This window comes from Dermacentor andersoni, chromosome 1, assembly GCF_023375885.2.
Source record: "Dermacentor andersoni chromosome 1, qqDerAnde1_hic_scaffold, whole genome shotgun sequence".
Taxonomy (NCBI): domain Eukaryota; kingdom Metazoa; phylum Arthropoda; class Arachnida; order Ixodida; family Ixodidae; genus Dermacentor; species Dermacentor andersoni.
Window position 1 is genome coordinate 206,984,432 of NC_092814.1, and position 144,179 is coordinate 207,128,610.

General features: G+C 46.7%; 1 pseudogene; it reads right to left on the reverse strand.

Moving 5' to 3' along the window:
• Positions 1 to 36,883: 36,883 nt before the first annotated feature.
• On the reverse strand, positions 36,884 to 117,331 carry LOC140218473 (uncharacterized; annotated as a pseudogene).
• Positions 117,332 to 144,179: the final 26,848 nt, after the last annotated feature.

A 144,179-nucleotide genomic window follows, 5' to 3' on the forward strand; every position in this document is an offset into this window, starting at 1 on the left:
GTCATGCTGTCGGACTTGGTTTTTGTAATTCGTATTTTTTTCTTCCTTAGTCCTTCTTGAATTAATCTTCGCTTACTCGCAGCAGGTAAGAAACACGAAAAATACGCGGGAAGTTTCTAAATCGTAGGCCGTCTAAAGCGGTCACCAATGCTTTATTTGATGTCTCCAAAACCAGCATGCAATCTTCGCGCCCATATCGTATATTGCGTTCGCGTGAACATCTTGCAAATGGGAGCGATCACTTCTTCGCGGAACGCTGCAACGTTGTCGTAAACGGGTTGGTGATTCACTGTTTGGCTGATTATGGAGACGATCAACACTGCGATACGCTCTGCACCGGTATTCGGGTATTTCTACGTTATGTATCGGGCCGCAGTGGTTTAACATAACGCTATACTATAGGCAATCTCGGACGCCCAGCGTCCTTGCTGCTAACGTCGCAAGGCTGCGGTATAAACATATAAGCGCCGCATCGCCCCGCTTTTTATTCGCCGTGTCATAGCGCTGCCAAAGTTGGCGTCCTTCGCGTTAAGCGTTTTCCGATTTGTTGGCGTGACCGGAGAACCAAGGAGGAGAGACGCAAAGTGCGCGCGAATATGCTACATCCTTTTCTTTCTTCATAAATTTTTTTTTGCATGTATCCCGTTACACAAACTTGAAGCCAACATTAACTCGCTCGATCGGCTAGTTATATATAGGCACGCTGCATGCAGCCAGCGGCGCGTCCGTTCGATGGTCCTAATCTTGGCCTCGTGTTTCCGGGGTGTTACGCACTATGAGAAGAGCCGGTGTCTGTAACCGCGTTTCGCTGCGCATTTCTAAACACTTCTCGCTCTGCCCCGTGCGCCGCACGCTCTGTCGCTAGCTTCTGTGTACATAATGTGCAATTACGTGTACATAATGAACGCGCCTTGTAAGAAGACCCTGCAGTCCTGAACAAAACAAAAAAAAAGAAGAGCCTAGCGTCGTTCTATAAGCGCGCTCTTCCAACCGTTACCTACATGTATATGATACTGGTCGAACGGCGCCCGAGGCTTCGTCGGTGGCCTCGTACCGTCCTTTTCCCCTCATTTGAAGTTATTGCTGTCGACAGGATGCGCACTAAGCACTTTGTTTCTTTCGTTCTTAATCGTGTATCGACATTAAGAAGTATCGTGAAAATATTGAGAAACGCAGAGTAGTGCGGACGGCATGACGTTTCCAATTTTGAAAAAGGGGCAGCAGCACAGAAGTTGTTCGGCAATTTCTTCGCCACGACAGGCATCGCATTCGGCGCTATCGGTCATTCCAACAAGAACGAGTATGCACTAGTGAAGGCAACGCTCAGGCGTAAACGTGCGAAGTTTATCAAAAGCTATATGGTAAGACATCTAACGAGAACAAGTTCCTCTGGAATTTGTATGAGGCGTTTCCGGCGAAACTTACGATTATTTAGCATCATACATCATTAACTAAATTCTGTGAATGAATGCGGAGGAATCAGCCTAACACGTGTGTACTAATTGTTAGTGTGCTCGAGGAATGTCTGGCTCCTTTACCGAAACCTATTGATTGTTTCGCCAGTGTCCAGAGAGCGAAAATGATAATAATTATAACTGCCGCATATGTGCAGGGCTGTATTTTGTAATGCTCATTTTCATTTTGCACTCCTTTTGCCGTTCGTAATTGGTTCAGTGTCTCCGCCCGTATGCACTATTGCCATGAACGGCCGCTCGGCATGATAGATGACAAGAAAAAAAAAAATAATTGCGAATAAAATGGATTCCTGCATAAAATTAGTGCTACAGGACGACGCAGTCAAAGAAACAGACACATCACACTTTCAACTTGTTGCCCTTTTGCTCTGGTTAGATCTAAGGATCAATTCAATCTTGCCGACTTTTACAGCATGTTGAAATAGGTCGCTACCGATTCCTTCCAAAATTTCGCATCTCTGAGCAAGCGCCAGTCACTGCAATATCGGCACCTATTGGCGATAAAACAAGCAGTGTAACCCCGCTGAGCAGCGAAAGCTCGTCGTGAGGCATCGAATTGTGCCAAGTCGCACAATCAGTACGGCCGCTTCCGCGCACGTACGCAGACTCGTAAGAAGTCGGAGCGCGACTTTCAAGTTCAAGGATTTCGCGGCGATAAAAGTTCTCCGCAACTTGTATTTGTTGTCGGCGGTGAGCGCACTGTGCGTGCCGTCCGTTAGCGCGCCCTCCTTCTTTATCTTTTTTTCCTTTCGACTCTGCGAACAAGCATACGGCGCGTTCTTCGCGGCCGCGCGGCAACGACAAAACCCGCCGCGGTGCGCTACGAAGCCGGCCTATTTTCGGTCGTCTCGCGAGAAGCCGTCCACTTCATCATGCTTGCCTTCCCACCACAGAACGGCACGAAGCGCGGCAGAGAGCGCGAACAGAAAGAAAGCGAGCGCGACGAAGAAGCTCCGTCGCCTGCGACGACGGAAGCTTCCTATTTCCGCACGCTCGGCTTGACACGTGCGGGGACCGGGCAAGAGCTTCCTTCCGGGGGAAAAAGCGCTGTTTTCGCCGGGACAAGTCGCCGCCGCTTCTCGCTGTGGGACGATGCCGGCGGCAGCTGAGAAGCAGGGACCCCGACGCCGTCGGGAAAACGAGTCTTCCGGCTGCGCGACGGGCGCGGGCCAGTCAGCCAGCGGTGCGGGGTCACCGTGTCACGCGGGCCAAGCATTGTGCCGCCGCTGCTCGGCACGCCGTTCGAGATGCCGCGGCGGCCCCGCTATGACTGCCGGATTCCAGAGGTGCGCGCTTCGGCGAAGCAGACGACGTGCACTTAGCAGGCTTGGCTGGCGGGGCGCTTGTCGGACAACGTCCCGGACGCGTCGCCAGGTTCTGTTTTTTCCCCAGTGAAAGGAACCGTCGCGAGGCCCAACGTCGTGCGCTATGGCGACACCGCTGTTCCGAGTGACTGCGACGCGGCGGCACCTCCTCCTCCTCCCTCCTCCTCCTGGATTGCTTCTGTTCGCGGTTCATTCTCAACGGCATCGCAGCAAGGGGCATCACGTGTCACGGGGGCACACGCAGCCGCTTATGCGTTCCTTTGGGCTGCGGTGACCTACACGCGGTTGCTCGCCGAGACTCGACAGCGCGACTGCGCAAACTAATTGGCCCCTTGCACGCCGACCCAAGCGAAATGGAGATCTCTGGCAGGCGCTGTCGGTCACGAGCAAACAATACGCTTTCTAGGTGCTCTGCTTTTCTTTTACCGTACGAATTTTGTCAATGTTCTGTGATTTCATTCCCTCTCGTTGTTCCTCTTAGTTACGAGCCCATATCTTTCAAGATTTCGGGTCAGCCAGCTCGCATAGTATATGAACGTCCCATAGTTTCGGCAGCTGATATGCGTCAGCTGCAAAAGAAAAGTAGTCTGAGACAAAATATGTTCAGTCCAGGCCTCGGGCCCTGTACTTGCTCAAGGCGTGGTGTAGTGCGATTTAGGAGGACCAATCTTCGTAATGAGATTTATCTCGTGAGTATGGCGAGCTGTAAGCGTTATAACGAACGGGACCATGAATTAAAATATACCCGTAGCCATAAACAATATCCGCACACGTCGGCCTTAACTTGAAGGAGATGCCATGTTTGCACTCTGCAAGTCGGAAATTGCGGCCGCTCCGTCAGAGTCAAAACAAATAACATGCCAAAACACCAAAAGCATTTTGCTGTTCATTTCTCTATGTTAACCACTCGAGTATACATATGAACCCACTTGTAACTAAACGTTAAGCAATTTCTGCGATTTCAATTGAAAACAAGTTTTAATTTAAAGGGATGAGCTAGTAATACTACGACAAGTTATTATCATAGGACTGGCAGTAGTTTCCAGCGAGTTCTTCGGCACTTTCCTTTCTTCACGTCGTTATGCTAACGTGTATATTAGTCACAACATGAAAACTAATAAAACATCACTCCTGGCAGTCGAGAATTTGGGCTAATTGTTTTTCAGTACCAAGCCTCAAACGTGGAATTTCAAGGAACGAAGCACAACCGAGCGTCTCAAAGTAATCTTATCCGCGTGACAGCTCACGGGATGAATCACAGGAATAGCAGCAAGCATGGGTGTGACGTAAACTCCCAAGACTCTACTCAAGGTTCTCACTGAGCTAACTTCTATTTTAATTTTTGTTTTTGGGAGAGGCTAGTAGCTGCTGTATTGTGCCGCAATATATTTCAAATAGTGCAGCAAGGAGCATCTCGCTTCTCAACACTACATTCACATACGCGAGCACCCGCCGCGGTAGCCCAGTGGCTATGGCGTTGCGCTGCCGAGCTCGATAGATCGGGATTCGCAGGTTCGATCCCGGCCGCATTCCGATGGGGGCGAAATGCAAGAACGCTCGGGTTCTTTATATTTAGATGCACGTACAGAACCCCGGTTATTCAAAATTCATCCAGACCTCCCCCCCCCCCCCCCCCCCTTACCGCCTGCCCTGGTTTTTGGCACGTAGGAACCACCGAATTTCTATTATATAAACATATGAAATTAGTGGTGCAACGAAAATCAGCAGTGCCACTTGTTTTGAAGCCGCAGAACAAACTATTATCTAGCGCAACCCATCAAGTTTAGCTAGGCCTGTCAGACTCGCCTCAGGACATTCAGCGAGAACTTCAATGAAAGCTGCACGATATTGTAAAACAACGCCCTCGACATCAACGTGGGGCTGATAATGGCTGCTCGCATTATATTTCGCCCAGCAACCGGCTCGACCCGCTTACGCCAGGCCTCAGTGCCTGACAAATGCGCACTTTCACACAATACCTACACGGAGGTATGGAAACTCCGTGTACCGTACGCTGGGATATTCAACAAGAGAGAACACGTACTTTCTAAGGCCCGGAAATGTTGTGCTTTAGACTGCCGGGTGCCTATTTGCTCCGCGGTCATGCCTCAGTCTTGTTGAAACAGCATCGGGACACGACCTGCCTGGCTTCAGGAAGGCGGTATTCGCTCGGCGAAGCACCAGAACTTCTTAAGCCGTTCGTGGGTCTCCTAACTGGTCCACGCCGATATTTTTGTTGCTCTTGATTTGAGGCATACGGTTTTGTTGCATTAAATCAGCAGGTGAGCAGCACTATGCGCTAAGCTTATACAAAGAGTGGAGCTCATTTCGTTTTATGGGAAACAGAACAAAATGAAAAAGAAATCGCATTAAAGCTGTGTCACTGAAAGTAGGAACAAGAATCTCGAGGCAATCACAGCGAGAAGCTACAGCTTTAGCATGCTGCTATTCATTAGTATTTGCGTAGCCTCGGCAGTGAAAGGAAGAAATTCTAATCTCTATGGTGGCAGATAGGTAATCCGTTTACCGAGCTTCAATAAAAAGAAACATAACTTGCTGTTTGGAGGCACCGAACAATGTATTTTCTTTTATCAACCATCCATAAACAAGAGGCAGGTCTGAAAAATTTCTTAGTGAGCACTTCCACAGGAACGCTCGGATCGGGACATCGATCCGGGACATCGAATGTGCAACGTACACCTTCGTGTGTTACGATCCAGATTGACCAGTTCGTTGTTACACGTACTACGTACACATTCAGCTGCAACCGACACATAATAGGGTGCAGCGCTCGGTAGCAACGTGGGCATAATTGCAGTACAAGTACATCATGAATTGCAACGGTCTTCACAGCCACCACAACCATCGTATGTCTACGCATCGTGCAGCGACTGCTGTACCTGCGGACATCATTTTTCCTTGCGGTGTCACGGAAAAAAATGCCGCTGCCTAAAGGTTAACGCGTAAATGAGTCAGGTCAATGCCTATAATCCGACCGTAACGTGTACTTAATCCAAAGAGAAGCGTCTCGCTGCCGGCGCCTTGAGAAACGTGAGGCGGTGACCAGGGATACCACAGCGATAATCCCGCCTTTCCTGCGCGACCGCGCGCGTCCCAACTTCCGCCCACAGATTTAGGCTGTCGCGTGTACCGAAGTTACCCGTGCGCCGACGCACTACACTGCGGGTCAGAAGCACTGCATCGTGCGTCCGCCGTGTAGGGCAAAGTAAGGAGTATGACAGGGGAACGCACGTCGGGCGTGCCCAGCCCTCGGCCGGTGAGAGCTCGACGCTGCTGCTCTCTTCGCATAGAAGAGCCACCCCATTTCCGGCCGAGGTGGGAAAGAAGACTCTTGACCCCATTATTTCGTCGTCGTGAGTACATAAAAGACGACCCCCTCCGGGGCGCTGCTGTTCGCCACGGCCGATTCTGTGACCCGCACGGTAGACCACTGCGATAAGTGTCGACGACCGCGGTGCAGCTCCCAAGAGGAGGCTGCCGGGCCGCAGAAACGACTCTACCGCGCGCTCCCCGCTTCCGTCATGGATCCATCGCCGGATATACCGGGCGACGGGTGCGGCCTTACAGCGCGCACTTGCTTTTTCGTTGCGTAGTCTCTCTCAACGGACCAGCGTTGCGCTACAGACGCTAGTGAGGGGGTGATATGCGGCGCTGCTCCTATTCTTCCGCAGGGCGTTAAATAGAAGCCGTTTGTGTGCGCCGTCGATGCTGTAGACACGTGTAAGTACAGCGCTATGGCGGGAGAGCTGTCGCTCTGCCAGGCTTGTTTTCTCGAGGGGCGCGCGTTCGCGAGGTTGTTGCCTGCACATATGTGAGCAAAGGAAGCGGAGCGCGTTCACTGAGAGCCTCGTTGAGGGTCCGTTCACACTGGCATATGAGGACGCGGAACTGCGCCGCACGTGAGCGGAGGCTGCGGCATTGCCACGACGTATCGATATCAGGCAATGTTTGACTGTCGCCCGACGTTGGGACTGGCTGCAGCAATCTTGTAGTCCAACAATTGGCAGTCGTGCTGAAAGCGGCCATGAAGCCTGCGACGTGAGTGCGAGCAAAGTCGTATTATGTTTTGTTCTTAGTCATGTGGCTGTGCGTTCCCAATATCGCGGTTGCTGTTATGGTTGTAAATGCGGCAATGCAAATTCGATTCACATAGAGAGAGAGAGAGAAGCAACTGCGCCTTGTTTCTTTGTGAGCAAACTCACCCAATTTTATGACACTTGTGCGACGTGTGCACGTACATGCAGAAAAGAAAAATGTGCTGGTTTATAATTTCCCCAATAACACGCCCTTTGCTCTCAAGAAACTAGTTTCGTGTGGCACAATGTCTCGCACGTTAATGTGAACTCCGGAACCCGCTTCAAAAACCGTGGTTAGGAAAACGAAAATCTCCGGCGTTTATTGCACTATCATTTCTATTAATTTCTGAGACATGGATCTGTCTGAGGCAAACGCATCGTGTGTTTGGATCGCTAGATCCTCGTGTCAGTCGAATACGAAGCCGGCGCTCGGTTAGACACAGTGTGACAGAACTAATTACGAACACGAAAACACCGCGTCGCGTCCGAGCACCCAGCGGACTTCAGCGCACATGCTTTGTGCTTGGAATTTTCTCGCGCCATCTGGCACCGACGCAGAGGCAGCGACTGTTCCTGGGGGAAATTTGTGCGTGGTGTAAATTCGACGCCGCGCAGGAGGGCGTGAGCTGCTATCAAACATTGAATAAACATTATCATGTTCAAGGAAGTGACCCTTACGTAGGAAGCGGTAGCAGGCAGCTTGGTGACTTTTATTTTGTCTGTTAACAGCGTAAGGCATCCCAACGCACAGTTCAACGCACAACTGTGCTACACTCTCTCTCTCTCTTTCTCTCTCCGCGCAGCTCAGTAAAAGCTCCGAGTCGTGTCAGCCAATCAGGAATGACAGCCGGTTGCCCGTTTCATAGAAATGAGCAGCGCCTGACAATTGCTCACCGCTAATCCTTCTGTGAACCTTTCATTCAGCAAGCGTCGCTCAAGGGGATTAGTGGCGCACGCGGGACAAGTCCTCGTGGTTGGCTGACGGTTCTTCGAGCGTTCTCTGCATTGCATGGAGTCTGTGAGGCGAAGTATAAACGCAGCTCTTCCTGTGGAAGCTTTGTCGGTATTCGAAATGTCTAAGCGCTGAAAGTCAGTTAGTTGTGCAACCTAAATCAGGCTTAGCTTTTAGTTTAACTGCAAATACCATGGCGACCGCTCGTGCGACTTGAAGCACTGTGCATTCGTCCTCGTTTAGTGGAGCTATACGGTGCTTCCGCGACGGATAATCCCTGGACATGCGAAATTACGTTTCTACGGTATCCCACATTGCGTGTAAAATAAGTTGATCATCAGTAAAAATGGCTAAGGCGGGAAAATCATGGTGATTACAGACTTGGGACACTGGGAGTGGGAGCGAGACAAGACTTTTACTGTAACTTTAGAAAACTCGCACGGAAGAGGCACTGTGTTCATCAGACGCTGGAGCTTGGAACTTGGTGTTCGTGTGACGTAAAAAGCACTTCATGCTTCCACCAGTCGAGCACGATCAACTTCGCAGTTACGCACGCCATACAAAGTAACAAGAACGGGAAAAATGCGATCCTGTCGACACCCTCGTCCTGTCTGCGTTTCATTGTGTGGCGTGCTTTTCTGCGCAGCCGTTCTCGTTAGTGAAAGAACGCACCAGGCCAGCTCAACCAGATGTCACAGACATTGCGAACAAGTTTTACGAGATCTGAATGAAAAGTAGCCTCCCGTTCGTCAGGGTTACGTGCTTTCGGCAATTTGATAAAGGGGCCCGTGTTAAAAGGCTTCATCAACGAGCCCACACTATAATTCAATGGTTAGCAATTCCGCTGTATTCTATCGCACCCTATTGCGCCGCGATGCGTAGGAGAAACTTTTCCTTGGTGAGATTTGTGTGACTACAGCCATCTGTTCACTTCCACGAATGAACGCAGTACTTATTGCACTTTTTTGGTTGTGGTTATACTACAGTGTGGTCCAACCTAAGAACGAGCACTGAGTAAGCATATAACAGACGATTGCTCGTTCGAGTTTGACGATCAACTTTTAACGCTTTCAATTAAAACGTATAATAGACCTACGCGTTTTCAGGAGTTTACAGCCTAGTCTAAGCGCGCCAGAGCCCAGTGCACGCCGTACGATGGTTGCTATTGTTTATTAACTGCAACAATACGGTAGTTTTGGCATCGGGAGAGCCCACTATCACAAAATTGTAGCTAAAAGCAATCTAACCAAAGTCATTAAACGAGAGAACAATATAAATAAAAAATATAAGTAATCAAAACCGTTCACAATCGCTTAGACTAAAAGAAACACATCACACACACCCTACAAACATACTAAGAACTTGACACAAAATGGCAATATAGCAATACTGCGTAATGCAGGGTCAGCGCATGACCTGTGACGAGCACTAGTATAGTCTGCGTTTGCTGAAGTAGTTGGCTTCGCCGTAAAGCGCGTAAAAGTTCACCAACGCGGTAAAGTTATCCTGACGTTCAATTGAGATGGCGCTCGTATTCTATCCCGAGTGCACGAATGCTGTGTAGGGTGCAGGCAAATCTCTTCCTCACCCGTCACAGAGTCTTCAGAGTGTCGTGTGTGCCGCGGAATCGCCCCAACCAGCAGCAGCCATCTCATGGGGACGCACTTACACAGAAGTCTGTGAACTTTTGACAAGGACTACACGTACGTGTTCATTTTCGATGCAGGATTAAGAGTGAGCTTGGACCTAATCACACGCTAATTTGGTGTTCCTATTCACAGTGGAGCGTGCTGCATTTCGCCTCGCAATCGGTTCATTTTACGATTCTCTAGCTCGCTAATTTACACTGCGGTGTTTTGAAGAAAGATTTCCGTCCGCGCCCACTGACGTCGTTGTTCCGCCGCATTATACACGTGCCCTAATGTGCTCGCACCAGCCACGAATCACAGCATGAATGTGCCGATGTCCTAACAACTGACAAAGCTGCGTGCGGGGGAAAATAATTAAAGCAATTGAGCAGCAGAAACTGGGGTCGCGCTTTGTAACGAGTCTTCTTACTTTCTCATTCTTCTAGCTCTTCGTCTTTGGATCGCACAAAAACGCGTGGCCGATATCTCTGGGATCTTCTCAGCGATACTGCTGACAAACGAACAAACAAGGAAACAATAAATAAATAAATAAATAAATAAATAAATAAATAAATAAATAAATAAATAAATAAATAAATAAATAAATAAATAAATAAACAATCTAATAACACGATGTTTAGAGTATGGCCCCTGTATATGTAAGCAAAAGTACATGGTGTCGTTGAATCCGGACGTCAAGTTGGCAGTGGTATCGCGGTGCTAATGAGGGCACTCCCTTCGAATTATGGCACGCGAATCGCGGAACTGTCGTCACACGTAGGCAAGGTAAGTAGCCGCCACTGCTGGAACCGCAGATCACGCGGAATATTCAGGTAGGAAACGAGAGCCAAAAAAAAAAAAAATCCCCTTGGTTATGCAAGGCCGAGCGGAGGCGCGCTGTGCGTTTCTTTTAGAGCGTCGTCCTATAAAGACGCTGTAACCGTTACGCTGGTTTTGCCGTTAACCCGGGAGCAGCAGCATTATGCATGTATGTACCCCGACCCCTATGAGCGAAGAGCGCGCCCTTTTTACGACGTCCACTGGAAGGCAACGCTGTTTGGGTATATTTCACTTTGAAATGGGAGGTCACGTTGACCAATCGTGCTTTCGCGCGCAGCGCTGTAAAGCGCTTTGGGCAAGGGTAAGCGCGCAGTTTTAAGAAGCGCAGCCAGCGAGACATCGGCGACCTTGTTTCGCTCTTGTGGCCCGGGGTAAAATTATGCGTAGCTTTCGCTTCCTGCGCCGCTGGTGCGCGTGCCTCGGAATGCTGCGTGGGCGAGTCGCGGATGCGTTGGAGTCGCCAGCGGCCCAGCAATCGCGGTTTGTAGGCACAAAAAGGAGGAGGGTACGGCGTTGGAGTTGCTTATGGAGCGCACTGCAGAAGCGCGCAGTTTGGAATGCTGCGAATAACTCGGTACGCGGCGCGTTTCCAGCTTTAGCTCTACGGGGAATAAAATAAAATAAAAGGCTGCTTGGGCACTAACTTCCCGCTTCGTTAGTGTACAAATGTTTGTTTTGACCGAAGATGTTTGATAGCAGATCCGTAGATTAGCCTCTCTTTCTTTCATTTCACGTATTAAGATTAGGACATCGAGTAGTGTAACGGCCGATATTCGTACCTGCGGCACCCGTGACAGCGATCAGGCAATGCCGCACCACACTTCGTAATCCGCCCACGTTAGAGTGTTCAAGGACAGTCGCTCACTGTCCGAACGTGCTATATGAAAGTGGCCTGTGAAAGCTTTATGGATAAAATACTGTCTGAACGCCACTTCGTATCTATGCCGAACACGAACCTGCGAAGGTACCTATGATGCTGCTCCCCACCTTTAAAGACCCCTCAATCGTGAGCGCAAGTTAGGTTCCACAACTCATTTTTACAAATTTTTTATCTCTCTGTCGTCTGTTTCCTTCCTCCCGAGCAGTGTAGGGAGTCGGCGCAATTCTTTCTAACCTTGCTGTCCCTCTCACTTTGTCTACGCCGGAGATCCTGTGTTACATCCGTAAAGACTCACGCCATTTGGTATGTGTCAAGCCTCGAGTACAGATGCTGAATGTACATATATCTCATCGATCATCTCCAGTGCCCATTACCCGCACAATTACAGGCCTGAAATATCGTTCTATGAAATTATATACATGTAAGCATTTGATTCAAATAATAATAATAATAATAATAATAATAATAATAATAATAATAATAATAATAATAATAATAATAATAATAGGTCGCAGTTTAGCCCAGCAGGTGAAGCATCGATTGCGATAGCAAATTAGTAGAGAGCTACACGAAGTAAGGATAGTGGCTTTATCGGCCTTATAAGCTCGTAAACATTCGCTTACTAACTAAATTAATAAGCATGGTGTCACGCGCTCACACGCAAACATGAACAAGTCTCACTGGATGCCACGCACACTCGCTGTGAAAACGTTGGAGGGAGAAAGCGGGGCAGCAGCAGCGAGCGAATTGGCATTCGGGCTACCTGTCGCTTCAACGTGAACTAAGCGTCGAGAACACCGCGTTCACGAAACTATCAGCACTCGGCGCGCTCTGTCCCCATCGCTGATCGCTTTCAAGATAGAGCCCGAGTGGCCGCGCATACGCAGCCGCCACCGGAGTAGAACGCCCCCACCCTTTCCCTCCTCCCGGTGCCTTGAGCGGGACAGAAGACGGTGCGCTTCCTCCTCGCTTTCCTCCCTCGCGCGCGCACGCTTTCACTCGTACATACAGCATACGGCGCGCGGAGACGATGTTATCGCCCTTGGACTTTATACGGAAGATGACGGTGACGACGACACCGACGGCAGAAATGCGCCTGGAGTATCCATATAATTGCTATCGCAACAGCAGTAATAATAATAACGACAACAATAATAAAAACCAAGAGGACATTCACCGCACAATAATGGAAGAATTATTGCACTTTTCTCTGGAATGTGGCAGAGCGTTGCGCGTGCGCGAATCATTTGTTCGCCCGTAAATGCTATAGGCGCACAGCTCCTCTGTTACTGTTGGCGCCGTCATCGACACTTTACAGCCATGGTAAGCACTCGCTGGCTGGGGCACCGCGGTGTTTCCACGGTTTCTTGCTAAGCTGTAATGACGTCCCCCAAGTTGTCGCCAAGGAGTCAATGGACGAAATGGGCCACGTGGTGTGCTAACCTCATTTGTGCAAATTCTTTTTCTCGAGGCTATACAGGCAGCGTAGAACACGCATGATCAAAACAATTATCACTCTTTTCTTTCGTTTTTTTTTAGTTTTTTTCTTTGGCACATTTACTTTTTCTGTCTCTGATGTCGGCATTTATTCTGGCATTGGTACTTTGTAGCCACCGCTCTTTTACTGTTACAGAAATGCGAATTTTGGCGCATAAGTACTGTACTCAATGGCTCACGTATTATAATGAAGTGTGTGTGTGTGTGTGTGTGTGTGTGTGTGTGTGTGTGTGTGTGTGTGTGTGTGTGTGTGTGTGTGTGTGTGCGTGCGCGCGCGCGCGCGCATTCCGTTGTTGTCACGCTACCCCACATAAAAAAATGGGGATAATACATGAAACTTTCATCTTCTATATAAAAGCTGAGCAACTGTAGCTCTAACATCGCGTGCTGTTTGTGAACCCGCAGGGAAACCTAAGATGCAAGTTTCATGTTCAGAAATGGGTCATTTGCTTATATGTAGTCCCCAGCGTTATTGTGACACTTGAGCTGAAACCACGATACAGCAGAGTGTTCAGTGCATTTTCTGTATATCATTCGCGTGCCAGGATACCTTGCACCCTTTACCTTTTCTGTCTTTCAAGCTAGCGTGCATGGTAGGTCATTGAAAACAGCTGCGGATTCAAGTAACTGCGAATGATAGTCAACGTTTCTTTTAATTATTTGTCATAACGTTGGAAACGCAACCACAGAAGCTGTTACGATATTGTGTCATGATACGAGCTGAAGCTCTGCGAGCGCAAGCGACACGAAAATATCACTCCTTGTGAATCGCCTTTGCTGAGCGCACTAGCAAAGGAGCGGAATACATTAAAATTCTTGTGACACACACCGTAAAGATGCAGTACAGGCAACGCTATTCAGTGCGTTAATAGTCTTGTTGGCAATGTAGCATTTTTATTTTACGCTATATTAAGAAGTGATGCCCAAAGGCGTGACAGTGCATGAAACACGTGCGCCGGTCTGTCCTAATGTTCTCATTTTTTTTGTAATTAAAAACTGGTAAACTGACAGCTCCACCGGCCGCCTTAAATAATGAACAGCCGATTTCGCGAAGTAAACTGCAATTTGATTCACGAACATGCCGCAAAACAAGAAGCATGTATTGGGTGTTCGAACGCAGCTGACCTGCGGGATGTCTCAGTGGTGAGAAAAACCTGCCTCGTACGAGCGCCCGTGCGTTATGATCTCTGTCTGGAGGCCTTAAGTTTCAGCAGATTATCATAACGCATGGTCACTGTAAGCGCATACGAAGAAGTGATGGGTACTTTTGTCTAGCTTCGTCTTCGCTGTGCAGAACGGTAAAATATCAATGACGATGTAAAAAAAAGAGCCTTAATTGCTTTTTTTTTCTTTGTTCAGTGACTACATAGCCAGAAGCACCGTACTGAAAGGGGGCAAAAATTGAGTGCAAGAACACTTCACAATGCTTGACAGAAGTGCCGAATTGGCTACATTATCAAAAGCGCACGGCTGGCCTGATGAATATTATGTCGAGAACGAAATGTATGTATACAAATCGACTTAAAACATGCCTAACGCACAAACCATTACCAAATTCAGACTGCGGCTGGTACGCTGAAAGAGCTGCTGTGCAGTACCGTGAATATGAGAAAGCTCGGGTACTTACGTTCAGCACGCGCTTCTAGTCAGGAACGATTTAGTGTTTGATGGGACGAGCTACATGGAATGTAATCCCGTTGTGCTTGATATTTGATCCAGTATAGATGATACATCTATGAACTATACCCAACTCAACAAATTAACCGCAGTCTGTGCGTAGGGCTATCGGCATCGAAGACGCCCTGTCGGCGCCGTGGCTCTACGCGCAGACGAATTGCTCCCGGAGGGTGCACTGTAGCCGCCCCGTTTTCCGCACTGCTTTGTGGCGAAAACAGCTGACAGGATTCAGCGCTTATTTTCACAACAAAAAAGCTTCCAAGTCGCTTCGTGAACAAACTATAAGAGGCTCGTCTTCCTTCACATTTATAAACTGGTTCAGGCAAAATGCTTTACATTTATGGTTCAATGGCGGTGCACTGCGCAATGTGTATTAAGTCAACCTATAGCAGTAGTCGGGCCAGTGAAAATTGTTCGGAAATTTGGCATTAATACTAGGAATGCAGAGTTTTAAGTGTCAAGCTTGTCAACACCGAAATCTTGTAGAACAGGGAAGTGTGTTTACTTGAAGTTTCATAGTTTTCTAACATGGCGAGCATTGCTGTCCGCACCCCAAGAGGTCTGCTTCTGTTACATGGTAGTACCACCATGCTATTTAGACGAGACGTTTCTTTTCCGATGCAACACGGCCTGATCTTCTACCATTCACATCTTGCTTCGTTTTATAGCCCTCTAGTGTACTTAATATTAATGTATTTACTGAATAGCTATTAGAATTTCAACTTTGCTTAACACTAATCACAGCGCTTGTGCAAAAGTTCAAGTATCAAGCTTCCACAAAGCGCCATCGAAAGCAAGGTATCACTGACCAGCGCCACTCGATGTCTAAAGAAAACTCGATGCTTCCCTCTGCGTGCCCCTGCGGCGATAACGAAGCAGATATACCTCCTCCAAACAATCGCAACCTGGCACATCCACTATATATGTAATCGGACGGTCGCGGGTGAAAAGTGCAGTCAGAGAAGTACACTTCTGCCTCATTCTATTGTCCATCCGGCACACCGTTCGCGTCGCCAAGAGCACAACTGGATGCGAACGACAATGCCGGGTGGGCAGCACTTGGCCGAAACGTCCCGCGCGGCAGTCCGTCAGCGGCTAAACGACGCGCACGGGGGGAGCGCCGACGGCACAGGCGGGCTCGAGGTGAGGCCGACGAGCCCGAGCCCAGGCAGCGTCGGCGGAGGAAGCACAAGTCCACGGCCGTTGACCGTCGTCGGATGCTCACCATGTTTGCGCGCCGAGCGTGCTCGTCCCAAGCGCAGGTTGGGGGGGCGTCGTCGGTCCGGACTAGTCTAGGCGCATCCCGGCTGCACAGTGACCCAGAAAATATCGCAACTTTTACCGCCGGGGCGGCTTATATACGGGGACCCATTTCTTCTCGCCCCGTGCTCCTCGTCATTGGCTCCCGAGCGCAACTCGTTGCCCCCTCGGCAGAAGATGCTTTCTCCTCGCACGCTCTCGCACGCGCTCACCGTGGCGCGCGCTTTTTTACTGCGCGCGCGCCTTTGTCTCTACCGCCGCATTAGTCACGCGCAGGGCCGGCCAGACGCCGGCACGGTCCTGGCCCAGCAGCCAGGATCGTGGGCCCCACTCCTGTTGTGCGCCCATTACTATCTTCCGGCCGCCGGGCACCTTCCTCCGGCCGGGCCACTTTCCCCTCCTCGCTCGTCCTCGTATCTTGACGGAGTGCCGCACGCCGCCTTGACGCTTCTGATGATGGTTCGCTCCAGTTTTCCGGTGCGGCTCGAATAGTGAGCGGCCCACGCGGACGGCCGCGCCTGCGTCGGCGACCGACCTTTCGCGTCGGACGGCCGCTCGTCTTCCGGACGCCCCGGCTTCTCGCTGCGCTTGCGTTGTCGATATGCTGTAGCCATCCGGACAGTTTCCGCGTGTCAATAGCTAAGGATGCGTTCCTCTGTTGGAGCTTTGGTCAACCTCTTGCTGTTAGCTTCCTTCACTTTGTTGTACCCGGTGTAGAGTTTACGCCTTAAGGTATACATAACACTGGCCTGGAACTGAGCTGGGCTTCCGAATTTCATCTTAGAAGTGAGAAGCACGGACAAAATTATAGCCCTCTTGCTGAGCACGAGGTCCTACGGAATCGACTACAGGCCGCTGCGGGAACATTCCGATGAAGACGGGTTGCGAAAACTCCCGTGTGATGGTATTTTTGTGCATGTTCAAAGATGTAAGTGATCTAAATTAATATAAAGTCCTTCGACCACGGCCGTTACCTTACGGAAAGCTTGCCGGTTATTAAAGGCACGGTAAATGTACTTTCGTATGCCCAGATTTAAAAAATAGGGCAGTAATTCAAGGACAACAGGGGCCCTATAACGTAAAACTATTCCAATGTATTTTTATTCCAATCTCCTAACGTCAAATTTGCGTAACCGCCAACGCAAGCGCCGGGCGGTCACCCGCAGGGTTGTCTGAACAGACCAATCAAACGCTCTCCTCGTTCATAGGAGGTAACTTTTGTTTTCTTGAAAAACGAATAACATTGCCTACACTGAGCGGCTTGTCGTATCTAATTGGCTGACAAGAGGCGAGGAGAACGCTCAAGTGAAGAGGGATTCGATGGGGCCGAGCCACTGCACTGAAAGTCGATAACCGGACGAAGAGGGTGGTGCCGGCGTCTACGATTGGTCGGCTTTCCCTTACTTAGCTTGCGGTGGCTGGTCGAAAATCGCGGCGGCATGCAACGGAAGCTCAAGAATGACGCTAAAACGGACCCTCATCAAAGAAGAGTTGGCAGAATGAGGGGGTAAACGTGCCGAAAGTGCTCGAAAACGTTACACGGCCACGCAAAAAGTTTTATTATACCAAATACACCCATGCTCTCCGGCAGGTGCGAGTAGCCAGCGTCTGAGCGATCGGCGGCAGCCATCTTCTATTCCTTTCGGAACGGGGCAGCCTGCGGCTATTCCGAAGAAAATTCAGTTTTGTTCGGCATATTAATGCATATTTAATGCGTACACGTCACTTTGACGCGTAAGTTCTTGTGGTTTTGTGACGTCGCGTGACAGGCAGGTGAAGGGGGTGCAGTCCGAAAACTTTTGACCAATAGCCGAGGGCTAATGGCGAAAAAGGGTCGAATCAGAAATAGCTGTTTTTCTTTTTTCTGTCAAATCATGCATAATCAGTGTGTACACATCATATCAGATGGGGAGGTATCGCGGTTTTCGTGACGTCGCGTGACAGACAGGTGAAGTGGGGGTGGTCGAAAAAAGTTTTTGACCAATCGTGGAGGGCTGATAGCAGAATTGGAATAAAAAAAGTTTGGAATAGTTTTACGTTATAGCGCCCCAGGACCCGAGCAAATGACTTTTAACATTCAATGACCTTCAGGGGTCATGTTTTCCTCCAATGACGTGCGTGACACTGGCAATGATGCCTTTGTAATGCCTTTAATACCTTCACGGTGGTACAGGTTTTTCAAATGAATAAAAAAAAGAAAAGCAAAGCAAAAGAAAGATAAAAGAAACATAGGTTGCAGAATTGTTATTGATTCTGACACTGTTTATATGTAGCAGCTGAAAAAATGAGGTTAAGTTCATGCTGCAGGCGTCACCGGCGTAACATGTGCATATTTGTCTTGAAGGGGTTTGGTTCGCGCTTTCCTTTTACCTCGTACGGTTGGTGATGTTACTTAAAAACTAAGCAGGTAAGCACGGTTAGGACTGTAGAATGAAGTTAGACTAAAACCACAGTTATGGTGGGGATACATGTTTAAGTCATTGATCGTCATAATGTCTTCTTTATTTCGGTAGCACATTGCTCGACTTAAACTACTGACCGTTGAACGGGCCTATTGGAGCGTGGCATGTGTTAGTCCTTAGGAAAACGTAATTCCCGCTTCTGAGACTGCAATACCCTTCCCATAAGCTTAAACATAATATTTTCTATGAGCTACTTGGCATCAATGTGTAGGCCTGTTTCCCGTGTATCGAATGGTCTCATCCACGAGTCGCAGCAAAACATATAAGCGAGTCCCCGAAAATAGCAACCTCCGCGACCAGCACTACGTGGCCGTCGACAAATAAACCTGACCAAACTTGTCAACACAAGTAGGAGGTGCTGTATTATACATATATGGAGTCGGCACACTAGTGAACTTGCTCGTAAAAGAAAAGCCGATGTGAACACCGGAAAAGGTTCTTATTGTAATGTTTACTTATAGTTGTGATGGCAGCGGTAGTAACTACTAGCCATCTAATAGATCAGTCCGAGAGCTCATCAATAATTCAGGCGCACCTGTAGCCGCTTGAAGTGCATTGAGTATACATCGACATCCGTGTACTTCATTTATAGAGACGACGCTTTCGGACAGTGCGCTGAGCGAAAATGCTTTCATTTTAATCAAAGACTATGGGAAAATTACTGTTTACACTATAGAAAAAAAATCAGTGCCCTTCCACTCTGTGAAGAAGGATGACCAGCGAAGCTGTGTATGTGGGCCCCTTAATGGTGAATTGCACCTCCGCCGCGGGTCGGTCCGGTGTTGCACCATCTTCGAGATCGACCCACGTATGAAAAATTGTTGGTCTACGCGTGGACGCGATCCGCCGGATCCTAGCCATAGATAGCTTCGCTGTAAAAAAAAAAAATTGACTTGCCATCCGGGCCCTGCGAAAGTGGATGCCCAGCGTAGCTGTTGCAAAACCATCACAACTGCTGAGAGGGGCACGCAATGCTTTATTGATAGTTCGGATGCTTATTTTGAGCTTGTTCTTTATTGAAACGTGTGCTGTTCTATGCGTTGTATGGGGGGGGGGGGGGTTTCAATGAATGTATGCACTGTTCACCTCACTTTGCTGAGCGCTTGTAGTCGCTCCTTACGGGGGTATGAGCCATTGCTGATGTTGATAATTTTTGTTCATGGACGGACACGAAAAATGCCGACCACCGACACGCTAAAAAAAGAAAAAAAAAACGCCGTCGTAACTTTGTCATTTGTTTTCTTCCGTATTCCACAATGAAAGCAACCTTCGTAGTGACATAAGATGAATTTCATTACTTTTGCTTTCCCAACAAGCCTCTCCTAAATAAGACATTTCCATTCCAGATACGTACCAGTTAGTCTTCTTTATATGTGAGAGTGTTCTCTGTAAACCATGTTTTCTTTCATACTGCAGCAAGAGTAAAGCCATTTCAACATCCTGATGCAGTCTCACTTGTTTTCAAAAAAAAAAAAAAAAAGAGAAACAAGAAAAGTGTTGTTGCGTCTCAAGCGAAACAGGAAAAGCATGAGCTTCATAAGTTCCACTATGTTGACACTGACAGGTCCCGTCGGCAGTGACCGCATTCCGGTGTAATGCGAATATACTCTTGTACCTACATAGGCCCTCGTTAATTGGACAGCCCTAGGTGGTCAAAATCCCTTATTCCTCTGTTACGGCGCCCGTCGTCAAAAAACCATAGCTTTGAACCGTACAACTCAATGAATTACTGCACTGACGTACTGATTTTATAATACTATTTCGTGTCAGAAAAGCATGACCTCCCGGAAGAAATGCGCCGTGACAAACTACGCAGGTCGACGTGAGGTGAAATAAAGCCTCTGTGAAAAATTCCACTGACATCGCGTCCGCTGATAAAAGCGCTATACTGGATAGTTTCGTACCTGACTTCCTTTTCCCACGGTAGCGTTGGCTCGGAAGCAGACGCATCTTTTATCGCAGCCTCTTTCCCCATATTTCTGCCGTTTTTCAAGCGCAACTGTTATTCAAACAAGCATTGCGTTACCGCCGTTCACTTAAGGCGGCACGTAAGGAAAAGTGCCCGCCAGGCACCTTACCTTTCGGCCCTCACGCTTTTCGCGTTCGCATGCGGACGAGCCTTTTACCGCGTTTCGTCGACGCGCAAGCCGCGTTCCGTGTCGACGACAAGCCCCCGCTGCCGGCCCTTTCCCAACCAGGCGTGGAGGTGATTCAAACAAGAACGAAAAGAGGCATGGCGAAACTGCCGGGACGTGGTATCAGCAAGCACTTTGTACGGTCGTGTCTCCTTTGCATAATGGCAGGAACGTGGACACTCGAGAAAGACAAGAACTGCGACGAAAGCGAATGACAAAGAAGCAAAAAAAAAAAAAAAACAAGGAAAGAAGGAAGTGGCTCATCCAATGGCCGCCTCTACTAGGTTATTCGGGGATTGCGCTTCATAATTCGAGCCCCCCCCCCCCCCCTTGTTTTTTTTTTTCTCGGCATTATACACGGAGGTGCGACAATTGACCTGCGATTGCGGAGTCGATATAGGGATTGCCTTGACACTTGCATTGGTACACTCGTATCTGCCAGTAGTGATGCTCTGAGTCGACTCGGGAGATCTAACCGTGACTACGATAAACGCTGTTCTATTTTTTGAGGGTTCCAATAAGGCAGTCTGTCTACCGATGCCGCTCCTGCTACCAGGTATACCAGGAACAATGCAAAAGTTCCAATGTGATCTGCTTGAGAGCCGCGGTGGTCAGGCTAGCTTTCTTCACTATTCCTGGAACAGCAAGGTACACTGGAGGCTTTTTCAAGCACCCCATAGGGGATGGCGTTCTTGTTGCGGGTGAGTGCCTCAAAGACAAAGAGTGCCGGTTAGCCGCAATTGATCTGGAGAACGCTGCCTTGGGTCTTTTCTCAGGCAAGCGAGCGAGATGGTGGTCAGAGGCTCTGGATATATGGCGAACATGCGCCCGGAATGCGTCGATAGCTATATAGGTCATTATTGGGTGGTCTCTCGCGGTGGCAATTGTTGCTACGGTTGAAGCATTTCGAGGTAGCCCCAGACATGCTCGAAGGGCTTGGCCTTGAATGCTCTGTAGGACATGGATGTTAGTTTTGTTAGAATTGGACAGCACTGGTGTGCTATATCGCAAGTATCCTAGGAAGAGCGTCCTGTATAGTTGAAGCATAGATGCCACGGATGTGCCCCCCGTTTTACCGGCAACAAACCTTAGTATATGGGAGATAGAAGTAAGCCTCTTCTTCAAGTATGAAATGTAGGGGCTCCATGAAAGGTCTCTGTCGATAATAACGCCTAGGAATCGATGAGTTCTTGCGAAGGAAATTGGTTGGTGGTCAGTAGAAATGGGGTACCAGGCCATGGGCTTGTGGGTAAAAGCGACTAAGGCGCACTTGTCGGTCGAAATGCTGAGGCCTTGAGCACGAAGGTACGATGATGTTAGGGCCACTGCTTTTTGGAGCCTTGCACGCACCTGGAGACGTGTAACTGCCGAGGCCCATATGCATATGCCGTCAGCATATATGGAAAGGTTTACTGTATGTGGTAGTACGTCGGCAAGTCCAAGGATTGCAAGGTTGAACACAGTGGGGCTAAGAAACCCACCCTGAGGGACGCCACGGCAAGTGTAATGGTCAGCAGTTCGGCCATCTGCACTGTGCACAAAGAAGGACCTTTTGAATAGATAGCTCCGAATCCACCGAAACATGCGTCCACCAATTCCATTATTTTCCAGGGCATCAAGGATGGCTTCATGCGTTACATTATCATAGGCGCTTTTCACGTCGAGGAATAGTGCAACCGATATACGCTTGTGGTGTTTTTTCTTGTTGTACAGACGTGACGAGGTCGATGACGTTGTCAATAGAGGAACGGCCTCTTCTAAACCAAGTCATGGCCTCGGGGTATACGTTGTGGCACTCAAGATACCACTCTAGGCGTGTGAGAATCATTCTTTCCATGACCTTCCCAACACAGCTGGACAGCGCAATGGGTCGGTAGGACGCTAGGTCAAGTGGCGACTTTCCAGGCTTCAGGAATGGTATCAAGCGGCTGGACTTCCTCCGCTCAGGAACGACGCCATCATTCCATGACTGTTTATAACATTCCAGAAGTCTATTTCGGCCATCTTCACCTAGGTGGCATAAAGCAGCGTAGGTGATGCCGCCTGGTCCTAGCGACGATGAGCGCCTGCATGTGGCCAGAGCAGCGTCCAATTCCTCAAGTGAGAAGGACTCATTCAATTCTGGGAAGCGTGTCAAAGGAACCTCACCCAGAATTTCGCTATTGATGGTGACCACACTGCCCGAAATCTTCACACAGAAATCTTCGGCTATATCGACCTGCGAGAGGCCTTGATGGAGGGCTAGGGCTGAGAATGGGTGTCGTTGCTGTGGAGACGAGCCAAGGCCGCGCACCGTCCTCCATATGATAGACAGTGGCTTGCGGGGGTTAAGTTATTCGCAGAACGTCTTCCACCGTTGTTCCTCCAGCCTGTCCATACGACGTTGGATTTTCTTCTGTATACGTCTAGCGACTCTAAGGTCATGAATTGTCTTGGTGCGCCTGTATCGCCTCTCGGCCCTTCTGCGAATCGTTCGAAGTCGTTCAAGTTCCATGTCGAAATCCATACGTTTTTTAGCGGATGTAAAGGTGTACTTAGACCATTCCAGGACACTTGTAATAAGGTTCTCAATGGCGCCGGTAAATCCTTCTTTGCATGCCTCTTTCCCCTTTGTCTAATATTTTGACCACCTTACTTGTCGAGAAGTAGAAAAGGAGAAGCTTCCAAATTCAGTGATTGTTAAGTAGGTGGGAATATGGTCACTGCCATGAGTCTCGATGTCAGAGAACCATCGAACATTTTGACCAAGTTGCCGTGACACCAAAGTAAAATCTAAGCAACTGCTATAGTTTGACCTACGCAAGTACGTCGGACTGCCATCGTTCATAATGCTGAGTTCATGGTCGGAAGCAAATTCCACAAGTTTCCGGCCCCTGGAATCTATTCTGGAGTTTCCCCAAGCCAAGGGATGAGCATTCAAGTCTCCCGTGATAATCGAGGGTCCAGAAGTCGCAGTCAGGATGTCTCGCAGTCGGTCGCGGTCGAACCGACTATATGGGGAGATGTAGGCGCCGATGAGGGTGAAGGCCGCTTTATTCTTTGTAATGCGGAGACACACGTATTGGTTTCCATCACGAGGCTGCACCGTGTGGAGAATGTAAGTTAGTTCTGTACGGATGTAAACAATTACTTTGCTGGATTGCCCGCACGTCGACGCCATAAAGGCATCATATACCCTGAGAGTCTTAGCGCTTTTGACACGTTCGGTTCACATATTATCACTACAGGAAATCGGTTCGTAAAAACGTATTGGCGGAAACATGAAATCCGTGATTTAAGTCATCTGGCATTCCACTAGAAACTTGTCGCACTGCGCAATTCATCACGGAGTGAAGGCAGTGGAAGAGCCATTGTGCTTACGCAAGATTTGCAAGCACTAGGCTCAGGGCATCCAACACTTGCATTGCGCTTGGAGCTGTTGGCGTATTCGAGTTGCCCACAAGCGTGCGAATCGCATTTATCAAAGACTTGAGCATTGTTACAATTCGGCGGCCATGCTCAATCAGCTCATCTGGGTGAGGGGTGGAGCATTGTGGGGCCTCTCCTTGTTGGGGTTTTTCCACAGGGCTTATCCTTGGCAGTGGTGGCCATCCTTCATCCACGGCATTCTTTTCAGCTGCTCCGTTATCTATAAGTGGTTTCGATACATTCTGCACTGCGGTGGGAGTGGATTCAACAGGAAGAGGCTTTGCGGCACGCGTATTCTTTGTGCGGAGAGCAGAATTCCTTGATGAGCGTCTGCGACGAGAACGACGTCGCCTCACGTCAGCAGCTGCTTCACGATGAGTCGAACGGTCCCTCACCATTTTCTTCAAGATGGAGAGTTCTCTCTTAACTCTTGGACATTCCTTTGATGAGGCATCGTGGGGCCCTTGACAGTTCGCACACTTATAAGTTTTTGCCTGGCAGTTGCCTGCAGAGTGTTGTGCTGCACAGCGGGAACATATAGCAGACTTTCCACAGACGGCGCTCACGTGACCGAATTTCTGGCAGTTTTTGCACTGAAGCGGCTTGGGAACAAAGGGCCGGACAGCATGTCGGAAATTACCTACCTTCACATGCGACGAAAGGCAGTCACTTTTAAAGACAATCTTTAAGCACCTGGAATTTCCGAGACGGGCCACCTGCAGTATTAGGGTCCCATGATTGTCAGGCTTTATCAAAAGTGTTAAATCTTCGCCTGAGATGGCCGCATCAATGTCCTATATGACGCCTGTAGTAGCATCTTTTCCCATCGGGATGATGGTACGAACGTTCATGCCACCGAGGACAGCGACAGCTCGCAGAGAATCTAACGCCGACGCTTGGCGACGTCTACCGCGACAACATTCTTCCGAGGGTTGACTCGGACGTCCTCAATGCCATTTGGCAACAGTCTCTCGAGTTCAACCGATGCAACTTGCCTGTTGAGAAACCTCATGTTGTCGGAGGGTAGCACAGGTAAGAAAAGGATGGTGTACTTCGGCGAACTCTGCGGAGTCCTCATAGTAGATGTGTCCACAGAGGCCCTAAGCATCCGCCGCTTTGTTTTCTGACTCAGGACACTCACGTAGTCGTCGTCGGAGCTGTCGTCACTCTCGGTCGAGTCTATCAGGGTAGCTTCGCTGTCGCTCGAGAGGCTGTTCCGCTTCCTTGAGGCTGCCGACGCGGGCGCCGTTACATCAGGTGGGAGTGCGGGTGGCTCCACTTCCACTTCCGTCGAGTAGGGAACAGTATTTCCCGGAAGAAAGCGAGAATTACCAGAAAATACTAGTGACGGAGAACAAACACTCAGCAATAGGATTACTTCGTCGTCTTTGTCCTGTAAGAAACGAAACCTTGTCCATAGGTGCCTGAATAATTATTCGCTGCTGCCGTTCTTAAAACCATTTTTTTTCTTCTTGTAAACAGTACTTCGTCGATTGGGCCTCTGTCAAAAGTACTGGGTGCGCTGAATAATTGTGCCAGGGGCTTTGCGACGACAGGTCACTTTTGACGCGTGCACACCAAGTGTCCCTGACATTTTGGTGTGCCTTCCTCGAATCCGAGAAACCCTAGGCTATTCCGTACCATCTCCCGAGTGACATACATAAGAGTGTCATAGCATGGGCATTCGTCATCTTCAGGCGACATTGAAAGTGGCTTGTGTGTCGCATGAGTAATACAACGCAGTAACACCAATAATTACTTGCCATGGAAAGACCAACTTGACGGCGACACACTTTGGTAACAGTGCTTTGAAGCGAAGCTTTCCTTTCTTACCCTCCCGAGTTTAGCGTGGCTGCTGCTATGTCGGTCGATATCTCGGTAGATATATTTTTGGATACATATACGAACGTTGCATGTGCGCCGAGTGGAAGTAGTAGTAAATTGCCTTATGCTATAACCTATGTATGCGGACCGACAAAGTATGGTGCCAGTAAGCGCACCTCTGTTCTTCATCATGACAATAAATTCGTACATAAAACTTGAACATATAATGTAGGCTCATAGGTACATCTAAAGAACACTGATATTTAAATGAAATATGACATTATATTCAACTGGTTAATTGGTTTACTTCATTTTCTTTGATTTAGCCACTCGGTACGTGTCACTGAGTATGTGCCCATTCTTGGATAATATTACGGAAAGGGTATCTGCCACTGTGGCCCAAGAAGTGCGCAATCTGTAAGCGTATAAATGTAGCTAGATATGTGGCGTACCTCTCTGTGCGTTCACGTGAACCTGTATTCGCCGTTATTCCCTCGGCAGGCATTGTGCGTCGCTTTCTTGCTCGCCACATCGCTGCGCAGACGTCTCACACTGAGTATCCGCCCGATTTGGCGTCTGCATTTCGACACAGCCTACGAGTGGTGTAGTGCAAAAAAAAAAGAAAAAAAAAAGAAAAAAGAAACATATTGCATGAGAGTGAATTGTGACCTTTGCGGCGCATAAACGTAAACATTGCATGAGATTACACGTTGTATAGTGTGAAAGTTAACACAATTGTACATTACATGCACTGCACCTTAAACAAACATATAGCACTGTATGTTTTTCTTTTTTTTCTTTTTAAGTAAGAAAGCATAATTACCTAAAATTCTTGCTGTTACTTGCTATATAGGTGATCGTGCTGCCACGAACGCGATTGGCTATGGTTTTCGTGTCTCAAGCCATAATTGACATTGCTTCCGGCGCAGCTAGACTGAAGTGCTGCCGTATGACGAAAAATAATGGGGGAACGCTCTTTGCCGTATGATCACTTTTCTTACTTGGATATATGCATTTTATTTCCACACTCGCTTATTTTGTTCTTTACATACGATTATCAGGACTCTACTCGGAAAACACAGGCACACTAAGAGGGAAGCGAAGGGGAAGGAGCGCTCGAGATACTGCAATGGCAGAGCACCTGCTGCGGGACGCAAAGGGAGTCTACGGACTCAACGAAAAAGAGAGGAGGGATAATAAAAGAAGCTGTAACCCGCGTACCGTGAAGGTTGCAGAAAAGCGAATCTAAGCCAGAAGTCGCCGTGCGGAACATTAATGCGAAAAAGAAATGCCCCCCCCCCCCCCCCCCCCAGCACGAAAAAATAAAAAAATAAACGAACTATATCTGATAGCGACAGTGAACGGCGCTCACGAATCTGCAAAAGGCTTAAGTCCAAAGATCTTTGATGAAAAAGTTGGTGAAGAGTATTCGAGTTAAGGATGTGTTAACCGGCTAGTCCATTCACGACGTCCTACTTTCACGTCTGTGTTGCTGCCGCTATTACTGGGCTTATCTAAAGGACAACGAACAACAGAGCAGGTTGCAAGGTTGTTAAGAGAGACGGCGCTGCTAGGGAGGTCGATGGAAGCATCTGACAAGACATTTCACGGCGCTTCGATGCTGGGACACTTCAGCGATGCCCACGTCACTCAGTTGGCATTTGTTCCCGTCTGCCTGAAAGGGGCCGCAAACAGCCGTGACGGCGTCTCCGCGGGAAGCGTTCGCCGGCGGCCGCCGCTTCGTCTAAGTTCGCGACAGGCAGCGAGAATAAAGAAGCCCAACGCCGGCTGTCGTGCGCGAACGCGTTCTCGTGAGAACCCTTTGACGGGAGAGAAGCGAGCGTCGCTATGCTAATTCGTTTTTTTTGTATGCTTCCCGACTCCTAAAACACCGGCTTTTTCTCGCTTGAAATAAACTGGCCCTTGACAGCAACGGCTGCTGCTGGCCGATCTGCAAAGCTACATACAATAGTAACCCGAAGCGCGACATAAAGTTACAAAGCATTTAATGAACCGCTCCACTAAAGCTACATACAATAGTAACCCGAAGCGCGACATAAAGTTACAAAGCATTTAATGAACCGCTCCACTAAAGCTTTGCTTCACAGATGTTACACCATGTGCGCTGTATATATATATATATATATATATATATATCCGCAATATTGCCTGCGGTCGTATTTTCAGTTTGTGTACAGATTATGTTCCTTGTTGTGTTGTATGGTTACAGTGCTTTCTAGGTCATATTTTGCGATTCAAAGCCGACTTTAAGGTAAGCTAAGCGTGGACAGCTGGGCTAGTTGGTTGTGAATAGCATTATGAAACATCTTTCCAGTGCACAAACAAACACGGACGAGCAGAGAGGGACGAAAAGAGTGCCGGTAGTTCTTGTGCTTCTCTGCTCGTCCCTGTTTATCTGTGCGCTGGAACGATGTTTCATAATGCTCTAAAATATGCTCAGTTAGTCCTCCAACATGTGCTTTACACGTACGCTTGACATGAGAAATCGTGGAACTTGGCCCCTGTGTAAAAAAAAAGAAAAACAAAAAACAAGACTAATAAATGACTTTCTAATGGTACAGTCGCGCTGCTTAGCCACGTTGACATAGACTGCGAACGCAGTAGCTGTCGCTGCAACTCCGACCTCCACCTGAATTTTGGTGAATTTTGTCTTGGGGCATATGCATGCAACTACCAAATGAAAAGGACTAGCTAAGTTTCCTCACTCAAGCATCGTAGTGCATCACTCGAGCTCCTTATTGGACATGCTAATTCAACGAAATTTATATTTTTTTTTCAATACATGGCGGTCCACAGACTTTTGCCCCTGACGCTATGTACACCCGATCGTAGACGTTTAGGAGCACGGAATTCGTCGCACGATTTCATCACTCGATGTTGAATTTGGGTAAGTGGTATTTGTAGTCGTACGGCGATGAATCGAATGCGCGTATCGACTAAAAAAAATAAAAAAAATCACTTAATTACATATAAAAGAAAGTGAAATTTCGCTTTATTTCTTGCTTTCCGGGCTCCGAAAGCTTTTGCGGTGAAGGGTACGTGACAGTCATTTAGCAGGTACGCTAAATAATCTGTCGTGTCTCATCCAGTTAAGAACTGGTTTGCCTGTATCCATGCGCTAGGTGACTCCTAGGACTCAATTATAAAAAAAGCGGATTTTATAGCCACAACTGAGGGCTTAGAAAGCTTTTCACGCTCCTTTTTGGCATCTTTCTCCGACCGGTCGGTTAACGACAATTGCTGCTGCTGCTCTAAAACGAACGAACGAACGAACGAACGAACGAACGAACGAACGAACGAACGAACGAACGAACGAACGAACGAACGAACGAACGAACGAACGAACGAACGAACGAACGAACGAACGAACGAACGAACGAACGAACGAACGAACGAACGAACGAACGAACGAACGAACGAACGAACGAACGAACGAACGAACGAACGAACGAACGAACGAACGAACGAACGAACGAACGAACGAACGAACGAACGAACGAACGAACGAACGAACGAACGAACGAACGAACGAACGAACGAACGAACGAACGAACGAACGAACGAACGAACGAACGAACGAACGAACGAACGAACGAACGAACGAACGAACGAACGAACGAACGAACGAACGAACGAACGAACGAACGAACGAACGAACGAACGAACGAACGAACGAACGAACGAACGAACGAACGAACGAACGAACGAACGAACGAACGAACGAACGAACGAACGAACGAACGAACGAACGAACGAACGAACGAACGAACGAACGAACGAACGAACGAACGAACGAACGAACGAACGAACGAACGAACGAACGAACGAACGAACGAACGAACGAACGAACGAACGAACGAACGAACGAACGAACGAACGAACGAACGAACGAACGAACGAACGAACGAACGAACGAACGAACGAACGAACGAACGAACGAACGAACGAACGAACGAACGAACGAACGAACGAACGAACGAACGAACGAACGAACGAACGAACGAACGAACGAACGAACGAACGAACGAACGAACGAACGAACGAACGAACGAACGAACGAACGAACGAACGAACGAACGAACGAACGAACGAACGAACGAACGAACGAACGAACGAACGAACGAACGAACGAACGAACGAACGAACGAACGAACGAACGAACGAACGAACGAACGAACGAACGAACGAACGAACGAACGAACGAACGAACGAACGAACGAACGAACGAACGAACGAACGAACGAACGAACGAACGAACGAACGAACGAACGAACGAACGAACGAACGAACGAACGAACGAACGAACGAACGAACGAACGAACGAACGAACGAACGAACGAACGAACGAACGAACGAACGAACGAACGAACGAACGAACGAACGAACGAACGAACGAACGAACGAACGAACGAACGAACGAACGAACGAACGAACGAACGAACGAACGAACGAACGAACGAACGAACGAACGAACGAACGAACGAACGAACGAACGAACGAACGAACGAACGAACGAACGAACGAACGAACGAACGAACGAACGAACGAACGAACGAACGAACGAACGAACGAACGAACGAACGAACGAACGAACGAACGAACGAACGAACGAACGAACGAACGAACGAACGAACGAACGAACGAACGAACGAACGAACGAACGAACGAACGAACGAACGAACGAACGAACGAACGAACGAACGAACGAACGAACGAACGAACGAACGAACGAACGAACGAACGAACGAACGAACGAACGAACGAACGAACGAACGAACGAACGAACGAACGAACGAACGAACGAACGAACGAACGAACGAACGAACGAACGAACGAACGAACGAACGAACGAACGAACGAACGAACGAACGAACGAACGAACGAACGAACGAACGAACGAACGAACGAACGAACGAACGAACGAACGAACGAACGAACGAACGAACGAACGAACGAACGAACGAACGAACGAACGAACGAACGAACGAACGAACGAACGAACGAACGAACGAACGAACGAACGAACGAACGAACGAACGAACGAACGAACGAACGAACGAACGAACGAACGAACGAACGAACGAACGAACGAACGAACGAACGAACGAACGAACGAACGAACGAACGAACGAACGAACGAACGAACGAACGAACGAACGAACGAACGAACGAACGAACGAACGAACGAACGAACGAACGAACGAACGAACGAACGAACGAACGAACGAACGAACGAACGAACGAACGAACGAACGAACGAACGAACGAACGAACGAACGAACGAACGAACGAACGAACGAACGAACGAACGAACGAACGAACGAACGAACGAACGAACGAACGAACGAACGAACGAACGAACGAACGAACGAACGAACGAACGAACGAACGAACGAACGAACGAACGAACGAACGAACGAACGAACGAACGAACGAACGAACGAACGAACGAACGAACGAACGAACGAACGAACGAACGAACGAACGAACGAACGAACGAACGAACGAACGAACGAACGAACGAACGAACGAACGAACGAACGAACGAACGAACGAACGAACGAACGAACGAACGAACGAACGAACGAACGAACGAACGAACGAACGAACGAACGAACGAACGAACGAACGAACGAACGAACGAACGAACGAACGAACGAACGAACGAACGAACGAACGAACGAACGAACGAACGAACGAACGAACGAACGAACGAACGAACGAACGAACGAACGAACGAACGAACGAACGAACGAACGAACGAACGAACGAACGAACGAACGAACGAACGAACGAACGAACGAACGAACGAACGAACGAACGAACGAACGAACGAACGAACGAACGAACGAACGAACGAACGAACGAACGAACGAACGAACGAACGAACGAACGAACGAACGAACGAACGAACGAACGAACGAACGAACGAACGAACGAACGAACGAACGAACGAACGAACGAACGAACGAACGAACGAACGAACGAACGAACGAACGAACGAACGAACGAACGAACGAACGAACGAACGAACGAACGAACGAACGAACGAACGAACGAACGAACGAACGAACGAACGAACGAACGAACGAACGAACGAACGAACGAACGAACGAACGAACGAACGAACGAACGAACGAACGAACGAACGAACGAACGAACGAACGAACGAACGAACGAACGAACGAACGAACGAACGAACGAACGAACGAACGAACGAACGAACGAACGAACGAACGAACGAACGAACGAACGAACGAACGAACGAACGAACGAACGAACGAACGAACGAACGAACGAACGAACGAACGAACGAACGAACGAACGAACGAACGAACGAACGAACGAACGAACGAACGAACGAACGAACGAACGAACGAACGAACGAACGAACGAACGAACGAACGAACGAACGAACGAACGAACGAACGAACGAACGAACGAACGAACGAACGAACGAACGAACGAACGAACGAACGAACGAACGAACGAACGAACGAACGAACGAACGAACGAACGAACGAACGAACGAACGAACGAACGAACGAACGAACGAACGAACGAACGAACGAACGAACGAACGAACGAACGAACGAACGAACGAACGAACGAACGAACGAACGAACGAACGAACGAACGAACGAACGAACGAACGAACGAACGAACGAACGAACGAACGAACGAACGAACGAACGAACGAACGAACGAACGAACGAACGAACGAACGAACGAACGAACGAACGAACGAACGAACGAACGAACGAACGAACGAACGAACGAACGAACGAACGAACGAACGAACGAACGAACGAACGAACGAACGAACGAACGAACGAACGAACGAACGAACGAACGAACGAACGAACGAACGAACGAACGAACGAACGAACGAACGAACGAACGAACGAACGAACGAACGAACGAACGAACGAACGAACGAACGAACGAACGAACGAACGAACGAACGAACGAACGAACGAACGAACGAACGAACGAACGAACGAACGAACGAACGAACGAACGAACGAACGAACGAACGAACGAACGAACGAACGAACGAACGAACGAACGAACGAACGAACGAACGAACGAACGAACGAACGAACGAACGAACGAACGAACGAACGAACGAACGAACGAACGAACGAACGAACGAACGAACGAACGAACGAACGAACGAACGAACGAACGAACGAACGAACGAACGAACGAACGAACGAACGAACGAACGAACGAACGAACGAACGAACGAACGAACGAACGAACGAACGAACGAACGAACGAACGAACGAACGAACGAACGAACGAACGAACGAACGAACGAACGAACGAACGAACGAACGAACGAACGAACGAACGAACGAACGAACGAACGAACGAACGAACGAACGAACGAACGAACGAACGAACGAACGAACGAACGAACGAACGAACGAACGAACGAACGAACGAACGAACGAACGAACGAACGAACGAACGAACGAACGAACGAACGAACGAACGAACGAACGAACGAACGAACGAACGAACGAACGAACGACGACGACGACGACGACGACGACGACGACTGTTTTTGCGTGTGTACGTTATCTGGACGTACATAGAAGCAAGGACTGAATTTAAAAAAGGAACTTAGTGGGCTGTCTGCAATTTTCTTAAGGATGGGGGCTTCTTTTAGAACGAAACTTTGGGCCCTATAACGTAAAACTATTCCAATATGTTTTTAGTCCTCTCTCCTGACGTCAAATTTGCGTAACCGCCGACGCAAGCATGGGGCGGTCACTTGCAGGGTTGTCTGCACGAACCAATTAAGCGCTCTCTTCGTTCATAGGATGTCACTTTTGTTTGCTTGAAAAACGAATAACATTGCCTACACTGAGCGGCTTGTCTTATCTAATTGGCTCACAAGAGGCGAGGAGCACGCTCAAGTGGAGAGGGATTCGATAGGGCCGAGCCACTGCACTGAAAATCGATAAGCGGATGAGGACGGTGCTGCCGACGTCTGCGATTGGTCCGCTTTCTCTTACTTAGCTTGCGGTGGCTCGTCGACAATAGCGGCGGCATGCCACGGAAGCTTAAGAATGACACTGAAACGGATCCTCAGCAGAGTTGACAAAACGAGGTCGTAAACGTACCGAAAGTGCTCGGAAACGTTACACGGCCACGCAAAAAGTTTTATTACACGGAAATAAACACCATGCTCTCCAACAGGTGCGAGTAGCCAGTGCCTGAGCGATCGGCGGCAGCTATCTTTTATTCCTTTCGGAACGGGGCAGCCTGCGGCTATTCAGAAAAAAATTCAGTTTTGTTCGGCATATTAATGCATCTTTATCGTGTACACGTCACTTTGACGCGGTGAATTTTTGCGGTTTTGGGACGTCGCGTGAGAGGCAGGTGAAGTGGGCGCAGCCAGAAAACTTTTGATCAATAGCCGAGGGCTAATGGCGAAGAGGCGTCGAATCAGAAATAACTATTTTTCTTTTGTCCGGTCAAATCATGCGTAATCATACAATCATACACGTTATATCAGATGGGGAGCTATCGTGGTTTTCGTGACGTCGCGCGACAGACAGGTGGAATGGGGGTGGCCCAAAAAAGTTTTTGACCAATGGTGGAGGGCTGATTGCAGAATTGGAATAGAAAAGTTTGGAATAATTTTACGTTATAGCGCCCTTTCTTTTCTTCTTCCCGCCACTTAGAGGGTGCTGGATGCTGTCTTGCGGAGTATATAGGGCCACTGGGCTTGGGGAGTACGCGCCACTGGATATATTCCCGAATAGATAACTTGGGCCACTGGGTATGCGCATAGAACTGAGCATATGTGTGTCACTGAAACACTCTTGATCAATCACCCGGAATGGGTTGGTGCCACTAGGTAGATGCCCGTACGGACATGCTGAACGACAAACCACGAGTGAAGAAGCCGGCAGCTGAAGAAGCTGAGTGGGGAGAAAGAAGGGAACAAAATGGCACCAGAACGTGCATTGAGCGAGGAGCGCTGAGCTACACGGAAGTGAAGGAGACTGTGAAGCGCAGATATTTCAGAAAACATAAAAGAAAGCTTCCCTATAATCTCCGATTCACACATATGCGTGGGATCCGCCGACGTTTTTTTTTACGTGGTGTTCTTTATCATTAAAAGGGACATGCTTGGAGCTAAATGCCGATTCATTCATTGGCTAACGGGCTTTATCGTCTCAAAGCAGCACCTATAGGGGCTATGAGGGACGTCGTAACGGAGCTCTCCGATTTAATTTTGACCACCTGCGGCTCCTTGAACGTGCACCCACAGCTCAGTAAATGAGCATTTCTTGCATCCCGTCTTCGTCTGAATGCGGCTGACTCGGCACCAAATCGAACCCGTGACCTCGCGCTAAGCAGTAGAGCTAGTCACTGCAGCCATCGCGGCGAGTGAGCTAGAGGACGGTAAAATGCAACGATTCTATTTCAGCGCATTTCTTTTTAGGCATTCGTAAGGGGTGCGAGCGGCGCTTCGCCCACGTGGTCACATGGATCGGCCGGCAATGCTCGCCGGATGATAAGGGAGGAATATAATCGAATAAAAGGAATCCTGATATTATACCGGCCCTAACTCATACACGCTCCCTGTCTTCAAAAAAAAAAAACAGCGCAACCCCCTGGGTACGTATTCTCGGACGATCGCTTTCGGCGTTACTATTTCCAGTGCGCGCGCATTGGTTGGTTTTTGAGAGAAACCGGGTGAGCTCATTGGCTGGTTGAGCACTGTGTCACGCGAAGGTGAAAGTATCGCCGAAAGTGATCGTCGTAGACTACGTCCTCCGGAAGCGAGAACTGGCGCCAACCGATAAGCCGCTGTATCGGTGCAAGGTTGCTCGCGGCTGGCCGGTGCCTTCCATATCATGCCGCGATGTGATTAGCGATTTTTCGCACATTTCGAAGGCGGTGGCTGAACTTTCGCGTCCTATGATTGGCTGACACCAGTTCCAACTACTATAATGATGAATCGATTTTAACGCGGCAATATAGTTCGCATTGGACGAACTGCCTTAAAACAGGCGAGGGAATACAAGGAAGAGACGCGCCGCGACGCATAGCCCTTCCGTTACTTCGTGACGGTAGATGGCCAAGACGACGACACAGGAAGTATAGTAATAGGAACTGCCAGCGCTGCCGGTTTCCTTCCGCGGCTCTGGATCCCATAAGTATAAAGAATACGTACAATCGAAAAAGTGGTGCATTACAAAAAATGACCTAAACGGTTCTTGTCAAAGTATTGCAATAGAATCGATAGTTGGACGAGTTGATACGGTAACATATTTTTGTTGCAGTGCAAAAGGGCGAAGACGAAGACGAGATACAGCGCTCGTCTTGTGTATTTCGTCTACGTCTTCGTTGTTTTGTGCTGCAGCAAAATTACGGTGCTTTTCAAGTTCGACAGCGCCGTTGCTCACCTGTGGGGCCTTGATCGATGGCGCAACCCATAGTACAATACAGAGACGGTTCGTTTGCGCCCATTTCGGCGCCGTGCTTGCGGCCAGTACCTCAGCTTGCTCGCGCGATGAATCGTGCTTGTCTCTCGCTGCACGGCTTGAGTGCGCTGTCCTTAAATAACGCTGCATCCTTCATGGTAGGCGTTGATGTGAAGATGACTTGCTGAAAGCTCTTCCAGCTGGATAGCGGGCTTTCTTGTGCGCGGTATTCCTATACGATGTGCTTTCGTGGGCGATTTTCTCTTCCCAAGCGACGGCGGCGGTGACTCTACGAGAAACAAGGCTTATCGTTCCCTTTGTCTTTCCTGACGGAAACTGAATGAGGCTTCCAATTGTGGCCATTGTGTCTATAAGCGTGCTTGCCGTAACTCACGTGCTGCGTTTTTAAATAATTATTATTTCCCCTTATAGTACGGTGTATTGCACTTTTCTTGAGCCCCCCCCCCTCATTTTTTTTGTGGCGATGCTCCTTTTCTTTACATTTTCTGAATGTACGGACTTCCGTGTTGAGGTAGTTAGGCTCCACGGTAGCATTTACGAGTCATTCATTTTCTTTCAGCAGTTCTTTTACTTTCTTATAGCCTCTCTCTCAAGCGTGATTGCGGGGACTAGATGTGCCGCTTCTGCTAGAAATTTCCCGCTTGTTAATTCCTTTTTAATTCCTTCAGGGCTGGAATCGAACTCGCAAGCAGTTCCCGGCGCGTTAATTTTCTTAACATTTCCTTCACGGGGCTTGACTTTTTGTTCCCAAAGGGTCAAACTTTCACTCCAATACGAAGCAGTGAGTGGCGTAGCCAGCAGTTTTTTTCGAGGAGGGGTGCTCGCTCACTTGACCAGGGACGGGAGGGAAGAGGGAAGGGGGTACATGTCCGGTGTGCCACCCCCCGGCTACGCCACTGACACGAGGCCCACAAGGCTCTTGTGGAAATCTCAGCCGCAACTGTCTACTCTCATTCTGTAATGCTCCCCTACAGTTTGTGCGTGATGGAGTGTGTCTTCCTTCTTTCTCTGTCTTTCTGTTCTTTCTTTCTCTCTCTCTCTCTCTTCTTCAAGCAGGCGGGCACGGTGCGCATGGTTTTCAGGAGACAATCGTTAGAATACTTTTCTATTTCTCTTAAACGGTGTTTATGTTTCGAACAACAACAACGACGACAAGGTAAATAGTAATACCATCATAGGATATTAATCTGTCAGGTTTATGTGCATGCAAATACAGATGCTGCATATATGTATATATGAAAGGGACTTGTGTCTCCTTATTTGAAAGTGAATTCACACTTCGCACACTGCCGAATGTAGCGTGGCTCACTGGCACCGAATAGCGCCTCCAGTACCTACAGCCCGCTGCTTCCGCGTTGACGTCTTCATTCAGTGGCTGAGCCACGTCCCGTTCTGTCCGTGGTATGAGTCAGCATCGCAGGCCTACGTGCGCGTTCAGCTTACCTTGCACTCGATCCCGAAGCCTAGCTGCAAGCCAGATTTTGGGGCGCTCGTCGTCAGAGAGCATTTATTATATTCATTATATTTCTGCTAAAGCTCTACCACCTCTTACAAGCGGCGATAAGAATCATAAGTAATGAACTTTGCTACCCTCATGTCCCCGCAGTGGTCTCACGATAGTGATCACGCATGTAAGTAACCCATTTCACGAGAACTCAGGGTTTTCGTCTATGTGTGCCGGTGTTTATTAAACATACAATTGCAAGCCAACGTCGTGTTTGTTCTTTGCGTCCGCATTTTTTGTTGCCGCCAGGTCGCGCTGTATTTTTCAAGATGATGGATCGCGTGAATTACAGGCGATGCGAAAGTGTTGTATACAATCCTGAGATTTTTTTTCACCATCGAGACGCTATATGGCGTCATATCAACTGCCTCTGACACCTCTACGAGGTTGTTTCACGACCTTTGTACTAGTCTGGAATGTTAAAGCGTATCAGTTAATTATTAGGAAGTTGTACGCATCGTGGCTTTCAAATGGCGGCGAGAACTATTCACAATCCTTTCTCACGCGAGGCCCCCACGATGTGATACTCTAATAAAATACTTTTACTTGCTGCAGTGACTCAGTGTTTACGACATTCTCCTACTTGAGTAGAAGGCTGCGGATTACTTTTCCCGCTGTGGGAGCTGCGTTCTCATATATATGGGCTAAACAATAGGCGATCCATAACTTGGATATGACCGCGCGTTGCAATATCTCAAGTTGTTAGAGTTTAACCGCGGAGCCTCCACTATGGCATTTCTCTTTGCTGATAGCCGAGGTGATGCTTTGATACGCTGTACTTTTTTAGGTCTAATGATTACAGTAGAAATACGAATACTTTGTAACGAATTTTCAGTACAGATGACAAAAGCCCGAATGACTACTCTTCGATAAATCAAAATACAAATTACTGTAGTTGCAAAATTGCTCCGTGTCTCAAAATTTCGCAAATTGTAACACTTTGAGCCACGCGGAGATTAGGCCTTTCTGCTGCTTGTTATAGGAGTCTGTAACCTAAGCATATAATTGGCCTTGACTCTTAAGGGATATATATATATATATATATATATATATATATATATATATATATATATATATATATATATATATATATATATATATATATATAAGCTTCGAACACTTCTTGTCACACGAATGTAGAAGTTTGAAGTACCATATAGCTCCCCATTATGCACTCGGTCATTGGCGAAAGAAGTTGATAGGCTGAGAAAATCTGCGCAGGAAGTTTTTAGATGCACGGATGGCACTGAATACAAATTTGCTAGTTGAAACATACAATTTGTACCAGAAAAGACTAAATCACATGAAATATCCCTATTTATTATACCACTTTGTAGCTGCAGCCTGCGAATTCAGCAGTCGCCACAAAGAAACGAAGAAAGAAAGAAAGAAAGAAAGAAAGAAAGAAAGAAAGAAAGGAAGAAATCACCGGCCATTAACGAATTCCACGACGAAGAAAAGAACGGAGCGTAGCGAAAACGTCCTCCATAACTCCAGGAGAGACGAAAAAAAAAAAAAAAAAAGAATGCGCTCCGCTGCGTGTCTAGTTGTGTGAGCGCACGCGCGATGGTCGGAGATGCGCCGAGAACGCGCTTCGCTGGGCGTCATTCGCTGGCGCACTGTGTTATTGTCGACGGCAAACCTTCACTGCCTCCGCGGAGCGCGTGGTATTCGCAGGCCCGCCCGCGTCGCTTCCTGCGCCCAGTGCCGCCTCTCGTGCTCGACAGGCAACCGTGTTTTCTGGAGAGGACACCAAGCCCTCCGGGTCGGCGGCAATATAAATGTGGCTGTGCGAGTTCGTTAAAGCCCGAGTCAGTGCTTCGACTGAAGGGCAGCGCCAGCGATTGTTACTGGGCAGATTTATGGGGGAATCCGAAACTCGGTTTTCGAGTGGCGGCGGCGGCTAACGTGTGGCGGCGTGGTCGTTACCGAGGAGCACGCCCCCACAGAGCAAATCCGACGCAGTAGAGCCAGCGTGGCGTCAGGTACTATAAGCTCGAATATGGGGAAGCGTTTAAAAAGTATCGGGTAAATTTTTCGCGGTTTCTCATGAGTGTGGCACAGGACCTCGAATATATCACGATTTTTTACGAAACAGACGTCGCACCGCGGACGAGCCGCGAAGTACTTTATCCAGGATCCGTGCGAGCGAATTTCGAAACAACTGCGTCTGCTGCGTAGATCGGTCGTTCGTCAAGCCCTCTTTGGACGTCTGCATAGCAGTGGTGCAAAAATAAATCTGGAGAGCCTTGTTGTGGTCTGCTGTGCGCATCCACAAGATGGAAAAGTCGTGAGGTATCATTCCATCGTTTCCTTAATGTAAGCGAGCCGAAGAGGAAGCAGCTCTGCGCCCACAAACTGCGAATAGGCGAGCTCATAACGCCGACAATGGTACGTTGTATGCTTGCGGCATTTTAAGCCAGATGGACTACATGTTGTCAGGTATGAAAACTTACTAAATTTCGCGCTTTTCCCTGAGGGCGAAGCGCTTTAGCGTAATTTATGTGCAGCTAAGGCTGTAAATAATTTTGCTTCGCAGCAGTCGCTTCCATCGTTCCGCTTATAAATATACAATTACTTTACCTTTCAGCGGGAATCACGAGCAGACGCGGTTGTCGCAAGCTTCGCATACATTCTTAATTTTCTTAGTTCGTCCTTAGTATCATTTATATCCCTGTAAAATTCTCCTGTCGGATATTTCTGTGCACCCAAGGCTGTTGGAATGATTACACAGTTTTCAACTACGTCTTTTGTCAGCGCACGTCTAGTTGGAGCTCCGTTGTCGTCCTCTATAAATTTTTGTAAGGCCCTAATGGTAGGAGTGTTACCCGTGCGACAAGAAGACACCCTTAAGGGTGTAAATATTTCTACAGTGCTGCAGGGCCTCTCTTCAAGCACGCCGACTGTAGGATCAACTCAGAGTATCGCAGTCAGTACCATTCAATTTGTACCAGAACTCACTGTCGGCAACATGAGGCAACGCAAAAGACAGTCTATCTCGGTGCTCCTTGAAGTGATGACGCGAAATCGTCACGTACGAAAAAACGTCTTGGCTATTGTCGTTGCACATGACACTGCGCTGGGTACTTTTAGCAAACTTACGGAACGTCGTGGCATGAAGGTCCGCTCGTATATGCCCGTGAGCAGTGGTGCCACTACTGATGTCATATACGACGTGGATGTCTCCATCTCCAGCGCTGACTTGCCGATCCTAGTGAAGCCAGCGGTTGATGGCGTCGCTATAACTAAAGTGTCTCACATCGGCACATCCCAGTGTGTGAAGATAATTTCCATCAAATAATTGTCAAGGGCGAGCCTCTGTCTTCACACGTCAAGGTGGGTCACTACAGATACCACATGAGAACATTTCTCCCAAGGCCACTCAAATGACGTAATTACCTAAAGCTAGAGCACATGAGCGCCATGCGCCATGAGGTTTCTCACACTGCGCTGAGCCCCACGCTGCAAATTACTGGGCCGCCACGGTTCTCAAATGCCCCAATTATCTTGTGTCCCATGATGCTCCCTCGAAGGACTGCCGCAAAATGAAAAAGGAAAAAGGTGGTCTTGAAGCAGATGACGAGAGACCGTTAGTCTCGTCGGGAAGCTGTTGCGGCCGTTAGAAAGCGATGCTCCAGACGCCGTCAGACTTCAAAGGACGCCGATACCTCTGTGTAGAGTCGTCACATCCGACGATTCCTCCTCCTCTGCCCCTTAGGTCTGGCGGAGTCGAGTCTAACTCCGACGAGGTCGTGCCGGAGAACATCAATACTGAAGCTTGGCCCGCGGCTGGGGCGCAGTACCTATGAGTGCAAGAAGTGGCGAATCACCAAAGGTACAGCCACAGCCACTGCCACAGCCGAAGCTACAGCCGAAACTACGGCCGAAGCTACACCCGAAGCCACCACCGCAGCCACCACCCAAAGCCACCACCAAAGCCACCGCCGACATGCCACAGCCGATGTTACAGCAACTTCAAAGGATACAAAAACGCACCGTGGTAAAGCCCACAGCGCCGACTCCCGACAAATTGCCCGAAGAAGACCGGCAAGTTATGGTGCTTTGGTCCCACATGAATACCCTTCGCCTACTCTTGAGTAAGTTGCATGCTCCGTCAGCGCGGAGTGCAGTGCAAGTGCTGGATGCTCGTAATCCAGTGCTTGGAAGTCTCGAGTAAGTTCCACGGCTCACCCGAGCCTCCTATTCGCACTAGAAGTAAAGGAGGCCATGGTGTACTTCTAACGACATACTGCGACATACCGCTAACGAACACTGAGCCACGAGGCCATCCTAGATGACTTCAACGCAGGTCACTAGCTATGAAACATGACTTTGGTGTCACATCACTTCTCTGCACGCAGTGCAGCGAGCACACACAGTGTTCACTCTATTCCTATTTCTCTCTTTCTGTTTAGCCTTTCCCTTACATTCAGTGTAGGATAATGCAGGGTAGCAGTTAATTATTTTAATGTCACAACTAACCCGCTTGATCACATGATTTCCCCGGCACAAATAAGTCTCCACAATTTCCATTATGCGTGGCAATAAAACTGGACGAACATTTGGTAACTAACGTTCACAGTGTGTATTCTAAACTATTATGTTTGTTTGAGACGTTCTGAATAATTGTCTCGTGGTGGAAGAGGCTAACTGAGAGATTAATATTGCCATACAGCAAACTTGAGAAGGAAAATTAGCGAGGAGAAACTCAACCTAAGAATTCACAAGTTCGCTCGAAACGCAGGGAGGGCTTTTCTGTAAGTGTCTACCTATAGTGGACCTGTCCATTTCGTCTGCTGCTGAAGCGCTGATTGGCTGGCGGCACCTGTCTTTTTCTGACTCATGCCCAAGCCCAGCTAATAAGAACTCCAGCAGTAAACGAAATGGAACATGTCCACTAGGTGGACACTTAAATATAATAGAATACCCTCCCAGAAGTACGAAGTTTAGGCCAATCCGTGTGGTTCAGTTACCCACGATTCCGACGCTGGCTGAACAATACTGACTGCGGATGCAGACACAAGCGCCTGAGTTCCCTCTAGCAGTTTTAGTGTGAAACTACGCGATCGAGGGCGTGTGTCACGAGTCTCCTCGTTCATCTGATTAATTAATTTGTGAAAAAACTACACAACTCTCAGTCATGCCGTTTGGTGTACGTGAGTAAGTACCCAAGAGAACGTACGACAGAAATTTCGCTCAGATTCATAAGAGAGAGAGAGAGAAAAGGAGCTATGTTTTAAACGGACACTAAAAAAGGAATACTAACATAAAGCTTGTCAATAAAGTACAGTTATGAAAAAGCAAAACGACTGCTCTTGCCGTAAGAGGAGGCTTGCTAAACCGGAAAGGATTAAAGAAGCGAGTTAAGGGGGGAGGGGAGGGGGATGGGGGGCGACGTCATCTTGAATTTTCCGCATCAGCTCGCCGTGACGTTGTAGATTTTGACGACATCTGCTCGGGTCTAGTTAATTGTTCATCGGTAAAGTATGACATCATTACTTTAGAAGGAAACCAATCGCTCAACCTAGTAATTTTGAAGGACGTTTTCTGGGACAAAAAGAACCCCTCTAAACACCGGTGGTCTTGAATCATAGCAGTCGCGAAGTGGCCGATATACTCCAAACTTAATAACCCGCACACTCTCATTAACAGACAAGGTTGGGGTCTGATGTCTATCGCGCTACCTATCAACAACGATACTATATAAAGCGTCACTTATTTGAGCGCAACAACAAACTGAGATAACGACACTCACTGTAAGTAAAACCACATCAAGACATTTTCACAATTTTTTTTTCACATACATTAGCCATTTCAAGCACTTTTTTAGCAGGTGATTGGGGACGACGAATTTCGCCTTGTCGCTCAGGTGTGGCACATCAATCAGTTAGCCATCTGTGGGAAGGCGAGCACGCAGTTTGAAGTGAACTTTTGAAACTAGTACGACTGGAAAACTGCTGTTCAGTGGCTGCATTCTCACGGCGGAGCAGTATACAATGCATACGTGCTGACTGCGCTGCTGGGTCAGCCCACAGCTAGCTCTTCGGGATAGCGCCGGATACCTTTTCCTAGGGATGACAGATCAGCTCTTGGCGTTCTCTTTTGTCTGGCGCTTCCGGTGTGCTACGTGGTCCAACCTGGAGGAACAGTACACACCCACTTGCAACTTACAAGTCAATGTGAGAGTCTTTGAACGCAGTGGGACCTTGGTAGGTGCGATCGTGCATGTTTGCACCATATTCGGCTAAATGTCGCCAATATGAAATACTTCCTCTTTAAAGTTAAGCTGATGAGATCGGCACTGCAACTTGCGAGCAGTGTGCGGGAGTAAATAACCTACTTAGTCTGCTCTTGCATATGCAATGTGAATAACATTGTAAAAGACCGACGAAATGTTCGCGCTGAATATATAATCAGAGAAGCTCAAGCTCAAGCTTTCAGATACGACACGTAATTGGTATATGGACTAAGACGCATTTGATGGGCAACTCCGGCGATTTTTTCGAGGTCAACTAATCTCAAGAAACATTATGATGCGCATTCTCTTTGGCACTCTGGTCACCTATGTAACACGGCAGGACTGAAAGTTGTTCAGATTCAGTATAAGTTAGTTTTCAGGACAGCCATGCGTGATTCTGACTCGCGCCTGCAAATGTATGTTTTTTCCTTCTTTTCTCTTTTTTTTTTTTTTTTTTTTACTGGCTCACCTGTGCTTGCTGAAGTCAGCATCTTCACGACAAGACGACGTACAATGACCGACGAGTGGTCCCGTGCTTTCAAGCAGGCGTTTTGCAGAAACACTTTCTTTTTCTTTCTTTTGCAAGGACCATTTTTCGGCCTGTACCTAGCATCTATAGAGTATTTTAACGTAGCCATTAATTACCCTACAAACCTTAGCGACTTCTGCCGACTGCTCGGTATTTGCCGCAACCTTTCACCAGGACGACGCCTCTGCAATTAGTGCCCACGAATCTAAGTCGAATGGGCGATTTTTATAGCACTGGATGTTGACCGACGCAGTAGTACCAGTAAGCGCGCCACTAATCTGCGTAATGAAACAATAAATCACGACGTAGAGCCAGTAGATATCACGCCGGCTCATATATATCTCTAAAGCACACAGTGCATGCATTGTAGTAGGATAGTGCATGATATTCTATGGCTTCGGTGATTTTCTTCAATTTCTTATAGTTAGGATTGATGGAAGCTTTGGGGTTCGGAAAATCAAAGCACGGCAGGTGCTTTGAAGGAGGAAGCTGTACCGACGCTACACTTCTGCGTGGGTCATAAAAAAGGCCATAAATGATGCCATACGAAGTGGCTCTCTAAGATAGCCACTTCAGTTTCGGCTTCGGTACTTCGATGCTTTGATTATTTAAAGCTATTTACGAGTTTCTAAGCAAATCGCTCCGCCCACACGCTTTTTATAACGATCTATGCGATTTGAAACACCATTTATCCTAATGTGGCAAGAAAAAGCGGCGGAGTTGCCCTTTAACCTTTCTAAAAGACACTGGTCTCAACGAGATACTCTAATTATAGTTTGTATGTAGCGTGGTTTGGTACATTTCGGCAAAAGAACTGAAAAAAGCAATCTAGCAAAATAAGAAAAAGGCGTTCATTTTTTCGTGCAATTATTTTCCCCTCTGCATCAAATGAATGAAGACAGATTTTTTGAAAGAATACCAGACTAAAAATGGTGTAGTGCATTTCTTAGGCTCATTTGAAAGAATGCACGCGTTTGCACATCATTTGAAAAAGGCTTTATATTATGTTTTAACGGTAGTATAAACCGTTGCTTGCTACATCTTTCGTTTTTGCAGGGAATCAATAATATAGCTTTATCCTCACGCGCAGACTCACACGCGCAATTGTTGCGCTCGGTTGTTGTGAAACGCTGCGTGCGCATTCCTGCGTTAATATGTCCTTGCAAGACGAAGGTATCGCACTCTCGTTGAATTCCGTACGGAATTAGAGTGCAACTAAGTTTAATTTTTCTGGAATTATTAAAGTATCGTCCGAGGATTTACGGCGAATTTGCATGTCTCATGCTTTTTTGTTTCTTCTTTTTTATGACAGCGAGAAATGGACTGCGTACAAAGCGCACAGAGCAACAGGCGAGACAGTCCAGTTGAGAGGAACAACAAGAAAATGGCGGAGAAGATGGGTGGTCTTTTGCAAGCGGAAAGAGACTGAGGATGACCGGAGGCTATTTGCTCTGGCCGACATGCCTCTCTGCCCTTCGGGAAGATGAATGAAGGGTGGGTGGCAATAATGATCGCTAGACAGGACAAAAAAAAAAATGTAACGCGAAAAACTAAAAATTTCATCACGCGGCTATCTGCGCTTTAATCTGCGCGCATTTCAACAAAGTGGAATTTTTCTCTCGCTTCGCGCACTCATCTTGAATCGACGAAGCAGTCTCAGGCGCCGGTCAAGGCGAATGGTGGTTCTTCCGCTTGTTACGTGCAGCCCGCATTGATCGCTGATGGATGGGGTCATTACGCTCGCCTCGGTGATGGAAGAAATGGCGAGCTCACCTTCCAGAGCGGTAATTAATAGGAAGGCAGCGGTTTGGCTCTCACGCAGTTATTTTCGTTTGAGCATCGCGTCAAGGAAGACTCGCGGCCTTGCGTATCTCGTGCGAGAGCTTTTTTTCTTGATGGTCGCTGCGCGCAGCAGCGTGCTGTAATGAGCCCAGCGCCGATTGCCACTATTAGCGCTGGACGTTAATAAGTAACAGCTTGCACTGAGGTGCGTAAATAAATGTTTTAAAAGGCGCCCGAGGAAACGACTCTGTTTCTGAGGACGTCTATCGTCGATCCTCGACCGCGCACTGTGCTTATTTTCTCCCTTCTGGTTGGACCTCGCGCACCACATTCGCGGGTCGTTCGTAACAACTGAACAACTGCATACATAATCTCACAGCGCCTTCTCTATTGTCTTGTTCGGCATCGCGAACACCTGGCGCCATGACTATTGCGAAAAGCGCGCGTACGCCGCATAGTGGAATGCGGGCCCTGGCTTCTCTCTCAGGCCTGACAATAGGATGCGACTTTCTCCGCAGGTCTCACCCTCTCGTTCTTTCGATGTAAACTATGAATCGAATTACTACTAGAATTCTTCTTCCTGGCTCAAAGCTTACAACACGAGCAGCCTGCTCTTGCGGGTGGTCGTGGTGGCTTATGTGTTGGTGGCCATACGGTACAGTTCTGGAGACTCTAGTATTTATTGTTTCCCTGCAGTCACCTCGCTTTTGCCCAAATGCGGATACGCGGATATAGAGTCAGCGTTCTTGCGTCCCTATATTCCCTATTTAGTTTCTCGTCTAGTGCTTAGGGGCTGAAAGCTCTAACTAATGTTGCACAGATTCGTCCTAAGCTGTACCTTATCCAAAGGTTGCTTCTGACCACGTAAACCGCGGCGGCATTTCCTTAACAGATACATCGAGGCGACGGTTGTGAGCGGGCTTTGGTGACGCAACCTCGTCGCGCAGTGCGGCGGCTCAAATTCTTGTGCGCCCACCGGCCGATTACACTCCGCGTGTGTAAACACGACGGACGCGAGCGCAGACACGGTCACACGCGCGCGGGCATTGGGCACGCGCTTTCGGCGCTGCTGACGCATATACTACGTGTCCGCCCAGCCTCGGCGCTTGCACAGCCCCTAAACGCGACCTGCGTCGGCAGCCTTGGCGTGTAGGGGGTCTTCTTCGCGCACGCTTCAGCCCGCGGTTTCGTGGCCTCGTTACCGCGTCCGGTGGTGGCGGCGGCGTTTAAGCGGGTGGTGGTTGGTGCAGCGGCACGTTGCTGCGCGTGGGGGAAAATTAGCGCGCGGGTCGCGGCTGCCAGCAGCACGCAGTCGCGGTGGTTAGGCGAGCCCCGGAGCTCGCGGCAGAGGGGAAGGCCCGGGGCCGCCGGCATCACGACGCCCATGGACGCCCCGAGGCGGCGCACGTGAGGCGCGCGCCGTCCGCTGGAAATCACGTCTCAAGCGGGGCAACACTCCGTTGGCCACCGCCGATAGATCAAGGGGTGCAACACGTTCAACCTACACAGACGCACACAAACGCTCGGCCGACCCCGAGCGAGAGGTGACCACGGAGACGACCTCTTGCGTAAGGCCGCGCTCGTTGAGCAGACCGAGAGGAGTGACCTACTGCGGCGCGGCGTGCGCGCATCACCGGCGGAGGTGCGCGCTGGACGCGAGCCTCCGTCTGCGCTTGTGTGTGCGCGTATGCCCTCGGCGAGATCGACCCTTCTCAGCCATTAATACGCTTCCTCCGCGGCGCAGGATCGTTGCGCCGGCTGCTCTGCTCCGCGTCTGCAGCGCCCGGCGATGCCTTTCCTCGCGACGGGCCTTTGCCAGTTTTCTCGTGCACCGCCGTCCCGTTTTTGTTTGCTCGCGATGCCGATTAACTGCACGGCCGCACCTGCCGCCCCCCCATCCCGCGCTCTTCGCGCGGGGTTCCATGTGCGCTTTCGCAACGGGGTCGCGACGGGCGAGCGTCGGCGCATACGATGTGTGTACACGATCACGTTACGATTCCCTGTCGTTCTTGCTACATTCGCTACTGAGCACGCGCGCGGCCGGAGAGTATATGAGTGCGGCGAAGATGGGCCTTCCGCGCGAAAAAGAAAAAGAACAGTAGCGAGTCTTTCTTTGTGCAGCTTTCGTCATGAGCACGGTTAAGCAATCCACCATGTCAAACTGAGAAAAACAAATTTACTATGTGCATGATGGGGCTCCCAAAAATACGTTGTGACGCGGTTTCGATTCCGCCCAGCACCAGAAGACACGAGTGCAAACTATATATATTACGACTTTTATTATACAGGGTGTTCCAGCTAACTTTAGCCAGAGTTTAAAAGTATGCAAATGCCACGTAGCGGGACAAAACAAAGGTAATGTGGTTTGCCGTCGCTTGGAGATACTCAGACATTTCTTTTCATTTAGCTAAATTACATATTTAGTCTTAATTAATTAATCAATCAATCAACTTCTCAAATATTATAGCTAGATTAAAAGTCTCAATTAGAAAATTGTAGAGCGGCATGATAAACCCCCGATACAGCTTTCTGTTGCTCGACACGTGCTACATGGAATCGTTTTTTCCGAGCGTTAAAGAAGCCCGCGAATACACGCAAAGTGCCTCGAGCGGCCAGTCGCACGGCAATTTTGCGTGCATTCGCCGGCTTCTTTGACGCTCGGTAAAACACTTTTATGTAGCACGTATTGAGCAACAGAAAGCTGTATCTGGAGTTTAATCAAATTATAATATTTGAGAAGTTGATTAAATAATTAAGACTAATTATCTAATTAGGCGGAATGAAGAAATAAATTGAGTATCTCCAAGCGACGGCAAACAACATTATCCTGGTTCTGTCCAGCTACGTTGCATTTGCATACTTTTAAGCTCTGGCTAAAGTTAGCTGTGCCACGAAGCCTATGCATTGACACGAAGCCTATGCAATGTAACGAAGCCTATGCATTGCTCACACAAAGTGTGTTCTATACATGAAATAGGCCGAACCGAAAGTGCAGCGTGGTCCTGCTCGTAATCGTAAGAAGGCATTGAGAACCTTTAATGGCCCTGCACTTATCATGCTCTACATTAAAAAAAAAAAAAAAACGGAAAAAAAAACGAAGTGGTAGAATTGCGTGCTCACTAGAAAAATACTGAGGACAAGGCCAACAACTGAACTACAAAAGCGCGCATATGGCGCCTTAAAATATTCGTTTATGAATAAGAATTGATGAGAATTACTAACTATTTGTACGTGCACAATCCTCTATTGCGAAAGCATTTACTCGAACTGAATGTGAATTGACAGGCACTGTGCTTCAATGTTACATTCATTTCACTTTTCTTTTTTACAAATTGCCATTACATGCTGAGCTACATGTCTTTCCTGTGTCATTCAATGGGCACTAAATTGAACATGCTGTAATTACTTGCTGTACTGTATCCATATATGCTTGTTGTGGCGTGCAACGCACTTACTTTCCGTGAAAAGTGCGTGAATACGACCCAGCTTTTATGTATATTTCATTTTATTATTCTTTGCATCATAAAGACGCTATCATTGTGAAGAAGGTTGCATTCACTCTGAGAGCTTGGTCTGTCGCTGTAAATGAGTTTAAAGCCGGGAAAATCTTTGAAACCTGCTTATTATTATTATATTTTTGACACATTTGCGAGTGCTCGTTCTACTTTTATGGCACGTGTATTACTTTCCAAAAGAATTTGAATCGAACTCGTTACTGCCTAGAGTTGAATGTGTGAAAGAAGTGCGCGCCCCTTTAGCTTCGGAAACTTTTGACACCATGCACAACAAACCACGGTTTGGATAGGCAACCTATGTGTGCTTGGTACCAGCTTACGGTGTCGCATAGTTCGTGCGGGGAACGGCGACACGGTAACGCTGTTTTAATTATATATATATATATAAAAACAGATAAACTTATAAGATCCAATCTTGACTGGAGAGATATGGAACGACAGAAAGCTGAGCAAGTTGGTAAGAGAGTCATAGTTTGGAAGGTTAGGCGTAAAAGGCGCCGACACAATGGACAGCACAAACACCGACTATCAGCTGGACGATTGCACTGCAGGGAGGAACAGACAAAAGAGAAAAAAAATGAAAAGAAAAATATCTGCATCATTTGGGGAGGCAGCAAAATATTCGTCAGTCATTGACACGTGTCCGCACTCTGGACATACATGGCGTCAGACATGGCAATACTCTTTTGCGCAGAATTTTCCAAATGCTGGCCCACCTATACACACTGTATCACAATTAACGATAAAGCACGCTCCCTGTGTCTCGTGTCTGCTACGCCTTACCTTACCTTACGTAGGCATTGACAACAGGCATAAAAAGCCCTTATGAATCTATGGCTGGGCAAGCCAGTGCCTTGAGACTCTCGGCGTGTTTCGATTTGGCCACCTCGACAAGCTGAACCGTTGCCGTTAGTAGTGATTGTGCGTGTTCGCAGCGTCTTCTGCACTTCTCAAAGTATAGACTGCTGTGAAATTCACCACAATGATGGCATAAAAAGCGTAATAAACAAAGCCACAAGAACGTACGAGTCCACAAGCACGAATATCAGACAAACCCATGTACTTCCCATCATTCCCATGGTGGCTGAACGATTGCAGCGCCAGACTTTTCTCTAGTAATTATTGTAGGAAACTCTGTTATCAGCATATCCTTCGATACGTATCCGGCTCCTCGAAACGTCAGAAACAGATATTACTTGCTAATAAAGCCTAAACTGGTCTGAAAGGACGCCGCCTTTGGCAAGTTTCACGGACTTTACTAAGCAACTGCCGTGCGAAGCTTGACGTCCCCATCATCTTTCACATCCATTCCAGTTCGCCGCATTCGAAAATGGTGAATGCAGTGCGCAGCGTTCTTTTTGTCTATGCGTCTAAAACGCGGTGCAGTGCGACAGCTCGTGAGTTGTACTAGCCATAGAAGAAAAAAAAACACAGCTTTTTGTTTTTGTTTTATTGCGATAGCAATTATATGGACACTTAAGACGCATTTCTGCCGTCGGCGTCGCCGTCGTCGTGAGGTTCCGTATAAAGTCCAAAGGCGATAAAATCGTCGCCGCGGGCCGTATGCTGTATGTGCGAGTGAAAGCGTGCGACGGTGAGCGTGCGAATGCAGCTGAATCTCGCGTCTGCGAGCGAGAAGTCGGGCCAGAAGCGCGCCCTTTCCTGTCGCCTCGAACGAGGCACGGGGGTGAGGCGAGGGAGGGGGGGGGGGGACGTTTTTCTCTGGCGGCTGCTGCTTGGGGCGCAGCCGTTACTACGTCGCTTGTTTAAACGCTTTCTTTCTAACTAAATTTGGTGGTACTAGGCGGTCAATGATATCGTTGTACACGCAGTCATTTACATAGGCGGACTATATTTGTTAACACTGAAGCTGGCCCAACCTCACAATATTACACGCACCATAGAATTTCGCAAGGCAGTGTCTTGAGTCCCACGCTCTTCAACCGTGTACTCATTGGTCTCGTGAAATGACTGCCGAACAGGGTCAAAATATCAATGTATGTCGACGACATCTGCGTCTGGGCATATCGTGTGACACGGCCGTAAGTCCGCGCCAGGCTTCCAAACGCGGCGACGTCAACATCGGCGTACTTAAATGAACAAGGCCTCAAGATCTCGCCAGAAAAATTCGCATTGGTCGCGTTTAGCTGAAAGCCAATGAGATCATACGATCTCTCTATCGACGGTCAAAGCATGCCTTGTGTCAGGACGCACCGATTCTTAGGCGTAATCATTGATCGTGACCTCTGCTGGAGTCCTCATGTGGCTTACCTTAAGAAGTGTATGACGGATGTTTCTAATGTGTTCAACTTTCTTGGGGGAAAAAGCCTGGGTTACGTCAGTACATCCAATGATGCAACTATACAGGTCGCTCTTTCCCGGGTGCTTGCGATACAGCTTGCCTGTGCTGACCAATACCTGCAGAACTAATATCCGTACACTCGAAAGTGTCCAGGCTCAGGCATTTAGAGTGTGTCTTGGATTGCCGCGATGCTCGTCAACAGCTGAAACAATTGCCATTGCCCACGATTTCCCAGCCAAGACCCATATAGTCATGGAAGCGCTGAGAGCACACGTAAGACACCTTACTCGAGCCCCTGCCCATCATCTAGCCTCACTGCCAGAGGATCGACCACGTGCCTCCTTTTGTGAAACAGTCCTGCCCTATCGTGCATACCTTCCATCAGGTTATAGAGCTCCAGCGAGAGTTCCATTTCACCCATGGTGCTTGGCTCAAGCAAAAGTTCGACTAATGGCACCAGGAATACGAACAAAAGCACAACTCTCGTTCCCAACACTCAAGCCGCTTTCACTGCTCTTGCTGTACGAGACATACGACGAGAATCGCCATCTATATACTGACGCTTCAACCACGGTGAATTGGTCTGCAGGATCGGTGATCTTACCTGCAAAAACCTCCACCTCAAAGATTCGGCTATCTCACCATACTACATCGACTGCCGCGGAACTTGCTGCTATTCGTTGTGCACTTCGAGTAATTTGTGATGAACTGCCCAATAAATGGAGCGTGTTCAGTGACTCCAAGGCTGCTTTTATAGTTTGGTTTCTGCCTTACGCCGCGGGCCCCACGAACAACTAGTTCTAGACATCAGACTGCTGCTTCACCACCTCGTCGAGCAAGGACACGACATCACGTTACAGGGGATTCCAAGCCACTGTGGCGTAATGGGCAATGAATAGGCCGATGTAGCAGCATGATCTGCACATGAGAAGGGCTTGCAAGACTCCATGTCATTCCGAAAAACAGACGCAGCAATGAAAATTCGTGTGCTTTCAAATGAAGCCATAAAAACTTTATGGAACGCACCAAGCTTGAAACACACGTTTGCACCGAGTGGACCCGTCCCTTCGACTTCCACCCCCCTCTGGACTCTCTCGGCTCGAGACAACAGTACTTTGCCGACTGTGGCTTGTTGTCGCTTTGACAAGATCTTTTGCCTTCCGAGTCGGTATGGACGAGGGCGCAGCTTGCAGTCACTGCGGCGGCGACGGGACTATAAAGCATGTACTTTGCCACTGTCCTCCATGCAACGCCGTGTCACTAGCGGCCGTGTTGGCACGCCTTGACGACAGGCCACTTTCAGAACAGACAATCTTGGAACGCCGACATGAACTGTCGTCGCACCGAAAGTCGGTCAAGGCTTTGTTCACCTTTTCACGTGACAGTGGCCTATCAGAAAGACTATCATGATCCCGTCCTTTTTTTTCCACGCCTTTCTTTTTGTCCTCGCTCTTCTTTCCGTCTTTACTTCCCATTTCCCTTCCCTTAGTGCTGGGTAGCAAACCAGAGGTTTTAACTCCGGTTAACCTGCTTGCCTTTCTCTCATTTGCATCTCTCTCTTCTAATTAAATACTTTAATGCTCGAAAAGCTTTTCTTACGATATCAAAGAAAAGGCCGCTACGCAAGGATGGCGGAAAATATGGGGCCTCCCGATAAAATATCATTCTTGAGATTTCAAGCGGGCTCTAGCAAGAAGTATCAATACCTGCCAAAAGATATTGGCCAACTAAGTGACGAACACATGGGCGTCGTATTGCACGGATGCTCGCATCGTTCAGCTCCAGCTGCGCGGTTCCAACGAGTTCTGAAGAAATTCACGCCTGTCGCAAGAACTGACGTCAGCCGTCTCGTATATTTATGTTCTGGCTGAGCCAATGTATCTTTTTTTATCATTGTTAAAGCAATTCGCTTATACATTGAAGGTCTATGACGGTAGGAGGTCCTTGTAATCGTCATTCAACCGAAGAAAGCGCAATGCTGAAACGCTCACGTTCGCGCATGGGTACACAATCAACATGGCGAAACTGACAAGTCAGATGGGTTGCAGTGCTGGCTCGATCATCGACAAGAGGCTGCGCATCTTCTCTGACGAGCCCGGTTTGTTACGTCGTGACAGCCACAGTGATTTGTTTTATAAGTTACGGAGTGCTAGCTGCCACATTACTATTATTATTGCATGAATAATACATGGTGCATGTTGTGGACTGTGCAAATCTTTTTATAAGACGGCTATAAGTATAGCGAGCGTGGTGTCTTTTGCAGAGGTGTTGCAAGGCGAGGCAGACATACTTCATCGCTAACAACGAAAGTTTCATAAGATAAATGAACAAAAACTTGTTAATTAACTTTTGTATTATAACTTTAGAGCTATAGTTTTCTATTGACAAGTTTTTTTTTGGGGGGGAGGGGGGGGGTGTATTGTTTCTCCCCCTCCACCAATTTTCTTTAATCTTGAAAATCGCATATCGTTCGATATATTCACAATTGAATTTCAACGTTCCATCCAGGCAATATCGAAACCCAGTGCGCCTCGTTGCTACGGCAGACGAAAACGCCCCGTGACGAAGCGTGCGACGAAATTTCAATAAAGGCACGTTGGCACAAATACTGATATGGCACGTCGCGGCAGATGCTTGCCGTGCAACGCGTGCCGCAGTATCTGCCGCGAGGTTCAGTTTCTAACTTCCTCATGCCTTCGTCACGGCTAGGCAAAAAGAAAATAAAGGAAAAGTTTCGCTTTAAAAGAAACGATAAATAAGCTTGAGTGTGATCGTACGCCTAAAGTGCCGCCCCGACGGCAATATTTTCTAACAGGTAGCTTCAATGGCGTTACCGAAAGCACACGTTCCTCAGCGCGCGCTCACATACACAATAACAGTGAATTATCGATAATACGATATCGTACTTTCAGTTAACTGCTGTAGTAAAGGCTGCCACTAGCAGTAGCAGCACCCATCTAAGAAAGACGATAATAATCGCATATATATCGTATACACCTTTACCTCGCCGTGTTTCTAACGCGCCTGAAAGCACGAATAAAGAGGCAGTTTTTTTTTGTTGCTTTGTTTCAATTGGCTCGCAGGAACTGCTAGTTTCGTGGACTTGTACCTGATTTAGTTGAGCGCTTACTTACGCCGCATGGAAAAGCAGTCATCGCACATTCGCTGTCCATGAATATCACTCGGCGTTTGCGCCTCGAGCAGCGATCGATTGCGTGCGCACCCCTGCAGCCCATGGCCACGCGCGAGGGAGCCGCACGGGCCTGTCGGCGTATGTGTACCGCTCGTGCATGCGAGAGACGCGGTGTGTTGGGCAACCTTGGACATTCCTCGATCTCCCGCAGCACGGGCCTCGGCGACGCATCCATGGCGTCCGTCCTCAGCCAGCTGTGCGCCCGTGTGAGTGCGCACGCGAGTCTGCGTATATGTGCGTGCGTGCGTAAGTGCAGGGGGGGGGGGGGGGGGGGCTCAGCGTTGCGCCTTCTCGTCCTTGTGGACTTTCGGCCCGCTCGGGACTGCAACACGCACGCGAGCGCGGATGACGTTTGAAAAGGAAACCTGTCGGCGGGGCTCTCTACCTTGTTCGGCGCAGGCCCCGCGACGATGTTCGGCGGGTCCGCCGCTCCTTGTCGGGCTGCACGCCGCCACGTTGGCATAACGAGGTTGAGGCTCGACTCGGGGTTCATTGTCCTGCCGCGTTACGTACGTGCGCGCGCGGGCAGATGACTCGCGCCTGGGACTCATCAGAATACGCGTATGGCTCTATAGCTGTCTTTGGCGGGCCGCTCTTATGGTGAGGGGGGGATAACGAACCGTATATCCGTCTACCTGGCGGCGCCTCTGCGCTCGTGCGCCGATAGGGCTTCGTTTCGTCTCTTTCTGATGGCGTAACTGCGTGGCCCAGTGAGCCGTGAGCGCACGCGCATGGAGAGCGGCTGACAGAAACGCCTGTCGATAAAACGTTGTCTGTCACGGCTGCTCGCCTGCTTTACGAGGACTCATTAGCGCCGTTCGCCGGACTGCAGCGAAATCAGTGAGGCGGTATATAAGAAAGGGCAAACTACAGAAATGCTATCTAAAGAGAATCATTATGTTCAGCTATATAAGCGGATTGCGCTCCTAAAATACAAAAACAGCCACTCCTATTGGGAGCGGAGGCTTGTTCAGCTAGAAAAGACGCAGAAAAAGACAGGTAGCGATGCTGCCTTGAAGTTGTCGCACCAACTCACCGCGACGTGATTAATTCTGGCAGCGTCTACTCCGGCTCCTTTGTTCGTTTTTTATTTTGTAAAGAAGGATCATATCGCATCTTAAATGTGATGGGGTTTTAATCGTTTCGGCGCTATAGCCGCGCGGATTGAGAATATACATTGAAACACGTGACGTCACATTGAGGTACCTTCGCTGAGGTTTCGGTATAGAATTCAAAATAAGGCGAAGTTTGACCTGTTTCTCCGGTACCAATCAACATTCCTCCGGCGAATTAAATGCACAAAGGTGTTGAAACAAGAGTTTACTCATCTAAACTCGTTTAGTGTACTTTTAAATTTGCTTGGAAGAATAACCGCAATTATTGACAAGTAATTACATTAAGATATCGTTTTCTTTCTGTATGTGCACAAGGTACTGAGATCGAGACGGTTATATTCGTTTTTTCATTGTTGTTGTTGTTGTTGATTCTTTTTAGCCAGCTGATTGAAACACTGATTGATGTGGTTGAGAAACATTATCTCCAAATCACACACTGTCTCAGCATGTGACCTTGAGAGCGACGACAGAACGGCCCGATCGGCCAGTCGTGTCTTGTTCAATTTGTTCAATTATGTTAAATGGTGATATTGTTAAATGATTGATAACACCTTAAGGCCGATGGTCGGCTTTCCAGCAGCTCTGGCGGGTGAAATGGTGACACTGTGCAGCTCATGGTCCAATTGCCAATAAGAAAGTAAACTAATCAATATTTATATTTTGTATGACCGACATACCTGGCCGCGTGGTCAGTTTGGTATAGTAAAGAATACAAATACAGTGAAGACAAAAAGTCGAATGTGTTTGCGCAGAAGCAGTGGTGGAGGAGGACAGGCCACAGCTCTCGGCAAATGCGCACATTGGCTCGTCCTAGCTGTGCAGCCGCAAGTGATGTAATTACATGTGCAACTCTGCAGCCATGGGAAATAGGGGTCTCAAACTCAAGTATTGCACACAGCTCCCCCATATATAGTCTTACATAGTAGCACACAGCTTCACGCGGGCCTCAGTATGGCGCTTTGGAGGACAAATCCCGAGTTTCTACTCTTTAGGAAACATACGTATAATAACGCGTAGCTGAAATCCCGGGAAAGCCACATGAGGCGCTTACAATATCATCACGTAGTAGTGAAAAAAAAGAGAACGCACGTGACAAAAAGGGGCGGCAAAGCGCTTGTATCGCCCCTTCTTTTCGTGCCCGTTCTTTGCGCTGCTACGCGAAGAGCGTTATCTATAGCTCGCCGAGTTCTCTATTCTTGTTCGCCTACGGGAATTCGGCGTGCTGCGTGTTCCAGGCTCCCGCGATATGCAAAGCAATGGGTGCAGTGCCCGTGGCCTCTGTCATCACTCGCGGTTTCGTACTGGTACCTTGGGTGCATTCCCGCCACGCCTCGGGGTTCTCGTCGGCGCTTCACGGCCTTCGCCTCCAGGAGACGTATAGCGTATGCACTTGAGGCGGGCCTTTCTTTATTCGCTGCACGAGCTATTCCTCTCCCCGGTGTGGTCGCATACTCGCTCACGAGCCGCGCCTTGAACTCCCGCTCCCCGCAGGTGGAGGCCGCGCTTTGCGTGGGGGACGGTGCAGTGCTGGGAGTCTGTGGCCGGTGTTTGCGCTGGCGGTTTTTTCCCGTACTTAATTTTCGAAACTGCGGTTTTATGCGATTCTTCGGCTGTCCTTTCCAATTACCTTTCACGTTGACCTCGTGAATGTATGCAAGAAGGTGTTCGTCTGCTCTTTGCTTTAGCAGTTTATACCTCCTGTGTTAAGATACAAACCAGACATTTGAATTATTAATGGGCTGCCGTTAATTTCCTGATACGTCGCGCGAGGAGCTGGTATTATTTGTTGCACGACTTGGGTCGGCAGCGTCGTTAAGGTCACGTAGTGCACCATGGCTGGTGGCCGTCCAGATCTCGCGCGTACAATTTATACATGCAGCAATAAAAACATGCATCGAAAATGAGAAGGTAGCGGGGTCAATAGTTTCAGGCACAGTACAACAGGCGACAGTCAAGTAGAATAAACGAAAATACCTTTTTTACGAAGCCGTGTCCTAACTGGCAAAGTTTCAGTGTGTAATCTGTAAAAGAAAGCTTTTGTGGAAGAGGAATCTGCATTTTACGAGCTCCTGCAAATACATTATGTATTGGCAGTACGGCATATATTGAACGATAACGCCGGCGGGAACAGCATCGATATTAAATCATTGTTAATATTTTTTTAAACACAGACAAAATGCATTATTCACTCATTGTAATAAATACCACAAAAGAAAGAAATAAACAAATGAAGAAGGGCAAAAATCATGACCATTCCACTCTGTGAAGGTGGTTGACCAGCGAAGCTGTTTATCACATGACACGGAGGTGACACATGATTTTGAACAAAGGTACGAGCTCACTTATTGTCTTGATGGATGGTCATCTTGAGTAAAGGTACGCACACTCATATATTGTCTTGATCGGTGGTCATTATTTCACTCGCAACTGCAAGCAGATTCTTTGACAATGTCAAATCGATGCACGTACGTCGCTGGGTGGTCGGTTGGGCCGAATCGGTGTGGCATCGCAAGGGATATGTCTGCTACACTGAACGCGTAAACCACTCCCTTTTCGGTACCAACACATCCACATTGAAATCACCGACAACGACAACAGGGGTAGTGTCATCGCAGCTAATTCACGCAAAGTGAGTAACCATGAACCTTATGGGACTACGAGTCATTGCATTTTTTGCTTGCTTACGGGGGTATGAGCCATTGATGATCACAGTTTTCGACATGATGTTCTGTATATTGTATGCATGATTAGAAATAATTAAAGCACTGTTCGCTTCATTTTGCTGAGTGCTTGTAGTCTCTGCCTTACGGGGCTATGAGTCATTGCATTTTATGCTTGCTTACGGGAGCATGAATGCATACGGGGGTATGAACCATTGATGATGATAGCTTTTGCTCGCGGAGAACATAAATGCATGGAACCCTAGCCATATATAGCTTCGCTGTAAAATGCACCTGTACGATACTTTTGCTGCACGTTAAAGAACCTCAGGTGGTCAAATTTAATCCGCAGCTCTCCTAGCCCCAGCGTTGCTGTGGGATGTGAAACCACGTCAATCAATCATCTTCGCATTTGTGACCAACTCTTAATGATATGGCGTAAGACTCCGATTGGAAGGGTATACTCGATTCCTTTGCGCAACCGTTTGCTAAGTGTTGTAGCCTTTCAGGATTGCGTAATTTCAACGTGGAATGGTTTTGACCATCGTAATTTGCAGTGCATAATTGCGTCGAAAACCTTGCCCTGTGTCTGCTATGTGCAAGGCACTGGTGCGTTTCTTGAAATGCATCAGCCTGTATTCCCCCCTGTAACTGACTCAGTGATGAACGGTTTCGGGTGTAACAGTGCGAACTGTGACCTTTTCTTCCTTCTCCTTTTTCAATCCCTTTTCCCCCTTCCCCAGTGCAGGGTAGCCTAGTCTTCCTGTGTATGCTCCCGCAGGGAGCAGAGTTGCGCATAACTTTTCTTGCACAGCTCGCACCGCTATTCGCCGAGCGCTATCACGTGGTACAAAAATGTCGTCAAATGTTCGACTGCGCCGCTGCGAAGCCAACTTTACGGGCCCGACACCGACTCGTTTCTGTCAGTGCCATCGAAATTGCAATCAGCGGACCGTCGAGCGTGCGTTGCACCCATCGACTCGGGGGGTTGCAGGTACGGTGTTCGACGATATTAAGTTAATAACATTGGTGAAGTGGTACGAAACACATCATTTTGAAACTTGTATTCGAGTATGACGGGGTGCAGCGCACTAAACTGCACTAATTGCACGGAAGGTGGCAAAGCTTCTTACGCGGTGACGTGCGGACGGACGAGACCGGCCAGCTCCGAAAGGGAGCAGGATATGCGAGGTGGGTTCGGCTTGTTTACACTAAAGCAGCATTTATCTCGACTAACACTCCTGTACACGCTGCCACTGTGTAGTCAGGATTTTATTTCGAGGGATCGAGGGGAGTCCTACTCCTTATATGTGCGTTTATGCGTGTTTGTATATGCGCGTGTATATATGTACATACAAACTAAAAATTTCGGGGGGTTGGTACCCCTCCGGCTACGCCAATCGTTCTAGCGTAGCCTGCATAAAAAGTGTCATCTTGCTCAGCGCTTGCGAACAATTGCCGCATGTAGCTCACGACCAGCAGACAGAAAAGCAAATGGAACACTGCGCGGCATTTGCCTGCTGCGCGCGCGAGGAGTGGCTTCACTGCAGAGCTTGAACACAACGGCGGACCTATGCGCAACTCTGCTCCCTGCGGGAGCATATACAGGAACACTAGGATAGCCTACCGGGCTCACCCTGGTTAACTTCTCTACTTTCGCCATATGAATTCTCTCTCTCTGCCCCCCTCCCCCCCTCTCTCTCTCTCTGGCCGCGCGATTTCTTGAGACAGGTATGTTCGCGCTCGTATAGGGTTGACGTGTTTACGTGGTATAGACATGTACCTCAAAGCCAGCGAAACTGTAGCACACCGAATACGTAAATGACAACATATCAGAAATATTCGTTTTCTTTTGTACACCAACAGGGGAGGCAGGAGACCACATTAAGGAACAATTACTTTCTATATCGAAGAGAGTGAAATTCACATATGTGCACTTGGGGGGGCGCCGCGGCTTTCAACGCGCGTAATGCCCCTTCTGATAAAGCGCCTCGTACTTAGCGTTACGCAACTGCTTGAACAATCTGAGCAGAAAGCTTGCGGGCGGTGCTGCGCATGCCGTTCCGAAAATGTGCTGCTGCTTACCCAGACTTTTGATAATTACCTTGACCCCTATAGCGAGCCGACGGCGCTGGTGCAAAACAATGGTGGGAACGATGCACCCCTCGTCTCGCGTGGGCCGCCTGCTCTCATTGTCTGGACGCGCAGTAATCGCTCATGGTCCGCGTAGCGCAGCCTCGCTGGAGCCTGCGCGATGCACTTTCGCTGCATGCCTGCCGCCGCGCAATTCACTCACAAACTGGCGACCTTAGGCCTTTACGCGCGACGATACCGTTGCGTTGTCTACGCCCCCACGCCCTCCATCTCAGATTATTGCGGTGAGCGAGCGTATTTGTTGGAACAAAATAGGTAGTGAGACATGTCGCAGCTTGTCTTTCGATCGTGATTTTGCTTGTGATATCTATGGCGCTAGGATGCGCGACCGCTTCGATTCTATGGCTCGTCGGTGATCCCCGGCCATCAGTAGGGAAAAAAAAGGCAATAAATTATAGTGTTTTAGGTGCCAAAAACACGATCTGATTATAAGGCACGCTGTAGTGAGGGCTCCGAAAATTTGGACCACCTAGGGATCTTAAACGTGCACCGAAATCTAAGTACACGGGTGCTTTCGCCCCCATCGAAATGCGGCTGCCGTGGGCGCGCGATTCGATCCCGCGGCCTCGTGCTCAGCAGCCCAACACCATAGCCACTGAGCAACCGGGGCGGGTCATCAGTAGGGAACAGTATCTTACTGTCACAACTACCGAGATGCTTCGTCTTGTTCGACACAGTTTATGGAGCTTAAGCTTCGCGTGTTTGTACTCACGCACCCTCGGGTTTACTGTGTTCCCTCATATCCTCGTACCTTAACTGCGTGAGACAAAATTCTCGCGCACCGACGTTGTCTTACGGAAAAGAAGAAGAAGAAGTGCATCTGTTCGGTCGCTGTTTTTATGTGGTGCTCTGAGTTTTCTGGTTTTTTGGATAGTTACAGTTACCTTTGACGACGATTGATTAACAAGACATCGAGTGAAGATTCAACGAGCCAGGCGCCTTACAGGTACGACATTTCTTTCTTGAAAACCTGACTATTACCCTGCCGCTACGGTGGTCGGAAGCCGAGAACATCGTCACGAGCCTTATGCTCGTCCAAACGTAACAAGCCATGTGAATGACGCTACGGGCCGTAATGAAAAGCCTGGAGCCTTGCAAGCGTCACAAAGCTTCATAAAGCCGGCACGTTTGGTTCTTCCCAACTCAGAATCAACTTCAGCGAATTCAGGAATGATGGCTGATGGTGAAGCCGAGACCAAGAAACCTCGCCTAGAAGACGGCAAGTACGATGATAGAACATCGAATTATGAGCTAAGCGATGAAGAAGAGATGGGTGAAGATACACCATTTACTGTGGTCACGTATAAGAAAAAGCGAGCCGAAGGCATTCCGGTTGTCTTTCGCCCAACAAGTGAAGGTACTACTTTTTGGCAAGTAAATCCAAACCGAGTGTCTGCCGAAATAGTTTCCGCTGCCAAAGAAAAAGTACAGTCTTTCAGGACGACCAGAGATGGAAGTTTCAGTGTCAGCGTTGCTTCCTTAGCATCGGCGAAACGCCTTTTGATGCTTTCAAGTGTAGGCGGCCTGGAAGTCAAGCCATTCATCCCAGAGTCGTACACGCGAAACGTTGGCAAAGTAAAACATGTGCCTCTGCAGTATACAGACGATCAACTCCTAGACTTCTTGAAAGACGCAGGAGTTATATCGGCACGCAGACAGATAAGGTATTCCCGCCAAGAAGATGGAGCAGTGAAGTCATATCCACTTCACACGGTAATTCTGACTTTCAGAGACGACCGCCCTATTCCTGGAAGAATTTACTTGGGTTTCACCAGTCACCCTGTCGAGGAATACCTAGGACCCGCACTTCGCTGCTATAATTGCCAGAGATTTGGGCACATGGCGAAAACCTGCCGTAGCACACGTCGATGCAAAATCTGCTCAGAAGACCATGACCACAAGGAGTGCAAGTCACTTCTTCAACCAAAATGTGCAAACTGTGCGGGGAACCATGCCGCCTCCTTCTCAGGCTGCCCACAGAAAAAAGCAGCGGCACAAATGCGTCGACATGAACTAATTCATGGAAGACAACCGCGACGCAATGAACCCGCACCAAACCTCGAGATTGTTAATCCAGTGCCAGATCACCCACCTCAGCGGGCACCGGAACTACCACAGCCAAGAGCATCAACAAGCTATCCCTCCTCTAGAGAACAACCATCAGTGCAATCAAGAGACCAGTCCAGAGGATCACAGTCAAGCGCCCAGTCTTATGCATCAGTGCTACGGAAACCCAGACGACAACAGACAGAAAGTAACACACAAGAAAGCTCCTGTACTCGCACACATTTCTCTCAGCGACCTTACGCACCTACTGCTGAAGTAACACCAGCTAATAGCGAACATACCACAGCATCGGTGACACAACTGATTTTGCCAATGCTCTTCGCAGCTCTTAAGGCAATCCTATCTGCTTTGCCGGAAGCAAACAACCTGCCAGAAGTAAAAGCCTTGCTGCCTCTAGAAGCACTGTTGCGTCAACAATCCGGGCCGAAACTGCGGCAGGCACTGCATGAATAACCGCTACAAAAATGTCTCCATATTTCAGTGGAATGCCAACAGTCTTCGAAGAAAGTGTGCTGACTTTCGTAAACTGCTTGTGCAATACAACTTCCCAATACTTTGCATTCAAGAGGCGGGAATCACTGACGACTTTCGCCTCTCGAATTATGTGATATATAAGACTTCTCGTCAAGGGGCTGTTAGCAGAGTGCTCCTGTGCGTCAGAAAGGACCTACCATCTTATCAAATTCAGTCCAGTGATTCAGACTTCCCGGAATTCATCGCATGTAAAGTATCCTTTGGCAAGCTCTGTATAACAGTGGTTAATCTATATCTACAACCTTCAAACCGGATTTCAGTAGATGCGCTAGTGGATATCTTCAACATAGATAAATGCAACTTGACTGTTTTAAACGATGGGTCGCCAACATTCCTTCGTGGATATAACTACTCAAGCTGCATAGATGTTACCCTGTGTTCACATGATCTAGTGAATGGTGTTGGATGGACAACTGATATAGAAACGCGCGGAAGTGATCATTTTCCCATCCTTGTTAACCACCCTAGCATGCACTATGATATCAGGCGTTACAGCAGACTAACCAACTGGCAAGCTTTTCGGTACCGCCTAACGGATCAAATTACCCAACATGCAACAGTGGAAAAATTTACAGAATTTTTGCAGGATAATATGAACATATGCACAAAGAAGGTCCCTATACCAAAAGATTATGCTGCAGTTGACGGAGAATATGAACACCTAAGAGCCATCCGACGCCTGTCCGAAAGAGCTTACCGACGGAGCGGAAGTTTAGAAGCATACAGAAACGCTCAGAAAATGCACAATGTAATACGCAGACGAATGGAAAGCTTAGGCAAACGGCGCTGGCGCGATTTCTGCGGCACGCTGTCTCCTCACACGGCTGTCCCACGAATTTTTCTAGTAATTCGTTCTTTAAGCGGACCTGTAACACAAAGCTTCCCATTTCGTGCTCTCGCTGTAGCCCGGGACACGTGTGAAATAATAGTTGCAGATGAATTTTGTGACCTTATTTCCAGATCTGCTTTTTCATCACAATGTGCAGAATTTGATATTTCAGTAGAGTTGGCTAAGCGAAAAATTACTGCTTGCTACTGGGCCCAACATCCTCAATTAGATCACACTTTCACATTAAGCGAGCTTAAATGTGCAATTGCATCATGTCGCCAAAAGTCCGCTGCTGGGCCGGACGGCATTACGTACAATATGCTAAGAAACCTCGGACCGACAGGTACAAATGCTCTCTTAGACATCTATAATAACTTATGGATAGAGGAAACTGTACCTGACTCTTGGAAAGTCGCTCGAATCATACCAATTTTAAAACCTGGTAAGACGCCCTTGTGCCTTGAATCCTTCCGCGCCGTTAGTTTGACAAGTTGTTTATGCAAAGTAATGGAGAAAATGATTGACGCGCGACTTCAATGGTGGTGTAATGAAACGAATGTGCTGTCCAACTACTTAGTAGGTTTTAGAAAACATAGATGCACAATGGATGCAATATTAGATATAGTAACCTGTGTGGAGCACGAGCGGGCACGTGGAAACATGACTATAGCAGTATTCCTAGACATCAAGAGGGCATTTGACACTGTTAGTCACGTTCATGTTCTGCTAAGCATGTTGGAACTTGGTCTGTCTGGCAGGTCCTTGCGATGGATTTCTGAATTTTTATCAGGTCGCAAAATATTTGTTCAGACTGGTGAAGGAAAGAGTGCTGAACGTATTGTCCAACAGGGAGTACCACAGGGAAGCGTACTCAGCCCCTTCCTTTTTAACTGCGTCATGGCTGATTTAACGCGAAGACTGCCATCACAGTTAAAGTTTTCACTGTATGCAGATGATGTGTGTATTTGGACATCTGGGTCTAATGCTCAACTACTTCAGATGGCATTGCAAGACGGCATAAATATCATCAACAAATTTTTGAGAGAAAGAGGAATGGTACTATCACACGCAAAGACTGCTGTATTGCCCTTCACTCGGAGGCAGTTAAAAAATTTCACTCTTAATCTGGAAGGACACCCTTTAATGATCGTCACACAGCATCGATTTCTTGGTATAATACTTGATAGGCAGCTATCCTGGGCACCCCACTTAAAGAAACTCGAAAATGAGGTCAATGCCATAGTGACTGTACTTCGCAGACTTGCAGGCACATCATGGGGCGGATCAGTATCGTCCATGCTGACTGTTTACAATGCATTAATACGACAAAAAATTGCATATTCCGCGCCCATCTTACACGGACTTTCCCACACGTCAGAAGAGAGACTTCAAAGACTTTTAGCTAGAGGACTACGCCTATGTCTAGGAGTTCCACGAGCTACTTCGAGTTCTCTTGTAATAGCTGAGGCTCGCCAATCACCATTTCCAGTTATGCGAACTACAGAAACATGCCGGCATTATTTCCGTCTTCAAACCCAGCATAAAAATCACCCATTGGCTCTAGACATAATGAAACGAGATAGAAGTTATGTTCATATAGAAATTCAAAAAAATCTTCACATATTGCCAGGAAATGAATTTTGGAACTCAGACATTGAATATCCTCCATGGCTGCTTACAGTTCCAAAAATCGAATTGTCAGTAGAAGGGATATTCAGCAAAAGAGACATGTTCATTCAAGCTGCTCAACAACTAGCACTATACCAGATATATATGCGGTATTCAGGGTACACACACGTCTATACAGACGGCTCCAGTACAGCAACCTCTTCAACTTCATCATTCATTATACCGCACCTCAACAAACAAGAATCATTTAAATTATCTCGTGCGACTTCGTCCACAACGGCTGAACTGTTCGCAATCCTATGTGCGGTAAAATTTATATTGTCAGTAACAGAAGCGCAAAAATGGGTAATTTTCAGCGATTCACAGGCGGCTCTAACATCACTCTGCAGCACAAAGGGGAAAACATACAGCGACAGTATAATATATGAAACACTTAAAAACCTCACAAAGGCAAGCGAAGCGAAACATGCAATAGCATTTCAGTGGATACCAGGGCATTGCAACATTCCTGGCAACACAGCAGCCGACGAAGCAGCACGACAAGCGCACCTGAAAGATGATACGGCTCCGCTCCCAATATCAAAGAATGAATTACGTTGCATTATAAGGACAACGTCTTTCAACATGTCTAGAAACACTTGGTTTGATCAGAATTCTAAGAGCTCTGACTTATATCATATTGATCCATTTATTGAATTCAAATTTTCATTGTCATTACATAGAACTATGGAAACGCTTATTCATCGATTAAGGCTAGGCACTGCCTACACAAAGCATTTCTTACACAGAATTGGCCGAGCGGAAACCCCCGAATGTGACTGTGGATTTCTAGATGAAGATATATATCACCTCCTTCTAGATTGCCCACATCACGACACACCAAGATGTCGACTTAAATCAGCGCTAAGCAAATTAGACCGCAGACCTTTCAGTCTAAGGAAACTTTTGGGCCCTTGGCCAACAACGGCCTTGCAGAAGAGCGCTTTAAAAGCACTAAAGACTTTTCTTGAGGACAGCGGCATCGCTGGACGTTACTAGTGCTTTCATTGTTCTGTTCATTTCAATGTCACTCTATATATGGATCTGTTTGGGAATTATGTAATGTTACTAGTGCTTTCATTGTTCTGTTCATTTCAATGTCACTCTATATATGGATCTGTTTGGGAATTATGTAATGTTGACTGTTCTCTTGTGACTGTATGTGCTAATATATTTACACGATGTATATACCACCCGCTGACTAGACAATGTGTTATTAGACGACAGTATCGTTTGTGCTTTTGAGACTTTCGACTTCATAAGTGTGGAGACATTTGCCATGTATATTGTATGTACCCGCTGACCCGCTGACTAGAAAATGTGTTATTAGGCGACAGTACCGTTTGTACTTTTGAGACTTTCGACTACATAAGTGTGGAGACATTTTTTTTTTTCCTTACGTCATAGTCTTCCTGTGGAAACGTTGCGTCCTGGTGCTTGTGTGAAAAGATTATTTGATATGTAACCATGAACCCTGAATGATGTATGACGGAACCACCCAAGAGATAAGGAGTAGCCGGCGCCTTAAATTGCGCGCCAACATCTCCTTATATCATATCAATAAAAAAAAAAAAAAAAAAGAACGCGACTCAATGTGAAGAAGACATCGAATACTTGCGTGACATCGATACGAGTAGCCTTGCGCAGGTCTGACGTCAAAGGAAGCCGAAACCGTTGCTATAACGATTTCTTCGGAATGCTGAAAGCGAAACTTGCCTGCTTATGTCAGTCTGTTTCTTAAATCTTTTTCGTCCCGTTTACGACGTTGTGGCGTGTCATAAATGCCTCTGATTTCGTGGCTATTAGAGATTAGTGAAAAAGAAGGAAGCAGTGCAATGCCCTCAGGCCTATATGCAGCGCACGTTGTCTTCCCGCTACTGCGCGATAATATTCAGGCTATTTGTCAAACTGAGCTGGTAGCATGCTTCGCGTGATGGAGCAAGGAAGCTGTCCACCACCGAAAACGAGCGTTCCAAGAAGTGAGTGAGGGTTGTTGCTTGGGCCGTTGAGACAGGAAGGGAGGAGGGGTTATGTAGTAGCCACTGCCTCGCAACTATAGGTACAGCCCCCGTGGGCGGTGAGCGGGGCCACCGTGCGGCAAGACAAACTGTTCGCGGCCCGTTTGGCAACACCGGTGCCCCTCGCAGTGCCAAAGTGTCGATGGCACGCGGGGTGGAAGGAAGAGCGCATCCCGAGTTGGCGCTGCGCGGCGCATTGCGGCAAGTGATGTAGCAGCCCCGCGGACGGTTAGCGCCGCCGCTATCAAGGCAAACCGGCGGCTGACCTATGGTCCTCTGGCAGTCACCCTCGAGGGCGACCAGCCGTCCTTGAGCACGGCCTGCGTTCATTGTCGTGTACGCGCCGCCGCCGCAGGAACGGACAACGACGGCGGCGAGACACGGGGCGCGCGCCTTTTCTCTCGGCGTCTTCTTCCCAGTGCATAAAAGGAGCTGCGCAACAGGCGGCCTATTAAGGTGCCCACACTGGCACTGCGCCAGCCTGTGTTGCGGGGCAAGGTGACGGCGGGTTTCCCGCGCGGGCCCGCGCGGCGAGCCCCCGCTGCAGCCAAACACAGAGGTCTCATGATCGCGACGGACAGCGGTGTGAAATATCTGACACCCGCGAATGCGCGCGCTGCCCCTGAGAGGTGGCGACGACGGCGGTCCTGCGATGCCATTCCAGCGACACCGTGCCCTCCTGTCCGTGAACGCGCAGAGTTGAGCGGCGTCTGTTGACTCTGCGTCGTATCTCCCGCTCGTCTGGAATAGCCGTTTGTCTTGTAAATGTATGCAATACATTTGGGGACAGTGCTTGCGCTCCTCTACGCTAGGCTTGTTGGGCCGTGCAGTGATTTACTTCCGGTGGCAAAAAGCTCCCTCATGAGCTATCAACTATGAGAGAACCTTGGGTGAGGCAAGCGGGCCTCGCGGGCTTGTTGGCAAACACCGCCCCTGTCGGCCCTGCGTGTTTGCGGCGCGTGACGCGTCGCTGTATCTTGCGCTAGCCGTTATGTCTATCTAACCAACTTACACGAGACATGCGCAAATGTTGCGAAGGTTTGCTAATCACAAACTGACGTCGTCTGAAGCGTAGAAACGTGTGTCAGTCGAAATGAGAACTGTAACTGTTGAGCGTGATTTGAGTGGAGATAATCGTTTAGCTGCCACAGCCTTTTCTTTGTGCGTCGAAGGCGTTGAACGGTTGGACTAGGGCGTTGGAGAAGCGCCTCGGCTCTTGCTCATGTGCCCTTTGAATGATCCAGCCGATGCCCCAACCACGTGAAGTGTATGAACGCTTTATCTTTTAGGCACGCTGTTGCTCAATTGTACGACGGAATAACCCTAATAAACCTCTTTATACCCAACCTGCTTTGATAATCTGAAAGGTTAACCGGAATAACCTCATTTCGAAAAAACAAAACAAAACAATAGAATAGATATGCCGCATATCTAACAATTCCCCATGAACATATGGGGCATGTAACATATACAGAACAATATAGAAAACCGTATGTTCCCATATATAATATGGGGCATGTCCCACATTAGGTACGCGTCATTATTTATAAATTAATGTCATTATGTATGATCACATGGGACATGTCCTATATACCATATGGGAACATCTCTCTCTCTCTCTTTCTCTCTACGGGTCTTCATAGGAGATTCCGAAATGTTCATAAGGAATTACTGGATATGGGGATATTGGGTATGTGGAGGAGGGAAAGAGATAAGTAGAAGGCAGGGAGGTTAACCAGAATAACGTCCGGTTTGCTATCGAAAACCCACATACCCCATTCGGTGTTTCAGCCGTCCACAAGTACATATAATGGGGTATGTGGGTTTTCGATAAGGTTTCCACTTTCATTTTTCATTATGAACGTGTAGCTTTGCACGTAAAAAAAACACAAAGAAAAGAAGGAACACATCTACACAGCCTCGGCAATAAAATGTTGCTTCTTGTGCTACGTGTGGGTAACCGTGTTCCTTTCTTTATCTGTGTTTTTACGCGCAATGTTACACAATGTTACACCGGTTTTTCTAGAACGCAGTTGTCGTCATGATCATCAACAGCCTACAAATCTTATCATTTCGGCAAACCGTCCGGCGCCTTGTCCCCGTCAAGGCAATTTCTGCCTCTTTAAGCTCTCTCTCTCTCTCCCTATATATATATATATATATATATATATATATATATATATATATATATATATATATATATATATATATATATATATATATATATATATATATATATATATATCCCAATGTGGCTATTGGCGTGTTCTTATCCTAGCCCCATAGTTTAGTATCGGTAGAATAAACTCCTCTGCACGACTTTGAAAGGTGAGAAGTAACATGAGGCCGCAATCACAAAGCATTTCTTTCGTAAGCTATTGATATTGGTTGGCTGCCTTCTCTAATATGTCCAACAGTACGATTGGCTGACATCTCGTGTCACGAAAAGTTAAACCGTAAGAACATTTTTGTGAAAACGAGTCTATGGGTCTCCGACTTTTCATGTGTTAACACGAACTTCTTCAATCCTCAGCACAAAGGACACCTCAAAAGCAGTAAGAAATCCAACCAAGAGAACTTGAACACCTGCTATGTTTAGTTTCAAAGGACCATATGAAATGTCCCGGTTCGTTGCAGTCGCGCAGAACCAAACTCAGGCTTGAATACGGGCCCGTGGGTCTCGGCGTTTTCATGTGCAAACAAAAATTTTAAATTTCTTTTGAATTCTTCACTCCTCAGCCCAAAGGGAACCCCTGTTTCGGCTAAAAGTTCACATACCTTGCGTAATGCTAACGACCTGTTTCTTAAGCACGTTCTGTGAACTTTCGCAAACGACAAGCCCGCATAAACATGAAGTTTTCAAGTTTGCTCCCCTTTATGTCAGCAAACAGCGCGAATAACGGTACTCGCGCAATAAACATACTTGTTAGAATTCGTCAGCGCCTGTGTCGTGTGCCTCTTCGCTGTGTCCCGTTATTCGCGCTATTTGCTAAAGAATGTGTTCGTGCCAACAAACCCGACTAGCCAATATATACTGAACTTGATGTTAGGCTACCTCGACTCAAAATTCAAGTACATCAGGCAAAGATAACCAGCCCTATCGTCAAGCAAGATCCTTCAGCAATCATAAACGAAAACCCTCCGCAAAGATTAACTTTCTTTTTTAAGTTTACTTTGCTGCATCTTTGCGTTCATTTACGATACATAGTACGTTTGCGCAAATCTCTTCCAAACAGAGCTGGTCGTTATCGTCATTAACTCGAAATATTCACAAAACTAGCGCGGTGATTTCCTAAACAACGGCGAGTGCTGGCCCCCTCTCTCGTCCTTTTTCTTTTATTTTAGCAAACTGATTAATCCTCTTATAACCTGTATTCGGATCGGAGACTGAAGGGGAGACGCGCATCAGCTGAGGCACATCGCACTGTCGTTTTTCCACAGTGCTTCATGTTTCTTTTGTCGCTACGCACACCTCATCGGCCAGTCGAACAGCCCTGATTGTGAGCACTGCCAGACGCCTGAAACGCTGGTACACAGATTGTGTGATTGGCCAGCAGATACGCTGGAGCGAAGGAGGTTGGAGAGTTCCCTAGCCAGCGTTGGCAGGCAACCACTGTCGGAGGACGCTATTCTCGGCGCATTGCCTGACACTGCAACTTCAATGCGGGCAACTACAGCGCTGTTGAAGTTTCTGTAGGACACCGAGCTAGATGAACGGCTCTAGTATAGGGCCACTGTCTGATATACATAACCACTCACCACTTATCTTATCATCACCACCCATCCCAGTACTTTCACGCCCCTTCCCTCTTCCCCAGTGCAAAGCAGCAGACTAGAACGCACTAGCTCAGGTCGACCTCTCTGTCTTTCCTGTCAATAAATTCTATCTATTTTGATGCAGTGGACTTTCTTTTTGGTTTCATGTAATCACAGCGTAGTGAATGAACAACTATATGCGCGAAGCGATTGTTCAAGAGGCGCCCTTTGCCACCGCTCTTTAACAAGCGTCGTATAGCCGGTCTGTCACACACGTGATGCCCGCGCGGACGTCCTATACTGGGCATATTCCATCCGCAGGATGTTGGGTAAATGCAAGTTTGCGTTGCACACGCGCGCTCGTTCAGTACCATACCAAACTAGCATGGCGTAAGCGTGCCGCAAGCTGCAAGGGTTGAAGGGTATGTGGTTAGTCGGAGGAGAAAGTGATGTGAAGCAAGCCGGTGGAACCTGCAGATGCCTGCGCGGACCTTTTGACCGGCCGGAGAAGAACAGCCGCCTCCGACTTCTGCGCGGCGATGTTTCCCGGGAAAAACTAGGCCACGCGAAACGGATGAAGAATGGACATAAACCTTCGGCAAGACCTGCTTTGCGTGTGCACTGCGCTGCTGCGTTGCCTTCTCGCCGCCCCGTCAACCCGTGGGTCCCGCGAGAGCCGGAACTGGGCCCCCGTGCGAGCGGCGGACATTGTGAAAGACGCGCCGTATCTTTTCCCAGCGAGGCAGACGGAGAGACGGCGCTTCTCCGTCTCCTTGACAGACAGGCGGCTCGCCAGCAAAGCGCGCCAAGAAGTAACCGAGATCAGCGTATTCCGCGGTCAGTGTACCTCTCACTTTTTATTCGTTATCACATCGTTTTAAGGCAGCGCGTAATGCGAAGAGCGGCTCGACCTTCCAAGCCGGATGCCAGTCGCTTCGTTTACTTTCTTTCTTTCTTTCTTTCTTTCTTTCTTTCTTTCTTTCTTTCTTTCTTGCTTTCTTTCTTTGTGAATTAAAGGAAACTTTAGAGAAGCAGGCAGAAATGCATGCGAACGGAACACTGGTAAACTTTACTGGCGACAGTAATTCGGACTCTATTCGAAGAGTGTAGGTGGGCGCGAACAGAACACACAGATTAAACTGGAATAAATGAGATCTCTCTTTTGCACTCGTTCACGTTCCGCGTGAGAAAGAAATAGAAAGAAAGAATTTGTGGTGGCGCGAGGCCTTATATAGCTTGTGTAACCGGCGTGAGCAATATTGAACTTTTATCTTCGATGCATTGGCGGGAAGTGCAGCCTTCCTTTCACTGCCGATGCATGGGGGGAGGAAATGCGCGGCACTCTTAGGTGTACTTTATGCTTGACATTTCAGCATGTGTTCTCCGGATTCAGTTGAATAATTCATCTTCCAACTTTAACCCGGTTGATGTAATATCAAAGCTATTTCGCCGAAAGTTGCTGATCTAACATGTACTTTCCAAAAGAAAGAAAAAGAGGAATATATATATATATATATATATATATATATATATATATATATATATATATATATATATATATATATATATACGGACGGGATGTATAAAATTCGATATTAGTGAAAAGAAAGGGAAAATTTCATTTGAAGAGGGTGACCTCACACGGTGCCATTTAATTCGAGATGTCGATGCAGTTTCCTCTTGCTGAACCCGGTAAAATATATTAGTGGCCTTGTCGCTTTTTTCAGAAGTTTGCAGCTAGGAAATTGCTATCACGGGTGGCATATATAGCTTTGAGCCGACAGCTCCACTTGTCGGATCTTGTACCTCAAAGTTTTTGGAACTGCTAGACCATCACCAAAACCTACAGCGTTATGTAATGCCGGCGTCCCTATGCTCCCCACTCCCAATTTCGAACTCTTCAAAATGTTACACACTTTTCATTGTGTGTAAGTCACAGCGATATTTTAATTAAAAACAAATTGACAGGAAGACGAAGATGAAGACTCTATCCACAGTGGGCGAACAAGGGAGGACTCTGAGCCAACGTTTCAAAAAAGAAAATAACTTGTAGTGTGTAATGTCTCAAAATTGCATGCAAAGTGGGTTATGGAGACACTGTACGGTGTCTTCGCAGACTTCTTGTGCGGACTTCCCGATTAATTTTGTCCAACTGGTATTTTTTTTTTTGCGTACACCTGAATGTCCGTACACGAACTTTCTTTCTATTTCGCCTACATCTAAATGAGGTCGCCTCGGCCGGAAATCGCACCCGTGACCTGGTGCTGAGCAGCAAAACGCCGCACATCTACTGAGCCACCACGGCTGGTAGCAAACGTTCCGACAAGGGTACAGGGCGGCCTTGACAAAAGACGAATCCCTTTGCCGAATTGTTGGCTCCGCGCGGAGGCTTGCCTTGCCCTCACATCTTTGAGTTATACTTGAGATTGTCCTTACTCGCTAACTCTTTCGAATGACGAAAGTGAACTCATTTGCCAGAGAAGAGCTTCTCAAAGTGGAGACGGGTTTCAGCCATCGGAGATATTGTCACGAGCAGGTGTCAAGCTCTGAGCCGCATCTTGCCTGCGGCGATGCCACAATAGTTTGTTATCCTCTTGTTAGAATTCTCGAGTAAATTCTCGACGGCCCACCGGAGAGCTCCCAATGACCTTGCGAACGCGAGTCACATTTAAGAAACACTTTATTGTTACGCGAGTGAGCCCGATTCCACACAGCAATCGCCAACTGACATGTGTGCGTGTAGGGTGAGCTGCGCCGCGTATATGTCCATATATGTCTCGATGGTTCGGCAAGTGAATGATGGGACTCCTCCTCATCATGCCGTCGATGTCATCAACGCTGGTGTCATCGTCGTCGTACCCTCGTCGTCGCTGTCGTGAAACCGTCATCATATCGCAGATCTTCGCCATTGTTCTCGTTGGGCTGTCTTCTTCATACCGCATTCCGATGTGTACGCCTCTTTTAAAATCTACCGAACCAACACATCAAAAACATTACCTGGATGTAGCGACTGCCAACTATGTTATGTAACGCAGTTCGCCGTTGTAGTACACATTGCACTAACTGTAGCACTGACCGGCTAGCAAACCAAAAACTCATAGGGTTAACCTCTGCACCTTTCCTCTGCATCTCTCCCGAGGATGCAAAATGCGGTCGGCCATCTTCGCTAACTATGTCCTCTATTATGATTAGCCGGAGCCTGTTCTTTCAAAGCGCGCTGAGAGTACGCATTGCTTGGTGAGACCACCCGCCGATTACTAATTCATTTACGGGCAGCGTAGGATATAGCGCAAATTGTGTGTCAAAGCAGCCTTTTACGTAACGTGCGAACGTTTAAAAGTGTGCCAAAGAATAGTTTCAAATTATGCGTGTATAGGAAAATGTTCATTTTCAAGTGTAATAAACACGTCCACTTTATTTACGCACAAACGTATGACGCCGAAAGGGACAGTAAAGGGGAAAATTAAGTTGAGCTGGTTTTGTAAGCTGTGCTCATGGGGAACTCCAAAAGAGTCAGCCTTACCATGAGCGCTGGCGTGCTAAGCCAGAAAACACGCGAAACGAGAGCCAGCTGGTGACGTCCATCTTTAAGTTGCGGCACTAGCTGCACGTGGCTTCGTGGACTTTGACAAAGCCTGTATGGTATCGAGTTTATTGTTTGGCGATAAAGAAAAAAAAAGGGCAGAGAAAGAGAGAGAGACCTTACACTGCGTCTTAAGCTTATTGAAAAGCCGAACCTTGTAAGTTTTGCAAATTTTTATTGGAACGAAAGCGACCCAAAACAGGTGAAAAGGTTTCGTGCCTTCATATGTAAGTGCGACTACGTGACGACACACTGTCGTACCGGTGCTGCACTTTGGGTGGAAAGTTGAATGAGGGAAACATTTGCTTTCATTTTCTCCGCTGGTAATTGACCTTCTTCCGCCAGTTATCACAAAGCCTTGAAATAACGCTTCACCACTCTGAAGTGATTCGCCGTTGTTCTTATTGGGTCCCTTTAAAGTCGGTACGCAGCGTTACTAAATATCGTGCCAAAACATTCGTTCTCTTTGGTGCGTGCTCGCATAACTACGATTAGAAATATTTCACAGCGAGTGAGTTATTCAGTGCCAGCAGTTTAGTTCTGCAACACGACATACATCCACCCTTGTAACAGGAAGGAGGCCTTCTGGCAGGCAGTGTACAGGGCCGCAAATAAGTTGAGCTTCTCTCTCCTTCTTCTGACGCGTAGAGCGAGAACACGACGTCACTTGTGCATGCAGTTTTCTGACCTCGCGGGCGCCTTACCATAGATTGACCCAGCTTCCAATTCTAGTTTCTCAGATGCGTGGTATGCCTAGGCGTATGTACTGGTAGGCAGCCGTGCGCACGGTATGTAGTCGCACTTCTCTGCGTGAGCTGCGCGTGTTTAATTAGCCTGCAGCGATGGCTGATGAAGGAAACCACGAGAAAATTATACGCTCCAGCGAGACTTATTTTGGGCACCTGTTCAACCGTGTGCTCGTTTACGTTTTCCTTCTTGAAAAGGCGATGGGGGACACGATGTGAGAAGTCAATGTAAATGCAAACCGGTGAAGAAACGTCGTAAACTTTCTGCGAAGCCAGGTTGGCACGGCGCATTTTGTAAGGCAATTATTAAGCAGGCTCTGAGCTTTCCGGACAACCTAAGCCGTTCGAAATTTCTGATATTGGTAGCTCGTTAGGTTATTAAATTGTGCTTCCGTATGAACTGCAGTGTTTTGTCTCTACTTCGCCTACGTACGTTTCCATTATCACTTCGTGTGATGGTGACGTCCGGTCGCACACGCCTTGTATTTAGTTCTCGTCTACAAACGCTATCCATAAATACCATCTATATATGGATATTTGGGCATCAAGCCTGTAAAGTGCAAGGCCGGCCTCTTGAGAAATATTTAGCGACGGGTGGAATTCCTGGTTGCTCGCCACATGCCCCATAGGCATACCTGAATCACTGGTCTTTCCCTTACTTCCCTGGCGGAATTGGCAAATTAAACGTTCTTGTTTTCGCGTACATGCGTCTCTGAAGATAGTTGTTTGAAGGTACATAGATCTCCTAGTGCCACAGGGTTATACGAGAAGAGTTCTTGCTATGCTCCTCGAAAAAGAAGTTTCTTATGTCGACGTTTCGACCGGCGCCCGGCCTTTCGTAGAACTAAATTTTGAAGATTTTGTATCTATTTTGACGACAAGGTAAAGTAAAGTAAAGTGAAGTTTATTCTCTCTTTTGCAATGTCATACAGCATCCAAACATACAACGCCACATCAGGAGGGACGCTAAAGGCTGTATATGCCTGACGAGGCCTATCCTCCTCGTGGTGACAAACAGTGCATTTGAGACGACAACAAGTTTTCTTCTAAAGTAACATTAATATCGCACAAAAAAAGAACATCCACAATTCTGTACAATATATAAATGTATCGACATAGTCATTTTTGAAATTACAGCTGTGAAAAGAAACAAGAAAGAGAGCACACAAAAATCAATAAATAAGTAAACCACCGTTATCTAGCAATGTTGTAAATAATCTGCCACGTTAAGACTACAGTAGGTCTTAGTTGTGTGTTATGACCTGAGTAACAGATCCATAACTCTTTTTTGTAACGTCTTCTTGGGATACTTCAGATTTGAAAAGGTGGCAGTGTAAAAGAAAGAAAAAAAAAAGGAAATATAAGGACACGGACGGAGACGAGACAAGGATGAACGCCGAGTCTGTGTCTTTCTTTTTTTTGCGCTGCCGCCTTTTCCTTTATGTACCAACACGCCGAATTTGCCACTATAATACTTCAGCTTGATTTGGGGTTCATGGGATCTGAGTATCTGGCCACTTTCATGTCGCCAAATTAGGCGATTTGAGGCCTTCTAGTGCGCATTGGACAACGAACAAACGCGTCAAAATTAATTTTAGAACGAAAAAGACACGCCAAGTTAGTGTAGAGCCATGTACGGAGCAATAATAATGCGTAATTAGCGCAAAGAGGCCAAAATGAAGCCTAGATGCGCTTGTTCAAACTGCGCGCACCTAAAAACGGAACCGGAAGTCGCACTTCACTCACAAAAAAAAAAAAAGTGGGTCGATTATAGAGATAGTGCAGTGTAAAATTGTGGGCCAATACCAAAGGGGTAGTTCACTCTAAACAACAAACCGTATGGTGTACACTAATGCGCACAAGAAGACTTTGTCTTTCTTTGATGTCCACAACTGCTGAATCGCATTCTTTATTTTACAGCGAAGCTGTATATGGCTAGTGTTCCATATATTTTTCGTGTTTGTAGTCAACAATTAAAATGGTGAGCGGGGTCTGAGATAAAGCAGGCTTCAAGCACGCCGCAAATAATAATAATAATAATAATAATAATAATAATAATAATAATAATAATAATAATAATAATAATAATAATAATAATAATAATAATAATAATCTTTATTAAGCACCCAAAAAAATTAGTACAGCAACACGGGCCCATCTAAGCCAATGGGGACTTGTGTGACGGGGCCCGGCATTGTCCGCTAAGCGATGTGGTGGCAGTATACATGCACAAATTTAATACCACAAAGAAAAAGAAAACAAATGAGAGTGATAAACGTAGATCAGGTTTTCAAGGCATCGAAACAAAAGCATAGAGTAATCACAACTGCGACAAACAAAAGGAAAATAAGTACATACATCTGTATTACAACATGTGTAATAGACACTTCAATTTAGACCGAGAGTCTTCGAAAAAATAGTCGTCTGTCAAATTATTAAATATCTTGGGGCATACACGCAGCGTCTTGCTGCTCCGTATCTAGTAGGTACGCGCGGTACAACGAAACGCTTTTCTCTGCGCAGCGGTCGCGGGGAGGCGTGCGGTTGCTTAAATTCATCCGTCCAGCAATGGCGCAGCGCAACCGTAGAAATGAATAAAGATTGAAAGGACGGGAAACCGAGATCATGAAAAATATCTTTGTTTGATGGTGTCACGCGATTATACGCCACACATTTTCATGTATTTTTTAAGGGGTTATCAAATCCGTCCGGCCAACGTTGGGAGCAGAAAGCGAAAATCGTTATACCATACCTTAAGGTGCTGGATGCAAGGGAATGTACTATCATTTTTTAAGTCTGAAACGGCACCAAACATTTAATGTTCAAGAGTAAACATGCGACAGATCTTAGTTTGGAGCATACATGCGCCCCATGATTATGCCATGACAAGTCACTATCGAAATGAATGCCGAGATATTTAATTGAGTTTGTATTTTCGACAGGAGTACACTTACAGGATAAGCAGTCTTGGCTATGAAGATACGCTGGAATGACCGTGGTTCCAATCATTAGGGGATTTTGGAAGCATATAATTTTTGTATTTTTTTGATTGACGGTAAGCTTGTTTTTAAAAAGCCAGTCCATAGCTTCATGCACCGATTACTGCAGATATTCAGCAGCCTTTTTGTAATTAACATCCTTCGTCTCTATACTGAAACACTCTGCCATTTGGGATTACTGAAATGAAATGGTTCACAAATATGTTAAAGAGAAGAGGCGATAAAATTGACCATTGAGGGACACCAGCACCAAGGGATAATTTGCTGCTATAGTATTTGGTACCTATAACAACTATTTGAGACCTGTTCGTGAGATAGTTTTCAAGTAGAGTATAGAAGGGGCCCCTAAAACCAGTTAGATATAATTTACGAAGTAATATGTCATGACAAACTGAATCAAAGGCTTTGGATACGTCGAGAAACAAAGCACAGCTAAAGAGATTGTTTTCAAAAGCAGAATACAAATAACCAGCAAATTCTTCCAGGAGCGAAATTGTACCCCGGCCTTGCACGAAACCAGTCAGACAAAATTGAAAACTTTTGAATGAAAGAAGTCATAACCTCAAGCAAAATTTTTTCTATAACCTAATATAATGCGGGCAAAATGGATATAGGCCGGTAGTTTTCAATAATAGATTTCTTTCCTGCCTTATGAAGTGGTCTAACTAAAGCAGTTTTTAGATTTGTGGCATAGTTCCAGTATCTAGGAAGCCATTTAACATGAAAAGCACAATATCTGAAAGCGCCTCGAAGTTTCTTCTCAGCAAGCTTACAGATAATCCATCTACTCCCGGTGGTTTATTCGTTCGAAAACTGAAAATGATCCGGGCATGGTCAGATTTCGAAAGCCGTGGTAAAAGTGCAGATGCTGTCAAAAGAATCACCAAGCGTCACATCTTGCCGAGGCTTAGATAACGCCTCTGTTGAAGCCTGACTGAAGAAATGATTGAACAAGTCAACCGTTTCGACAGGGTTTCCAGGAAAATTTTGTATCACAGATTTAACAGTCTCAGATTTCCCTCTGAGATGGTTTATTAGCGACCAAGTTTTGCTAGCACTTTTGGACAATTGGTTAAATTTGTGTAAGAAAAAGCGACGTTGTTCAGCGCGGAGAAGAGCAACTACTTTATTTCTTGCAATCTTATATTCTAATTGTAGGTCTTTATTGTTAGGGGTACGTTTACTTTTTTTCCAAAGCCAATCTCTTTGACATATGGCTTGCATAATATCGGAATTAATCCATGAATAGCTTTTCCTGCACTTTTTATTCCTGAAATATGTGCAGTACCATTCGAAATGTGCTAGACGCTCACAAAAACTATCGCACACTTGGTCTAATAATAATAATAATAATAATAATAATAATAATAATAATAATAATAATAATAATAATAATAATAATAAATATCCATTGTTTCAAGTCGATGAGTATACTGGAATCGTTTGTGCACAGCGCATGTACTCACGAGGGAGAGGCGTTGCCATCTACGCGAAGGACAAAATGTATGTAGGTCCACACACTCTTCACTCGCAAGAATTCAATGTCACCGTGCAGGAACTACCTACCGGAACTACCTCTGCTTAACCCCCCTGCCTTTCTATGCATCCTTTTCTCTCCCGGTGCCGTACAAACGACGTAGTTGTGATATCCACTGTGCACATATTTCCAGGCACACCCAAGTGTGATATCAAGAATTTCATGATCACGCACTTTGAATAGGTTAGCCGTGATGACACTACCCCTGTGATCATCGTTCGAGACTTCAATGTGGACATTTCAAAACCAGACAAGAAATGGCTCACTCAGTTTATGCTAGAAGAGGTTGATTTGAAGTGCCACACCATTTTAAGTCACTCAACTACTCAATAACGGTTGTGTATGCATATATCTTTGGCCAAGAATATGTCTAAAGTTGTAACCGAACAAGTGTATATCACACTAATGACACAGCTATCGTTACTACCATTGCGAAAGGGTGAAAATTAATACATGTGCCCTTGTCTAACCCTGCGTGATGTGCTACCGCTTCGCTGGTCATCCACCTTCACAGAGCCGAATGGCTGCTGAATTATTATTTTTTATTATTAGGCCCCCTGTCGCAGAAAACCCGGCGTCAACGTCCCGCGTCGGACGTCGCATCGTCAAAAAGGCTGTCGAACCAAATTCCCAACCACGCATACTCAACCACCCTTCTACGACCAAAGTTGCTCATACCATGTCTTCCGTTCTTTACAAAGTATTCCTCAGAATTTGAGACCGGCAGCGCACAAACAAATGTAGTGGAAAAAATCGCCGACAGCGCATATCTTTTATGTTAGCTCTTCTCAGAGTGAAATATTAAAAGCGCAGAAGAATAACAGGAGATCGACCCACGTAAGCGGCTGCGTTTCTACCAGAAAGCTTGCCTTCGCGCATCGCATTCGCCACCGGCGTTTCCCTGTTAAGGTTACGGTTACACAAGCTGCAGTTGCTGGGAAGCATGAAAAGCAATCAGAGGTCTTTGAATGCTATCGCGTTCCACTCTTAAATGTGAAGCTTAGGCGCCCTCCACATTTTTTATGTGACTTAATGAGAGAGAAGGAAAAAAGGGAAAAGAAAGAAAATATCATCGTGCGTTCGCTCTTTGTTTCTTTCTTTCTGCTTAATTTAGACTGCTGAACGCGCGCTCTTGCGTTTGCATACAGTAGTCAAGCGGTATCATCGGTTTTCACCCGCGGGTATAAATGCTGGACAGGCGTGTACTTGAACAAAATGTAAGCTGCAAACGCAGCGGTGGCGTAGAGGTAGAGCATCCGCCTCGCGTGCAAGAGGACCGTGGTTCTAATCCCGGTGCCGCGCAATTTTCCACCGGAATAAAAGAAAACCACGTGTTGATAAAATTGCACAAACAGGCCTGGAGTACGGCCTGATCCCGGTGACCAGAACCGGTAACGCACTCCCTCACCAGAGCAGGATTGGCCACCCTGGTGCAGTACTTGGCCACAACCTCCTATATGAATAAAACAATCGAACCCCGGTCCTCAGTCCCCAACAGCTGCGAAGCAACTGACCACGGCGGCGGTCAGACCTGTGACGCTGCAGGGGGCGCTAAGAATCTCTGGGTCCGGGCAGGCCGCCATTGGAATCTGAACCTGGCAACGTTTAATGTTAGAACATCATCTAGTGAGGCGAGTCTAGTAGTGCTATTGGAGGAATTAGCGGTCAGTAAATGGGATATAATAGGGCTCAGTGAGGCTAGGAGGACAAAAGAAGCACATACAGTGCTAAAAAGCGCGCACGTCGTGTGCTACCGGGGCTTAGTGGAGAGACGGAAACTAGGAGTCGGATTCCTGATTAATAAGGGTATAGCTGGTAACATGCAGGACTTCTATAGCATTAACGAGAGGGCGGCGGGTATCGTGACAATAAGAGGTACAATTAGTTTGTACAGGCCTACGCTGCCTGTAAGCAGATGTACACTCTGCAAAGCTGAGGCACGGTATTAAATCCTTCAATACCTTTTTGAATGACTCTGGTATTGCGATATTAGTTAGCTCACTCGCACCGCCAGCCCCGTCAGACCGACCCCGGGGACGGAACAATAGCCGGCTCTGTTTGCGTTTAGTTCCTCAATACTTGAACGAATGAAAACGCTTCCGGGCTAAGCTATACAGCACATCCCACGTGAATATCATCTGCGGGGGTCGTTTTTCCTTCCCAAAGCACACTAGTGAGCACAAAGGCAGTTCTGGCACGTGTCTTCTGTAATCATGCAATATTTTAGCTATGGGAAAGCGCAGGGATTAATTTCGCTTCTCAGACAACTCTGACAATGAAGAGAAATAATTCAGACACGTTATTCAAACTGTTCATCATGCATCTGTTCCACTTACCCACAAGCGAATTGCCTGCAGGCATATTCTTTGGCTCGATGCAACTCTCTGGCGAGAACAGTATGGGGACTTGAAACGCTCCTTAATCAGGGAAGTTTGACTGTATATGAAATCTTCAACTGAGCGTAGCATTCCTGAGGTGTTGATTATGGGCAGATTGCGTTTCATCTTACTGAAGAGCAGGCGTGCGAACACGGATGCAAGTAGAACGTAAAGCCAACGCTACGCCGGCGTTTCTGTTGTCCTTTTCGTAGAATCTATACTTCTATACTACGTTCTTACGTTCTATACTGCGTCCGCGTTTGCACGCCTGCCTGCCGTAGCAAGAATCCTCACAACTTGCTCAACTTTCACTCGTTCTAAGACTGCGTTTCAGTTACCTCGTCCGACTTGTCGCTTCCACGCGCAAAACGCCGCCTCAACCTTGCCGCCGGTATAGCGTGCGCAACGGCAGCGCACATCGCACGTCATCAGCGCACAGAGCACGATGCGAAACGGCGCGCCATACGCAGCACATGGCGACGACTGCGTTCCCACCACGCTGCCGACAAGCGGCGAGAATCACGGAGTCGTCACGGAGGCTCAGCGCCGCTCCGAGTAACCGGCAAGCTTCAGCCTTCGTCCGGCTCGCCTGTCCGGCCTGTTGGCGGGCGCAGTCTGCCGCCGCATGTATCGCTCCGTTTCTTCCGCGCGGGGTATACTGGCCAAGGTCTTGCGATGCCTCGGTCACGATGGCGCGCTGCGCATGGCGGTCGTCCAGTCGAGCGGCGGCTTCGGGACGCGGCTATCGGTTCGTGAGGCGCCTCGTGCACGCACGCCAGTCTCATTGCTGAGCGAGCTGCCGCACTTCGTGCGCTGCGTGCGGCGGCCAGAAGCCCGCGTCGAGCCCGGCAGCGTGAAACTTAGAGGAGCATCAACGCTATATACGTATATGTGCCGCGTTGTAGTTGGGTGGTGACATACACGACAATACCGCTACCAGCGGACGTCACATCTGGCTGACGGCGCGCCGTTTCCGTCTCTCACTTTTTTTCGAGCCCAAACGAGCCTCGAAGGTGCGACATCGTCGCGCTTTGTGAAGGCACATGGCTGTCCCTCCCTTTCGCGTCCCTTCAAGCTTTCCTCGTCATAAATTTGCCGAACGGGACGGAGTGCCTATACCTTCCTTTCATGCCGACGTCTATCTCGTTATTGGTCTTATCAGTAATTGTTGTTTAATAACTGATGAGATAGGCCACCGAACGGCTGGTTTTCCCAATGATAAAAAATAAACACCACTGACTAACGAAACGCGGAGATCCAACGCGGTGTTGCAATCTAAATGACGCGAAGCTTGTTTCACTTAGCGAGGCAGCAGCAGTAGCTCGTGAAGGAGACAGCTAACAGCTACAGCCTCGTCGCCTGAGTTCGTGTGCGATGTCTGTTGCTTGTCGAGGGAAGAAAGCTGACGAGAGGTGTAGGCACAGAGAAGTACGATATGTGCTTTATTTATATTTATTTGCGATACTGCGAGTCCGAGCGACACCAAAGCAGGTGGGCATTGTATTACACAATTTTAAACAAACAAACAAACAGCTCATGCTGCACGGTACAGTAGAAGAAAGGAATATTAACTATTGCAAAAATCACAGTGACAATTGGAAGTGCAATATCTTGGTTAGCATAACAACATTAGTCAGTAACAAATATAGTATTACTAAAATCCCTTCGCACGTCAAGGTGGGCCACTTTAGACACCCTGTGCGATCAGTCATCCCAAGGCCACTGCAATGCCGCAATTGTATGAGGCTGGGACACGTTAGCGCCGGGTGCGAGAACACGAGAGTTTGCTCACGCTGCAGGGAGCCCCACGCTGCCGACTCTTGTGCAGCCACGGTTCTCAAATGCACCAATTGCCTTGGGTCCCATGACGCTTCCTCGAAGGACTGCCCCAAAATGAAGAAGGAAAAGACGATCTTGAAGCAGATGGCTAGAGACCGCTCGTCTCGTCGGGGAGCTGTTGCGGCCGTTAGACAGCGACGCTCCCGACGTCGTCGGACTTCAAAGAGCGCTGACTCCTCTATGAAAAGTACGCCCCATCTGACAACACCTCCTCCTCTGCCCCCTAGGCCTGGCGCAATTCAATATAAATTTGACAAGGTCATGGCGGAGAAAAATACAACTTGGTCCGCACTACTAAAGCTACAGCCAAAGCCAGAACAACAGCGGAAATCACTACCGAAGCCGCAGCCGATGCGACAGCCAATGCCACAGCCGATGACACAGCCGGAGCCGGAGCCATGTCAAGTGATACAGCTGCGCACGGCTGTAGAGTGCACAGCGCGGGTTCCTGACAAATTGCCCGAAGAAGACCGGCAAGTGGTTATGATGCTCCGGTCTCTGATGAATACTCTTCGAATGCTCTTGAATAACCTGCACACTCCGTCAGCGCGAAGTGTAATGCAAGTGCTGGATGTTCTCAATTCAGTACTTGCAACTCTTGAGTAAGCATCATGGCTCACCCATATCATTCTATTCGCACTGAAGTAAAAAAGGCTGGGGTTTAGCTTAACGATATACTGCCACGTACTGCAACGTGCTACTGACGCCCACCGGCTCCTTGGTCTTCACTGGTTACTTCAACGTGCATCACCAGCTATGGGGAAGCACCAAGATTAGCTTCAAACAACAGAATGACGGCAGCCTAACGTATCGGCGGAGCACTTGCTTGGACTGGACTGATTTCCAGGTGCTTTGCTGCGTGCGCACACAGTGTTCCCTCTGTCCCGCTTTCCTCTTTCTGTTCCCCCTTTCCCTTCCCTCAGTGTAGGGTAGCAAAACGGACGCTCGTCTGGTTGACCTCCCTACCTTTCCTCCCTCTCTCTCTCTCTCTTTCTTTCACACACACACACACACACACACACACACACACACACACACACACACACACACACACACACACACACACTCCCTAACTCCCTGTAAAATTATACATATATTTGCGAATAAACGACATACATAATATTACAGAAGTTATACAGGCAACAGCGGGCAAGTGACCATAGTTGTGGTTTGAGATGCATAACAATTATGCCCAAGGAACGCAAGCATTAGAGCGAAGAAATGCGGGTGTCTTAAGTGGCGCCTTCTTTGTTTGATGTTTGTTTGAAAGTTACAAAGAGAAAACTATTTCTGAGTTGAGAAGATTCCCTTCTTTGACCGCACGTTGGAAAAGTGAAAACGTGAACGTGTCATTGTAAACGCAGTACTAGTTTAATGTGAATGGGCGTTTATTTCGCCATAGACATGATGCCGACAAAGTAGTGTACTTAGCCCGGTCTATCTTAAGGCTGTTGTGGACTAGTTGGTAGATAAATTTTAAACGAGCTTGTCTGGCTCTAACGGATAGCGCTTCACGGCCTGCATCAGCCAAGTCTATCAGCCAAGGGGAGTAATAGGGCCCGTACTTAATAAAGTTGACCCGCGCAGCTTCTCTTTGCATTTTTTATGGCATTGATATGTTAGCTGATGTTTTGGGAAATGAGATGACGTTAGCGCATTCTAAGAGGGCACGAACGAGAGCTATATTATCTAATAATCTGGTGTGCTTCGGTTGAAGGCGTAAAGATCGTCTAAGGAAAAAAAAAAAGGCTTGCGTAAAACTACTGAGGCAATGTGATCGATGTGTAAGTTCCATGAAAGGTCGGAAGTGAATGTGAAACGTAGGTATTTGTGATGATTTATTCAGGCAAGTTCCACCGACAGCGTTAGAAAATTCCGAGCACTTCTTTTTTGTTGCAAAGGACATACCGATGTAGTAGTCTTATTAGACATTTGCCATTCATTGCACCAGTTCGACAACAAGTAGAGTGCTCTGTTTAATACTAAGTGGTCTTCGTAACTCCCGATTTCTTTATAAGTAATACAATCATCCGCGAAAGGCTTTATGTCACATTCAATGTTAGCAGTAATGTCGGTAATAATGATTAAAAATATGAATGGGGCCATCACGGATCCTTGAGAAACACCTTAGGTCACCGCTACAGATCTGGAAGGAATGCTATCAGCTATAAGACACTGTGTCCGATGCAATAAGAAGTTGTTGATCCATGCAGTAATATGATCACCCCCGATCGTAGCCTCAAGTTTTGCAACTAATTTAACGCCCTTTATACAATCAAATGCTTTACTGAAGTAGAGAAACATCACGTTTGTCTGGTTTCGGTTGTTTAGGTTCAGTGCGAGGTCATGCACCACTTCGCTTAGTTGTGTAACCATTGAGAGGCTATTTGTTAATATATGCTTCTGCTCTAGAAATACCGTTATCTTAAGGAAAAAAATATATTCTAATATTTTACAAACTGCACTGATAAGTGAGAGTGGCCTCTAGGTAGAAGGTTCGTTGATTTCGCTGGATTTATGTATAGGAATCGCCTTCGCTTTTTTTCCAGTCATGGGTTAGTTGTGCGCTTGAAGAGATGCGCGGTATATAATGGCGAAGTATTGGCTACACCATCCTTCCTTTTTAAAAGTTCATTCGTCATATTATATGGCCCATTAGCCTTTCTTGATGTCCAGGTTAGCCAATAAATTAACATCCCCATCATCGGTAATGTTTAATGAATCAATACTTTCAGAATTAAAGTGTTGAGAGGGAAGTAAGCCGGCTATCTGTAGTGAATAATGATAAAAATGATAAAATGATTTAAGGCTTCATGCCCCTTGTATCACATAGTGACACATGTATTCAGGGAATATTGCCCACGAATGCGCACATGCCCAGTGCCGAAGTTGTCAGTTCAGGACAATATCGGCACATAATGAACTGGCCAGAGTTGTCTATGTATATATATATATATATATATATATATATATATATATATATATATATATATATATATATATATATATATAATCATATCATAAGAAGCCAACAAACACTGACACCAAGGACAAAATAGGGGAAATTACTTGTGCTTAATAAATGAAATGAAGAAACGATAAGTTAATGGAAATTAAAGTGGATGAAAAAAACAACTTGCCGCAGGTGGGAACCGAACCCACAACCTTCGCATTTCGCGTGCGATGCTCTACCAATTAAGCTACCGCGGCGTCGCTTCCCAATTCACTTTCTTGGGTATTTATGTGTCCTCGTAGAGCCCTGGGAGTGTTAGCCAGCGCCACCACTCACAGACCTTGGCGGCGGACGTGGAACGTCCTTTTTGCCGCAGGCGTCACGAGAACGTGATCTTTTTGGGTGAAGGCAACTGGTCAATAAACCCACACATGCTACCTGAAGGCATGTGCGAAGGTTCTGGGTTCGGTTGCCACCTGCGGCAAGTTGTTTTTTCATCCACTTTAATTTCCATTAATTTATCGTTTCTTCATTTCATTTATTAAGCACAAGTAATTTCCCCTATGTTGTCCTTGGTGTCAGTGTTTGTTGGCTTCTTATGATATGACTAATAAAAATCGGGCCCCTCAGTTAACCCCCTTTCTTCTCGTTTATATATATATATATATATATATATATATATATATATATATATATATATGGCTGAGGAAATCACGCTGCTCCCGGTAGTAAAATGACGAATGACGATTGAAGAATTGAATAAGCACAGTATATATTTGACTGACGTTTCGGCTGGTGGACAAAGGATGGTTTGACAAAGGCTGGTCCACCAGCCGAAACGTCAGTCAAATATACTGTGCTTATTCAACGTACGTCGTAATCTTTTTCTTCACATATATATATATATATATATATATATATATATATATATATATATATATATATATATATATATATATATATATATATATATATATATATATATATATACACACACACATATATCCAGCGACGAAGAGACGGCAAACGCCAAATTACGGGAGTAGGCAAAGAAGTCTTCGCTTTAAGTGTAGAAAAATGAAGATAGAACAAAAAAAGGCAGTAAGCAAGAATAGCGGAGGAATTGATGTATGGCGTAAACATACCTGCCCTTTTCAGAGGAAGATGACGATGTAGGATTAGGGTGAGGTTTTTGCGGACGTTTTTGGCGATAGGATGTCCTTTTTTCAATGTTCGTGTAGTTTCCATGGCGATAATCTTTTTTTTTGTCATCCAGTACTTCTTCCGTTTGAAGCGGAAGCGATGCGTTCATTAAAGCTCCTCTTTTACCCCTTTCACTGGCTATCACTCTCTCTCTCTCTATGTCTCTCTCTCTCTCGTTCTCTCTATATCTGTGCCCTTTAAGTTTAAGTATAAAAATTCTACACACGTAAACTATAAAGCAATGCGAGTTGTTGATTTAAGTGAAACACACTTATTGTTTTGCTTTAGAAGCGAGACAGATACATGAAGAGAAAATTTTATTTTCAACAACAACTATCCCGATGTACCAAGCTATACTATTTGCTCAAGGTAATAGGGCCAACGCGAGGAAGATCGGGGCATTCCCTAGGCGGCGCGTAGTGGCTGAGGAATATTATGGCTGAGTGTCCAGTCTTGACAACGACAACACCGCAGAAATTAAGAGACTCGATAGCACGACGTCTTTCTTGCCGATTTGGTACGCGACCGTTTTCTCCCGGCACTTACTGGCTCAATTTAACACGGCATGTAATTGTGTCAAGGATATGCTTCGCCATTCAGACAGGAGTAAGATAGGCCTATAGTGCCCGTCCGCACCTATCGGAGCATTGATATTTGCTAGATGTCTCATTTATCAAAACATAAGTGAGATGACGTTGAATATGTTAGGCTAGAGAAGCTGTACCACGGGCAATGTATAATCTGTGGCGGCAATTAAGACAAAGGCAGGGGAAGAGAGAGACCCGGCGCAGGAACCTACGCCATTTCAGTCAACGTTGGTTGCTCGTCCTTTCTTACTTTATATTGTCAGAAAGGGGGGGGGGGGGGGAGGGGGCTCTGCTGCCCGGCTGGGTAGACTGTGCCAATTCCGGAGATACTCTAATTAGAGGTGGTGGCTTGGAAAGCCGATCCCGATACCAGTGCGTGACGTGCATGCTCGCAAGAGTGCTGATCTGCCTTGCAACGCGGGCCGATCCTGTAGACATTGCGACTTGACAGCATCCACACGCCTCATATCATTTAGCCAATAGAGCTAACCAATAAGTGTCCCCAGCAGCATATCTCAGTAGCAGGTCTATCAGGGAGCTAGCGGGTGACGTAGGCTTCCGTACGCCGGTGGTTCTTGTGCAATTTTTACTTCTGATGATGGCTGTGTCCCGAGTAAATGCTAGATACTTGGCCCGTGAAACATGGATGGGGCCAGTGCCGCGCTCGAAACCTACTCAAATTCGCATATACTGGGTGGCCAGTGGGCGAAAAGGACACGAGGGATTGAGAGCAAGCCTGCATAAACGATAATAGGCTCTGTATGAACATTAATGCTGACCTCTGGCTCGCGAGAAGAAATGCAAAGCAAAATAAAAGTGTACACCGCTCGTACTTCGCTGATTATAAAGCCGTATTATTGAACACGTGCTCTGTAAATCAACGCGAATTCCAGTTTTAGCATCCGTGCGTCTCCCTTGCGTTAGCCTTTGTGTACGTTCCTACGAGATTCAGTTTTCTTGACGCTCTAGCTTGTGAACAACTGTATTTATTATAACCAAACCGACGCTCCTTTTCTAATACGAGATGTGCTTTCTGCCTTCATACAGCTATCTTGAGTCGGAGCTGTGTTAATAAGAAATATGAGCAACCGAATAACCAGTTCGTCGCTAGTTTTCATTGGCGTAGGAGCTGATGAGGTGTGAGCTGTAAGCGTTTATGAAGGTGTAAAATTACTATTGCAAAACTAGCGAACTTTCTTTTCCATTGACAGTACTGCCTTATTATGAGCTAGTGCTGGTCTAAGCTATCTAAAATCCCTAAGCTCTTTGAGAGTTTAAACATTCTTGAGTCATACGGCTCGAGTCATACTCGGTTCTCGCATTTAAACAGGCGAGGATCGCGCATCACTGCAACTCGGTTTCTTGTTGTTGTTGCCTCTTTGTAGTCAGCATGCTCCTGTGGCTTTCTCTTCTCTTGCTTCCTTCATTCTGCTTATTGTGTGTGCAGGCATACGTTCCAAGAACTGCATCCAGTTCGCCTTCCTCTTTTCTTTATTTTTTTTTCTAATATATATAAATAGAGGAGTTGTCGCCGTTAGCTGGCGACTGTGGAATTGCCGCCTAATCGGAATAGCCTGGCAATGCAAAAAAAAAAAGTTTCTTTTAACGGAACTACTTTTTTTTACAACTCTGGATAAATGGAACTAAAAATACTACCGAAACGAAAGGGATCGGCCATATCTCAGTGGTATCGCTGTACGCATCACTGTTTTCGCCTTTGTGGGTTTTCTTGCCAGCTCTCCATGTTTTCGATTAGGTGGATTTTGCTGGATGTCTTACTGGTGCCGTGGCTTGTGTGGCTCTATATCGTGGTTGTGGTTGGTTGTGGTTGGTTGTGGTTTCTTCGTGTTGGCGATATCGGTGAGTCGTGAGTAAACACCCGCACAATATCCTCACGCTGGAGATGAAAATAAAGGTGATAATAAAGGAGACGAGTAATGGTCACCTTCGAGTCAAATCAAAGGTGAGTTTATTGCAAAAAAAACACAACAGAATATTTACAAAAATATTTGCACCATTAGCCTATATGGCTAGTTAATGGTCCAATCTAATGCACATGCTTGTGTCAACCAGGTTGATGAGCTGAGCTGTAATGAACAGGTTATACTTAAGCGTGCTTAAACATAACATTGTAGCTTGAAAATCACATAGAAAATATAAATCCCATTCAAGACAATCATAAATGAACATCGCTAGAAATACAAAATTATAAAATATTCGTGTTAAACAGAGCAGAAACGACTAACACTTAACAAACTGTCAGACATACAGGGGAAGCTACAAAGTGCATATACATTCGACACTACAAACTTTCCCAGTGGGAAACACGTACTTTAGTAACGTGCTGGAAATAGATGAAGGACACAGACTAAGTATTCATATTCTAGTTTAATTGCTACATGAGTGATTAAAAAAATGTACCTATGATATGATATGTATTGACAGGCTAGTTGGTGATTCATAATTTTGGTGAAGAAGCGCTCTTGGAAAAAAGACGTTCACGCAAACATCTATGATGCGGACATACACAAGCGCTGATTAGTGAGACAGAATAGCGCCTGTATATCTCCTCATGATTCATGTTTGTGTTAATGTCTTTTTTTTCCAAGTGCACTACTTCGCCAAAAACCATATATGAGAATTTAACGTTGTGTGCGAGTTTTATTTCGAGCAGAATAGAATTCCAAATTTTTAGCGCCATTGGATTGAATTACCCTTTCACCGTGTAACACGTTTCTGCGGGTAGAGAGATTAAAGTTGCCATTGGCTGCTTGCCTTGTATTCCGGTTTGGTAAACAAAAGAAACTGAATGATAATGAAAAATTAGTGTTTAGTATAGCATTTGCCAAAACCGCAGTTTTATAATTTCGCTGACATGCGACTGGGAATATCTGAGCATTTGCAAACAATTCGGTGCTTGGACAGTGAGCGAGTTCTTGTAATCGTACAACTGGTGCTATGTACGTTATGTAAGTAAATCCCGCTATTTCGCAACAATGACACAAGTGTGAGTGAAATAAAAAAATATATAAAGAACGAAGTACGTTATATTGAAAGTAACTTCTAGATTTAACAATCATAAAACACCGAAAAGTGTATTTTCAGATAAATTGTCAACCAGTTCTTTCCAATGCAAGTTTACCTCCATTACGACACCCACGTGTTTGAACTTGGAAGCACGCTCAATGGTTTCGTTATCAACATACAAGTTCAGCAAACTGTAATCTAGGCAACTTCTCCTGGAATGAAAAATAACGTATTTAGTTTTATATGTATTTAATGTTACTTTGTTACGAGAGAGCCAAATTAAAATTAAATTATGGGGTTTTACGTGCCGAAACCACTTTCTGGTCATGAGGCAAGCCGTAGTAGGGGAATCCGGAAATTTCGACCACTCGGGGTTCTTTAACGTGCACCTAAATCTAAGTACAAGGGTGTTTTCGCCCCCATCGAAATGCGGCCGTCGTGACCGGGATTCGATCCCGCGACCTCGTGCTCAGCAGCCCAACACCTTAGCCACTGAGCAACCACGGTGGGTACAAGAGAACCACGTGGTAATTGGTGCTAACTCTGTCGTAATTTGTTTTTATAGTATCGAGAGGTGGTTAGCTTGAAATATTAACGTGGCGTGGTCTGCGTACATTAGATTTTTGCAAAAAACAAAGCACATGAAAAGTCATTTATATCCAAAAAGAATAATATAGCACCTAGTACTGTTCCTTGAGGTATCCTACAGGTAATATTTTTATATTGAGAACTTAGGTGATCAATTGCAACACATTGTTTCCAGCTTGTAAGACAGCTGGTAAAGAACCACAAGTCTATTGTTAGTAAAAGCTCTTAATTCTAACTTTTTTAGTAATATGGAATGCGAGACCATATGAAATGGTTTTTTTTTTATGTCCGAGGAAACGACAATGGCCAAATTTTATTTTTATGAAGAACTGAGTTAACTAACTTTGCCAGAGTAAAGACAGTTGTGGATGCGTACCATATGGCGATAAAACCAAGTTTTTCCGGACAGACCACTTACTTTTCATTAAGTAATCGTCTTCGGTATCATTTACTGTTCTTGCTTTTTTACGAGACTGCCGTTACGCTGTTTTCGATAGCGTTTCCCTCAATGTTCAGCTATCTGCTGTTGTGCGTTGCCCACTCACAAGCGTGAACTTTGGCGTCTACTGCATTCCTTACTCTGTGTATATGTGTATACGCTCGTGTGTTTTGATGATGCCCACTGCCTGAAAAATTTCTGCTTACTTCATGGCTTCGCTCAATGCGCGAGGCGGTGTTGCACTAAAGGTAATAAAGCTATCGCGTACTATCCATCGTGCCTGTCTACCATCGGGCTTCACACCCTCAGCACGTTCAACCTCAGCTTTGTGGTGTTTAGAACAACCTCAAGTGCGTCTCACGGTTCCAGGGATAAGGAAGAAGACCGACCTGCCTACCTTGGCCCTGAAGCAAGCAGCTCTGGATTGTTTGTACACTTTCTACTTTGACCGAGTCCACATATATACGTATGGCTCTTCCACTCAGACCAGCTCCACCGGCGCAGTGGTTATACCATCACGATCAATTAGCGTCCGATACAAGATTTCTCATATGACAACATCGACCGGATCGGAGCTTGTTGCCCTCCGAGGTGCCGTTGATTACATTAACAACCAACCCGCTAATCGGTGGGCAATATTCTGCGATTCGAAGGCGGCCTTACAAAGTCTTCTGTCATCTCTTCGTCGCGGGTCGTGTGAACAACTAGTGTCGGAGATACGAGTAATGCACCAGCGTATGATAGGGAAAGGACACGACGTCGTGTTTCAGCGGCTGCCTGGCCATTGCGGTATCTCCGGCAACGACCTCGCTGACGAAGCTGCTAGGAAAGCACACGAAGGAGCAACCCTTGTTTCTGTACCTTTATCGCGGACCGACGCAGCCCAACACCTAAGCAAGGTAGCACACCGTATGACATTAGAGAAGTGGCACACACCTGAATTCACCCAAGAACGATTGCATTCCCTCGACCCCTCTATGCAACTGCGGCTGTTACCAGGGCTTCTGCGAAATGAAGAAACAATGCTGTGCCGCTTACGCTTGGGCGTCGCATTCACCAATGTATATACGTTTTTGATTGGAATGACTGACAGCGCCGACTGTAATGCCTGCGGTGCCGAGGAAACTATAGAACATCTACTGTGCTACTGCCCATCTTTTCAAAACGAAAGACATGACCTCTGCGCAGCTCTCAATCAGCTAGATAGAACACCGTTCACCTTGAAGAAGATCTTGGGACCATGGCCTCGCATATCGCAGCTACAAAAGGCCACAAAAGCTCTGCTGCGATATTTGAAGGCTACTGGATTGAGTCAGCGTCTGTGATCCGGACTGAGTGACCGAACGATATACCCAGTAGACCTTCTCTTCTTCTTTTAATCTTTCCGTCCCCTTTTCCCTTTCCCCAGTGTAGGGTAGCCAACCGGGCTCAGTCCTGGTTAACCTCCCTACCTTTCCTTTATCATTTGCTCTCTCTAACCGTCTTCGTTGTAGCAGGTATCAATGTTCGCAGTGCCAAATTATGCGCACTCCAGAGCGACTATTTCGCTTCACCGGTCCGAAAAAAAATACCACGATTATATGCGAGATGCAGCGAAAGGACTCGAATTACCGCCATCTCACGGCCAGAGCATCCCGCGTCATCGATGCCCGGTAATGATTACCGCCGCGTATTCACTGTCACCTTGCGCCGGACCGTATATATGCCACGCTTGCTCTCTCGTCCGGCCATTTGGGTCAGGGACGGCGCGGCCGCATCTTCCTGCACCGCCACGGCTAAAGGTGCATCCTCTGACCGCGCTCGTGTATCCAGTTGCCGAGACGGCACAGGCTCGGTGGCCGCCGCCGGCCGCTCTCGCTCGCTCTGCGGCGCGTGTGAAATATGCGCGACAGTCGGCGCATCCGCTGGGCGCCTTCGCTCTGACTGCGCGGTAATTTGGCGCGGCCGCGGGGCAGTCGTAACGATGGGCCTCGAACGCCTTATATTTTATTATTCCGGCAATGGCAGTTACGAGCCAATTACTGCTCTTTCCCGGAGGCGACGCGCACAATAAAATCGGCGCGGAAGCTTCTGGGCGTTAAGAAACGCCCGCGGAGGTGGGGGCCGCATTGCGCGGGGCATTTCCATCGAAATGGCGGTGCCTGCCGCCTCTGCTCGGAGCATTACGCATGCTCGGTTGCCCGAATTCTGCCCTGGCCGAGAAAGACGGGCATAGGTGAGCTATCCGGTGTGTCGCTAGGCAGCGTACAGCAGCTGCGCAAGTGAAACCTGGCCCACGGGCCAGGAGGTCTGCGAGTCGCACAGGCGCGGCGTACCTGCAGAACGGAAGGGGTGGTTAGACACGCTGCGCGCGTCATCTCCATATAAGTGCCGCAGTACGAACTTTCGTTACGGCAGTGTTCGCTTGGACCGCTGAGTATCGACTGAGAAATTCGGTCGTGCAGTAGTTGCAGCACTGCCACGCGCCCGATGTGTGGAACGAAAATCTAGTATTAAATGCTTCTGTCTGGCGCGTGGAAGGAGACGCACCGTGAGGGCCAAGTGAAAGAAAACGCATGCTAGCAGCTTCACTAGCTCATCGGTGGGCGCCGTTCGCAATTCCGTCGTATAACCTCGTGCCATTACATGTCCCTCTAGAGTACTGTTGATACTTGGCCCATCGATACCGTAGTTATTCCATTATGGAGCGCAGAATCTGTAATAACAGGCTTCGGGTCCTGCGGCATTCATTGGCCCCATCATTTGCACCTCCGCTGTTTGGTCCCATCAATGATCATTATCATAACGTGAGAAAATGGGCGACGAATGCATTTTAGTCATTTACAACTGCGCATGGGGACAAAGGGCATCAGAGACGACAACGTATTCTGATGGCACAACCACACTACCTATAGGTGCACATTGTTAGGCAGTGAATACCTGACTCTATACTCACTCTTCAGAGAAGTTCAGGTTCTTTAAAAGCAGCTGTAGCGCGCTGCTCATGCAACGTGAGCCACATACACAATGACCAGGGGCGTAGCCAGAAATTTTGTCTGGGGGAGGGGGGAGGGGGGGTTAAGTTGCAACTCGGCCTTCCCCTTATAGAATTGGTCGAGGGATCAAATACATGAATAATAACTGCATTGCCATGGCCAAATGCGCTGCAAACGAATTCTTGAGTGCTACGTACTGTCAAGACAAGTAAAATATGTATTTTTTCATAAAACAATACACTCGTATGTCTCAGAAATTGTGCCAGAAATAACTGATATCAATGCTTCCATGTTTTCTGTCTATTTAATAAGTAAAGAAAATATTATACGAACTTCAGAACTATATCAGTTTGAAACCAGCAAAGCAGTACATGCCGCTGATATGAAAAATGTAAAGACCATGAAATGAACAAGTTCAGGACAAATATTTTAGTGAAACTTTGTCATTCAAGAACCTTGTTTACATTTTTGTACATATGCAACGGCCAGGGAAAAATCTAAATGACGCTGTCCTTTGTTCCAATGTATTGCGCAGAAGCGCAGCTGTCACCGGTCGTGTATTGTGAGTAATTGCACCGAATTATAGTCGCAACAGAGAGCACATGCATATAAAGATCAAGAGTTCTGCAAAATATACGAGGGTGAGTCAAATTAAAGTGGGCCAATGCGAATATATGTTGCCCAACCACAGATTCACAGATCACAGCACCCCCTCGCTCCAACCCGTGATGTATCGCATGCGACAGGAGGCGGCGCGCTTCCTCCCCCTTTTCTCCCTTGCGCATACAAGACTGAGCCACCATCGTTGGCTCACCCATTCCCCCCCCCCCCCTATACGTTTTCACTCGCACATACAGCATGCAACGCGCGGTCACGCAGTTATCGCCCTTTGGCATTATATGGAATATGTGGGCGACGGCAGGAATGCGCCTTGAGTGTCCATATAATTGCTATCGCAATAATATAATAGGAGTATCCAGTAAGTGAAGTGTCCCGTGGCCCATTACTTTCCGCAATAGAAGAAGTAACAAAATCGAACTTTCACCATGCGACAATTTGCTGCGCAGCAAGAATGTCTTTTTATTCTTTGGTGGGGCGGGGGCATGGAAATGAAAAAACCTAAAGGAAAGCATGTTGGCCACAATCTAATGCCTACTTTGGGCACCTGCTGTGGCTACCGAAAGAATATCGAAGAAACCGTGAGACGCTCGGTGCACAGAAAACCATGCGCATACTGCTCGGTATCCTACACCGACGAGACAAAGATTTCCGGAGAAGTTGCGCTCGAGCGAACGCGTTGCAATCCGTCGAATCCCCGCAATGATGGCGGCGAGCGACTACGCGTTGTGTCTTTTTCTCGTCTGCTAGCCATAAAACGTCCAGAACTCTGCCAGGCGAAAATTCACTAAGCCAGAGAAAAACGAACGCGCATCGAAGTGCGCCGCGCGGGGGTCGGGACAACACGAAAAAAACGCATGCGCTCTGGCCGGCTCCGGCAGCCCGCGGGTAGCGAGAACAAAAAAATTAAAGAGGCTCAATGTGTCCTCGCTAATAAAGGACTAAGTACAAAAATAAATAAGAACGTAGTTACTTTTCCTGGCTTTAGTGTCTTGACATGGATGGTTTGGTGCAGATGAAAAAAAATGTTGATATTATTTTCTGACATGACGGCAGAAATTAACCACCACAAAGCTTCATCACATCGGACCTCGCTGCGTGCTTTGTCAACTTGTCTGATAGTGTGTTGATTTGGCTTGTCAAGTTGTACTGTCCGATGTACGACTTTAGAAAAGTCAATGCACCTTGGGCATCAAATGTTTATAACAACATTAAACCCGCAAAGTTCCGGAATTGAAAATCTAAAGCACGACTTTGTTAATGTTAATGCACCTTTCGCATCAAAACTTTATGAGAACTTTATACACATGAAGTTTAAGAATTGAAATCCATGCGCTCCGTAGATTCTGCGATCTTCAGTAGATGCCGCGACGAGCCCGTTCGCCATCAAAGGCCCTTGAAACTTTGTGCTCGGATGGGGCTCCTTTGCGTTATGTTACTCATGGCGCATGTGCGTTGCCGCGAAATCGAGCCTGATTTCGCAATGTTCGTGCTGAAATGTTTTTTCGAGCGTGAAAAAGGCATTCTACACAAAATCCAGAATGATTTTCGGCGCCGGGGGTTGTTTTGGTCGGCGGCGCTTGAAAGCACGAAAAAATTTTGGGGGAGTGCTGAGGCCCCATAAGGCCCCCCCTTTCCCTTCCGGCTACGCCCCGGTCGATTACGTAGTTAGATCTGACAGAGGTTCTAAACAACAAAGGCGCTAACTCTGACGGTTAAATTTAGTGTGGCGAGTCATAATTAAGGTCATTTTATTTCACGCTATTGAAGCTGTACAACTTAGAGTTGTTCTTTTTACATATTCCAACTGCGATACCGTCAGTGAAGGCTAAAATAACGACGATGATACTGACATGGCACACGCATCCTGTTATCGCACCGTAATAAGCGATCACGCTAATGTCGTTTCTATGAATCTTATCAAAATATATCCTGGTATGAATCCAGGGAAAACACGGGGAAGCCGGGAGACGGAAATTCAAGACAACGAATAAAGCAAGAACAAGGTAAAAGCGGGCTCCCGCTTTTACCTTGTTCTCATTTTGCTCATATCCCGGTATGAAAGACGCGAGTCTGCTTGAGGATGCTATCATCCCGGAGTGATCATCGCTTCGAATTCGGCATAGCCACTTGTCGCACCAAAGCATTCATTATTATTTTATGTTCTAAATTAGCAGCAACTGGAAACGCCCTCCTGCTTCGGTCGTTACCATCACTGACGCGGCCTCCTTCAAAAATTGTCACTTATATTACATACATACCGCTCATTCGATAATGAGGCCTTGTGATAAATAAATAAATAAATAAATAAATAAATAAATAAATAAATAAATAATTTGGCAGCATGTTACAATCCTATAACACGTGAAGGCAGAAGAAGCCTGCTGCAAACGTGGTCATGCATTAAGTAGTACGATCGGAGGGGTCAGACTTCTTGCAAGACATATAACGAGCCCGGGAAGGCGGGAGATGGAAATTCAAGACGACGAGCAAAACGAGAACAAGGTGAAAGGCGGAGCCAACGCTTTGACGAGTGGACTTGTCTTTGTCAAGGCGACATATGCTTTCCTCGACACAGTATATATAGGTATGGTTCTTCTAAAGAGGGGAGGTTGATAAAGTGGGGGGGCCAGGCAACGAACGAAAGTGTGTTAGCGGCGGGTGTGTAGATTTGAAAAGTGTGTTATTCAACGTCGGTGGAACAATGTGAGATTGCGTCGTGTGTCAGCCGGTTGACATGTCAATTTAGGTTCCTTTTTTTCGCGGAAGGGGCCTGGACGACGAGAGGGAGGGGGGGGGGGGGCGATTAGCTGCTCTGTTGGAGGTCAGTGAACTATCGTCTCTCTGAAAGACAGAATAAGAGCAGTTGCAGAAAATGGTGCTCGTGGAAAGAATATTTGAATAAATATATAAATAAAAGAAATGAAAGTCAAACGAACCAACTAGCCCTCATCAAGATTTTACTATTACAAACGAAAGAAAGGACGATAGAGAAAAAAAAAGTAAGCAACCCGATTAGAAATAAAATATTTAGGTGGTGTTGTCTACAGTTTGAAATTTAGCGTAGCGAATAGACTCCAGAGGTTCCTTTGAAACATATCATATTGACCGCAAATAAAGACGGGGACAGAGGGAGAGAACACATAAACAGCACGGGCGGTAATTTATTTGCGGTCAATATGATATGCAGTAAATACCAACTAGGCCAAAGTGAAGTTCTTCCTTTGAAACGTCTATGGTTATTGGTAGCAATGTGGTAAACTTGTGGATGAGGTATGGTTCTCTGTATTTTTTCTCTCGCGCAGTACGGAAATGTGACTGTAGGATATAGAGTTTAAGTTCATCAAAGTTATGACCTGGTTGGTTGAAATGTCCGGCGACGGCTTTGGGAAGCTTTTTAGTTGTGTCCGCGCGATGTCCGTGTAACCTGACGTTCATTCAATGTCCTGTTTCACCGATATATTGTTTCTTGCAGAATGAACATTCAAGCATATAAATAACATCCGAACTTGCACAAGTCAAGCTAGTTTTCCACTTCGTCTGTATAGCTATTTGCGGTGCTTTTAATTTTAAGGTCACTTTGAAGGTGCCTGCAGGTTTTGTACCTGGGGCGACCATATGCTTTTATCACGTGGAGATGATGTTGGCTGACTTTTGCGTGCACTAACAAGTCTTTGAAGTTTCTGTTGCGGCGATAGGTCACCCTTAGTATGCACCAGGAACGCTTTTCTCACACGCTCGTTGCTTGACAATACTGAGTGGTAGTTTCGTAGGATGTTGTTTAGGTTTGGGAGTGCATTAGAATATATTGTTATAAATGCTGGTGGTCTCTCTGATACTGGTGTAGGCTGTTTCTTAGCTGATTCTGACTGCCTGTCCAATCTTGACGCGGCGTCATAAGCCTTGTCAAGAGGAACTTGTGGATAGTTTCTTTCTTCTAGCGTTGCTTTAAGGTTATTTAGGCGGTGAATATAATACTTGTCTTTGCTACAGATTCGCATCCGTTCCGCTTGTCCGACAAAAATTTCTCGCTTGGAGTGTCGCGGGTGATGACTGGTGCAGTCTAAATATTGCTCGCTATCCGTAGGCTTCCGGTAGAGTGTTCTTCTCAGTTTTCCATTTTCTGTGTATACCGTGGTGTCGAGGAAGTTCATTTGACTAGGAGAGTGGTGAGCAGTAAATTTAATACTAGGGTCAAAGTGGTTGAAATGGCTAATCAGGTCGGTTAGCGTGCTCGGGCCGTGTTCCCCTATTATAAATATGTCGTCAATGTAACGCAGATAGGTGTGGGGTTTTAAAGTGTAGGATTTCAACATGTTTGCTTCAAGCCTTCACATGAAAATATTGACATATGTGGGAACGAATGGTGTTCCCATGCTTGTGCCGAAAGTTTGCAGGTGGTGAATAGAATCGAATTCGATATAGTCGAACGGGAGAACTAACTTAAGGAGTGACAGGTAAACTTCAGGAGCGTGCGCTTGAGGATTGCCTGCGACGAACTTCTATACGGCTTCAGTTCCGTCACTCATGGGTATGTTAGTGTAAAGGGCAGAACCATCTAAAGTGACCAGAATAGCGCGGCCGGAAAGGATTTGGGTTGTGTTGATGCAGTCGATAATTCGAAGGAAGTGGGGCGTGTCTTGAACAAAAGATGGTAGGATGATCCGTATGTTTCACAGGTGGCGGGTTAAGAATTGAGATAGTGACTCGGTAGGTTAGTTGTTATTAGACACCATAGGCCGACCTGGGAGTCGAGCCGCAGTGTGAAGTAAACGCATGGCGCTGTATGTGGACCTCCTCAACGACATATGTGCGCACCTAATGCACTACGTAACGCTTCTTTAGTTCTTTCTTTCTGTCTTCCTTCCTTTCTTCCTTCCTTTCGTTCGTTCTTTCTTTTTTGTTCTTTTTTTTCTTTGTTCTATCGTTCGTGCTTTCTTCCTTGCTTTCGTTCTTTCTTTCCTTCTTTCTGTCTTTATTCTTTCATTCTTTCTTTAGTTTCTTCCTTCATATTCAGCGATTGCACTTTTGCTTGCTTACCATTCTCGATGATGATATCTTTTGCTTCACTGGACTAGAGCGGGTATGAGCCATTGCAACGAGCAACTTAAGGCTTTCGCCTAATAAATAAATGAAATGCAATTGCGCGTGTGTTTATGCATGTGTTTACCCACGGAGCCTCCTGAGAGTCATCGCTCCTCAAACTTTGACAAAAGACCCATGCCGCTAACGCGGAACTGCAAGGCGCTGCGCTCCGCATTCGCATCTGGAGCAGCTGCACGTCACGCGCGAGTTGTCGTTGCCGATTCGCTTGCGGTGGCGCAATTTGTTTAAGCCTCCACAAACACAAATTAATACGCTTAGTCACATTAGGCACCAAAATCAAAGCTGTTGGCCCTTTCGCTTGCTTTTATCCGTCGAAATACGCTGTCGAATTGGTGTCGTGAGGACGTTTCTGCTGGCGTCACGTAAGATGAGGGCACACAATGGACCGCTTTCCTGGCGAACGGCGAATGGTGAACGATCGCGAATGCGTAAAAAAAAAAAAGAATACCAATGTTATGCTGATCTAACGCACAGCGTAGTATCTATGTGAAGCGAAGCTTTCGTGAATCGGTTAATCAAATGCTCTAAATTTGCCTCTTTCATTCTGGCTTAGGCGTCAAGGAAACTGGAGCGCCCGCATGTGCTCTCGCGTGCCCGTGCTGTGCAATGCGACACAGGCGGAACCAACGTTTCCGCCTAAAGTATGAACGCTGCCGCTTCTCTGCGTGGCACTGTCATTGTGCCCGCCGTTCTATGACTATGCACAACTGGTCAATGCTTTATCTCTTTGCGTGCTACTGTAATAAACACCATGAACGGAAAAAAGAAAAGTAACTGTGGCCTAGTGGTTAGAGCATCGGGCTGCTGCGCTGGGGAGGGAGGTTCCATCCCACGATTGGGCACTTAACTGATTTTTTCATTTTATTTTTTTTTAGGTAGGAGCTAGTCGACAAGGCAGCAGCCACGGTAAGAAAAATCCAGGACCATTCTCAAAGAAAGCGTGGATTTAAAACAACAAGAACAACAACAACAACAACAAAGTTTGCAGCATGTTTATGCATGAGCGCTCAAACACAGATGGCTTTACACGTTCCGCACCGCAACCTCTCCTGCGCCTGTGCTAACGACGCCAGAGAATAAGCCAAGACAAAGAACGTGCCCTCCTGAGCGCAGCTGTTTCAGGCTCCCGTAATATTATCTTGCACGAACGATCGTATTCCTGTCATTTTGTCGTAGCCATGGTTTCTCAGTTATTGCGGCGTATAGATCAACGCGGTGCGTGATAACCAGGACATGCGCTCAACGACATATTTAAGGTCGTGACACTATTAAAAGTTAAATTCTGGGGCTTTACGTGCCAAAACCACGATATGATTATGAGGCACGCCCGTAGTGGGGGACTGCGGATTAACGTTGGCCATTTGAGGTTCTTTAACGTGCACTCAATGCACGGTACAGGGGCGTTTTCGCAATTCGCCCCCATCGAAAACCGGCCGCCGCGGCCGAGAGTTGATCCCGCGCCCTCTACCTTACATCGCACCACCATAACCACTACGCCACCACAGGGTCTTCAGGACACTATAGTTTCATGCGAAGAAGACTTGGTGGCTCTTGTGTCCACTCTTGCGTGAGGTTCACAGCGTCCTCTCTGGCGCGACGTGGAGGGTACTTTTCGTTTTCTTGACCTCATCTAGGAATTTCACATGCCACATGGCATAGACAAGTGCGACCTTCACAGGCTTCGCGTCCAAGGTGCATGCGGAAGTAATATTAAAAATTCATTACGCGAACACGCCATCGATACAAGCGGGGTACGGATACAGAATTTCACTCGTGCACGCACAGGCGCTTCCGCGCCCTGGAATATTTCACGTGGAGGCTCCGCTGGGTAACTCGCGCCTTTTGCTCTACGAGAGATTCTTGCGAAAGCTGCATTCATGCAATGGAAGCGCTTCTGACCTCCTTCCTCTTCGATGATCTTTCAACAGTTCCATGTTCGCATACTTCATCCAGAACCGTATACACGTCTTTATGAGCGCTTATCGTTTTTGTAATGACTGTAACTTGCTTCGTTTGGAATAGCTTGCGGTCCTTCACGCCTGGTTAACATCTCGAATCCCCAGTGAGGCGTCAGTTATTTGTGAGACATGGCCACATTAAATTGCTATAGTTCACAAAAACGGAAGGCTTAATGAAGTCTGTATTATTGAATTTACATTGAAAAGGGAAACACATTACGTTAAACAGGATATTAAGCAGTTGGTAAGAACATGCTTCCGTTGCCCCATTTAACTTTACAAGAAAAAAAAGAAAAACTTCTTATATACCACCACTGGCGTGCATAGAGGAAACAAAGGCGAACGAACGAACGAACGAACGAACGAACGAACGAACGAACGAACGAACGAACGAACGAACGAACGAACGAACGAACGAACGAACGAACGAACGAACGAACGAACGAACGAACGAACGAGCGAGCGAGCGAGCGAACGAGCGAACGAGCGAACGAGCGAGCGAACGAACGAGCGAACGAACGAGCGAGCGAACGAACGAACGAACGAACGAACGAACGAACGAACGAACGAACGAACGAACGAACGAACGAACGAACGAACGAACGAACATAATATAATTCGCCGTACGTCAGGCACAGACTTTAAATATGAACACCCAGTCCACTTATTAGATGCTTGTCTGGTAGCAATTAACTCGCTTCGGATATTACGCTTCCGACAAAGCCTGAACACACGACGTCCTTCTAATATTTGAAAATTGAATCTAGGGGTTTTACGCGCCAAAACCACCATAAGATTATGAGGAACGCCGTTGTGGTTGACTCCGGATTAATTTAGAACAACTGGGGTTCTTGAACGTGCATCCAATGCACGATGCACGGGAATTTCTGTATTTCGCCTCCATCGAAATGCGGCCGCCGCGGTCGGGATGTGATCCCGCACCCTCGGTCTTAGCAGCGCAACCCTTCTAATACGGGGATGACAAATGCACACACAAAGTTAAACTGACTACACAAGGCCTTCCGTGTAATATCACGTCTTCCCGGCGTGCTTAATGCACTTTCGCCACATTGTACGCTGCCAGGCAAAGAATGGAAGAACTTCGCTGTTTTTCTTCATTACATATATAGTATATTTGCTAAAATACCTGTAGATCATAAAACTGCCAAAGGAGTCGCATCTCATTACGAAGATTATGAAGAGGGAGGACGTGTTGATACTTGGTCAGTTGCGAATTCAAGCGTGAATTTCTAAGTCACAACACTTCTGAAAGCGAATCACGTTTGGGCTGTGTAAGTATGCGAAAACATTTTGCGATGCTCTTCTCAGCCGAAGCAACAACACTGGGAGCTCTGGAACGTTTGCTACGGCTATTGAGCTAGACACCGCGTTCGTGACTGCAAAGCAAACGCGTAACACTTTCCACTCAGTAAATGCAATGGACTTATTCTCCTTTTAGTGTGACAGTCCACTGATTACTGGCAGCCACTAGTATCCCACCACGGGCCAAATATCTTTTCTCTCGCCAGATTCACGGCAGCAATGATGTTATTACGAATGTAATTAGGTACTGCTGCAGTGTGATATTTTTTGGCATGTTATTTTTATGAATTACCATTATTATGGTCAATATTGTTTGAGCACCACTTGGAACGGTGACTGGGGGACGACAGACACAAGCATAAACGTGCTTGTCTGTCCGTCCCCTGTCATCGTTCCAAGTGGTGCGCCAATAACATTGATCATGAATTGTAGCCAACTACACCTAACCAGTACCCAGTGCGAACGCTAGAGGATGGTGGTGGGGTGAGGCAACTTAATCCATCTGCTTCGTTTAGGAGCCGGCGTGCTCGCTGTATTATGCATATGCGCCGTGGTCGTCCTGAGTCATGCTTTATGGACGCGCTCACCGCCCCAGCACGGGCCTGGAGGAGCGCCGGTTTCGCTTCGTGCCATCAATAACACATCGCGCACGTGAGGAGTGATGGCCAGCGACAGTGCGTGAAAAGGTGCGTGGGCTGGCAGCAGTGACCGACGGTTGCGTACATTCACCGCGCACCGTTTTACCTGTGACCGCGCTGCTGCCGGCAGGCTCCCCCACTTTCCCCGTCTGGTTGGTCGGTCCAGCTCGTTTTAATGTCACCCGCAGGTCAGAGTTTACGCTTATCCAACAGAGCACTAAACGAGCTTTTGGACGTTGTGTCATCGCGAAGATGATGACAAGGAAAAACGATTTCTAGTGCGAGTTCGTTCGAAACGAAGAAGTAGAAATCGCAGCGCATCAAAAACGCAGTAAAAATGGCACAGGACAGGCGGCAAAAATTTATTCGTTAGCGCCTATCCTGCACACTGTATCTTCGTCCTCCGTCTATTTACAGTGTAAATATTACTTATTCCAGGTGATGAAAGGTCTAGTACGAGCGCCCTACACGTCCAAGTATGCTTGAGAGTGCGAATGACTTGCTGGACAGACACCGCGGGTAGTGGGCTCAGAAAAATAAATGCCACTGAAATTGTAGCAGCCTGATACAACTGCCCCGATTGCGAATGGCGGTGCAGATTTTTTTAACGCATTAAAGAAGTACACATTGCTTTGAAATTTAAACCACAAGAACGTCTGGAGCCCCAAGCACGAAGAGCAGACAAATCCATATACACCCATCATTCCCATGGTGGCTGAACAATCGCAGCGCCAGAGTTCCCTCTAGTAATTGTAGGAACTGAATGATTATGATAACCTTCAACATCTGTTGCGTGTAGTGCCTACAGGAAACTAGGTCATAACAATCATCTATTTCTTCTGCACCCATTGGTTACACAGACTGAAAAACACGCGTTAATTAAAAAAAAAACACTGTGGCCGAATCTACACGGAAACATGGGGCGGAATTCACTAACCTATGCCATTCGGACGCAATTTCTTAGCGAAAATGTTCTTACGCTAAGATACTAAGTGGAAGAGCACTTAACTTACGACGCCGCATGAGAGCGGGAAGGAAATAAATCTATTATTAAACGACAAGGAAAGAAAGAAGCGCGGTAAACTGATAGCATGATTGCACATCATGCATTTGTAGTTGAGGCTATATTGTCAGAGCAAATGGCTGCAGACCCCTCTTCGACAGCGTCCTTTTACGGGCGTTTGCTACAGCGCCGACAAGCCGACAAGAGCAACCGCGCTCGCCCGTTAATCGCATCATCAAAACAAGGGCAGTGCCCATATCACAAAGTAACTAAATGTCTTTATTTTGATACCAACTAAAGAAACAAAAAGAGAAAAATGCATAACAAGTAGTTAAAAATATTAATTATGGGCTTTAACGCAATATGTAGTTCCCTAGCCTCAATGCAAGGACAGCCGCACCCGCACATCCATCGGGATAGTATGTGACTGCGCTGCACACGGTTGCAGGTGCGGTTCAATATCTGCTCCCTCGGCAGTCAGTACCGTCTAACGTGCTGGCCGACGATGTCGTCGAGCGCTAAGCGTCGACGATACGCACTCTCCCTTTTTCATAGGACCCCTGTCGAGGGCACGAAAACCTATGACAGCCGTCATGAAAGATAAATGCAGAAAGCAGCAGTGGATACTGTTACATCTCAAAATGGCAATGATCATTCTTTGGGTGCTTACCACGAAGCGACCACCTGACCAGCGCCCGCCTAGACTAAGATAGAACTCGGCGCCGAGTATTGACGGGTCAACAAAGACGCACCCTTCGAAGTGAAAGCAAACGCCGCATTATGTAGAAGCGGTAACGACCGTCGAGGCCAGGCTTCTCACATCCCGTCACGAAGAGCTCACTAATTGATGCAAGCGGCCAACGTCGGCTAGTTTCTTGGGAACAGCGTTGACTTCAGATTCCCAAATGCCGCGCGGTTGCGTCGTATGCGGGGAGATCATGGAACATCGGAGGCAGAGTTCGGCGGAATGGTGCGATGTCATGGATGGGATTTTGTGAACAGTTCGACCCGTTGATTGGCCGCGACACAGTGATGAAATTTGCTCGTATAGTTAGCTAAGGAAAACGACTAGTTTAAAAGTTGACATCTTTGGTGCAGTGTATGCGGTAACATGTGGGTGCTCAGACATGTAGTGCGAGCAGACATGTAAAATGCTCGGACATGGACTGCGCTTCCACATCCACAGAACGTTGTGAATTGTAAATTGCAAATATGCAGAACAAGCCCGTTTCTAATTTCTGTCAACCCCCTGACCTTTTCCTCTCACGATGGGCAACTCTCGGCGATAGAGACGCACTACGGTGTGGGTTCTTAATCGGCTTATACAGGGTGTCCCAGCTAATTTTCATCATCATCATCATCATCAGCCTGGTTACGCCCACTGCAGGGCAAAGGCTTCTCCAACGACCCCGGTCATGTAATAATTGTGGCCATGTCGTCCCTGCAAACTTCTTAATCTCATCCGACCACCTAACTTTCTGCCGCCCCCTGCTACGCTTCCCTTCCCTTGGAATCCACTCCGTAACCCTTAATGACCATCGGTTATCTTCCCTCCTCATTACATGTCCTGCCCATGCCCATTTCTTTTTCTTGATTTCAACTAAGAAGTCATTAACTCGTGTTTGTTCCCTCACCCAATCTTCTCTTTTCTTATCCCCTAAGGTTACACCCATCATTCTTCTTTCCATAGCTCGTTGCGTCGTCCTCAATTTAAGCAGAACCCTTTTCGTAAGCCTCCAGGTTTCTGCCCCGTACGTGAGTACTGGTAAGACACAGCTGTTATATACTTTTCTCTTGACGGATAATGGCAACCTGCTGTTCATGATCTGAGAATGCCTGCCAAACGCACCCCAGCCCATCCTTATCATCCTTATTCTTCTGATTATTTCAGTCTCATGATCCGGATCCGTAGTCACTACCTGTCCTAAGTATATGTATTCCCTTACCACTTCCAGTGCCTTGCTACCTATCGTAAACTGCTGTTCTCTTCCGAGACTGTTAAACATTATTTTAGTTTTCTGCAGATTAATTTTTAGGCCCACTCTTCTGCTTTGCCTCTCCAGGTCAGTGAGCATGCATTGCAATTGGTCCCCTGAGTTACTAAGCAAGGCAATATCATCAGCGAATCGCAAGTTACTAAGGTATTCTCCATTAACTTTTATCCCCAATTCTTCCCAATCCAGGTCTCTGAATACCCCCTGTAAGCACGCTGTGAATAGCATTGGGGAGATCGTATCTCCCTGCCTGACGCCTTTCTTTATTGGGATTTTGTTGCTTTCTTTATGGAGGACTACGGTGGCTGTGGAGCCGCTATAGATATTTTTCAGTATTTTTACATACGGCTCGTCTACACCCTGATTCCGTAATGCCTCCATGACTGCTGAGGTTTCGACAGAATCAAACGCTTTCTCGTAATCAATGAAAGCTATATATAAGGGTTGGTTATATTCCGCACATTTCTCTATCACCTGATTGATAGTGTGAATATGGTCTATTGTTGAGTAGCCTTTGCGGAATCCTGCCTGGTCTTTTGCTTGACAGATGTCTAAGGTGTTCCTGATTCTATTTGCGATTACCTTAGTAAATAGTTTGTAGGCAACAGACAGTAAGCTGATCGGTCTATAATTTTTCAAGTCTTTGGCGTCCCCTTTCTTATGGATTAGGATTATGTTAGCGTTCTTCCAAGATTCCGGTACGTTCGAGGTCATGAGGCATTGCGTATACAGGGTGGCCAGTTTCTTTAGAATAATCTGCCCACCATCCTTCAACAAATCTGCTGTTACCTGATCCTCCCCAGCTGCCTTCCCCCTTTGCATAGCTTCCAAGGCGTTCTTTACCTCTTCCGGTGTTACTTGTGGGATTTCAAGTTCCTCTAGACTATTCTCTCTCACCTTATCATCGTGGGTGTTACTGGTACTGTATAAATCTCTATAAAACTCTTCAGCCACTTGAACTATCTCATCCATATTAGTAATGATATTGCCGGCTTTGTTGCTTAACGCATACATCTGATTCTTGCCAATTCCTAGTTTCTTCTTCACTGCTTTTAGGCTTCCTCCGTTCCTGAGAGCATGTTCAATTCTGTCCATATTATACTTTCTTATGTCAGCTGTCTTACGCTTGTTGATTAACTTCGAAAGTTCTGCCAGTTCTATTCTAGCTGTAGGGTTAGAGGCTTTCATACATTGGCGTTTCTTGATCAGATCTTTTGTCTCCTGCGATAGCTTACTGGTATCCTGTCTAACGGAGTTACCACCGACTTCTATTGCACACTCCTTAATGATGCCCACAAGATTGTCGTCCATTGCTTCAACACTAAGGTCATCTTCCTGAGTTAAAGCCGAATACCTGTTGTGTTGCTTGATCTGGAATTTCTCTATTTTCCCTCTTACCGCTAACTCATTGATCGGCTTCTTATGTACCAGTTTCTTCCATTCCCTCCTCAGGTCTAGGCTAATTCGAGTTCTTACCATCCTATGGTCACTGCAGCGCACCTTGCTGAGCACGTCCACGTCTTGTATGATGCCAGGGTTAGCGCAGAGTATGAAGTCAGCTAATTTTAGCCAGAGTTAAAAAAATATGCGAATGCCACGTAGGTGTACAGAACAAAGGTGATGTTGTTTGCCGTCGCTTGAAGATACGCAAACTACTTTTTCGTCCCGCCTAAATAGATTAGTCGTAATTAATTAATCAACTTCTCAAATGTTGTAATTAGATGAACAGTGTCAAGGTGAAAATTGTAGAGCGACATGAAAAACTCCGATACAGCTTTCTGTTGCTCAACACGTGTTACATAAAAGTGTTTTTCCGAGCGTGAAAGAAGGCCGCAAATGCACGCAAAATTGCCGCGCGACTGACCGCTCGAGGCTCTTTGCGTGTATGCGCGGGCTTCTTTCACGCTCGAAAAAACACTTTTATGTAGCACGTATTGAGCAACAGAAAGCTGTATCGGAGTTTTTCATGTCGCTCTACAATTTTCTCATTTACACCTTTCTTAAATATAATATTTGATAAGATAATTAATTAACTAATTACGACTAATTAACTAATTATGTGGAATTAAACAGAAATATAATTTAAGTATCTCCAAGCGACGGCAAACAACATTACATTTGTTCAGTCCAGCTACGTAGCATTTGCATATCTTTAAGCACTTACTGTATGGTGGGATGCCCCGGTAAGCGCAGGCCAGCTACAATGCTTTAGGCGCTCCGGCGGCCAAAGCAAGCGACCCTCTAAGTCACTCGCCCGTCCGAACCACGAGCGCCAAAGCTGGATCGCAACACTACCGGCACTGCCAAATTTATTAGAGAAAACTTCGCTATGTAATATCCGTACGCGCAAGTTTCGCTGCCTAACATACTTTGACGTCGTATCAGCGTTAATCGCTTCTCCTTGGCTTCTCCTCATCTGATAAAACGCGATGATGCTTCGCACCATGTCAAAGAGCTCGTTTTGAAAGTTCAGGCGGTCGCATCCTTCGATAGAGGCGAAATGCACAAATGCGCGTACACCACAATTTTGGAGCTCTGTACTACGCGAAAATCACAGGTTGGTGACGTCAAGGCCTGGAGCCCCTAACTACAGTGTCTGTCATAGCCCAAGTGGCACCTCGTAGGAGTAAAGGCTAATCAATCAGCATCACCACTATTACCAACACCAACGTCTCCATAAGTTTACCAGCTTTATAAGAACGTACGTTCAAGTGCTCCTCAGAATAGTGCGCAGCACCACACGCAAAGCCACAACGATTCAACATGCGAGCTGGTTTCGGATCAAATCGGTTCAAGTCGTCGACCTTGCGGCACTGACGCACTTTATTCGGAGCTGTCACTGCACGTATAGTACGAAGCCAAGGCGGGGAACGTGGTATCCGCGCGGTGGCAGACGCCGTTCTGCATACATGCGAATGCGGCATCGCAGTATGTGGCTAACTGCGGCTCAACAGAAACAGTGCGGGAAGGTTCCGGACGGATTTTTCGTGTTGTAGAACATAAGTAGCCTAGTTTAAGGTCCACTGCAGGGCGAAGGCCTCTCCCATCGACCCACCTAATTTACTGCCGTCCTTGACTGCGCTTAATTTCGCTCGGCACTCACTCTTTAACTCAAAGGGTCGACCGGTTATCTGTCCCACGCATTACATGGCCTGCCCAGCTCCATTTTCCCCTCCTAATGTCAGCTAGAATATTGACAACCCCATTTGCTCTCTAATCTACATCGCTCTCTTCCTGTCTCTTAACGTTACGCCTAACACTTTTCTTTTCATCGCTCGTTGCGAGGTCCCTAACTTGTTCTCAAGCTTCCTTGTTGCCCTCTAAGTTTCTTCCTCATATATTGGTACCGGCGGAATGCAACGATTGTAGACTTAACTTTTCAACGATAGCGGTAAGCTCCCGGTCATGTTTTCATAATTCCTGATGTATGCGCATCAACGCATTTTTATTCTTCTGCCAATTTTCTTTGGTAACTTGTGAGTAATTGAAATAATGATAAAATAATTATGAAATAAGATTGACCTAGATAAACGTACTCCTGCGCATATTCGGGATCGGCTGACTGCCGATCACGAACTGTTGTTTCCTTAACAGGCTATTCAACATTACCTTTGTCTTTTGCATATTAATATTCAAATCTACTCTTACCATTCTCGGATAAGGTCCTCAATCAATTGTTGCAATGCGTGCCCAGCGTTGCGGAACAGGATAGTGTCACCTCCCAACTGAAGATTGTTGAGATATTCGCCGGTGATCCTCGCCACTAATTCTTAGTCTAATAGCGCGAATACTTCTAAGCATGCGTCAGTGATTATCATTAGAGAGATTGCTTCTCCTTGTCTTACTCCTTTCATGATAGGTATTTTTTCACTTTTGTTGTAGAGAATCAAACGTGCGAAGTCGAAACTTGTGAAGCTGAAACTCAGGCAGAGTGAAAGCTTGTCTGAGAGCTTGCGGATATGCGCAATGTGGCTGAACATAACAAACAACAAACAAAAGCTTCTTATATCGATTCACAGTATACATCGCAAACCTAGAAAAATTTGGTAAAGGTGTTTTGCAACACCTTTATTCTCACTTTTACTACCCTAAATATGGCAGTTACATATAAATGAAACAATTGTTGAATTGTCAGCCGAATGCTAAGAGCACCACGACCTTGATGTGAAATTCGTTTAACCCTTCAGTACAATCCATACGATATGAACTTAGCCCACTAAATACGCACATATGTCGTAGCTTTGTCCAAACACACTGAATTAAGTGATCGAACTGTGGCACGCTGGGAGAGCTGAAAATAAAGCATAATACAAATGACGCAAATGCTGATCTTGCTGATACGGCGCGATTTGGTGACCACGCTCAGCGTTATGCAAGCTTCACATTGTTCACTTCCTTATACTGGGCCACTGCGGCCGGCTTTTTCGCGTCGTCGTGTTGACTTCACTATTGCGCAGCAGGCCCGGAGAACCGTAAGACAGTAGCTGGCTGGAAGAAACTTCTTGCTCCGAATTCACCAACGCCTATGAAAGCTTTCTTAAAGTTACACTTAAGGCAAATGCTAAGTCGACGCGCTGTTTAAATACCATTGGAGAAACCTCGAAACGCTCGTTTCGTGCCAAGAAAAAACTTAGTTTACGAGGAAATTACATCTGAAGGGTCCGAATACTTTTATCGGAATTCCTAACTCCCGCCACCCAACCTGGGAGGGGTGACGTTGCATACGTCATCACCGCCATTTGTTGCCGTAGGTGAGTAAAACGCCGACCGACAAACGGCGGCATGGTTTTTTGGAAAAATGCAAACGCGCGGCCATGGAGAAACCGAGCCAAGACAGCGGTGGATTCGCGGCTGCAGCTGCTTTTGATCAAGTGGCGTGTACCGTTCGGGCATCTCACGACATCACATGGAAGAGGAATTCTCTGCTACTTGCACTTTGTGGGAGTTTTGCAAGCTAGCAAAACCAGCGCAGCGCTGCGCGATTATCGAACTACTGAAACGCGAAAGCGCGAGGGGGGCAGAGTCGAGCGAAAATGAAACCTTTCGATCATGTCCGTTGTTGTCAAGCGCAACGTCAATGATTTCCTTTTTCTAAAAATAAAATAAAACTGGACAAGCAGTATTTTCTTACGTCTTATGATGCAATGCAATAATGTTTTCATAACGAGTGGTTGAGTACTAGTGACAGAATTGAAATGAGGATTAAATGAGAAATGCCTTCGTTATTGGGCATGTATCGAATGTCCCGGGGCAGCCTCTAATCGTGTCCTGCATTTACCTAAATTTCTTGATTACTCAGGTTCTGTTCGCGGCAATATTGACACCTTATATATTCTCGAGCCCTACTCTATCACTTTAGCTTGTCTTACTGTTTGCCTTTCGTGTCCCTTAAAATGAGATGAGGAAAAGATCGAAAGAACATTGCACGAAGCGATTGACGAACGGGACTGATGTCATTTTGCCCAAGATTGATGTTAGCTTGGGGATCAGAATAAGCATCTCCAGCCAATCATAAGACGACAATGCCTGTCATCCGCTGTCGCTTTTCTTGTGTCGTCTGGTCGTCCTATGGCCTGTTGTATGTTACTGGCTTCGCGCATGCAAAACAAGAACGTCGTGGCGTTTTTATGAGCGTTATGCTGCGCATTTTCTTTCCAAAAAACGGCGTATCTCCAGCGATACGCGTCATTGTGGTTATCTTTCTAAATGTTGATACGTGTGCGTGTTCCTGGAGACACAACGCCTGCCTACTCTTCTCCTGTCACCTCCCTTCAGAAGAGTATAGGCAGGCGTTGTGCCCCTTCCGGTGGCAGTTGCCAGCCTACTCCTCGCTTTCCCTTTCCTGATACCTGTGTCTATGTGTATATGTGTTCAAAACAAATAATAATAATAATAAACTCGACGAAACCGAAGCATCACCAAATGAATATCACAGATCTGTACATTTTTAATTACCTTAAGCGCCCATTTTCGGTGCATTGCTAAGTAAATAACGATTTAAACATACAGAAATATTGTACGTATCTGGCAAGCACGCATAAGTGCCGTGATATGAGGTGGTACTCTACCGGGTGCAGTTTTTTTTTTACATCGAACAGCACGATAACTGATTGGAGCAATGAAGGGCTGGCCTCACGACACATGCTATATATTGGATCACAGGCCACTTTATGACAAGCCTGCTGACCTATTACCCGATGCTTCATGTCGACGTTGATCCTTAGAATCGGGAGGCATAGACCAATCCGACAGGTGTTAATATTGTGCGCTCAAACATTGTTACCCACTCAGAAGAGTATTCGTATGCTTTCTTTTAACACGACTAGCTACAACATGACTCATGCGACGATTATTCACTCCTTCATGAGTTGTATCTTATTTCACAGTATCACGCTTGTTCGGTCAATCCACGTAATTTTAGCATTACCCGCCGTGGTTGCTCAGTGGCTATGGTGTTCGGCTGCTGAACACGAGGTCGCGGGATCGCATCCTGGCCACGGCAGCCGCTTTTCGATGGGGGCGAAAACACCCGTGTACTTTGATTTAGGTGCACGTTAAAGAACCCCAGGAGGTCGAAATTTCCGGAGTCCTCCACTACGGCGTGCCTCATAACCAGAAAGTGGTTTTGGCACTTAAAACACCATAATTTAATTTTAGCATCAATGGTGTTACATAGTTTTAATCACCCTTTTTTATATGTCATCGTATTGACGTCCCACTTTGTATCATAGAATTGCCACCCGTCGTACGCATACGTTCGCTCAAACCATAAGCTGGAGGATGAGCAAAACCATGGGCACAGACACTACGGCGCTTCGACTTAGTGCTCGATTGAAACTATAAGCAATACAATAGAACGCTGAGGCTAATAACACCCAAGACGACAGCAAACTGTTCAACAGAGTGAGGTTTATAGCGCGTGAAAAAGACAACAGCGACAAGTTTTGATAATTAGAGACGTTTAGGCGTTTTCTCGCTGTTTCATCCTGCATGGATAATTATAGTCTCAAAAGCGTCTGAAATAATAATCATCCATGCCCCTATTAGTGAGGGCAAAGTTCAATACAAAAAAAAATTATAGAACTGCTCAAAACACGTAAATGGCAAGCTCCATGGTTGTCGTGGACGGACATCACACTTCTATCTGTTACCATTGACTAGAGGATGATGAGCATGAAAGGTAAGGCAATTGCGCGCATATAGAAACACAGCCTATCAGGCATTCTACACAAGTTGACAGCGCAGCAGTAATGCGGCTGCCATACACAGCAGCGCATGCTAAGTACCATTCTACACTAAGAATGCACAAGGCACTTTGATATGATCAACCAGAGCGCGCCCCAAAGATGAATGCATGCGCCATGCTCAGCTATAAGTTGGCAAAACCGTCGCAACATCACGTTCCACGACTTACCCGTGACAGCTCGAGTGGCGCAGATACACATAAATTATATTGGCAAGAATGCAAGCCCCCTATTGTACAATTCCTTCTTACGTCGGTATCTGTGACAGCTGCTTTGTTTACGCTTACGACTTAGGCTTACTTTTGGAGCAAGTAATGAAGTTCGCACCGGTGCTACCATTACATACACGCCTTTTTGACCACAGCGCTCGACTTTGCAGGGGTGGGGATCGCAATCTTTCTGATCTTACGAACGTTTTTACCTTTGTGAATAAGTTCTTTTTAAGAATTTTTTACGCCAAAAATTGTTCGCAAGTTCGCTTTGTCAACTCCGCCCTTAGTTCCTAAATTCTGCGGAAAGCTCCAGATAATAGAGACCCTAACATGCAGCTCACTATAGCGATGAAAGCCACCCCCTTTGTTTAAATAATTTATGGTATACAGTTTGCATTTGCACATCCGATGCTAAATGCCTCCTGCACAAGGTAGGAAAGACTGATTGCTCTGCGTGCTCTTATGAAGACGCTGTTGAAGGCATAGGTCATCTCTTACACATAAAAAATATACTCAATGTAGGCTACTTTCGACGAAGCTACATACCTTGAACATGAGGGTCATTCTCGTAAACTGCGCACTTAAAGGCGGGCCGAGTGTAAAACGACGCAAGGACGAGAGCTCGCCCTTGTCTGTCTGCCTTATGCTCGTCCTATCTTTAACTGCGCAGTTTAAGAATGCAGCCCTTGACCAGCGGTCTATACATTTGACGCGAGGCCAGCGTCCATAGAAAAAACCTTCGGTGCATGGTAAGGAGAACAAAATCAGCACAGTGTTGCACGCGCCTTAGCATGGTACCTGAAGGAATTAGGAATATCTAAAACATTACCAAATCTGAGCTACCTTTCATCTCTCTAAAACGCTGTATTTGTGGACGTACTTTTTTTCTGGAATCGTACACGTTCTTATTATAGTGGAAAGTTGGGCGAGTTAGTATACATTCATAATGGTAAGAGCGCGAACTAGACGACGATGGAGTGAAAGGACACAGTACAGCGCTCGTCCTGTGTCCCTTCACTTCGTCGTCGTCTTGTTCGCGCTGTTACCATTATGAATGTTCTTATTGCCGCGTTTCCTTTCATTTCTGTGTTTTCGCGGCCCTTGTTATGGTGTTCACGAGTGTAGTCTCTTGAAATGAGGTTGCCGAGGATGCAGCCCTTGAACAGCTGTCTTTTCAAATAATACGAGACCAATGTCCTTAAAAAAGAAAAAAGAGTGGTAAGTTGCACCTTTGTATAGTAACGTTCCTAATTCATGAACTGCCAGGAATATACTTTTGCTCTATCTGTATGCGTTTGTGTGTGCGATCTTTAGCATTGATGTGAACGTATAATTTCTCATCTTTACTTGCAATATTTGCACCGTCTTGCGCACATTTTTCAACTCTGAAAGTCTAGTCAGTATCGCTGCCTACAGGCGAAAAAATCATATTCAACACAACTAATAATATAAAAAGTTGGAAAGCGATTCAACTTCCTGCAGTTCAAGTCGATGAAAGACAATGTCTTCCTGAGCGAGTTGGGGGTGAGAAGGGGGGTTTCGAACCATGAACTTTATTCTGAGACCCGCAGCGTTTCAAAGGACATCATCTGCGTCTTCGACCAGAGACGTAGCGTCTCAACGATAGCGTCTCGAAACGCCAGCTATCACGAGGAAAGAATGAGAGAACGCTGTCCTTACCACCGGTGCCACGGGTACCAATATCACTGTTACCATCGGTACCGATACGACCAGTACTATCGGTACCAGTTGTATCATCGGGATCAGCGCACATGTTTAGACTGCACTATCTCCGGAATCGGTCCACGAAAGAGGCTAGAAACATATTAAATACGTAAATGTGGGTGTCGCTCGACAAGAAAGACATTGCTTTTAAAAGACGGCAGTCATTCGAACGCCCGCTGAGAGAAACCCGACCTCTGCGCTGGAGAAACCAAAATCTTTAGGATATCGCGAACACACATTGTATAACTGCGGATGACTAAAGTCGGGAGCTTCTGCGAATGCTGACCTAAGGAGAAGAAACAACAACAACAGTCATAGCTACACTGAGCCACAACTCTGCCACCCTTGAGTGTTGGGGCGTGTGTGGTCATGCAGCTGTCCATACGCTGTCTTTGAAGCGGATGTTCTCCATCATCAAATGGCGACGTTTCAGTTTCGTGTTGTTGTTTTTTCATTGATTAATGCAATCTGTTCTCTTTCAGAGCGCACTTCTCCTCATAGGTACATCTTTAGGACACAAAGCACCAATAATTATACATCGCAGTAGTACTGCTTGAAATTTTACACACATGCGAACATTATAAAGGAAGACGCATAGTTGTCGCAGCTGCTCTTTCAGCTTTAAAGAGTTCCCCCACGCACCCGTCTTCAGCTGGACGCTAAAGGAATGGGGGAGTGCGTAGTCTAAAAAAATGGAAAACATCAGCTTTATTTTTAAGCAGATCCCAAGTATATTCTGTCAAGACCAACAGTTTTCAAGGATTTCTTGGAAGATGGATATATCGTATAGGTCGGCTAAAGAAAGCGAATTTTTTCCGACATCTTTTTCAATTCGAATTTCGCTTTTCGAAGGAATGCGGTGGTTCTTGGTTCTGTCACCATATGACGTCGGTAGCATTCTGTCTTGTGGGAAGGAGAACAGAAGAAATCTTTTCGAAAAGTTGCTCGAATTGCCACTTTCGCACGAACCGTGACGACGTTGGGAGAGACGAAGCATGCATTTACATGATCGTGCTGGATGTCGTCTATACCGTAATTGCTTACTGTACTAAAGTTACGCAGTCAGAAACACCGGTATGCCCAACGTGCATTGTTCCGGGAGACTTACATAATGTCCTTTGTGTCTACAACCGGTACTCGTCTGACAGACTCTGAAGGCCCCCTGCACGCTTGCGTCACGACTTGTGCTTTCAGCTCCGGCATTCTCGTAGTTCGTGGGGTACAGCTCCACCTGCGCGCTGCGCGCAACAAAGGCGCCTCTGTAACCTTCGCAGAGACAAGAGGACGATGCGAGATTGTGCAACTACAGGTTGAAATTGGCGCAGCAATACTATCTCAACCCATCTAGCTGTTTCGTCTTCTTCTGTTGTTTTTATTGCGAGCGCATTCCATCGAACGCTCCGAAGCACGTGCACCGCAATAGTCAACCGGTCATAAGCTACCATATATTCAACTATATATCATACCTTGAAGTGCTAAGGGCTCACCGTTGCTTAGGCCTTTCGCTGCCTTTCGTGCGGGTTTTGGCGTTTCCGCCATTCCAGTGGAGGCGTGTTCGTCAAGGGTGGGTGATAAGAAGCTCCCACGACCACCTGATTGAAGTCAATCGTCGACTTCAGCGCTCCTTTTACGACGACGTGCTTTAGGAAGCTCAGACCAGCTTGAATTCTGTTAAAGATCATGACATGAAGTTATCGGCTATGCCAGCATGTACACTTTGGCCATGGGCCAAAAAGATAAGCCGGATGTTTTCAAGAGTGACTTCGTCGAAAGAAAGTGAGATAAAATTATTTTTATGATTTACTACGTGCCGCTTTCAGCGTGGCATAATATGAACTCGGATGAGACGATCCCTAAACGAATACCTAAAGAGCATGACCCCTGGCCATATCAGCAAAATCTGGATTAATTGTCGCAAGAATATTCTGACGGTATATGCAAATCGTTCAACAATACTCGAGACGGTGCAGACTATTTGAACATCAAGCACTATCCCGGAGAATTTCGTTTTTACGTGTATACGTGAAGCAGTCAACCATTGCATATACGGTTTGCAAAATCAACGATGGATACCTCAAGACTCTTGACTGCACCAGGGCGCGTCCTTGACATTTGCCTCCTCGGATTCTCGCAGTGCATGAAACGGTATTTGATTTAGCCTTTTTAAAAATTTTTTCATCTGTCAATGTAGGTTGCTTTCTGACCATTCGTGCAGGGAGTTGTAGTGCCGAAAGAGTCCCGAGATAGGCCACACAAGTGCAGTTTGTAGAAACGACGTTGCGCGGGAAAGCAAAATCACAAGGAGTACGTGTGACGTAGATTATTTAAGGTGCTGCAACTTTTCAAGCTCCCATGACGCGACGTCGAAAGATTGCCCGAAGATGCCCCAAGAATCTGTTTGTTTCCTTTAGCCGGCCTGTTTTCGATATGTACTGATAAGGAGTAGCGGGTATCACCCCAGGTGCCAATCTCTACTACACATGCATAAAAAAAATCTGCTGCAGGGCATCTGCTTAACGGAACATGTCTTCCACGACCACCCCTTGCATCGTTGGCGCATCGAAGATGGAAAGCGTCCCTCCTGTGTCTTCAACATAGATGTAAGCCCCCTAAGGGAGGTTCACTGATCGCGCAGGAGGCTAGGAACGCAGAATAATATTTGCTGCTTTGCAGACCAACGAGCGTGACGCCGTGCCGCAGCAGTCCTCCACGTGAAGAAGCGAAAGTTTGGAACGATAACGAAGGCGACCCTTTGGAGAGGAAACGATCTGAAAGTACAGACAACGATAAGGTTGAGGACACGCTGTCCTTGCATTTGCCGATGTCAACACGCGTGGTTCTTTGCACTCTCCAGACGCCGGCCGCTGAAAGCGACGTGCAGGTGCTGCCCGTAATGGCGCCACTTGTCGTAACTCGCCGTTAACTTACCGCGAAGCCATCTATTGGTGCATGTACTGCTGACACAGGAGAGGACCAGCACCAGAGAGTAAGTGGATTGACCTGCCGCGGCGGCTAAGCGGCTATGGTGTTAGGCTGCTAAGCGTGGGGCCGGGATATCAAATCCCGGCCGCGGCGGCCGTGTTTCGATGAGGGCGAAATGCAAAAACGTCCGTGTCCCGTGCACTGGGGGCACGGTAAAGATCCCCTGGTAGTCAAAATTAATCCGGAGTTCCCCACTACTGCGTGCCTCATAACCAAATAGGGGTTTTGGCACGTGAAACCCCAGAATTCAATTCAATGAATTGCTTCAACGGAAATATACAACACCGTCGTATTACGCGACTCTATGGATGACCTGTACAACGCTGAACTAGGCCTCACACGCCGTTATACATCCCTTTTCTATATCATCGTTATCAGATACCACCTTTCCCCACTAGTTCATCCTCCCTCAGGGCAGCGTAGCAAGCTAGAGCACCTTAGCTTAGGACGAGCTCTTCGCCTTTATTCAGATAAACTCGCTTTCCCCCTCTCTCTCTGTAGTACATTTTTGGCCTATGTACCTGTGAGCATGCGTCTGCTCTCCTGCTGAAGGGAAGAGAAAACCTGACCTTTGTAGGCCTCCTTTTCACTGGCGCTGTTGTGTGAATCACGGTGAAGCAATTTTTTTTTGGAGATTGGGAAGAAGGTCTGAAAACTTGAAGAATAACAGAGATGCGATAGGTTCCTCTTAAGATTGTTGTAACGCTCGTGTTCTTGGATTTGATTGCAATATTTTTCTGAAGTTACCATGTTGGTCACAAATATGTTTCGTCCCTTTCCACAACGATGATTTGTGGAATTAATGATATAGTATGAAGTGAACCCCTGCAGTAATGAGAAATACGCGCTGGAATAACTTTTAATGACGACAACAACAACAACAACAACAACAACAACAACAACAACAACAACAACAACAACAACAACAACAACAACAACAACAACAACAACAACAACAACAACAACAACAACAACAACAACAACAACAACAACAACAACAACATCTCTATGAAGCTCTACAAATTTTTTTAGATGGAAGAAAAATAATCAGAGATATCATCAAAACATGTTGCTTCAAAAAGTAAATTGTGCTCGTGATGAATTGGCGTGCAGAAACAACTAACCGTGATTTACAAAAAGGAAGAAAACTAGAAATATAAGACATGCCCATGAAAATTGCTAGATGTTGATAGTTGGACACGATATCGCTGCTGTTTAGGAACTTTACTGTTATTCTCGGAACATTTGATTGCGTCTTATGCTTTTGTCCATGGTCCAAGCATTTTTAAAAATAATTTCAAGGGTGGTCATAAAAGCAATTTCTTGCTGGCCTCAAAGCAGTTCATTATGATTCTTATCCAGAACAGGTCCATGAATATCTTTCTTTCTAAATTTTCCCATGAGCATTCTTAACAAGGCAAAGCAGCCGAAGGTATATTATAAAGGAAGTTGCTTGTATCCCGCTTGAAACCTAACACATCTTAACTTTCATTGTGTGTGTGCGTGTTTTGGTGTGTGTGTTGTCTACTCTTTAAGCGTTCATCTGGAGTATAGCATGTAACGATTGGTACCAGGGTAGCAAATCTGGTTATCCTCATACAGCAAACTCTCTGTCTTTCTGAATTCGTTGTTCGCTCACACTGACGGACTGTCTTCCTCCCTGTCTTTCCGTCTATACCTGCTTCCTTCATTCCTTGACGGACTATCAATCGCCTCACGAATGCATCAATTTAATTTTTAAAAACAAAGTTCTTTTTGCTTGTTGATGCCCTCCTAAGCTGTCCTTGCTAAAGATTATTTCAAAAGTTTTAAAATGTTGTCAAGGGTCTACGCGACAGTACATTATGCCTTACTGATAACAGTCGTACTACTGTTCCTTGATATCATGTAGTGATGCTAGACTACGCGCCGAAAGAAGTGTTTATATTCATCGTTTCTATGTGTATACCTATGCAATACCTGCCGGCATGTTGCAATATAACGTCGTCTGAAATGAATTCTGCGGTGAGTGATTATGACTGTCTTAAAACACCATTTGAAATTTGAAAGTTTGTTAATTCTGAGGTGCTGATGGTGTGAACTGGAAGTGTTTTTAAAACGTGATTACGTTTATTCGTCTTCTTTTTTTGCGTAGGAGCTTTTATTGCCATGACACTTATACGGACACTTGAAGCGCTTCCCGCCGTCGGCGCCACCGCCATCACCGTGCTGTCACGGTATCGACGGCACGTGTGCGACACACGCGGGGAAGGTTAGAAGGTCGCGCCAGAGACGCGAAGTGCGCGCTTGGATCCAATGGGGACGTAGCCAAGTGAACGCACCATCACGCTCTGCTCACTCGGCTCCCCAGCAGAGCCAAGGCAGCGTTCTGGCTTCCGCTGGGCGGGCATAAGCGTTTTGCGTACAAACATTAGCGTTCTTTCTGAGCAGTTGCGTGCATATACACATACTACGCGGGGGTACATTCGCTGGCCGTAGCAGAATGGACGATATAGGTGTCAAGCGAAGCCTGTTTAAAGCATAGAGTTTCTAAATAAATACCCTAGACGGAAATGTGGCCCGAGTGTCTACGGGGCTCTCCTTAGCGTTTCCTCAACCTACATGGGAATGATGGGAAGTAAATCCTTCGGATTGACTTCGATCTTTAGACTAGTGGCGTTTGCTCACGGCGCAGTAAACGAAGCTATACTCATAGATTGTCGCGTAAAATCTTTTATTTCTGCAGTATCTTATATAATGCACAACACATTACAAAAAGTTTGCATAGCTTTGAGATTGAAGCACGGTTTACCACCAGGGCACATCAGGGTATGTATTCTTCTGCAATTCTGTTCCCTATTTAGCGCCAGAGAATAATTATTTAGTTTTACAACAGCAATAACAACCGTTCATGTACTTATATAAAAATATACATCAAGTATTTATGGAAGTAAAAATTTTGCAGTGGGAGAAAGTTTTGTGCCTTTGAGAGGAATGCTACAAGTGTCGTCTGCTACGACGCCTGCTCGCTGTGAACGCGAGACTTTTCCCGCAGACGACAGGAACTTACGAACTCTCTCGCGCTTTCGAAAGGCTGCGTTGGCTGTCACGATTGCTGAACGTCTTCAAATGCTCTTAAACAGACGCTTGTGGTCTCCTACGAGTATGTTCCATTATACTTTATAGTGATGTACCGCTCCTGAAGCGTGCGCCAGCAGCTGCTATGGCGTGGCTTTGCACTTACCCATTTTGCGACAGCAGACTACAGCCAGGAAGCAGCAACCTTTCCTACCACAAGTAAGTTTGTGTTCTCAAATGTCCTGAAACACACATTTCAATGAGCACATAAACGAGCAATGCTTGTAATGAAGTCCTCAATCAAAGTTAATTGTCACGTCACTAGAAGTACAACTGTCTATGTCTTGCGTGAGTAGTGCCTTCTTTTTACTCTTCTGAAGTCTCATAAAGCACGTAATGCTACAGAGCCAACCTAACACACTTAACAAACCAAGGTAAAAATGGTCAAAACACGTTCTTTCAACGTTTACGATGCCGTCACTTTCTCTTCAGGGCTTCGACTACACACCGTGACACAAACATCGGCACAGCCGCTGGCCCAGCGCGCTATGGCCACTTCAAGCAAGAGAAGAAAGGCAGAGAGCTTTGCGTCGCACTGTCTCACTCCGGGTTATAGCATTTGCGCTTTGAGCGAAACAAAAACTGCCAGAAAAATACCTGTAGACTAGTTCGCCAGTCAACAGAATATCATTCCGTAGCCTGTACTTCCCATCATTCTCATGGTAGTTGAACGGCCGAAGCGCCAGATTTCCCTCTATATATAGTAATATGGAACTCTATGGTTTAACCCTTTCATTCGACGCTGACAAACGCCCACGGGTTTCTGTTGGTCTGCGACGCCTGTCTTCGACGCCTGTGACTACGCCGCTTCCGGCGGTCCTCGTCGTGCCAGTGTTGCGACAAGCAGGTTCAAATGACAGGGTGCTGTTCCTGCTGCGCATGCAGCCGCAGTTGTTTTCCACGCGGCGACGTCGCGCCATGTTGCCTCCGCGTATTATTAGAACATCTTGCCGTAAAGGCTCGGGCGCAACGCTGCACCTTGTTGCCGCTTTCAATGTTTCCGCTTCCGGCAAAACTGGCATCTTTCTTTTCTTTTTCTCAGTTTTATTACACGGCGATTGGAAAGACTGCACGATGAATAGTCTGTTTAAATACGGCTGCGCTCCCTCTTCGCTTAAGATATATCTCCAACCAGTGTTCTGTTCCCTGCAGTATTCTTGAGCTAATTATTGACTTTTCGCGCCCTAAACTTTCTCGGTTAGAATTTCTCCTTCACATTTCGTTCGCACTAAAGTTCCATGTGAGGCATCGTTAATTTTCTTCACTAATGAACTTTACGTAACCATTGACTTTGAATTTCGCACTGACTATATAATGATATGTACTGTTATAAAGCTTTTGATTTTGTCTCTCAGCAGCCTTCTTTGAGATTAGGTAAACGTGTTGATCCTAACGTGCCTTGCTTAGGTAAAATCTCGTTCGACCGACAAAACATTTGTGACAGTTAATGATAACGCTTCCTCTCTTTGTTCTCATTCTCCCTGAGGGCCCGAAGGCACAATCGCTAAGCCCGTCTTTCTGATATACACTGAGGACATACCTAAGAGCACGCTCAACTGCGTTGGTTGATACATGTTGATACATGTTGAGCAGAGGCGGAATTCACTAAGCGAACTTACGAACAAATTTTGGCCTAAGAAAAATCTTACAAGAAAAGCGTATTCACGAAGTTAAAACTGTTCGTAAGATCAGCAAGATTGCGATACCCGCTGCTGCAAAGACGAACGCTGTGGTCGAAGAAAGGCGCATATGTAAAGTAGCACAGGTGCGGACTTCAATACTTCCGCCAATAGTAAGCGTAAGTCGATTCACAAAACCTAACCAGCAGTCGCAGACGACGACTTAAGAGAAATTTCTGCGATAGGGGTGTAGCAGTCATACGAACACGATTTTGCCTATCTGCGCTGCTCGAGCTGACGCGGGTAAGCGTTGGGACGCGCTGCTGCGGCTGATTGGCGAGAGGCCACAACTGAACATAGGCGAGCATGGCGCATGCTTTTATCTTCGTGGCGCGCTCTCATTTGTCATCTCAAAGTGCACTGAGCTGCTTCAGTGCATAACTGTATTAAGCTTGCGCTGCTGTGGAAGCCAGCAATATGAATACTGTGCGTCGAACTTCTGCCTAATGTCTGATGCACTATGTTTCTGTGTGCGCGAAATAGTCTCAATATTCATACACGTCCTGACACTCTTTTGGGTGTTAGCAAGTAAAAGTATAATGTCCGTCTCTGGCAACCGTTAAGTTGGTCATTGAGGTGTTTTGACCCCTTCTATCGTATGTTTATTTCTTGTTAAAGCTTTCTCTTGCTCATAGGGCTGCGGATGATTACTTTTTGCAACGCTTTGAGGCTATAATTCTCCATGCGAGATGAAACAATGAATAAAAAGGCCTAAACGATTCTAATCATCAAAAGGTGTTGCAGTTGAGTAATTCGTTGCCGTCTTCCGTGTTGTTAGCATGAGCCTTCTATTCTATAGCTCATAGTTTTAATTCAGCACTAAGTCGAAGCGACGTGGTCTCTGTGCCAACGGTGTTGCTCATTTTCTCACCTACCGTGTGACCCAACGTATGTTTCCGCGGATGGCAGTCCTGTCTGTGAAATGAATGTCCTGTCTATGACACAAAAAAAATGATGAATAAAGTCAAGCATCACCATTGTTAACAATTAATGTGGACTGCTTGAACAAGAGTGATACTGTGAAATAAAATACACCGCACGAACGAACAGAAGCATTGTAATATGAACACACACACAAACACACACACACACACACAAACACACACACACACACACACACACAAACACACACACACACACACACACACACACACACACACACACACACACACACACACACACACACACACACGCACACACACAAACACACACACGCACACACACACACACACACGCACACACGCACACACACACACACACACACACACACACGCACACACGCACACGCACGCACACACACACACACACGGACGAACACACGCACGCACGTCCAGAGTACCACAGGCTTCGGTCCTAGGCCCTATTTTGTTTCTGCTATATATTAATGATATTCCAAAAGATGTTAATTCTTCTGTTCATGTGAGACTGTTCGCGGACGAATGTGTGCTATTTACTCGCGTGAAAAGTGTCACTGACCAGGTCTTCCTGAAAGCTTACTTGAGAGCTGTTGAGGAGTGGTGTGAAAAATGGGGAGTGAAAATTAATTTTGATAAAACCACACGTTTGTCTGTATCAAATAAGAAAGAGCCACTGATGTTTACATATAAAATAAAAAATAAATCAGGCGATCTTGTCTGTTAAAATATCTTGGTGTTACAATTACTTCGAATTCAAATTGGAACAAGCACATTAAAATATTTGTGGTTCAGCTGAACGCAAACTGTGCGTTTTAAGGCGAAAATTAAGAGATGCCACGCCTGAAACGAAGCTGATGGCTTATAGAACAATAGTACGCCCAGCCTTAGAGTATGCTCAGCATAATCTGGGATCCGCACAGTCAAAAAGCAAGTTGATGAGGTGGAACGGATCCAAATATTAGCAGCCAGGTTCATTTACTCATTTTACCATAGGACTCAGTCAGGGACCGCGTTACTCCACATGGCTAACCTCCAAAAACTGTCTACACGTAGACAGATAGCACGTTTGAAATTTTTGTATCAGCTGTACAATAAATCACTAAATTGAAATACTAGTTTGTATTCGCGCCCTCCGGGACGATTGTCACCGCGTATTAATCACCCTTATGCTATTTTACCCTATACTACAAGAGTAGATATGTTTAAGTTTTCTTTTCTGCCACGTACAATTTCCGAATGGAATAAACTCAATTGGAGTGTGCTTGTGGACTGCCAATCACCTGATGCCTTTCAGCGGCGTTTAAAGTTGCTTTTGCCTTATATGCAGTATTGTACATTTTCCCCACTCCTGTAACAGCCTGCAAGGGCTTACAGTATTGTGAATGAAAAAATAAGAGTTTCTGTCATAAATTGCGAATGTCGGTAGCCACGGCTTTTTTCTGGATTTGTTTTTTAGGGCTGTTTCAATAGCTCTCCGTGCACTCGACAGTGATTGATTCTATTCGAAGGGTGCGTCTGTTTCGTCGTCGGTTGGCACTCGACGACATCGTCGAGCAGCATCTCATAGACGGTACCGGCTGCCGAGGGATCTGGTATTGACCCTATGCGCGGCATTAGAACCGCACCTGCAAGCGTGTGCAGCGCGATCCCATACCATACCGGTGAACGTACGGGTGCTGGGCCCCTTGAGTTGAGGCCATACGAACTAGTATGTATTATGGAACTTTTTTTTGCATTCCGTAATTACTATCGAAATAAAGACATTTAGACGCTTTTTTGGTGGTTCTGGTGGTGGTGATGGTGACGTATACAGGCGGTGTTAGCCTGGCAGACCTGGGTGGCAATTGCTCCGACTGAGCGTCACTTTATGAGCCAAATATGTCACCATGCGTCCATCAGTCCTGTCTCTCGCAGAAATGTGAGATAAATGCGTAACACTTCCACTGCAATTATTTTTACGGCCGTGTGGTGAACGGGTGAGAGTGGTTGCGCTTGCCGGCATTGTAGCATACGCTCGGAAAAGGAAGCTGTCGAATAGCGGTGTGCAGTCGTTGGCCGTAACAATATAGCTTCAACTACAGACGCATGATGTGCAATCATGCTATCAGTTTATCGCACTTCTTTCATTTCTGGTCGTTTAATCCGAGATTTGCTTCCTCCTGGCTCTCATACGACGCCACAAGTTAAATGCACTGCCGCTTCGGTTGCACCCTTATTTCAGCGTAAGAGGCTTTTGGCTAATAAACTGCGTTCGGTCAGCACAGCTTAGTGAATTCAGCCCCACATTTTCAACAGCGGTACCTAAGACACGGTATAAAAATCAAGGGCAGAGGCGCCGACCAGCCTTCAAATTATTTTTTTTCCCCGGAAGCGGCTCACGAAGGCACGTGGAACGCGCACACACACAAAAAAAGAAACTATTATTAGGAAGGCTACTCAATTTCTTTTGTCACTATGCTTACAGGGATAGGGAGAGGGCTCATTCGCCGCCACGTGTCATGATATTAAACGCTTCAAGTACCTTGCGCGCACGCTGTTCGCAGAACTTCCTTATTATTTTTATACTTATTTCCTTTTTTTTTGCTCTGTTTGTAACGTCAGTGCTGTGCCCATGCTTTTCCTTCTGTGCCCTGTGTCGCGCTCTTAATATCTCCTCCTTACGTAAAGTTATCGACTGACCGCTCAGACATTTCGCAGTCGACTGTGTTATTTATCCCGTCGTGCCTCCCAACTCTGCTTCGTCATTACTCCAGTGCAACCTTTACAAGATTAATAATTTGTGCAACTTTAGTAAACGGCGACTAACTGCTAATAAATGCAATGAGACTTCCTCGCAGAAATCTTTCTGCTCACGCTTTTCCCTGTAATATCTGGCGTGCTCTTCTGTAAGAAATTGTCACGCATAATTACCACATCAGCGAAAATCTCTTCTTTTAATAGCAGATCACACAATAACGCACAATAACACTGGTACAATAAAAATATATGGTTATTGTACACTGGGATGCCTGCGCTAAAATATTTCCATGGCTTCCTGTCCTGTGGAGCGGCTTCTTTTTAATGAAAAAAATTTTTTTTTACTGACAAGATAAAAAGGAGAAACTGACACAATTAATTCGGCGCCAGCATTTGTGTAGTTAAAGAGAAAAAGAGAGTGAGAGAGAGATAATTTATTAGAGGAAAGGCAAAAGAGGACGGCCTGAGCGAGTATGGTCTGGCCTGGCTACTTTGCAAACAGGAAGGAGCAAAGTGGATAAAAAAGGATGATGAAAGATGATGGATAAGGACAGGAAGACGGTACATAGTGCTTTATATATATGTGTGTTTATATATGTGTCCACTATGTTTATATATATAAACATAGTGCTTTCTTAAAGGTCTCGAGTCTAGGCCGCCGGTGCTTTTCAAGTAGTCCATAACAGCCCTTGTAGTTGTTGTTGGTACTGTGTGTTCACACATTGCATGCGAAATAGTACCTCCTGACAGTGCTTTCCTTCCAGTGACTGCCAGCGTAGAAGCCTGTGTCTTCCGATGTGACACGTAGAGTCTTGAAATTTGCTCAGTGAAGGACGCTGTAGTGGAGGGCCCCGTATTAACGTGGGCCACCCGTGGTTTTTGCACCTGAATTTAGGTACACGAGAGCGTTTTTTTGCATTTCAAGTTCATTGAATTGCTGCCGCCGTGGCTTGGAATCGATCCCGCGACCTAGTGCTCAGCAGTCGAACGCCTTATAGCCACTTAGTCAATAATGTCAAGTCCATATATATATATATATGGACTTCACATCGAAAGCATGAAAATCAATAAGTAACTAGAAATCACTTTGCGCGTAATTTACTCGGAAACAAAAAAAGGCAATGCGGTAACTTGACTTAACCGCGACAGTTAAAATTGAAATCGACTCTACAGAGCAACATCAGACGATGGGACGAATTGCGGTGACAGTTCCCGTAATTCGTCCCTTGTGTGCTTTTGCGCTGCAGACGCTTTCATTATACATATTACCAGCTACCCCGTTCTTGTACCTTGTAGCTAAACTTGTCACGCATTGTCACGCATCAACGTCACCCATACGAGCAAGCGTCGAAAGGGGAAATCGGTGATGCCAGTTCACCTCGTGTGTTTGCATTTCTCTGTGTTTGTTCCAGTTGCAGCATTGACCCTGCCCGCTGGCGCGCTTCACGAAGGGTAAATGCCACTGCACGAGCCACGAATAGTTTTGTGCAGCGCTATAGGAGTGGGAGAGTCGGGGCGGGTACTTAGTCGGGGGTTTCAGGCAAAGTAGTCGTCTCACGTGCACAAAGAGCCTTCAGTTCTAACAGCAAGAAAAAAATCTTGCAGTGTTTTTTGGTAATTTCATACGTGGCATTTGGGGGACACTGGCCACGAGACGTCGATCACATTTGCGGCGTGGCTAAAAGCCCATGACAGCCTTATTTCAGAAGAAAAAATTAAAGAACATCTCAGTTAGGTGCGTGTTCGATCAGAAGGAAATAGTGGTGAGACTTAAGCGTTTGGCTAGCCTGTGCGCTTCTGTTGGTCAGGAGATGGGAACTACAAGAGATGGGAGCTTTCTCAAGTCGCGCTACAGAGGATTCTTTTCCTATCTCCTCAGCCATGTGATGTAGTACTTGTATGGAACAATAAACTACTACTAAAGAATAATACCTGTGAGCCCGGACGTATACAGTGTAGCTGGCACGTTTTAAACGATAACGCGTTCACTCTTGCACAGGCCGGCATATATTCGTGAAGCTACGTTTTGCGAACAGGGATCGTGTGCATCTTTCATTGCCAGTAACGGCACATACTTTAATCGATTTTTATAGTCCTGCACTGCGCAGTACATCCTTGCTGTCTTACATAGTACAAACCAGAAGAAACGCAACGACCGAGGTCTTTGTCTAGGAAAACTGCGTTGCACTTAGCCTGCAGTTTGTCTCAGCCTTGGCTTTTCGGTTAGCTTTCTTCGCTTCGTGATGTAGTGAGGCGAGCTTATAGAAGACCTTACAGGACATCGGGGTCCCGCTGAGAGTCGGCTCGGAGGGCAACGGGAGGACGACACGCTGGGATCCTGCCCGTCTTGCCGCTTCTTCGAGCCGAGACCCTGCTCCCGATGAGAGCGATCGGCGGCGCGAGGACGCCTTGCATCACGACAGCGCGTGGTCGGCTCTGCCGTAATCTTTATCTAACGGCGCCGCCGAGGATCTCATCCTTCTTCCGGCGCGTTGTAATTGACCTCGCGCTCGAGCTGAAGGCGGCTGCGGCCGCTCCTCCGGGGGCCAACTGGCCGGCAGCTTCCGCTCATTTGCCGGTGCACCATTAATTACTTGCACGGGGCTCGGCATTCGTCGTCACTCGGTTGGAAAAGCTGAGCTACGTGTGGACTTTCCATCCGCGCCATTTGCTTTGACGCCTCTGCTGAGCCCTACTGTCCGCACTCCGCACGCGCGGATTCTGTTGCACGTTGCAGCCGCGACCCCCTTATAGGCACGCGGTAATTAGCCGAAGAACCATTCGCCGTGTTAGCAGCCGCCGGCTTCCCAATGGCTGGCGTCCGCTTCGATGAGTTAAGAGGGCTGCCAGAGTTTCGATGGAGAAGCTGCATGCGGCCGTATAGCACCGCTGTGCAGTCGCGTGTCACTTGTTCCGGCTATTTAGTCGTGAGATTTAGTGGCGTTTGAGTTCCGGTTACTTCGTTTGCCGTTTCCTCGTTCGTAAGGGAACCTCTTGTGCACAGCTTCGAGAAGACTAGGTGATTTCTGTGATGGGAAGTCTGTTGGTTTCTGACTTTAGGTCTGTGCGGAGTCGACCGATATTTCAGGAATGTTTGCATAATACATAATTCGGTAATACTTGCAGGATAGAGCCCCAAAGAAAGTTTTCCTTAGTGTAGGAATAGCGCGCTCTCATTGTTATGTCCAGATCGAAAACAAAAATGAAAATGGAATTAAATTCTTGAGTTTTACGTGCCAATACCATGATATAATTATGAGGAGTGCCGTAGCGGCAAATCCGGGTTCCCGCTTTAATTTTGACCACCTGAGGGTTCTTTAGCGTGCACCTAAATCTAGGTGTATGTGCGTTGTTGCATTTCGCCCGCATCGCAGCTACAAAAGGCCACAAAAGCGCTGCTGCAATATTTGAAAGATACCGGATTCAGTCAGCGTCTGTGATCCGGACTGAGTGACCGACTGATATCCCCAGTGGACTTTCTCTTCTTTTAATCTTTCCGTCCCCCTTTCCCCAGTGTAGGGTAGCCAACCGGGCTCAGTCCTGGTTAACCTCCCTACCTTTCATTTATAATTTTCTTTCTCTCTCTCGCCCCCGTTGAGATGCTGCCAACACGGCCGGGAACCGAACCCGCCACATCGTGCTAAGCAGTGCCACGCCATCAGGACCGTCGCCAGTGGGGTGTGGGCTACCGCAGGCACTCCGACTCCCGCTCCCCCCCCCCCCCCCCCCCCTGCAATTTGTCTATCTACAAGGGATACCTGGCATAAAACAGAATGCGATGCCTCCGCCCCGCCCTCCATTCCCTCCCGCGGTCAAGTGCGAGCCCCCTCCGAAAAAGTTCCTGGCTATGGCCCTGCACGCCATAGCCACTAAGCCGCCGCGGTGGGTGTCCAGATCGCACTACTGGGTGTTTTATCGCTCTAATTGTGGGTCACTGATTAAGGATCTTCTCTCGTACTACTACTACTACTACTACTACTAATAATAATAATAATAACAATAACAACAATAATAATAATAATAATAATAATAATAATAATGGGAGTGACCAGCATGTAACATGAATCTTTATGCGTTAGCGGTGGGCAGGGCTTAGTCTCCCTTCAGTAAAGGGGGGGGGGGGCTCATAGGGCGGCGACCACTATAGCGCGCGCGCGCGCGCGCACACACACACACACACACACACACACACACACACACACACACACACACACACACACACACACACACACACACACACGCACACGCACACGCACACACACACACACACACAAACACGCACACGCACACGCACACACACACACACACACGCACGCACGCACATATATAGGGTGCAGCTAGGATCAAAGGATTGCGGCAGTATAGGAGACAAAAAAAAAACAGATAAAAAGCGCGTAGGGCAAAAATTGCAGTTCCGCCCGCAAGGCGAAGCATTGATTGCGGTAGCAAATTACTAAACAGCGGTAAGAATAACGTTAACAGTATTATCGGTCGTATAAATTCCAGTAAAAATTCGCTTACCACATAAATTACCAAGCGTGGTGTCGCGCGCACAGACAAACATGAACGCATCCTACTCTATATATTGGCAACAGTGGCTAACAAATGATGCAGGCAGCCTCTAGCTTAAACGTGCGTCCGAAGCATGAGATTACAGGACTTTCTGCACAGTGCAGACAAGGCCACAAGAGGTCTATGGTCCCTATCCATTACACCCCACCTCGATTAAATTAAATCCACGATATGGCGTGCGGGGCAATGGATGTCGAAAGCGATAGTGATATTACGGTCAAAGAAAAGTATAAAATGAAGGAGACGCACACGCGCTGTGAAGACTGTGGAATGACACTCCTTGTGATATTGGGTTTGTTGTTTGCCGTACTAAGGCCTTCCTATATGACTAAATCTGATTCTGCGTGACAGTAGGCTTTGTGACAACTCTCACCGATCACAGAAGTTGTGTTTGGAACTTTCACTTTTTGTTTACTTTATTGGCACTGAAATAGCCAACTTCAGGCATTGTAGTCTTGTCAACTATCTCTAGAAATAAAGAAATTTTTATGGGTGCTCTGAAAATAAATACATTCTTCTGAGTAATTTTTTTGCATTTATTTAATTTGCCGATTCAATCAAGCACTGAAAAAAATTGAAACCTTCGAAACGTTTTTCCAAAAGTAACTCGGGAGTTAAAGGGTTAAAGATATGTGAGCTCAAAGCAAATAAGTCTAGCTGCAACACAGAACATTAGTTGCCTTGCTTCATTGACAACTTCAGGCGTCACAACAATATATTTTATTGTTTCGCACCTGCTTACCTGCAAAAGTGGACAAAATGTTTGATGCATTATATACAGTGACTTTTGTTTAGATACGTAGATTTATTGGAGACTGATGCGTATATATAAATATCTTGTTGCGAGCTTTTGTGTATACAGGCAATTAACTTTGTTTTGAGTGACACTTTTTTGCCCTTTATCAAGCTGTATCTTCGAATTTGTATATTCCAATGTAGCTTCACATTTCTAATGTATATTTTGCAGAACTCCTGCTTTCTATATATGCTCTCCGTTGCGACTATAATTTTGGTGCAATTAATCATATTACGCGACCGGTGACAGCTGCTCCTGCGCAAAACATTGGAACGAAGGACAGCGCCATTGAGATTTTTTCCTGGCCGTTGCATATGTATAAAATGTAAAGAAGGTTTTTGAATTACAAAATTTCATGAAACTATTTGCCCTCAACTTGTTCATTTCATGGCTTCACATTTTTCATATGAGCGGCATGCACTCTTTTGCTGGTTTCGAACTAATGTATTCCAAATTTCTTGTGATATTTTCTAGTAAATAGACAAAAAAGGTGAAGTATTGATATCAGTTATTTCTGGCACAATTTTTCTGGACCATACGAATATATTCTTTTATGAAAAAACACATATTTTAGATGTCTTGACAGTGCGTAGCTCTCAAGAAAGAATTCGTTTGCAGCCTCTTTGGCAATGGCAATGCAGCTATCGTTGGTGTATTTGACCCCTCGACAAGTTCTATAAGGAGCAGGCCGAGCTGAAATGTGAGCCCCCCCCCCCCCCCCCCCCCCCGAACGAGATTTCTGGCTACGCCACTGGCTACACCTGTATGATGAAAGCGTTGAATGTCATCTGCTCCTGTATGAGTACGTACGTGGGCTTTAAATCTCACTGTATAAATATTATGTTACGATTTCCTGTTTGATTACGTAACAGAGATATTCGTTAACTGGCATCGCACTGTGAGCCAAAATTCCATGTTATGTAAGCCTTGTGCCTGACGACTATTATTATTATTTGTTTTGAAAACATATATACATTTGACATGAAAGGGAAAACGAGGAGCAGGCGGGCAACTGCCACCGGAAGGGGCACAACGCCTGCCTACTCTTTAGAAAGGAGGAGACGGAAACATAGAAATGGAAGTTAGGAAAGAGGGCAGGAAAGAGTAAAGAAAGAGCGAGATGACGAATCTAAAAGAATAAAGCACAATACACGTACAGTACAGGTCACACACAGTAGGGCTGGTCACTGGAGGTCACTCTATTAAAGAATGTTAAAGAGGAGAAATAGTGCCTCAGTTAAAAATATGAACCTAAGTTAGTCCATTCTAGAAAAGTAAGGAGGGCGCGATGAGCCTGATCACGCCGAGACGCACAACCACTGGTGTACAAACATTCGTCCAGTGTCGTACACCGCAGGCCAAGGAGATGATAGTCCCTCACTAGCGACATGCGCTGCGCACTGAAAGCTGGACACTCCAATATAAGGCGCTGAAGTGCCTCGCATGAACCGCAAGACGTAGACGATAGACTGGCCAGACGTTCTTGTCTGTATAAACGTGCGCACACGTTCACACAGCCAACTATTACCTTGAGTACGAGTAGTTGCGCTCTAGCGCGACGAGGCAAGCCTCGACCGCGAACATAGGGCGGGAACGTTCAATTTGCGACGCGCTTGTCTGGATGCTGCTTGAGTAGGTGGCGACGAATCAGCAGACGGGCGTCATCAAGCTTGCACAAAATTTCAGGGCTATTGATTCGGGGGCAGCTTAAACAATGCAGTGACTGCGGTGGACAAAGCTTTCGTTTCTTCGCCCTATGGGGAGGTTGAGGGTGAGGAGGTCAGCGATGATGACGCGATAACGACGATGGTATGACGATGACTACCATTGCCGTCCTCGTCAGCGTGATGGGGAAAACGGACGAGCAGAAGGGCTCTTAAAGCAAACAAAGTTTCGAGCTTTCAGCTGTTATCGCAGTAAAGATAATTTTAAAAAGAACATTGAAGGAATGAAGAGCTTAGAAAGACTGAAAGTTGAGCAAGTTAGCTGGGATTCATGACACTGAAAGGAAGGTGTGTAAGCACGGACGCAAGTAATAGTGTTGTCCTTTTCGTTGCTACTCGTCTCCGTGTTTGCATGTGTGCCTTTCAAGCCAGTGGAGTGTATTAGTCATATAATGTTGTCTTATCACAAAGTATTTCGCTGTTAGGAGCTGCTTGTTATTGACTGATGTCATCACTGTCACCATTTTATCTGTCGTGATTACGCGCGCTAGCTGAATCGGTGGTGCGCGTGGATGACGCATAAAAATTAAGGCCTCGGTTTTGCTTGTACAAAATGCTTTTATTAAGTGCTGTTTGTTTTTGACGTTCTCCACATGTGTAACAAGCTTACTGAGACGAAAATCGGACTTCCAGAAAACGAGCACAGCTCACAGCACAACAACGAGAAATGAGAAATGTCATCATGTCAATGTGTCAACGAATGTCAACGAGAAATGTCATCAACAGATGATGTGCACACAGCCGAGGCCAAAAGTAACAAATAACTGCCAACTTGTACGGCACGCTTTTTCCGGGTAACTTCTCAGTACTGGAATCATCAAGACTGATGATTTGAAGAGATTTTGTATCCGTCACTTTAGTCGAGAAATATTCTTGAATGGAGCGAAACCTCGGTCACCCGTGAAGATTCCCGTTGATAGACCTAATCGAATCGCTCAGGGACAATCACAGCCACGGAGCAAAATGGCTTAACGTGGCTGAGGCTAGGCGAACAACTTAAGCTGGACATGAGGATAACCCCCGCCACCAGGTAGGAGCACGAATAACATAAGCACGAATACATCAATAAATAAAGACAACAGGGGGGGGGGGGGGGAAGAAGCCATCAGTCTTGTGTAGCACTTTCGCCTTTAACGAGATCTGGTGTTGATAAACGCCGGATGAGGATTATCAGCAACCGTGGGTGCTGCCAGTGAGAGCACACTCACGGAGCCCTCCTCCCCCCTCCCCGCACCCTCCTCACCCCAGCGCGAACGTCAAGAGCTTTTTCCTCGGTCCGTTGCCGAAGCGCCCTCAGGCGAGCGCCTCTGGGTGCGGCCGCCGCGCCCAGCGTGCCTTTCTGCTTGCGAATGGGACGAGCACTCGCTCAGCGTGACGCGTCGTCGTCGTCGTCGCCATGCCACCGCCATCAGAAATTCCAGACGGAGAGTTAGTCCTCTGGGCGCACATGACCTGGCCTGCCCGAGGCCCCACGGGGAGATGCGATTACTTCCGGGGTAGTAAACCACGGAGCCCCGTCGAGACGCTAGTGGCGTATTCGGACCACGAGCCCTCTTCGCGGGTCACAGAAGCCGGCGCCGAGGCGGTAACTGTTCCTTTTTTTTGTGCTTTTTTTCGTGGCCAGGTCCGAGCGGCGGCTACGTCTGCTGGTTGCTGCCTCGCCTGATGCCGATCGCTGGGATTCTGCCGTGACAGCGGCTGGGTGCGTTGCACCGATCACCTTATTAGGTACGACACTGCGCCTCATTACGCTCCGTTGACTCAGCTCGTCATAGCAGACGTCAGTCGAGTCCACCAGTGAAAGTTGAGGCGAAGTACCGGGGCTAATTCTCACCTAACTTCATCCACTTCCGCCTCTGTTGTTCCACCTTTTATTATTATTTTTTTTTCATGGACGCTATACCTAGGCAGCTTTTCATAGTTCTTTCGTGGATCATATTTGTTAAAGAGGCATCTGTCTTGTGTCATTGTCTCCCTCACCGAGGTAGACATACTTTTTTAAAATTTATACTGCCGTCTTAGTGCGACACATTTCAAAGGTGGGGCGCTACAACGTAAAACTATTCCAAACTTTTCTATTCCAATTCTGCTGTCAGCCCTCCGCGATTGGTTAAAAACTTTTTTGGACCACCCCCACTTCACCTGTCTGTCACGGACGTCATGAAAACCGCGATACTTCCCCATCTGAAATGATGTGTACACACTGATTATGCGTGATTTGACCGAAAAAAATAAAAAAAGAGTTATTTCTGATTCGAGGCCTTTTCGCCATTAGCCCCCGGGTATTGGTCAAAAGTTTTCGGGCTGCATCCACTTCACCTGCCTGTCACGCGACGTCACAAAACCGCCAGAACTGACCGCGTCAAAGTGACATGTACACATTAAAGATGCATTAATATGCCGAACAAAGCTGAATTTTCTTCTGAATAACCGCAGGCTGCTCCATTCCGAAAGGAATAAAAGATGGCTGTCGCCGATCGCTCAGGCGCTGGCTACTCGCTACTGCCGGATAGCATGGGTTTATTTGAGTATAATAAAACTTCCTGCGTGGTCGTGTAACGTTTTCGAGCACCTTCGGTACGTTTACGACCTCATTCTGCCAACTCTTCTTTTCTGAGGATCCGTTTTAGCGTCAATCTTAAGCTTCCGTTGCATGCCGCCGCGATTTTCGACCAGCCACCGCAAGCTAAGTAAGGGAAAGCGGACCAATCGCAGACGCCGGCAGCACCCTCTTCATCCGGTTATCAATTTTCAGTGCACTGGCTCTGCCCCATCGAATCCTTCTACACTTGAGCGTTCTCATCGCCTCTTGTCAGCCAATTAGATAAGACAAGCCGCTCAGTGTTGGGAATGCTATTCGTTTTTCAAGCAAACAAAAGTGACCTCCTATGAACGAGGAGAGCGTTTGATTGGTCTGTTCAGACAACCCTGCGGGTGACCGCCCGTTGCTTGCGTTGGTGGTTACGCAAATTTGACGTCAGGAGATAGGAATAAAACAATCTTGGAATAGTTTTACGTTATAGGGCCCGTGGTTACAGAAGTTGCTTGCATACGTAATAATTCAAACATGACACAGTATACATTATCACGCATAGAAAACACGAAACTGTATGAGTGTGCAAGCAGAAGAGCATGTTACATATACGCGCAGGCCATAGCAAACAATACTGCGTCTAAAAAGCACGTATTGAAGGGTGCATACATCGGAATTAAAAAAAAAGGAGGACACAACCATACCTTAGAACTAACGAGACATATGATGACGGCTTTCCTTCACAAATTGTGCGGGAGGTAATTGCCGAAGTGATTAATTGCCAAGACCATTCCAGGTTTTGACTGTTGCTGGAGAAAGTTAAAATTGAGAACTGTTTAAACGTGTATGGAATGGAACAAGGTGAAGAGGGTGAGTGCTTCTAGTTGCACGGGCAGGCAATTTCACAAATGAAACCGGTGCCCCAGTAACTGATGACCCGTGTATGATTTCATGCAAAGTGACAAGGCGTTCACACCTGCGTCGTCGGTGCGCAACTGTGTCAGGTCATGGGCATGTGGACGAGGTGAAAAGTCACGATCATATCCGTTATGTATAGATGTTATCGCTTTTTTTTTGCAGATATTCTAATTTGTTAGCGTCGGAAGAAATGTAAGGAGACCAGACAAAGGACGTATACTCCCTAATTGGCCTGGTTAGTGCTCTGTATGCAATTAGTTTGCAACCCTTAGTAGCGTCCTCTAACGTTTGCTTTAAATATCCTAGTTTGCGAAGTGCGATTCCATGTTGTGAGCAAGAGCTGCCCCGAGGTATTTGAAGTCGTCTACACGTGAGATGTTAGTCCCGCTGAAACCATAAGAAGCACGCAAAGGTGTAGTCTTATTTGTGAAGGTCATCGAGACTATCGTTGTTATATTAGTTGTAAGTTGCCAAGAGTCACTACAAGCACAGAACTTCGAAAAAAAAAACATTTTATATTAACTGACCATTTGCATTAGAGACTTTAGAATCAATACGCAATTTTCTGCGTATAATCGTCGTTTAACTGACGTGTTCTGAGTGACCTTCACGACGTCATTATGACGTCAGGCACGCAAAGTGCTTCGACCGGCCAGTCGCACGGCAGTTGTGCGTGTATTCGCGAGCTTCTTCACGCTCGGAAAAAACATTTTTATATAGCACGTATTAAGCAACAGAAAGCTCTATCGCGAGTTTTTCTTGTTGCTCTACAATTTTCTCATCGACACTTTCAACCTACTTATAATATTTGAGAAGTTTATTAATGAAGTAAGACTAATTATTTAATTAGGCGGAATGCAAGAAATAATCTGAGTGTCTCCAAGCGACGGCAAACAACATTACCTTGGTTCTGTCCAGGTACATGGCATTCGCATATTTTTAAAGTGCGGGTAAATTTATCTGGGACACCCTATATATATATATATATATATATATATATATATATATATATATATATATATATATATATATATATACCACAGAGAATAATCGAAACCAAGGGGCTGGATTTAATTAGCTGTGGTTGAAAGTGAAGTGTAGAAAATAACGCATGCAGTAAAGGGAAATGAAAGTGCACGAAAAGATAACTTGCCGCCGGTGGGAGCCGAACTCACAACCTCCGCATTACGCTTGCACTACCACTTGTGCTACCGCGACGGCTATCAATCCACCCTCTAACTATAGTATTTACGTTTACTAAATCTATGCGTTGGAGTGTTAGCCAACGCCACTCAGAGCCATGGTTGGCGGATGACTAACACTCCCAGGGCTAGATCTAGTAAACATTGTTCTGCACTTCTTTCTGCTGCTTTTCGCACAGTGACCTGATAACATAGCCCTTTCTTTCCACTCTTCACGTATATCAATAATTCACTGAGGCTTGCATCACACGAAACGCTACATGTGAGCAATTGGAAACCTCTTAGCAAAGAACTTGGGTTTAATATTGAGCAGCGGGTTTTTTTTTTTATGGTGCAAAGAAAAACTAAGCACGCACACTTCCTTTTTTTTATTCCCAAATTCAGTTCACACCGCAATGCGGTCTTCACGACCGGTGATAGAACTGGCGACCGCGTGCTAAGTGGCCGAGCACCAATCACAACCTCCAACCGACCGATGCGGGTGTGCACCCATGACCTTCTTCTGCAGACTTATATGGTGTCATCGTGTACCTGAAATGCGACTTGTCCCAATGAAATCTCGAGTCATACTGGAAGGGCACAATCAAAGTTTTGCTGAGCTCGTACGCCTTCGTCAGCTGCATTTCGAGGATCTCATTAGCAGAAGGAGACTCCGAGAGGACGGCGGGGCCGAATCTAATAAGTAACAAAACCAAGAGCTTTCCCAAGCATTTGAAGTCCTGAATTCTGACAGGCTATCACGTCACAGGCAAGCGAGTCGCTCTAATGATGGAACCAGAACTGGTTGCTCAAGCGTAACGTTACTTTTTAACCATTGTCAACTAATGAGCGCCCGAAGTAGTGGCTACAATGCGGTCGTACGTTTCCTTGCTTTTACAGATTTTTGATCTTTCTTTTCTCCTATTCTGGCTTCAATAGATTTTAATTAAGCGTATACGACGAGACAAGTGGTCGCCATACATATTCACAGCAAGTCTACTTACTTCTTCGGAATTCAATAATCAAATGAAGAAAAAAAAATACATCTTTTTTTTTTCGATTACCATTCCCTTACTATGCAATTGGACTGAAAAAAAAAAATAGCTCGTTCTCATGCAGTCCATCCTAGAAGCTATTTGTTTTACAATTCTGAAATAAATTTTTGGAACTCTACTGGGAGCAAAATGTACGTTATGAGGAACGATGCAATGTAACGTGATGTTTAATTGTTTTAAGTAATCAACCGGCCCTGTAATTTGACAAGGCTCAACAACACCAAAACTTCTTTGCTTGTTCTGTCTTTTTTTTTATGAGCGTGAAGAACGTAAGCGGAATTGAAGATTACGCGTGTTTATGCGATGGCTGTCTCAGAATGTGAGTAGGGGGACTCGGGATAAAAATTATAATTTCTACTTACAAAGCTTCGTAGCAGCAGCGGAAATCTCGATTTGCGCGAGAATTGCCGATACGTTCATAAGTTTAACAGCAGTGCCGGGTAGCAAACCTAAATCTCTTTCGGCTAGCCTTCCTGCCTTTTCCACCCCATTTCTTTCTCTCTTCTCTGTGTTGTTCCGCTATCGAGAAATAATTACTCCCAAATCTCTAGCGAAATCTCTGTTCGTTGTGTCTGTTCCATCTTTGTTCCAGTTAACAATGTTATGTGTGCGTTGTACATGTGTCTCATGAACGATGAGCACGGTCCGACGAAGACATCGATGAACTGTCCTCTTGCTCAAAGTGTCAACTACTCGTACATTTATCATCGCTGCAATGCTCACAACGTTGTCTTCGACCGCTACAGTACTGCCCGAGATGGCCTTCGAAATGACATGCGCGGTAGTCGCCACTCTCAAAGTTATAGCAGCGCACAAAACCTTGCATAAATTACAAATCACAATTGAATCACGTCCGGCTCATAACTGCACGTTTCCACATATAGGCGTAATAGTTTGATTCACAATGGTGTGCCGTTTGTATGTTTGTGCGATGAACTGGGTATATCATGACTTTCATCCAAGCGGAGTATAGCATGCCTGGCATGTCCGCCAGGGAAACATCTCCATCTCTCATAGAGACGGCACCGTTTGTTTATTTTGCTCCTTTCATCACTGCATGGTGAGTGTTAAACAGAAGGTGAGGGTGCGGAGTTCCTCTCTACAGCGTGCCTCATAATAATATCGTCGTTCTGGCTCGTAAAACCCCAGAATTCAGAATTCATTTACAGATGTCGTCCTGCTGCTTGATGCATATGGCATCCCCGGTGGGGAAGCGGAGAGACGCAGCTCTTCCTTTTATTTCCTATCCGGCGTTTCGCTTTTTTACCACTAGCTTCGTTTAAATTATTTCAGCTCGCTGCTGGTTTATATATATAAGCCCTGAAGTGTAATCCAAACAGTTGCGTCAGCAAGTCATAGCTCTCTGGGTACATGTTCGTTCTGATGCAGTATCGCCAGCGGCGCAATGTTAGGTACAGTGAGTGTTCCACTGTTGGTTGGAGTAAACAATCGCAGGTGCGTGCGAGGTAATCTCCAG